Below are 144,179 nucleotides of genomic sequence, written 5' to 3' on the forward strand. Positions count from 1 at the left end.
ATACAACAGTGATGGCACATATAATTATAGGCTGGTCTGGTAGCACCATCTATTATTAAGGTTGCCCGACGCTTCCCATTATAAGACCCTGTTTTTCAGTTGCTCATAACTTTGCCAAACTTTAACTGCTTGGACTGAAATTTCTTATGCTGTGTGTCTGCCTCAGGCTAATTCCTCCCCCCCCCCCCCCACCCCACCAGCCAAACATATTCAGCTATTTCTGAGAACAAGATTGGGGGAAAATATATTGTTTCACTCATGTTAAAAAATTCTTGAGACTTTTTTTTTTAAATGCTCTAGTGCCCCATATTTTGGGGTAAGGGCTTGGAAATTTGGCAGTTGGGTGGCCTTTGTGTCCAGGATGTGCCTTTTGCTGTCCTTGGGAAAATCCACCCAAATTTGGCCAAGTTATAAGCCTTTGAAATTTCTCAGTTTACATGCTCAACGGAGACTTGGTTTTAACAGTTAAAATCGTGGAAGGTATTATCCTCACTGAGCATGCTTGAGCCTTTTACAGCTCCTAGTGCTGACCAGACTGTGCAGCCAACATCTGCACAGAGTGACCAAGAATGCTTGAGCCTCTCACAGCTCCTAGTGCTGACCTGACTGACATGCATCATCCTCACAGAGCACCTATTGAATCCTGGTAAGGGAGGCTGGCCAAGCTGAAGGCCCCTCCCCCAGCCTAAGAAGAGGAGCCACTGAGGTCCATGGCATGGAGGTCATAATAAGGGATCTGGAGGGGGACACTGAGCAGAGAACCCTGGACAGCACCGACTGCTCCTGAAAGGTGTCTAGGGAGCCAGCAGATGCTGCCCAGAGGAACTCTGCCTGGATACATGATCATCTGCACAGAGCAGCCGAGCATGCTCTCATCACAGCTCCCACATGTGACAGGACTGTGCATGTGTCATGTCTGCAGAGCAACTGAGCATACTTCAACCTAGCTGGACTTTCTCTGTAATGACCGCTCCAGGCGGGAGTGGGGTTGGGCACCAGAACTGAGAGCAGGAGCTGGTCTCTCCTGTGCTTTCAATGAACCTCCCCTCCCCCTGCAGACACCTATAAGAAGGAGGAAGCCACCTGAGATAAAAGCTGGACCAGGGGGAAGGAAAAGAGATTGAGACAAAGGAGTCTGGTGAGACTGGGACTGGGAGGGCAAGAGAAACTGCATTTAGGAGTTGAAGGGGAGAATGGTTTTGGTTGGACAAGGAGACTGGGACTGGGAGCCTGGAGGGAAGGGAGGCTGGGACTGGTTGAGCAAGGAGACTGGGTATGGGAGTCATGAAAGGGAAATCTGGGGCTGGGAGCTGGTGAGGGAAATGGGGAGAGTGGGAACCAGTTGGCTGGGGGAACCTAGATTGGATGTGGAGCTCAAGAAAGTGGGGAGACTGGGACAGGCTGGAGAAGAAGGCTGGAACTAGGATTTAGTGGGAAGGGAATGAGGATGGGGGAGAGGAGAGAGGCAGACAGATCTCACAAGGAACTGAGGTTTGGGGGCAAGGAGCCAGGGGGAGGGATGGAGGAGGAGGCTGAGATTGGATGAGGAACCTAGGGAGGAAGACTGGGACTGGGAGCCAGTGAAGGGAAAGAGACAAATCGGATGAGGATCTGGGAGGGAGAAACTGGGACTGGCAGGGCAAGGAGACTGTTATTGGGTGTGGGGAGGAGGAGACACTGGGATACAGGAAGGTGGAGAGATTGGGACTTGGATAGCAAACCTGGAGTGGGAGACTAGGCCTAATTGTGTAAGGAGAATGAAACTGGGATGAGATGCCTGAGGAGTGGAGACTGGGACTCAAGTAGGCAAGGAGAAAGGGATGGGAATAAGGAGCTAGATGTGAGTAAGGGACGGGACTGGGACGGGGACTAGGGTGGGGAGAAGGGGTCAAGGTTGGGGAAAAGGGGCAAAAGCATCTGTGCACACAAAAGCACACTATTCTTGAGCCTGGAACGGAACCCAAAATTCCTGAGTCTCACCATTCCTCTGCTGTCAACAATTCTCTGTGAAACACACTGTCACAGCATATGTCTCACACCCTTCTTGTGTTGGTACACCTGGAGGATGACAACCTACTACTGCTATCAGTTACTCCATTAGCTAAAGCAGCAGAGGTCTGTGCAGTGGATCTTAAAGTTCTAACCCTGCTGATGAACCATGTGGGTGTCAATATAATGCCACATGATGGAATTTCTGGTTTTTCAGTTTCCTTTTTTAAAAAAATAGGAAATTACAGAAAAACTATAGAAAACTAAAGAACATTATTAAAGTTCAAAGTCAAACACTGAAAAGTCAGGAAATGCTAGAATTAAGCTTGCCCCCCATTGTGCATATGCATTATGGTACAGTCTTTAATTATGTGATCACAGAGGTTTTTTTCCACAGGATCCCTGCCTCATTCAGTATACAGGCTAGACCTCCTTTGGAGATGAATCAGGCTTCTATAGTGAAGGAGGCTACTCTCTGTAGGACCCTTACTTTGTTTGTTGCAGAAGTTGGAGTGGGTAGGGAAGGAGGCAGGGGATTATAGGAAGAGAAAGGAGGGTCTTATGGTTAAGATAGTAGAAGTTGCCCTGGAGAATCTGATTCTCTCTCTCTGCTTCTGCCACAGAGTTCCTATGTGATGCTGGGCAAGTCACTTAACTAAACTTTTCATAGGTGGTCACTAATTTGTGTTCATCACTTTCTGGATGCCCAACTTGAGACCCTAGGATCTGATTTGCTGAGCACTCATAGCTGCAACTGAAGTGAATGGAAATAGTGCTTGGGTATCTGTAAAGTGCTATATAATGCTAAGTACTCTGGAAAATCAGGTCCTTGACATCCTAAACTGGGTACCCCAAATTAGTGGTTAATTAATGTTTGTGAATAACTCAGATACTATAATGATGAGTGCCATACGAAAGCGCATGAGGAAAATTAATAATTTTGTTTTCAGAGCAGGGTTTGAATAGTATGCAGTAAATAAGGCATGGGGTCACACACTGGACAATGAGGATAAAAGAAAATATTGAATAGCTGCTCATTACGTGAGCATTGGCCATCCTGTGCACTGAATGGGGCAGAGGTTCTGTGAAAGAAATAGCATGTGATTAATGATTGTATCATAATGCATGTGCACAAGGGGCAGAATTAAGGTTAACCAGGCAACTCTAATTTTTGCATTTCCTAATTTTTAAGTGCTTGACTTTACAATGTTACTAATATTTTAATGGGTGTGTGTAATTATCTAGCTAGAAAGAAGTCTCTAAAGATATAGGTCTCTTTTAATCTATGTGCCAGGGTCCATAATGTCTATGCTAATACTTTGCAACAGTGAAAGCTTTACATAATATGCAGATTAGTCTGGGTCATGTAACACAGTTGGAATATGAGTGGAAAATTAACTTCTGTGTATATATCTTTGAATATACTGTATACAATCTCTCACTGCATTTGCAGATTTGGCAGAGGTAATACTGAGGAGGGAAGCTAAGATATAAAACTTGTTAAGCAATTTGCGAACATCTTGCTAAGAAGCTATTGTGTGTGTTCCTTAGCTGTTGTGTTTCAATACTGGTGATACAAAAAGAAAATATGTTCATATTCAGCCATTATGAAGTGGAAAAGCTTATCCTGTTTTCCTAGTGTCTGATGCCATCATGTGGCCATTTAATGTACAGCATGATTTGTGTCTTTTCCATAACCTCTTCATAAATAAATTACATAAAAAGAACAGGAGTACTTGTGGCACCTTAGAGACTAGCAAATTTATTTGAGCATGAGCTTTCGTGAGCTACAGCTCACTTCATCGGATGCATGCAGTGGAAAATACAGTGGGGAGATTTTATATACACAGAGAACATGAAACAATGGGTGTTACCATCACTCTCGTTACAGTGTGTATGGTAACACCCATTGTTTCATGTTCTCTGTGTATATAAATCTCCCCACTGTATTTTCCACTGCATGCATCCGATGAAGTGAGCTGTAGCTCACGAAAGCTTATGCTCAAATAAATTTGCTAGTCTCTAAGGTGCTACAAGTCCTCCTTTTCTTTTTGCGGATACAGACTAACACGGCTGCTTCTCTGAAACTATTACATGTACATAACGCAATTAAACACACATAGTCTTTTTAATGAAAAAGTAAAAAAAGAGGGAGTAACGAAGTGATTAACATTAAGTGATAAGAAGATTTTAGAGACCAGGGGAATAGGTTTAACTAGCTTGCAGGGTTCAGAGTATAGCAGGTGGTCAATAGATTCTACATCTCTTTGAAAGGGTCCCATGAAAAATAAAATCAGTCAAGATCATCACTTCAAGACAGTGTAATTTTCTCCATAACTAATGCTGCAATATCTTGTATTTGCTGATTTGGGCAGAGAGGATCAGGATTCTTCCAATGACTCAAAAGATTTTTTTCAAAAGAGCTAAGGCTATTAAGGCTGGTTTTCCTATGTAGGTTGGTCTGGGTGAATCATCATCTAAACTCATGCATATGTTTTACTAAGAGTGTGACAAAAAAATTAAAGCTAACATAATAAGGCCTATTAGGAAACTTCAGACCAAAGTGTAGAAGCTTTGTCACTGAACCATAGTATGCATGATAGTGACATGGGGGAAGAGGCAGACATGTAAAGTGCCTCCACATGTAGATCAAGTCCAGGCCTGTAGCCAGCCAGGCGTAAATGTGCAGAGAGTAGGGAATGTTGTGGGGAGCTATGGAAGGCACCATCTCTCAAGTGGTACTATATTAGTGGTAATAGATACCCCTATATGTATACTAAACACATGAGAGGAGTTTGCTAGAATAAGGTTAAGGAATTTGTAAACTATTTTTTTCCTTTATGCATGGACCTTTACATTACCAATTTATAGTCTAAGCAATATAAAATATAGTAACTGGAGAACAAGGTGTTTACTGGGGGATTCTCGTCGTCAGCTCCTATGGCACTATCGTAATACAAATAATAAATACATAATAATAACGGAGATAAGTTCATTTGAAATCATCCAGAATATCTCAAACTTATTTGGTGTATATTTCCATGCATATGAACACATGTGCCTTCAATTAGAACATACTATCATAAATCAAAATGACTGGAGATGGCTTCTGAGAAAATTTCCTGTACATACATCAGGGAGATCTAATATGGTTGTTAGATCCTAATTAAATGCTAACCAAATAAGATCAACCTTTCTTTTTTCCAGCATTGCTCAATGATGTGGTGTAAGTATCCAGATGAAAATAGGGAATGTGCTTTCACAGGCAGCAATGCCAATGTAGTAGAATTACAAATAAGCTAAATCCCTAGGTTCACTTTTGTCTATGCCTCTGGTATTTTTGTATTTATATAAACTGGCTGTATGTGTACTGAGCAAGTACAGGACTTCTGAAACACCAGTGTGGTTGTAAAAATACCCTAATAGTTAGGAGACAACCTGATTGCCAGGAGCCCCAGAATATTGGGATGACCACTCCTTTTACTCAGTACTTTACATATCGCTCAACATTTTTTGAAATATCTGCCTGCAAATTAAAACAGAAACAGCCAGTACATGCCTAGAACTGCATAACACTTCCCTAAAAATATGTCACACAGCCATTTCCTCCATCCCAAGGCAGCAGTAGAGGGGAGTTTAACATACACTGAATATACAGTTTGCGTTTCAGTGGTTTCGTTTATACCAACAGATAGCTATAAGCTTTCAGATAGTTTAAGATATTAGGATTGCAAAAAAGTCCATAAGAACTGCCTATGTTCTTTCACATAGCTTGATGTTATGCCGCCTTTCCGGTCACCCGGAATGGAATGCTAATCTATATTATATTGCTCAGCCACTAGATGTCACTGTATAAAATATTTTATTTAAATGAACCTCAGCTATACCTGGCAGAGCATTAAAGGATCTTACGATGAACACATCTGGCGTCTATAGGGAAAGTCTGTGGCCAGTCCATATCTGGTACAGGAGCATGACAGTCACCACTTGATGTTCGGATCATCTAATAGTCAATCCTGTAATAAGCAGATGAAATACCTTAGAGTCTCACTTCACATCTGGGATAGCTGCAGTCTCCATTAGATTATACTTGCTAGAAGTATAATAGACTAGTCTGATAACCACCCAACTCATAACATATCTGAAAGACACAAATGGTAGAAATGAAATTAGAATACCTTGAGTTTTTATAGTGCTTACATTTGGGGCCCAGGTCAGCCAGGCCTGGCTCACCTAAATCAACATTCTTTTTATAGTACCATTGGTAGCCCTTAATTCCTGCAGTGAATTATTTGTGAACAAGTTCTGTTCTGAATCTTACCTCTGACTATATGATCCAGTTAGATGGGGAAAGCAAACCAATGATCTGAGCTACAACAGGCCATTCTAGTTTATTATTTTGACCAGTAAAGCTGCAGGCTCAGTAGATACCTTTTAATCAAGAGTAGGTTAAATCCTGTATATGGCTTAGCCATTCAATTGTTTCATCGCAGGACCCCAGAAATAGCCTATTGTATAAAGATACCCTGTCCCTCTTTGTCTGTGTCTTCACTGCATGCTAACCATGGGTAAATTAACCACTACCATGAGACCACTTTGTCAATATCATCACACTGTCGTCATGCTTGGCATTTGCATCTGGCTGTGACAAGCAATACAGCTTTCTGGATGTGTATTCTGTGATTCACAGTGCAACAACGCACTGTATCGCTCGATGCTCATCGCTGAAGACTGTTGTGGGTCATCTTGTCTGCCCACTCTGGGGACTGCGGAAGGAAATGAGCTAGGCCAGGAAATTCATTTCCTGGCAGGACCCAAGCTGGCAGGGTGGTGCATTGTTATGTGCTGAAGGTATGGAGCCCACTCACCCTAACAATTGAGACTGACAGCTGCTGCTTTTTAGGGAGTCATTGTTTATTTGGCATGCCTCTGCAGACACTGCTGCCAAGAGATGGTGGCAGGTGTTTCAAAGGTGGCATTTCGCTTGCAGAAGATGGAGGCAGCGGCTAGCAGTTACAAGCACCTCACCATGCGCCCCCTCCCAGCACCTGCTTAGGCAAACAGTTAGTTTAGGCACAGTCTTTGTTGGGCAGTGCAGTGCTGAAGTCAGAGAATGGCTTAAAACACAATATCAAAATAAACAAACAGGGGTGTTCTTAAAGTATCCACACCAAGAATTGTAAGAGAGTCTTTGTGGCTCTCTGGTCTGCATTCAAATGTGGAGTTAGGCTGCCTCTTGGTAGCCTGTGACTCTCTCCTCAGCCTCCTGGGTTTCTGGTCTCTGCTGAGATGACACTGTCCAATGTCCCAGAAATCCTCAAAGGGCTCTAAGTCTTCCCTTGGCTAGGAGTGTGGATAATAGAAGGGTTCTTCCGAGCTGTGATGGTTCTTTCTCTGCTACACTCCAAACAAAAGCCAAAACTGAAAGCAAAACCAAAACCAAGCCCTTTGTCTCTGAGTTCTAGCTTATGCTTGGGTCTGGTTGTGTTGCAAGCAAATTCCATCTCTGCCCCGGAGCCTAAAATAATCTGAGAAGCAGAGTCCTGAGCCTGTATCGCCATTGCTTCTGGAGTCCAGGGGCCAGCCTCCTTGAGGCTCAGTGTGGTAATACAGGAGCATCTCCTCTAAAGGGGTTACACATAATTAACCCAGGATGCCTGGTTTCTAGACCCTGAACCACCACTAACTGCTGTGTGTCCTTGGACTAAAATGTTGAAATGTCTACTAATTTTAAGTGCCTCAATTTTTAGGGGCACAGACTGAGATGCTTAGGACCTGATTTTAAGAGATGCTGAGGACTTGTGGCTCCCATTAACTTCTGTTGGAGTGCTTTGTGCTAAGTGCTTCTGAAAATTGGATTCTAGGTACCTCAAACTGGGAACCTAAATACTGATGTGCTCAGAATTTGTTAGCGGACATGTTTAAACTTCAGCTTTAGTCTCTTTGCCCCAGTTTCACCATCTGTGAAATGGGCAAAATAATACTTATCTACCTCACTAGGGTGTAATATTTACAAAGCATTTTGAACTACTTGGCTGGGCTCCAGGAAAATTGGCTTGGGAGAGGTTCTGTCTGGGAAACCCAGGCCAGTGGAGAGGAGGCAGGTAGGGAGAAGAAGGGTAGTGTGAAAGAGCTCCTTCATAGTGAAGAACAAGTGGGTAGAGCGGGAGAGGGAAAAGTTAACAAAAGAGGTAAGAAGCTGGTGGGATGAAAGCTTGTATTTTTTATGGGTCATTCAGTTCAGATGGGAGCTTGTGGTCTGCAATGTGTATATTATTCCTTAAACTGATTAAACAGTGTCAAGTCATAGGTTATTATAACTGCAATATATTTGTCGTATTACAAGTAAGTGACACTTCCTGCGGCCTCAGGATCCAGCTGAGGGCCTTTTCTAGTACATACCCTGCAGGGGTATATTTCCTTGATACACTCTGACACTCTTTCTGGCTTTGACTGCATATTGTGCAGAAATATTAAGTTTAAGAATGATTTGTCTCTTATAGCATAAGAGCCTTGTTTATGGAAACATTTTCACTAGGACTGTGCACCTGTTCGTGTATTTTGGAAAGGGGATCAACAAGCTTGAAAAGCTGCAGAATCCCTGGAGAAAGATTAAGGACTTCTGTTTTAGTGGGAGTATATGCACCTGTTCTCACTTATTATTATTGGTTCCTTCTTTTCTTTTCTTTTGTAATAATATTTGCCAAAATGTTATAAAACAATCATTAACAGCTATTGAAATCAGAGGAGCTGAAGAAGTGAGCAACAACAAAATGTCATCCCCTCCTTTTGCCCAGTTTAACATGGAGGGACAAATGGATTCACTTTCCAATGTCTAACTACTGTTATCAGCAAAATGTACACTAAAGTGGCATCAAGGGCTACATTTTCAAAGCTGAGCCTCCCTCTGTGAAGGTGAAAATCAGGTAATTAGCTGTATCTTTTATAATTTCAGCCCATCGTTCAGGGGCACAGATCTTTATATTGTAATGAGATCTGCACAAGCCAACTGCTGAGACCTTAATTCTAATTGAGTTCTCCTAACTTGGCTATATTTTAAGTGGTTTACAAATAACAGTTACAAGCAAGGTGGTTGTAAATTGTAACAGAGAAATGGATTAGGAACAGATGGGCACTTTTCAAATCGGATTTACCTTATTTTTGTGGGTTTTATGACTCATAATTTTATCAAAAATACTGTATTTTTAGGTTTACTTATGAGTGGAAAGTGGACATGAAGTAATCTTATTTGCTACTGACCTGAAACAAACACCCCTATATTTTGATTTTGTGTGGTGTTTCTTTAGATACTACAAAATAAGGACCTGCTTATGCAATGATTTCACTGAGGAAGATCACCCCAGGATTGGGGCCTAAAACACTAACAATTTGATAGCTTATGGAATTGATATTTCATTATTATTTTGCACCATAAACCTACCTTGGAATATGCTTTTACAGAGCATCTCTAAAATTCATCATCGTATTGAAATTGGTTGGTGGTCAACATATTCTAGGAAAAGTGGGACTAGAGAGAAATTATATGATACTAAGCAAGTCTCCTATATTTCAGTAGATAGTTATATTTTTCTAACTAGCATTAATTATAACTTAATGCCAATGAGGTCATAAAAATTGTTCCAGTTTACTAGTAAATAAGCCTCTGAGTGGATTAACTGCACATCATGTCAAAACATAATGTAAATATGGTATTGCTACTGTGCATCATCATAAGTGAAATTCACTCCTGTGCAGAGGCCAGCAATGCATTAGGGAATTAGGGAGGGATATAGAAACTCAGATCAGTATCTTTATTAAAGTCCTGACTTTTCATTGAGAGCACGCTAGGGAAATCCTAATGTTATGTCATTATCCTCAGTTTAAATACCCACCCACAAAAAATATCTTTAACTTACAGTTGAGTTTGCATAAGTGCATTTCCTAATAAAGCAACATCTAAAACTCCAGGAAGTCAAAGTCACCATTTAAGACAAGATATCCCTCCATACCAGCCCCAAATACCACATCAAGATATCTAAACACTCTCAGACTCTTCATTCCAAACTTCCCTTCAGTTTTAACATATAAGCAGCCAAATATAGATATATAGTTTTGCACAGCATTCAAACACACAATAAGAACATTTGATTAGTGTATTTCACTGGAAGACTTATGCTCTCTCTTAGAGTCTGTGGGCTGAGTCTTCAGCTAAACTATGCTCCTTATATTGGCTGGTCTGGAAAAGAGAATAAGAACTTGTTATCTCAAGGCCCTATGTTATCTCAGTGAGTGGGGCAGAAACTATGGAAACCCTAATAAAACAAAAAACTTTTCTCTTTGCAGTAAATAGGAGAGGATCTACAAGGGCTGAAAAGGGACAATACTTCCTGTTTCTGAATATCTTTGAGTTTTTTTGAATATTTGTTGCTGCTTCTTTCCCTTCCCCTCCTTTTTTTAAAAAGATACTGTGGTTTCTGAGCAATAAAGGATTTAGTCAAAACATGAGGGACATTGAAGTTGTGACATAAGATGTCTGCATAAATACTTAGGGGCCCCTGGCAATCTTATGCAAGCAGACTTCCAATTAAAGACAGTACATATTTGCTTTGTTGGTAATAAAAGCTTCAATCTGGCAAACATGCACACTCAGGACTAATTTTACACTGAAGTCAGTAAGATTTCTCATAGGCATAATGGTCTGCAGGCAGGATCCTGCATAGCCACAGAGAGCCAAATCCTCATTGATTTCAATGGGAGCTAGGTGCCTAGAAGCCATTGATGATCCTGGCCAGAGCCTCAATGACGTTAACAGGGCACCTCACAGGTACAAGGGTCTGACTGTATCTTGAGAGCATTACTAGGTAACTTGTAACATTTCAAGTCTGCAAAACAAAATATGCTTATTTATTGCACTGGATCCTGTAAGGTTGACTCCTACAAAGCCCCATTGATTTGATTGGGGGTCTGCCTAGGGGTCAAGCTGTAGAGATCAGCTTGCAGGATCAGTCCTAAGTTTTACACAAACCATTTTAATTTGCCTTTCAATAGAAGCAACTGGAGGAAGTTCTTATATAATGATAGCAGGACAACACCCTTAATTACAAATTAACAATTATTAGAAATAGTGCCCCCACCAATAAATTATTCTAAAATATCCTCAAATGTTTTCATTTGGACGCAAATATAGCTCTCCTGCTTTTATAACTTTTTAAGATTTCCCTGCAATTTGCTTTAACACATCTTATTATTAATGAAAATTAAAATGAAAAATACAAATTAATGAAAAATGAATTTGATCTTTTAGGACCCAATCCCAAAATGAACATGCAGGCAGAGGATTGTGCACACATAAAGCCCCTCAGAAATTAATACAGCTGTCCATGGAAATAGGTCTGCTTGCCTAGAGCTCATTACATGATTAGGACTTTAGCTTTCAGATCCTCAGATTGATTTCAATGGAAGTTAGGTACTAATTAATACCTGTGAGGATCTAGGCCTCAGTTCTCAATTCTGCAAACATGCATTTGTTTAACTTTACTACTCGGAATGGTCCCATTGAAATCAATGGGCTACATTCAGTAGTGAAGTTAAGTGTGTACATAATTATATGCATTAATTGTTACAGCCTGGCAAAATTCTTCTTGCCTATTTGTCTGAGAAGAGTGTTCCCCCCCAGTGAGTAAAATATCATGTATTTTTCATTAGTTACACATCATGGTAAAGGGAAGTAAAGTAGACTTTAAATGTGGTGTGGTAAATGTGTAAGACAATGTATTAAGACAGGTATTTCTAAAAGTTAATTTAAAGTGTTACAATTTTTTTCCTTTGTTCCTAACCTCACACTTGCTTTAACAAGCTGTTCCTAGGGCGTTTTCCCTTCTGATTAAAATACTGGTTGGCTCCACCCCTCTGCTGAAGTATGATACAACTTGTCAGAAAGCAGGAAGTCTGGCTAGAGCACTCTGCATGATTTGATAAGGTAAGCATGATGTTAAGATTCTCTTGGTAGCCAAAATGCTTTGAAAACCGTGTACTAAAATACTAGTTTTAAGAGTGTTTGTGGTACTAGGTGAAGTGACTGCTTTATTCTGAGCAAGGTATATGTAGCAAGTAAAGAACAGGTGTCCTACAGTCTGGTTCAAGAGTGTCTGTTGTGATAGTGTAGGTCGGGCATAAGGTTAATGATTGCTTTCCTGTGATTAGAAAGTAATAATTGTAAATGGAATTTTAAAAAAAGTATGTTGGTCGGGAAGAAACTCAGTTTTCTGTATTCCCTGTACTATACAGAAATGTAGGTATGTACAGCAAAATTCAATTACTATAATTTGGTATATGCAGAGAATATAACTTTTATTTTAAGCTTTATATATAATATAATTTTTTCTGGAAGTCCAGAAGCTTTTGAATGAACACAAATTAACTATTTTAATGCCATACACTTCCAGGATTGTTTTTATATTATACTAAAGCCTAAATTGCTTAGGACAACCTGTGCAAAGAGAAAGCTATGTTTCTAACAGTTATAAAGCAAATGAAAATGCTTTGCATTTAGTGTTTTATAATAATAATGCTTATACAATGCCTTTCATGGAAGACTTTGAAGAGAACTAATTATTTAGTAAGCATGTTCATTGCTGTAAGTTTGAGATATTAACAGAGATACTGTTAAACTAAATTTCTTTATCTAGAAACAATTTTGACTTTTAAAAAAATACATTTGCCTCTTCGTGTTTTACAATTGTATCTTTGTATTTTTTTTTACAAGAAAACTCTCTTCTCTATTCCTGCGAGGGGGAAAAAAACTATCCAACGGTCCTGATCTTATAATTCAACCTGCATAAGTGAACCCTATTAATTGGATGAAGGATTGGAGCCAAAGGTGGGAAAGCTGACTCCACTCTTGCACATATTCTAAACATGTGAGTAACTTTAAGCATGTGCACAAATGTTAGCTGGAAGCCCCAATCTTGCACAGTGTTATTAAGTGACCAAAATAAACTGGATAAGAAAAAGAGAGAACTTTCTTCTCTACTCTTCCACTTTTATACTTGTTCAGTGGAATATGCTGAAAGAAGTGTGGTTTATATTTGTTTTTTAAGTTGCTATTATCCCTTTCTTTTTTTAAAAAAATATGAATTGTACCTGGCACAAAGCAAGTGTGTATTATAACCAAAAATTATTGTATAAAATGACAGAGCAAAAATGCATTTTCAGGAAAAGTTGTCAAAGAAGCTTCCTGATTTGTACCAGAAAAACATGTGTGCTTAAAAATAATAAAAAAAAAGGCCCTGATCCTGTACTAGCACAGCAGTGTGCCAATGTGCAACAAGTTGCAAGATTAGCTCCTTGTTCACCTGTGTACAATATCTTGTTCCACATACATGTATGTGTGAAATGTTTGTGGGTTGAACTTGGGAGTCTACTTTAAAAATGACAGTGTCAGGCTTCTTTATTTTAAAGCAAATGCACTTTGCTCTTTTGTGTGGCTTTTATATCTCTAAGGGTATGTCTACGCTTACCGTGGATTGATGCTGTGGTGATCGATCCACCGGGAGTTGATTTAGCGGATCTAGTGAAGACCCGCTAAATTGACCGCGGATTGCTCTCCTGTTGACTCCACTGGAATGAGAAGCATAAGGTAAGTCGACAGGAGAGTTTCTCCTATCGACCCAGCACGGTGAAGACACCACGATAAGTTGATGTAAGCTATGTCGACTCCAGCTACATTATTCACGTAGCTGGAGTTGCATAACTTAAGTTGACTTAATCTCGTAGTGTAGACCTGCCCTAAGAAGACACATTTAATCTTCCATGTATGCAGCTTTAATGTTAACTGAAATAGAAAACATTGTAACATGTCCCACACTACAAACAGCAAATGAGACCCAATTTTTCCTTTGCTCAGACTTGAATTGGTCTGTGATTATTCCTGCTCTTGCACTGAACTGTATATTTTTGTCTTTTGCGAGTTAACAAAGAATGTGTACAGAATACAGAGAGCTCCCAATTTAAAAAGGGATACTATACTGCTCAGGATGACGGGACTAAAATACAACCTTCTTCCTCTATTCTAAAAGAAATTTTTGAAATGCAACTTTTTCTTTCACCCAGATGGTGAAATAGCTATCAGACTTCCTAATAGCTCAGTCTTAAAGTCTCAACTTCTAAATGACTTACTAGTACAGGGTGCTGAGTTTATTGCTAAACTGAATATGCAAACAGAGCTGTCCTGCTCTCTGTGACTACTCTGTTCTTTAGAGCTGGCAGGGGATCAGAAGTGACCACAACCCTCCTTTTTGTATTGCTCAGGGAAGTGGAGCTCAGACAGCAGGGCTCTCTGTCCCCTGTTGCCTTGTGAGAATAGTGAAAGCATGGCATAGTGTGATATGCACAGGTATCACTCACGCAGAAGTGCATGCAGAATCTGAACAGTGGCTCACCTAGTTTCTAATTCAGATGCTCCGTCTCCCTCTTCTGAAGAAATTCCTCAGGGATGGAGTGTGGGAACCTAGACTGTTCCATTTGGGGAAGGGGTGAGCTCTGCTATCACCCCAGTGGAACTAGCTGTTGTTTTCCCACCCCCAAAAACCTCATGGAGCTCGGAGGACCTGCTGGATGCCAGGGCCTTCGGTATAGAGGCCTAGTGGTTATGCACTGGCACTCTGTTCCCTCTCTGCATCCCTGGCAGTATGGCTTGAATGAGGCCAAGCTCCTAGAGCTTCCTTGGCAGTTGCCTCAGGGCCCCCTTTTAGGAACATTGCCCACATGTAGGGGGTTTAGCATGGGAGATAGCACCGGCTGAGGCTTCGCTGCTTTTTCTGCAAATTCTCCACGGGTCCAGCTGACGTTTTCCCTATAACTGGAGATTGTTGATCTTTGAGAGAACCCCCCATGATGTCCTGGGAGGTGGGATGGTGCTGGTGCTACAGAGACACCTGACTACCTAGTGTGAACCTCTCATCGGGGGGTGTGTGTGTGTGCACGTGCACACGTGTCAGGTGGGAAAAGGAATGATTAGGCCGTGTAATCTTCGTACAGCTTTTAGTCCTCTAGAAAAATGTGTGTGAGGGTTGTGCATCTTTTTAGCCCATTTAATGTTGTCCCTCTAAAAATGCAATATGATAGTTGGATGTGGCAGGATGGAGAGGGAAAGTTGGCACAGCTGGGCACATTCAGGAGGAATACATTTTCAATTTTAAAAACAAACATTTATGGGGTTTGTTTTTACAACTTTTGATCTGCACAAAATCCAAAGCTAACAATTCTATACTATACATTGTCTTAACAATAGCTGAAGTCAAATCCAGCATCTTTCAGTCCTCACTGTCCCACATCTACTCAGGGCCTGATCCAAAGGTCATTGTAGTCCATGAAAGTACAACCTCTTATTTTCCAATCTGTCCCTCCAGAGAACTTAGCCAGTGCTAGATACTTGAATACTTCAAACGGGGATAAACCTCTGAGTTGGCAGGTCCTGTTATGAACAATCTGGCTTCTCGATCATAACAGTTTTTGTGGACAGACCCTCCTGTCTCTCTTCTGAGGTCAAAATGACCTCTGTAAACTCCATCAGTTGGTGGTCTTGCTCTGGTCTATTGCATATCTAAATAAGCACAGCTGTTTTCCCTTAGTTCAGATAAGCTGAGGAGGGAGGGACTTCAGCAGTGTCTCTTGCAGGCACTCAGAAGACCTGACTGGAAATCCAGATCCTGTTTAAAACCAAAATATCTGTTCCTCGCTTCTGAAATCACTAGCTTCCTGGGAACAATATTTGGGTTTTTAGGCAATCCCTGCTGGCCTGCCAACATGTTTACCCTATTTGCATGGGTTGTCCCCAGTGCAGGAGTCAGGGCAGGGTGCCTCCAGCACAGAAGGCTCCTGCTTGAGCCCTGAGTAGCTTGCCTATCCTGTGAGAGACTTCTTAAAATGGAAAGGCATTGGGTAACAATGGCTCGGGGAATAGATTGAAGATTCCAATTCAACACCAGCTCGGGCCAGTACTGATTACAAGTTACCTATCAGCTGTTGGCTGTTTAGATGACCTCTGTAAAACTTGTTTTACAGTCATGGCCCTGTTCCAACTAAATACTAGCACCAGAGCTGGCATTAACTGTTAATCAGGTTAGTCTGATCACGGAGAAGCTAAGGATGAAATGGACGTGGAAACTAAACTATATATTCATTTCCAGAGAGTCAGTCTCTCCTGAATTCGGATTGGCAGCAGAGACCGGAAGCAGACGCTGTCAAATATCATGATCTACTGAACGTTGCATAATTAGAGGGCTGTAGGACTCTGTGGAAAGTTCCAGATTCAGTACTTTTTATAGCTCAGTGTTTGAAGCATTGTTGTATGACACTTCTGCAAGTGGGGGTTTATTCAGATCAGTATATTTTGAAGCTAGTGGATTGCCAATTCTCTGTAATGAGAGAGCGGAAAAGGAGTAGTGTATTGCATAGAAATGAGTTACAAAGTACATAATGAACACACAAAAGCCCCCCTCTAACTGGCAAGTTCTAAAGCATTTCCCAAGTCACCGCTGTAAAACAAAGGTATAAATCCTGTAACAGTTTGATAATCTACTGTGCTAGAATACATATTTTTAATATGATTAACTGTAACTAACAATCTGAGGACATTAAGGTCTGCCAGCTCTCACACCATATAGGACAACCATGTCATAAGGTCATTTTAAAAAAAAAAATACTTCTGAACTTTGAAAATACTTCTGGACTGTAAAAAAGCTAGGGTAAAACAGCTTGACTTTCTTCTCGTGACTTACTGCAGTTTGTTGTTGAATGGTGCAGTTTGGTTAACTTGTGAACAAAACCTTAAACTCCATGAAGATTTTCCATTTCAAATTGTATATAGATGGCTCTAAAGTTAATATAAACGCTAGAGAATATTGGTTATCCCATACTACAAGAACTGCTGTCTTCTAATGGGTGTGTTCCTGTTATAAGGTCACTATGGATCTTCACGTATGGCACCAGTGTAGCTAACTGCGTTCTGCTTCACATTGGGTATAAAACCAGTCATCTGTGGGTAGCCTTCAGTTTTATTTGTAGTGTGGCTTAAGGGCTAGTCTTTTTCCAGTTATGATTTAGTGGAATTTTTCTAGAGTCTTGGATTTAATGTGACCTTCTGATTGAGCTTTCCTGAGATCAGCTGACACAAATCAATTCACTGCTTTTGAGCTGGAAATACGGTAATTTAATAAGCCATACCTTTGGAGGAGAAAAAAATCTAACTAAATCTTATTTTTCATTATTATAAGACATTTATAGCTGCGATCACTTCCAAATTATTCAATACAGGTTGGGGGAAGGAGGCGTGTTTAAAAGTTTTTTGAAAGTCCTCTTCCCTTTCATGGTGAATTACAAACGTAAACAACAAAATATGGTATTCAAACAGAATAACTCCAATGTGATCTATGTGCATTTTTACCCCAGAAGAGCCTGATCAAAAAATGGGTTGCACGTGAAGTCTGATGTTTCTAGTGTGTTTTCAGAGCACCGTGATTAGGAACTTTTTTTTTTCTAATTTTCCTCCTTAAATTGTTATTTCAATGCTGCCCTGGAAAAATACATCTCTTAAGCTCTACACTATATTGTTTATACACTTATTGCAACTTTAATAGCTTTTGGACAGACTATAACGTTTTGAAATTGTTTACCTATTAGGCAAGTGTAGCAATAATCTTAATGTGTTGGTTAAGAGTTCTATTTTTCTTATCTTCTGTGATGGTTGCTCATTTTTAGCAAATAACATGAATGACTTCATGTTTTGGAAATTGCCTATGATGATAAAGCAAATCTATGCTACTGACTGGAGAACTGTAATTATCAGAAAAAGTAGCCCTGTAATTTTATGGAGGGAAGGGTAGCTATTCTAGATTCCATTAAGGTGTTATATGAGAAAGGGTTCGGAGAGTTTGGCTGACCCTGGACTGACTCTTCTGAACCTTCCAAGGAGAACAGCTGTATTGAGTGAATACAAATGTTCTGTAATTTTACTAATGATTGACATAGATTTACCAGGTTTATCTTCTTACCACTCTTGATTTCAACACATTATTTGAATTATTGAGATCTTATGGTACTTTCATCATTGTTTATGGTGACTTTTCTGAAGCAATTATTACTGGTTCAGTAAGTTAATTAGCTAATTCCCTTTAAAACTCTGAATATCACACCATCCTGACCTATTGATAATATATATATATTCAATTTTCCAAGCAATTCAATTTTTCCTTCATGGCTTTTAGTTTAATGTGTGGTTGATGGTGTCATATTCGCAAGGCTGTGAAGCGTTCTGTCTCAGTTATTACTGTAAGGGACTTCAGGGCAAACAAGCCACAAGTCTTAAAATGTACCTATACTGTGGCTTTATTGTAGGTCAGCTCCTTGACATTTTCTCCTGGTCTAGTTTTTCTCTTCCCTTAAGGAAGGGTAAGATCATTCTCACCTCCAATCTATTGCATATCTTTGGTGCTACGCTTTAATTCCCAAACTTCAAGGTGTTTAGGTTTGGGGCTTTACCACTATGTGGAATGGTATTTGGCATGACATTCTGCTTTGGATTGGGTTTCAAACACTGAACACCCTTCACAGAATTTGGGCAACTTTGAATCTGATGTACAGTATTTGGTTGGATTCACCCCTTACAAAAATTGGCTTCTGTTCAGTGCCAAATTCCTCTTCTCTCTGACATTCCACAGAAAGTGAATCTCCAAAAGACTCAAAATACTGCTGTATATACATGTACTAGAAGGAACTGCATTTCAAGAATAGCTTCCTGTTACTGGGAGAAGAACCCTGAGAAAAATGTTATGCTGTAAAAGAATCTTCACTCAAAGAAAGTAAGGGACTTTCTTAGGAAACTCACCTGCGCTTTTTTTTTTTTTTTAGGAGGAATAAATTTTAGTAGGAAAGTTGGGATACGGAGCAGAAACTCACTTATCCCTGTATAAATGTCTCCCCACCCCATCTCCCATTTTAAATGACTGTTCAGCATAACCATTATTTCACATCTCCCTCTTCTCTCCCCTGTGCAAAGCCATTTTTATCTTTATGGAAAAAAGTAGCATTGTTACCAATTCAGTTTGCAGAAGAATAACCTTGGCTTCTCTTTAAAAAAAAATCTGTACCACATCATCTACTATTTAAACTGGAACCCTAAACATTGTTTTGTTATCGCCTTATCACATACACGTCTTATCTCTTGGTAACTGTCAACATTTTGAAGCTGGCTGGGGACATGGAGTATTTTCCACTGAATGCATCCGATGAAGTGAGCTGTAGCTCATGAAAGCTTATGCTCAAATAAATTTGTTAGTCTCTAAGGTGCCACAAGTCCTCCTTTTCTTTTTGCAAATACAGACTAACACAGCTGCTACTCTGAAACATGTTGAAGCTTGTTATACCTTCTGTTACTAAGAGTTCATGACAGGGAGGGAAAAGTTGCAGTGACTTGAGCCGGCATACTGTGCTCTCAACAAGGACTATGCAAGCTTTCTTTACACCAAAAATCTAATGCAACTCAGTTCTTGCAAACTATATCCTCTATGTGCTCCTCTGCCCCTCCAGCACAGAACTCTGGTGGTGATTGAGAATTGTGACGGAGTTTTGAGATGTGCTTGAATGGGGACTAGGAGGAGCTCACCAAATTCATTCTAATTTGTCATCTGCAATAAGCTTGGAAACCAGCTCTCTAGAAGTAATCGATGGCACAGTGAGTTTGTATACTAGCCTGTCTTGTGTCTCAGTATTCTTAAGAAAAACAATAGTTTTCTGTTTTTAGGGGTGGTGATGGTTGTGCTAGTAGTCCCTGAAGTATGGTCATTCTGAAGACATGGATTTTTCTCAAATTTAGTGAACATAAGAGCTGTTTGCTGACTTTATGTAGAAGCCCAAATCCTGCATTGTTTTGTACAATTGCATCCAGCACTCTGGGAAAAGAGCTAATATTACATGCTTCTAGAGCAGTGGTTCTCAAACTGTGAGATGGGGGTCGCCAGGGCTGGTGTTAGACCCGCTGGGGCCGAGCGGTGAAGCCCAAGCCCCACCACCTGGGAGCTGATGCCCTTGGGCTTTGACCCAGGTGGCAGGACTCAGGCTTTGGTTTCAGCCCTGGCTCAGGCTTCAGTCCCCACTCCTGGGCTCATGTAATAACTTTTGTTGTCAGAAGGGGGTCACAGTGCAATGAAGTTTGAGAATCCCTGTTCTAGAGTGAATAAATGGTTACTCTGGCCTTGTAGCCTTTCTGGTTTCTCTTTTTTTATCACAGGGCAGGGCTCAGCTCATATGAGAAATGGTGCTGTGCCTGTGTTATCTTTACATCCATATGTGCTTAGGAAGCTTCCAAACTCATTTTTTCTGATCTATTTGTGTAAAATAGACTACTTTCCCAGAAAGAAGATCTTTGGACCTCACATTAGTATATTTCTGACTTGGGTATGTCTCTCCTACACAGTTGAATGGGGGAACTCTACTCTCTCTGGTAATCTGCTTTCAACCTTGAGATGTCTCAGTGAGGGTGAAGAGTCTTTTCTTACCATTTTGTTTGACCATAGTAGAAACAAGTTATTTTCATCATATGGTAAAGGTGCACCAGGTACATGTCAAAACCCCAGATACCATTTAATGAGTATGCCCTGAAATAATGCTGCCACCCAGAGCATCTGTCTTGGAACAATATTGTGCATAATATCAAATGGCTATCTTATACCTGTAAGTACAGAACTATTGTGCGTACAAATACTGTTCATATAACACTACCATAATGCAAGAAAACACGAGGATGAGGCAAAATCAGTATAAAATGTATTCTTGTTTTGAACAATTTCCTCATATATAATAATTGAAAACTTTATTTACAATGTTCTGCTTAACATGCAGAATAGCAACCCCATCCCCATAAAAGATCCGACTATACATAAAAGTAACATTAAAAACCCAGACCTACCTTTCTGCCATACTCCCCATTGTGGCAGAACAAATTCAATTTTCTTTCTTTTAAACCTCTTGTGTCAGATCTACATTGCCCTCCATCATGATCTTCAGTCCTAATAGATCATGGTTCTTTGCATCAATATTTGTTTCTCATGATGAAAGGAGAAAAAAAAGTCCAGGACTACTCTGTTCAAATCCAAAAAGGTGATTCCATGGGGGAGTGCTTTGGGAAAACCTGTTTGTAGCTAATGGAAATACAGGTTTTTTTTTCCCCCACAAACTAATAAACAGACAAATATTTTTCTAGTGCATAAGATCAGAGTTTAGTTCTAGCCAGTAACTTTGTACTTTGAAACAGTAGCTTTATTACTGTGACAACATTCTAAAAATCATTTGTTTCATCTGACTTTAAAGAAATGTTTTTCACTACTTGGCCATTGTAATCACTGGGGAATCTTTAGTCATGTAAAAAGGAATAAATATATGACTAGTTCACCATCAGTACTGCATGATTTGGACTACTTTGTCATTCTGATTAATAAACGTCTGGACTTGTCAGAGGCTTTTGTTGTTCCTTAATGCTATGATCCCTTGCATTTGGAGGGATAGCTCAGTGGTTTGAGCACTGGCCTGCTAAACCCAGGGTTGTGAGTTCAATCCTTGAGGGGGGGGCCATTTAGGGATCTGGGGCAAAAATTGGGGATTGGTCCTGCTTTGAGCAGGGGGTTGGACTAGATGACCTCCTGAGGTCCCTTCCAACCCTGATTATTCTATGATTTTGAAGCTGCATATGTCCCATGTAACTGGTGGCCTTCATCTGACTGGACTGGTCAGATGAGGAAGGGTGTAATGCCATGTAGGGAGGGTTTTGAGTCAGGTCTCTGCTTGGGGCTGACTTATCTTTTCTAGGACTGACTGCAGAATGCAACTGAAGATTGTAGCATGGGCTGAGCACGAGACTGGGAAGCAGGAACTACTGAGTTATACTCCCAGGACAAAGATTCTTTGCAGCCTTGATCATGTCAGATAATCTCTCTCCCTCTGTTTCTCCATCTGTAAAACAGGGGTGATATTTACATATGTGAGAATGTTAGTGTTTTGTGAAGCATTTTGAAAATCTAAAAGGAAAGTGAGGAGTGTCTTTTATACTGTGTAATAAGGGCCAAGTATCCTCACTTCAAGTATCTGAGCATAAAAGAAGCAAAGGGTGAGCCCACACATGTTTGGGGGCTATTGCTCATGGTCCTATCTTCTCTTCACTGTTGAGAGGACCCATAAATATCAGCAGACAGGCAGAAAAAACTCTTCTGAAAGGGCTATTTTAAAAGGAGAAAATAAACGTACACCTTGCTTTAAATGGTAGCCTGTCCACAACACAAATCTGGCCAGAGAGGACAAACAGTACCACATGACTGGGTGATCCTCCACAACCACAGGAGTTCTTGAACAAATAATCATTCATGCTAAAATTTGTTTATAGACACCAAACATTTAACAATCTCATGAATGCCTGGCAATTGTCTGGATACTCCAGTTTGCTATGATTCTTGAACCTGGTGCCTTCGCTTGTGAAGATGTTTGCAAACATCTTTTTTTTTTTTTTTTAATTTAATCATTAGTCTTCCTACTCTGTAAACAGCATAGCATTTACAGTGTTAGTTAATAATGTGTGACTTTAACTTATTCAGATGGAGCCTCCTGGACTGGCTTTCACTCTTTGGATATTTGCCTTTCTTTCTGTTCCTGCGGCTGGTTATCCAAATGGAAAAGTAAAAGAGGCCTGCAGTAGTATGATGCCTTGCCATGGACATTCTCCACAGCCATCGCCTAAGCACACTATATCAGTGAATGAGACTGAATTTAGACCAGGGGACCATATAAAAGGTATTGTGTCCAGCATTACAGCTGTGGTAAAGTACGGTGGTCAAAGAAAGTGCTTTGTCTTGCCTCACACTCCTCTTCTGTAGATTCCTTGTGGTTACCTGGTTTAAGGAACCATAGACAGCCCCATTCTGAGAAAATTGAAATGTCCTGATGATGCTCATGAATGTTCATCCAAGTCAGTGCAGTTAACCTCTAAAATAGTGTTAAACAGTGGTCACTGCTAAGGCACGGGGTTCGGGGGGCAGGGGAAGCATATTTGTTCACTTCCACCTTTACAGATTACATTGGAAACATCTTAACATCCTACCTTTTTTCCCCTCCTTATTTTAGTTAATTTATCTGGTCCCGTTTTTGAAGGATTTTTCATACAAGCCCGGAATGCGGAGAACTTGGCTGGCCCTGCAGTTGGCTCTTTTATGCTAGCTGAAGAGAGGATTTCTCAGCTCCTAACATGTGGACTTGTAAAGGTATGGTATGTGTTTCAAACGGGGACTAAGATGCTTTGGTGTAGCTACACCAATAGCTAAAATCCCCGGTGTAGACATGCCCTAAGCTTCTTAGCCCTTCTCGTTCTGTTTAGGCAGCAGCTCAACACAGTTGAGCAGTGACTTGCAGATGGAGGTGTGGCTCTCTGCAGTTAGCTCTGGCCAGAGCCTCTAGCTTCCACTAATGTGCAATGGTTAGCGCCAACTGGCTCTGCACACAGCAAGTAGACTATACCTCTTAGTGTGTCAGTATTAAGTAGAACACACAGCATTGCAGACATTGGTCATTTCCACAGCCCAGTTGTAACTGATTCCCTTTCATAGGACCCCAGTGGAAGGTGGGGTGGGTCTGGGCTTGTTCAGGACCGAGTTGAACTGCATCTCTGGTGCACCATTGTGTTGCCTTGTAAAATAACACTAGGAGTGCTGCTATATGTACATAGTTTGTAATATATACTCCTATGTGCAGGTTCTCTCTGATTCTGGATATATCTGTTTCAGAATTCTGCTGTCAGTCACACTAGTAAATCAAAAAAGAAACATGTAGAGGCTTATTGGGTTGCTCCCACAGATGCACCGGAACATGTACAATTTCTGTAAGTAAACACAATATTGGAGCTACTTTATTAGAAATGCAAACTAGGTGAATATATAGTGTTATCTCTGTCATAAATATTGACTAGTACCCAGGAAATGTCTCCGGAAGAAACTGTTAGTTTCCTCCCTTTTCTGCCCACACCAACTTCTGCTCAAGAACTGGCTCTGCTGCTTATGGAAAATCATCAAAATTCTCTCCTCTTTTGGAAGTGGGGGAAGTTACAAGGCATGTTACCAGCTGACACTGGCCTACTACTTAGGATTTTTCCTGTCTCTTGGCAAGGGGTGATTTACAAATATAGCGATGGAAATATTTTTGTGATGTGTGAATTTTAGTTTAATTCCTAAGCAAAACTGCACATGTGTGCTACCGTTATCTGGCTTTACAGTTTGGACCCAGGATGTATGGTATGAACAGTGACACTCATGTTTTTGAAATAGAAATTAAATGCCACCCTTCTGTGATGCTGCAAGTTATGCAGCAGGCAGTTGGGAAGTGACTGCCTTGAATCCATTTCTGAAGCTTGATCTGCTATGTGGTAGATCCTTTTAGCTGGAGGGTTTCACTCTTTTCCACCCCCCCCCCCAAAAAAAAAAAACCAACAACCACCAGCCCACCCCATCAGGTACCTGTGTAGATGCCAAGTTTGGAGAGATTAATTGTATGACACAGTATGACAAGTGTGTTTGTTTTTGGCCAGCTAAATAAAGGAGTTTCTCCCTCCTTTTTCGTAAAGCATTATTTAGTCATTCATTTAGTACTTACACACCCCTCACAGCGCTGAATATTTGTATGGTTTTCTCCCCTCCCCTCAGAGCCACAGTTGTAGAGAAATATGAAATCTTTTGGGTGAAGATTCCTGGTCCCATCATTTCCCAACCTAATGCACCACCGTTGACGACACCTACAAGTATTACACCAGAGACTCTACCAACTTCACAGCCAGTTTACCATCTAACAAAATCAGTTGGTATCACTTCTCTATTATGAGCTAAATTCTGCAACCTTTATTCTGTTCTTATGCCTGGTTTCAACAGGAGTTTTTTCCTAAGTAGGGCTGCGGTTATGGTTTTCTTTGCCACTGTGTTGGCAGAAGGTGGAAGATAGGAAATGACCTATCAGATTATTGTTTGCAGTGTTGTTGTAGCCAGGTTAGTCCCAGGATATTAGAGAGACAAGGTCGGTGAGGTAATATCTTGTATTGGACCAACTTCTCTCTTTTTGTCTCAACTTGTCTTTCTTACCAACAGAAGTTGGTCCAATACAAGATATTACCTCACCCATCATGTGTGTCTCAGATTATTAACTATTGAGGTGTTGAGAGAAAAGGAGTGGGGGGAAGGAAACTCAGTTCAAGCACCATTTAGTAAGAAGGTGAAAAGACAAATACCTAAGCTCATCTGGGCAGTGATGTCATGCTTTATGTATAAAGAGCCATGCTGACCTGTGGTTCTGTATAAATAAAACTCGGGTTTAATAAAATGAGGGTGTGGGTTGGCAGGAACAGAGTAGATTATTTCTATACATTAGTGGGTAGGCTTAATTTATAACTGCCTGTTCACATGGATTTATCTTTGTGTGGACTTCCATTACTGGTTCTTGAAGTTCTAATTAAAGTTGCAACATTAGTTGGGCAATAGTATTCTCATTTAACATGACCAGTTTTAGCAGTATGACATCTTTTTCCACTTACTGCTATACTGAACATGCTTGTCCTGAATTTGTTGTATTTAAAGTACTCTCCAAGTTCAGTGCTATGTATCGGGCTTCTGTGCAGCTTATCTTTTCTTTTCTTCATAACTAACTATTCAGGAAAAAATAGACACTTTTTCTCCCCTAGTATGTGCTATTTTGAGTTGGTAAGAGTCCACAGTAGCATCTTTCTAATAACTTAAGCACTATGGGGTTGTTAATGACTTAGAATAGTCTAGGAAAAGTGAGACACCAGGAAGTCTGAAAAAGTATATAGAAACCTTTTACTTAAGTTAATTATAACTTATTTTATTAAACAGAAGAAATGGACAGGAGGGGATTGTATTACATTTCCAAATTATAGCCTTGTTACCATTATGATGTCAAACTCTTTCATTTGAACTGATTGGTGAATTCAAAGCTCACAATTTAATAACTACCATGACAGTGAATTCTAATCCTGGTTAGTAATTATTGGCTGGGTGGGGTGGGGGAGAAGAAGAGGGGTTTCTTTATGCATTTTCTGTGTAAATCTTCACTTCTACATTAGTTGGGAGTACAGTAATTGTAGTTGTATGTGGGGTGGGGTGGAGAATGACCAGCTTCTTTTGTTAACTTAATTTTCTACTTGTCTGTCCAGTTTAATGCCTCCGGCTGTGGAAGTACAAAGTTCTGCATAAGGAATCCTCCAAAATGTGATCCTGGAGCTTCCTATTGTTTCTTTCTGTCCTTCAAACAAAATAACCACTCAGTACTTATTGAAATGAGTGGTCCTAGTGAAGGATATATAGCCTTTGCATTATCTCATGACCAGTGGATGGTGAGTATCCTTTTTACAGTATTTCCTATGCCATCCAAGTAGCACAACAAAATACATAAATAACTTATTCTTAGTCAAGAAATTGAGGATGAAGACTGGTGTAGCCCCACCATTCTCAGCTCAGTCAGATTTTCTAAATTAAATAGACCTGAGCCTGAGTAGTAGTCAGATGAGAACCCTTCAAGAGAAACCTGAAATGCTGCTGGAAAAGGTGACAGTGGCACTTCCCCACCTAATAATTACTCCCGTGTGGTGCTCGAGAGCACTGCTGGATGGAGGTAGCCTCTTACAAGTGTGGATAGAAAAATGTAGTCCCCGACTTAACACTTGCATTAAAGATCCTCTGGCATTCTCTGAAAGAATAAGGAGAACTTGCCTTTGATCAAATTCCAGACAGTTACATTATAGCATAACTAAATTCCTGAGTAGTTGCAGTTAGATGCGATATTCTCCACTGCCTGTCCTAAAAGGAATCTGCTGTATGTTCACTGCGGTTTCTGTCCAAAATAAACATGCAGTTCAGGTGTGGACGTATTCATTCCTGAAAGCCCTTTGGAGACTCTCATGGTTGAAGAGAGTTACAATGTGAAAGAGTATTCTGCACTAATCAGTATATCTAACTTCCTTACTGAACAGAGTAACATTCTTAAAGCATTTCTACATGTCTGTTGTCACAGGAAAAAGTAGTTTTTCACTCTACAAATATAGGAAGAAATAATGTTCTCTTCTTTGTTGACCTCAACAGCTAATTCCAGTTTTAATCACAGAATTTGATAATGTAAATTGATCTACTTAGCTTAAATAATCACAGGTATTTAAGGTTTCAGAGTAGCAGCCGTGTTAGTCTGTATTCGCAAAAAGAAAAGGAGTACTTGTGGCACCTTAGAGACTAACCAATTTATTTGAGCATAAGCTTTTGTGAGCTACAGCTCACTTCATCGGATGCATTCAGTGGAAAATACAGTGGGGAGATTTATATACACAGAGAACATGAAACAATGGGTGTTACCATACACAGTGTAAGGAGAGTGATCACTTAAGATGAGCTATTACCAGCAGGAGAGTGGGGGGAGGTATTTAAGTGGCTCTGGCAATGTGGATGGGGATACTTTGTAGAAAAAGTATGGAGTAATTTTATTTATAAATAAGTTATTCATTTGAATTAAAATCCCACCCCTTTTTGGCACTGATGTTCAAAAAGTCTAAATAAAAACACTTTTAGCATCCCAAAAACACTGTGTCGGTGGGCTGTTGGACACCATGATCAAACCATGTTACAGACTATCCTGGTGCTGACTGCATAAATACTTTAAAAAGTACATGTACCACTGACCCCCTGGTGGTAAGCCTTTATAATTTCAGTCACTATAGCTTGCTGTGTTGGAGTAAACTTTTTAAATTCTAACATTATCTTCTTCAACTTGACAATGCAAAGATTGGTATTGGCATATGGTGTGCAATTAAATAACTTTTAATACCTTATAGATTTCTAGCTAATGTCATCCAAAAAAGTAGTAGTTCCATTTGATTTTGTAAGTTCAAACTTTCAACTTTTACAATACTTCAGGCCAGACTCTCCGTTTAGTTGCTCCATTGTAAACTTGCTGTAATGGCAATGGAGTTACTCCGAGTATAGCACAGGTGGAAAGGAGAGCTTGGAATAAACCATTCATCTGCATATGGCTTTGTCTATAACTTCTATCTAAATTGGGGAAAATGCTTTTATTTTCAGGGTGACGATGATGCTTATCTGTGTATTAATGAAGATCACCGTATTAATGTAAACACGGCCTATCTTAGTGGGCGAACTCCTCCTGTGTTGGACTCAGAGGTATGGTATGTGACAGTTAAGTCACTTTGCACACAGCTGGGTCCTAAATTTGTCTTTTTTTAACCCAGTAGCTCTGAATGGAGCTAATAAGGCAGTAGCTCTATAACCAGCCATCTTATGATCAAGACCCCAAGATTTTTCCCTCTCTGGCCTTACTGACCCACCTCACATAGAAGGTGCTTATTTCTGATGCATAAGATATGTCAAGACCCAGATCTGTTGCTGGCTTCTTTATGACTTCTATTTGAACAACTTGTGGGGTAGTTTCCTTGTGGTCTGAGGAACTTGTCCTTTTTTGCCCCGTCTATGCTAGGGAAACTTTCTAAAAATCGCCTACTGTTGCTAATGCTGATGGAGCTCCACAGGGCAAGTGATCTTTGAGAGCCCTGCAGTAACTCTACAAAAGGTTAACTGAGAGTAAAAATGATAGCGGGGAAGTGGCTTCCCCAAGGTCATGCTGAGGTGGCAGACAAATGGGTAATACGATGCAAATTTCCTGATTCTGTTATTCAGGGAAGCACTCTGTCTTTGCCTTATGCTCTCTGTGTGTGTGACCTTGAGCAAGTAATTTAACCTCACAGTGCTCCTGTGCAGCTATTGTCTTTTTAAAATAGCTTTCTGTAAATGCACCCGTGTAAGACTCAACTTTGTTAGTCACCATTTTGAAGACAGAGCCCTAAAATGTAATGTGTGAAAGCATGTGCCTGCAGCTGTTGCCTAGAAACCTACCACACCAGCAGAGCTCTCAGATTCTTGCTGGCATCGTGGACTGATGCAGCTAACTCTCTCTCTCTTTATGATGTAGGCTGTTAAGAGACAGTGAACATTGGCTCATTATCCAACATTGGTCAAGCAGAGCCTGGCCAAAATCACTGGCCTTGAGGAAGGAGCACAGTAAATTTGTGTGGGGTCTTTCAAACTTGAAAAGAGTATTAAATGTTAATTGTATGTTTCATAGAATGGCCTTGAAGATATCTCATGGAGAGTGGCTGATGGTCTTGTTCAGTGCTCTTTCAGAAGAAACCTTCGTCTTCCTGCTTATAAAGGGAGGTTTAATCTAGATGCTAATTATTACATATTTCTGGCAGATGGGGGGGCAAGTGAAGGTAAGTCTGATTGAAGATATGGTTAAATATTCACATTTCTCAAACATGCTATACCCTGTAAGGTATATTAAAAATAAACATGAGAAGTAATCTGACTTCTGTCTCAAGTTTCACATGTAACCAGTGAAAATGACCTTAATGTGATGAGCTCTGGCTCATCTCTGGAAATGTAACAAACATCTGGTTTGTTCTTAATATAAATGTGTTCCATAACCATCTGGTGCTTGGAGTAGTATTCTTGAGAGAGAATCGTATACAATTTTTAATAGGGATTAAACTAAAAGGAGTATGGAAACTAAATAGCATTGTATACAAGATAATCTTCAAACCCCTATAGATCTAATAGAATGCTATCTTTTTTTTTTTTTTAAGGTAGATTATACATATTTATAATATTTTGAAAAACTCTTATAGGGGGGCGGGTGGAGCTGAATCCAAAAGATTCCAGTCAGAATCTGCAGAGGTGAAATTTACAAACACAATCGCCATCCCCCTACAACACATGATGCTCACTGAATTGTAAACAAAGGATGGGAGGGGAAGGGGTACAAGCACAGCGACTTTAATTAACGATCTATAAACTACTCTGTATCTTTGCATAGGAGGTCTAATTCACAAACATCATCGTCAGCCTCTGATCACCAATGGAATGTACAATGTCACAGACTCTCCAAAAGATGTAGGGGGATCCCGCTCTCCACTTCTTCTTAAACTCCATGGCAAGTTACAGTTCTAACTTCAAATACTAGATTTGCTGAGTGCTGAAGAGGCTACTGTTGATTGAAGAAAGAAGGATGAAAATTTTGTAAAGTAGCTATTTCCTGTGGTGTGTCAGTCCACTGGGGTATCTGCTTCTCCTGATATAAGAGCTGTTTTGGAAAACTAGGGGGGAAAAGTAGGAACACTTTTTTTTTTTTTTTTTTTTTTTTTTTTTTTGCTTAAGTTTAAAAAACCTGACAAACTGTAACGTGGCTTTGCAGGATTCTACTCATCCAGAGAGCGGAACTTGTTTTACTCATTTGTTAAGCATATTACTAGCTCTCTTGTTTTTAAAGGAATTTTGTTTTCTTATTTTTATGACTTGGCAGTCTAAATTTAGAATTGCATTTCTATTTTGAAGTTCCCTTTTTCCAATACAATGTAAAATAAATGCATGTACCACGAGTAAGGCTACGTTTTAGTCATAGGTATTTTTAGTAAAACTCATGGACAGGTCACAGGCAGTAAACAAAAACTTATGGCCTGTGACCAGTCCATGACTTTTACTATATACCCTTAATTAAAACTTTGGGCTGGGAGGCCGTAGGTGCTGCGGGGGGGATGTGGAGAAATGGTCCAGGACCTCTGCTGGTGCGGCGCATGGCCCGGAACCCCTGCTGTGGGGGGAGGGTTGGCAGAGCTGGCAGGCTCCCTACCTGGCTCCAACCGGCATGTCCCCACAGCTCCTAGGGGGAGGGGCAGCCAGGGGGGCTCCGTGCACTTCTCCTGCTGGGAACGGCATCTAATGGGAGCTGCAGGGACAGCACCTGTGGGTGCAAGCAGCGCATGGAGCCCTCTGGCTCCTCCACCTAGGAGCTGCAGGGACATGCCAGTGGGAGCCAGGGAGCCGCCCCCAGGTAAGCGCCACCCTGCATCCCACACACCCAAACTGCTGCTGGCCCAGGGGCTGCCCGGCTCAGGCAGCCCCTGAGGCAGCACCGGCCACTGCAGAAGTCATGGAGGTCACGGAAAGTCCCAGAATCCATGAGTTCCGTGACCTCTGTGACATACACGCAGCCTTAACCATGAGACACTCATTGGGTGGTGGTTTGGAGCCTGAGCCAAAGCCCATTGAAGTTAATGGGATTCTTTCCATTCACATTAATTGGCTTTGAACCAGGTCCTTAAAGAGCTGAATGAAAATTCTACTTTCTGTCAAAGAAAGAAGACCTGTTTTGAATTAACTTTAAACTTTTGCTACTAAAATCTAACTCAAAAATTCACTGTGTAGGTGCTCATCAGTAAACCTGTGGTCAGCAGATAACGCATGGGCTGCTCATTACTGCCTCTGTTTTGACTTGTGCTATACACAGTGAACGGGCTCATGGAGGCAGCAATAGACTGCCCTCTGGTTTGGAAGTGAAATCTATATCTTTGTGCATGTGCCTTTTCTGACCTGGCACAGATCTCTCTACAGTGCTATCCATACAGATTAGTCCTATTATTGGCTGATCTCAACTCAAAAAAATAGAGATATAACATAGCAAGAGTACACCAATGTGCCTATGCACCTCTTTGTGTGAGGCATTTTTGAACCAAGTACCAGCAGGATTTGACCCTCTACTCTTTTATGTTCTTCTAATGCTACATTTTGAAGCTTATCCCCTGCAATATTTGGTCAATTGTGTTCATATCCAGTGTTATAACCAAATTTTCACATGTGACTATTTTTCTCCTTCAGCTTCATTAATGTTTGTTGCATGGATGACTACAGTTAGTATTGGTGTTATTGTTGCCAGATTCTTCAAACCAGTTTGGCCTCATTCGTTGTTTGGAAAGGAGATTTGGTTCCAGGTGGGCAAAAAACTATGCATAAAAGTTTAGCTGTATGTATTAGTCTTATTACAAATAGAATAAAACACAAGAGACTGTCATGCTCCTTAAACTAAATCTTCTTTTATTTCTTGACCTGGGGTGCCACAACAGGCCATAACTTTCATTTGGATTTGTGAAGTACAATGAGCTCAGTTAGGTACTGTCTCATATTTACAATGGACTTTGCCTTTACTAGTAATCTCTGCTTGCCTGCCAATGTAATGCAAACTCTAACAGTTTCATCTAATAAAACTCCAAAATACACTGCCACCCCTTCTTTTTAAACCTATTTAAATGTTCATAGGTACATCGTATGCTGATGCTGACCACAGTGCTTCTTACGAGCATCGCTTTTGTTCTTCCTTTTATATACAGAGGAGGCTGGAGTGAAGTGAGTAAAAATTTTGTGCTGCCTCTGAGGTTTTAAGTCTGTGTATTGGTTCCCGGATAAATGTCATTTGAAGTATGAACAGTAGATCTGGGTTTTTTTAATGTCAATGTCCTAGGTAGTTATTTAATTCCAAAGAAATTACGATGAAAGCTGTTACTTCATTGCTGTTCTTGAGTGATCTCCTGATGACAAACAAGTATAAGTCAGGCATTTATCTTTCTGGTTTTCCCCCTGTGTGTGAAAGCCCTTGTTTAGAATTATTCTACCTGCTTTGAGCCCACTTTTTTTCTAGTTTCACCACAGAAACTAGAGATGAAAAAGATCTATTAGGTCCTGAGTCAATCTGCTGCTTCTTCCCCTCTCCTCATCCAGCTAATACAGAACTCTTCTGTGTGGTATAATTTTCTAGTGCTTTATCTGGCCTAATTTTAAATGATGGAATGCAAAGCACTTCTCTTAAGAAAATTGTTCTATGTGTGATGATAGTACTTGACATCAAGTTCATCCCAACGCTCAGTCTGAATCTTCCTTTTGCTCTTAGCTTTGTCCCCATGTTCCACTAGTTCTGTCCTTTCTCAAGCTGCCTTGTACACTATAAATAACAATTCAGTTTTAAATTTAATTTAAAAACATACACCGGGAGAAAAAGTGCTTCTACTCATAGCCAAGACTTGGAGCAAAAAGCATGTGAGGTGGGAACACTAGTAGCTGAGGAGAGGGGCTTGGAATGTACCTGAAAGAAACTGTATTAAAATAAGGCTTTGCAATTGTGTACAGTTGTTCCTGACCTGTTCTTTGGTCTGAATAATGCTTGCATTGTTTAGCATGAATGTCACAGTATTAATAAAAAGAAATCCTTTGTTCAGTGGGCAGGCTTTCACCCATATCTTGGCTGTACCGTGATGGCTCTGGCAATCTTTCAACCTCTGATAGCTGGTTTCAGACCACCTCCTCATGCACCAAGGTACTCTGATATTTACACTCTTTAAAATGTCATAATGTACTTCTCCAAGAGGTTACACTGATAGTATACAAAACAAGTTTTAAACATGTTTCATACAGATACAAACTTCATATTTTTCAAGGTAACATGGCATATTTAGGATCTTTTTCCATCCTTTGAAAGATTTCAGGTTGGCAACTAAATTACTTGATATAACACTGATTATTTCTTCACCTTGTAGAAGGCAAGTATTTAACTGGGTTCACTGGAGTGCTGGCACAACAGCTAGAATACTAGCTGGTGAGTAATTGTAATCCTGTCTAGGCATATCTAGTGTACCTCATTGTTTATAGCCCATTTGTAATTTGCTTAGGCATCTTGAGATGTTGGTATTGCAGAAATGGAGTGGTGGTTGAACTCTAGTTACACAAACATGGATCTTAATGTAGATGATCACTTCAATCTCGTTAATCACCAAAGTGGTCTTAGAATTAGGGTTTTGTCTGTGTGGGCTAATCCTGTACAATAGCAAGGGTAAGCAACAACCAGACAAATTTGTACAAGCTTGCTTGTGTATTCAAAGCTCCTCTCCTTTCCCTAAGTCTCCACCTATCCGTATGGAGTACTGGGACCCCTATTGTGCCTTTCTTGTCTTTGGTGGCCCATCTCCTTCAGGGCCTAAGTGGGCACAAGGCACCTCTCTCCTCATCTTGTAGTTTTGGGGGAAACCATTTGTTTTGGGTTTTTTTGGTTTGTTTTTTAAATTATATATAATCACCAGAGTTTCCAAATCGGTTGGGGTCCTCCATTTATTTGGAGGAATTTGTTACCATGGTGGCTGTGTAACATATCATTGTCCTTCTAAACCTCTTTTTAGATTAATATGTTTACAATCTATATGGTAAATTAGCTCCGGACCATAGCTAATTTATGATCCTATGACGTTATTTCATAGGATCAATGTATAACAAAGATCATGGTTATCCTGAGCCATACAGTTAGAGATAGCTGGATGTGGTTTTTCACTCTTAAGCCTCCAGAAGCATATTTAACTCTTGATAACCATTCACCCACTAAGCCATAAGCTTGTGTCGCTTTGTCTTGGGGACAGTACTTCTCAGTGTTTGTTTTCACATCTTTAAACTATGACTCTTGTTTTAACAACAGTGGTGACTATGTTCCTGGGAATGGACCTACCAGCACTCAACCTTCCAGACCCATGGGACACGTATACAATGATTGGATTTGTAGCTTGGCACGTCGGTATTGATATTCTCCTGGAGATACATAGCTACTGTCTCATTCGCAAAGGTACAAACCAAACAATATGGCTAGTGTCACTGCCTTGCTTGCCAGGTAGTGCAAAATAGGACTTCCCAAGTGAAATGCAAAAACTTGGATAATTTAGTTCACTCAGTTAAGATGCTTAAACCAGCCTCTAATGTTGTGTTTGCAAATATCGGCTCGTTTAGGTGATTTTGGATATGTGAAATAGATGCATGGATGACTACTTGTATGTAAATTTGACCACTCCTGAAAACAATAGGTGAATTGTTTTAATACTTTTTTTTTTTGGTTAGAATTTCCTGGCTATAAGTGCTGGTGCATTTTTCAATTGGACTGCGTGTCATGAAATCCCAAAACTTAGTGCCAGAGGGTCTCACAGTTCTCTAAAACTTACTCCAAAAATCATCTGTTTGTGTTGCTAGCTCAACACTGGCCATTGTGATATTATGGGGAAAGTCAAGCTTAGTGTGGGAGTGAAATCAATCCTTTGAATCTGGACAGGAAAGCAGGTACTGTCGCTTGGGATTCTCTGCGATAAACCATTACTGTAACTAGCTGTAGCTGCCTACCTAGGAACAGACTGGTCAACAGCAGGGGACCTTAAGCACAAATGCTATTTGAGCAAAAATGAGTAACTCATTAGCTGCTAAATACCAGGGCCCCCGGCCCTATTGAAGTCTATGGGAGTTTTGAAGTTAATTTCAGTAAGGCCCAGGATTTCATCCCAAATTCTTATCTTCACTTTGGTCAGTATCTCGCCAGGAGTCAAGATTATATACACAAGTAAATAAACCACTGCATAGTTGCCGAGAAGGATGGAGAGCAGTTGTTACAGTCGGGGTGAAAGTAATATTAAATACTTACTGGTACAGGACCTTGGGTAGAAGGGGTGGGGCTGGGGGTCAGCCTCCCCCAGCCAGCCCATCCGTGCTGCCTGGCCCGCGTTGCCCGGGCTCTGGCAGAGATTTAAAAGGGCCCGGGGCTCTGGCCCTTTTAAATCACTGGCCCTGGGGCAGCTTCCCCTCTTGCCTGCCCCGCCACCCCCAAGTCGGCAGCCCTGCCAGTAGCGACATTAAAGCGCTGCCATGGCCGTGCTTTAACATCGGCTGCGTATAGGCTGGTACCGGCTTCTTATCGGTACATGGTACCCTCCTACTTTCACCCCTGGTTACAGTAGACGGGAAGGGTGATAGTTACTAATAAAATAGAACGCAGAGAAGTGACCAATTTAGCTATTATGTGGAGAAGTGGGAGGAGTTAGATGCTGCCTATACATGAGGGGAGGGGAGAAGAATTGCGTGACTCTGGTTTCTGGCTTGAATAACCAGAGGAAAGCAGCATCAAATGGCACAAAATGAGGGCGGGGGAGAACTGAGGATTTTTGGAGGAAAGAGGAGTTAAATTCCAGCTGACCATGAGAAATCCAGGAGCCGATGTAGAAATCCTAACCGAATTGTCCTCTTTAGCAATGGCTCTCAAACTTTCCAGACGACTAACCCCTTTCAGGAGTCTGTCTTGTGTACCCCAAGTTTCACCTCACTTAACTACTTGCTTACAAAATCAGACATAAAAATGCAAGTGCCACAGCATACTATTACTGAAAATTGTATACTTTCTCATTTTTACCATATAATTATAAAATAAATCTACTGGAATATAAAATAATGTACTTACATTTCAGCATATAGTACATAGATCAGTATAAACAAGTCAGTCTCGATGAAATTTTAGTTTATATTGATTTCGTAGTGCTTTTTATATAGTCTCTTGTAAACCCTAGGCAAATGTCTAGATGAGTTGCTGTATTCCCTGAAGACCTCTGCCTATCCCTGGTTGAGAACCACTGTTCTTTAGCATTTAAAAGACAAAACGCTGAGAGTGTCCTCTATGCTTCTGGCAAGCTCTTACAATTTTTCATTAACCTTCTATCCTTATTTCTACTTAACTGGGAACACTGAAGTGTAGGCCATGAGAGGATGCATTGCTTGAGGCTTTTTCAGTGGTGTTTCTGAACTGGCTGTAGAGAGGCCTGTTCATCAGTCTTAATACCATGCCCTCCATTGACTAAATCAACCATTAGCCAGAAAGAAGTGTGTGTATGAAACATTGCATCTCTTCTTATCAAGTACAGGGCTAACCACCTGTTTGTTTTGGTTTTGCAGTTGAAGTGATTGATGAAGATAGAATACAAATTCTGCAGTCGCTTACGTCGGCAGAGGCAGAGGCAAGTTGCTACCTTGGAAAGTATTTCACGGTGTGTGCTTTTCTTTACAACACTGTAATTGTAAAATGTGTATTTTCTCTTGCAGGGTCATACGTTTAAAGAGATTGTGTTAACCATCTACATCTGTGGAAATACAGCATTCCTTATTACCTTCCTGGCAGCAATCCACCAACTATGAATTTCTGGCAAGGACATTAGATGTTGAACATTTGCAGTGAAATCAAGAGTGAAGCACCACTCAAGGAATTATTACAGATTCCAGTGTTGCCGCAATACCTTCCTGAAGTTACACTTGAAGAATAATTGTGCGTGTGTGTGTGAACACTTCATCAGTCTGTGCTCTCATGATCATCAACAGAGAGAATGTATGTTTAGATTCTAAAGACAGTTTGGGCAGGACTGCAACATCCATCTTTATTTTTTTTATGGGAGTCTTTCCCTGAGTAAGGACTGCAATAACTCTCTTAATCCAGTAATTTAACTTTTTGTTTTGAAGTGTGTAGGCTGAGCGGGTATGATAACTACTGGTTGGTAGGGGTGGAAATCACTGTTTTGATTTTTTTGTCGTCATTCTCTTAACCTACACATATGTTATTTGGAATACTAAATAGACCAGTCCTAAATCTGCTTGTCACATAGTTCAGTTTACCATATTGCTTAATGAATAATGTACTGCCTAATGGTTCTTATTTAAAGTATGTGATGTTAGTATTGTGCACTCCAAAAATCTCAGAATGATTGTCACAAACACAAGTTGATTAATCAAGGACTACATTGGCATATTTCTCTGCAGTTAAATGCAAAAATTACTTTCTGCTCTAAGAGCAGTTCCATATAACACACACAGTGGGCTGAGCTTCAGTCCTGTAACTTTGTCATTGCTTGCATCAATCACAAGATTTAAAAAAAAAATCTTTTGAATATAAAGAGAAGACACACTGCAAAACTCATTATGGGAAACTTTTAGCAATACTGTGCCACAGTGTCTCTAGATAGTCACAGTGTCTTCTGGCCACTTAAGTCAAAATATCTGCTCCATCACTTTGTGATTAAACATGGTACTGTTAGATAGAAACGAAGAGTTTCCTTGACCTCTTGGTAAACCTGATAGAAGTTGCTTTCCCACAGCTCTTTTTTTGAAATTAGCATGTCTATCCAACATAATGACCTTTTGCTTCATGTGCATGGGAATACTAGAGAGACCGGGTGTATGGGGGTGCCCCTCCCCGGGGGGGAAATGTGCCTCTCCCCAATTTGAGCAGTAAGGGATTCCCATAAGCAATATTGGCTAGATAAAAACAACTCTCTCTCCACTTCGTTTTAAATTGTTTGTTTGTTTGTTTTGTGGGTTTCTCTAGGGGTGGCAGTAGCTCTGCTTCTAGAAAGCTTTGACTATATAGTTGCCAGTGTTTTACTAGTGATCACTGCAATAATACCCCCTGCGAACCCTGAACGGCTTACTTTCAAAGCACAAAGATTTAGGTATGTTATAAGAGAATATTTTGCCAACCAGGGAATACCTGACTAGCTGTGAGAGGTGAGATTGGGGATGAAGAAAGGTATATGAATCCAGACCTGTCCACCCTCCGCTCTCTTAACAAGCATGACGTAGCTGTGGAATTTGTCACAGACGGGAATTAAGTGGTGGCTATCTATTGTCTCCTGTATAACCTATCTGTACTCCCTCCATCTGGTACCCACTAATGCAGTTGGTTAAAGGAGCAGCTCAGTGGAGGGCTACAGGCTCAGGCTGTTGGTTCAAGCTTATTTTCTTCTTGGCTCCTCCAGAGCTATCAGCCGCACAAGCATGTGTTTCAGCCCCAACCTGCTATTGGTAACCTCATGGGTAGCAATGGTGGTCTTCAAGTGGGTGTAGGAATGGGAAAGAAGAACCACCAGCAGCAGAAAGGAGGGAGTGGAGCAACCCAAAAAAACCCCACCAAGCAAAAAAAAATAAGTACTTGCCAAAAACCCTAGGTGTGGATACAGAAGGAAAGAAATAGCAGGAACTATACTGGGATGTGAGTATGGGACTAGATTGCAATGGAATATGGGGATTTCCAGTCTTAGGAGCCTGGGAACCACTGCTACCCTACTGTCATATGACCAGATCAGCTCTAAAGTCACTAGGGACTCTGCATATAAATGGTATTTCTTTACAGAAGAAAAAGCTGTGAAACCAGATGTTTCACTGGGTTTTTATTCTTGTTTAATTATCAGTGTTGAGTTCTTTTGCATGGCTTTTACACTGATAGCTGTATGTGCTGTGTACTCTGATACCTCAAACATTGTCCATTCTGTCATGGAAATGTGAACACATTCTTGATTTTTTTTTAAACATTAATAGAAGTACTTTAATTTCAAAGTTTGTCTCTTGTCTTTTTAGTGGGATAAAGACACTTCAAAATAAAAGCAAGAGAATAGCTTAATTTAGAAAATTCTCCTTTGGTCTGCTGCTTTTCTCTCTGACACCACTTTTGTACAATTATGAATTTTATTTTCTAAATTAAAAATATTGTGTACGATTCCTTCCTACAAAAGAAAACCTATTCAACTTTTAAACCTTTAAAGGTCTGTTTCTTTTTTTAATAATCTCTTGCACTACTGGCCTTCCCCAAAAAGGTTTCCAGGGATTGCTGCTCATGTCACCTTCCCAGATGATAGTGAGACTAACCACCTCATCTCAAAAGGGGAAAAAAAAATCACTGGATCATTCTGCTAACATTTATCACTTGGTGCTCCTTGGTTAGGCCCATTGTGCAGAGACTTTAAATAACACCCAGTGAAGATAGTAGTTTGTGAATTAATGACAATGGGTGTTGGACCAGGCTCAGCACAGGGAGGAGTACAAAACACTGCTCGGGTGTGTTATAGCTCTGTTTAAAGACTAATGGACCATCCCACGGCGGCAGCAGAACAGATGGCCCTGGCAGCAGGTTTATTTCCAGAGCCATTGAGTGCTATTAGTATTCCTTTCCAATCATTTGGTAATCTAGCTTTAAATAAAGGTGGGTGAATTATTGTTAGGCTGTCTCTTTCTACAGCTATATCTTGCTATTAAATTACATTCAATCAAAATTATAACTAATTCTGTGGGACTGATTGATCATGGCACAGTCAAAACTCCCAGCTGAAGTCCAGGGGGATTTTGCCTGTGTAAGGGAGCATAGAATTAGGCATACTGATTTTTTTACTTCCTCCATGCCAGTCATTACATCAAACATGAACTACATTACTTTACTACCAGCATCAAATCCTGCTTCCTTACTCCTGTGTGAAACCTGATAGATTTCAGTGGGACTACTCCAATGAGAAGGTGAGCAGGACCCCTTCCTTCCAACTCTTTGTGACACAAGATGTAATTAATCACATGAATAGTTCCATTGTGGCAGTGCATTTCTCCCATATTCTGGCTCCACTTACATTGTGTCATTGATGTTAACAGAACTGCTCCCATGAGTTAGGGGTTTAAGGATCGGTGCTTTGGTTACAAGTCATTTCTTCTGTTATGCTGAAGTTCTGTCACCCTCCAATATTCCCAAAGAGGAAACGAAGCATTCTGAGGCGCAGTGTAAACGCACTCCTGGGCCAATAAAGTCAATAGGGCCACAGTTTGCTCCTTAATGCAAAAGTCCTATTGCTGAAGCAGTGTTTCACCCTGATCTACTTTAGAGGAAAAATGAAGGGTGAAAATACACACAAGTGATGCTGTAAAGGTGCTGGAGACTGTCAATTCTCTTGACTATGAAAACTGTTCAACAGAACTTTAATATTGTATGCAGCGGGAGCTTGTACAGGTTGTTGGGTGTCGGGTTTTTTTTTCCCCTCCCCAATTTTTAGAACTGTAGATGTGGGGGCCTAGGTATGGGAGATATGTACTAAAGCGGGTCAATAAAAAGAAACTTATCCTAAAGGAGCTTATTAGAACTATATCAGAATATTAGATAAGCGAGTGAATAAACAATGTATTTCACAGATACATGTGGTGAAACTGGTATTTACTTAAGAGGTCATGGTTGAACTGACTGCGATAGGTTGACAGAGCTTCTATTTTCACCTGTACAACTTCACTAGGGTTAAGTTCCAAAAGTCTTTATTTAATGGTGCTGGGGAAGCTTATGTACATGATCCTGTGTATGATTCTCCTCCCTCATCTCCCCCCCCCCATAGCAAGGAAAATCCCAGTCGTCTTTTAATGCCCCCCACCCTGCTGCCCTTCAGTTTTGTGATGCGCTGAGCTCTTGTGTGCTGAGATGGGGAGGAGATAAGTCACTGTAGAAACGATGCTACCACTGAAAAACTAATGCCGGTGATTGTTTTGCTAAGGAGAGTCTGGCCACAGGTATTGAGGGTGTGGGGGCAGCATATTTCTCCCAGCTGTGGCAACACAGGCAGCCTGTGACTGGGGCATTGTACCATGCATTTCTCATGAATTCAAGCAATGTTTATGTTCTGTTGACCGATTTGGATTGTCTGAAATATATTTAAATTGGGCATTAATACTTGAGCATTTTCCTTACATTGTGGAAAAATACTTAAATTACAGTACTTAATATACAGAGTCAGGTACATCATCAAATGGCTCCTAGCCTCCTAATTTGCTAAATATGCACGGGCAGCATTACTTTAGGAAAAGCTCCATCCTTTCTCTCGCTGCAAAGAGAATATTTCTTTTCCTTCCAGGAGAAGACCTAAGAGCGGATCTTTAGGCCCTACCAGAATTCAGGCCTTGCTGAGTCTGTGGTCCTGGGCCACAGTGAGCTCTGTGAAGGCTGTCTGTCTGCTTGTGGGTAGGGGTGAAATCTACTGCTGCTGGTCCTTTTTCCCCCACTCTTATCCTTTGAGAGGGGATGCATGAGGACTGGAGGGGTCCTGTAGTCAGTCATAGAACCTCTCTCTCATTGCATGTCAGCCTGTTGAGGATTCTACCCCTGCTTAACCATGGGTATACTCAGCACCCCAACTAGCATTTGGACTGGTCCTGCATGAATGGAGTTGTCTTAGTAAGCAAACTTATCCCAGCTGTAACACTAAGTTAAACTTCTCCAGATTTAAAGTGAAGCCAATCCCAACCCCTTCTCCTACACCCCCATGCCTCTGACTTCCAACTTCCTTATCCCAAAACTTTTTGGGGATGGTGAATGTGAGGTGATAAGGAACCAAGGAGTTCCCCAGCACAGGAGGAGAAAGGAAGGGACTCCATCTTCTTAGGATGAAAATGCCTGAGAGAGAGAGAGTGTGGTACTAGGAGAGCAGGGGTGGTCAGATTAGAAGGAGAAAACAGACAAAAGGGAAAAGCAAAAAAATAGGAGAATGTAAGATTACTAAAAATGGAAGGAGAGAGAAAACAATGCAAGTGGAAAAGAACTGCCACCCGACAGCTTAAACCTTAGTCAGTTTTATTTGTTCATTTTCTTGCATTTGGCCAAGTTCTAACATTTGAGATTTTGCAGCCCGACATTTTAAGCACCCATGTGTATCTCTCAGAAGGTGTTTGTGTCAGGTATGATAATGGCTCACTGCATGTGGGGCAGCAGGGGAGCTAAATAAACAGAGCTGGGCTTGCCAAGCACAATGGGGTGCTTTGTGTGAGTTGCACCTAAGTCTATCATCAGATTTAGCACTAGCTATTGCCTGCTCACTGCCCGTGTGTAGGAGTACAGTTATAGAACGCCCACCCACAGCCAGCATGGTGACAGACCGTTACCACCTAATGAGGGAGAATTTGGATTTGCTTTTACATCCCTGCGGGGGTGCGGCTGACTTGAAAGAGCCTCCTGATAGTAAGCTACAACCTGAACTGTAATTATTGACTAAAACATTTTTGAGCCAAGTCCTCAGCTGTTGTCAGTTGCTACCAATCCATCAGAGTCCAGTGGTGCGACATCTATTTATGCTAGGGAATCTATCTGCATATTTACATTCCATCATATTTCTACCTTAAATCGCTGCTTTTTTCTTTTTTACATTAACTTAATAAACTTTCATTAGAAATACATTGCAACAGCATCTTCAATTGGGTTGGTTCACTTTCGAGTGTGTGCATGTGTCTGAAAATTGAAGACTGGAATTTCCTCAAGGGGTGTTTAATTGCTTATCCGTGCTGTATTCATGGCAACTATTTGTGTGTGTGTGTGTGTGTGTGTGAGAGAGAGAGCATGTGGGTGTAGGTATATATCAGTATGCTTGTATAGGGCCAAAGTTGACAGTTCTTATGTAGGAAAATTTCCTATTGACATCAGTAGTAGTTTTATTTAGGTGTAAGGACTCCAGGATTTGATTTGCACTGTTTATCCATGCTGATGCCCCCTTATGTCTGGGAGGAATCCTAGTGAAGTCACTGGGTTTCTGCAGAGGGACAGGGCTGCATATGTGTAATATGTAATACACACTTACATTTTAGAATAAGCAAAACACGAAGTCCAGAAAAACAGGCATAAAGGAAGTCTTAACTTTTATTCTCTTTTGATTAATAAAGCCTAAATGTGAGTTCCATGTCATTCCAGCTGTTAAATTACCTTTTTCCCCAGCTTTGCCATTCTCATCCTCAGAGCTGTGGATAGAAAAGAGAACAGAAAACCTCAGTGAATAGTATGATTAGCTTTCTGCTTCTGAATCAAAATCTCCTTGTTTAGAATAAGGAAGAATGCACTTACCCCGAATGGTTAGATCCAACAGACTAAGCATTATTTTAGTATTATAGAAAGAAATTAGTAGAAAGGATTAGTGCTGGTAATTTCACAGCATAGACAAAGTACAGAGAATGAATCCATTAACACTTTTAGAAGATAGCTGGGCTAAATTTCAAAGCTTATTAATTTTTTTTTTCTTTAATGTTAATTTAATGCAGAGCAAAGAGCTGTATGGTTCTTGATTGGGATAGGTGACAAGTTTAAAAGAAAATGTGAGTAATTAAACTAAACTCTTTGTTTATAGCCTTCACTTAGTGGTTTAGTTTAAACTAGGGCTGTTGATTAATTGCAGGTAACTCACTATTAACTCCAAAAAATTAATTGCGATTAATTGCACTGTTAAACAGTAGAATACCAATTGAAATTTATTAAAATTTTGGATGTTTTTCTACATTTTCAAATATATTGAGTTCAATTACAACACACAATACAAAGTATACCCTGCTCACTTTATATTTTTTATTACAAATATTTGTACTGTAAAATGATAAAAGATGATTTTCAATTTACCTCATACAAGTGTGTAGTGTAACCTCTTTATTGTGAAAGTGCAACTTACAAATGTGGGTTCTGGGTTTTTCTTTTGCTGTTACATAACTGCATTCAAACAAAACAATGGAAAACTTTAGCGCCTACAAGTCCACTCAGTCCTAGTTCTTGTTCAGCCAATCACTAAGAGAAACAAGTTTGTTTACATTTATGGGAGATGCTGCTGCTGCCAACTTCTTATTTACAATGTCACTAGACAGTGAGAACAGGTGTTCACATGGGACTTTTGTAGCTGACATTGCAAGGTATTTATGTGCCAGATATGCTAAACATTCTTATACCCCTTTGTGCTTTGGCCGCCATTCCAGAGGACATGCTTCCATGCTGATGATGCTCGTTTTTAAAATAAAAAAAAAAATCCATTAATTAAATTTGTGACTGAACTCCTTAGGGGGAGAATTGTATGTCTCCGGCTCTGTTTTAATCTGCATTCTGCCATATATTTCATGTTTTAGTAGTCGCGGATGATGACTTGACACGTTGTTTGTTTTAAGAACACTTTCACTGCAGCATTGACCAAACGCAAAGAAGGTACCAATGTGAGATTTCTAAAAATAACTACAGCACTCGACCCAAGGTTTAAGAATCTGAATTGCCTTCCAAAATCTGAGAGGGATAAGGTGTGGTGCATGCTTTCAGAAGTCTTAAAAGAGCAACACTCTGATGCGGAAACTACAAAATCCGAACCACCAAAAAAGAAAATCAACCTTCTGCTGGTGCCATCTGATTCAGATGATGAAAATGAACATGCATTGGTCCGCACTGCTTTGGATTGTTATCGAGCAGAACCCATTATCAGACTGGACGCAATTCCTCTGGAATAGTGGTTGAAGCTTGAAGGGACATATGAATCTTTAGTGCATCTGGCGTGTAAATATCTTGCTACGCCCGCTACAACAGTGCCATGCGAATGCCTGTTCTCACTTTCAGGTGATATTGTGAACAAGAAGCAGGCAGCATTATCTCCTGCAAATGTAAACGAACTTATTTGAGCAATTGGCTGGACAAGAAATAGGACTGAGTGGACTTGTAGGCTCTAAAGTTTTACATTGTTTTGTTTCTGAGTGTAGTAATTTTTTGTACATAATTCTACATTTGTAAGTTCAACTTTCATGATAAAGCGATTGTTCTACAGTACTTGTATTAAGTGAATTGAAAAATACTACTTTTTTACAGTGCAAATATTTGTAATCAGAAATATAAAGTGAGCACTGTACACTTTCTATTCTGTGTTGTAGTTGGAAATCAATATATTTGAAAATGTAGAAAACATCCACAAATATTTAAATAAATAGTATTCTATTATTTAACAGTGCAATTATTTGCGATTTAATTTTTTTAAATCGCTTAACAGCCCTAGTTTAAACACTTGGAAGCTTCTCTGTTTCTTCTGGATTGACATACGTAGAAGATTTGATTCCGTTCACACTGGAGTAGGACTGGGGCAGCAATGTCACAATCTTACCCCAAGTTCAGTTTCTCACAGTAATGTGGTTTCTCTAAGTACTAAGGGCCTATATTATAATGTGACTGGAGGTGCTGTAGCTAATTTCAAAGTTACAACGGAAATGCAGGTGCTTAAATATTAAGGTTCTTTCTAAAACGATATAATACTTTAAATAAAGAGACCTATTATAGAAATTTTGAAAAAGCAACAGTGTGTGTTTAGTTGTCAGCTGTTTGACCTATTCATCTGAAAATCACTCAGTCACAGATCTGTGGGTTTTTTTTGTTTTTCTTGGTTTTTTTTCCCCATTGCCTAGCTCCATCTACTGCGAGATAAGAGGGGTCAAGGATTTAGTCATCTGTTATCTGATTTATGAGAATCAACAAGTGTCCTTGGGGAGCCACTGAGTGTACATTTTAAACTTGAAAGTTATTGCTAATCATAGACGTACAGTGTAGCATATGTGGGAAAACAAGCTTAGCAGACCACAGTCCTGATTAGGCTTTGGGGAAGCCAAAGTCCGAAGGCTCTGTGGCTGCCACCTTCAGATCTAGGAATTTTGGATGACAAATCCTATTGTGGTTTGGAAGAATGATCAGTTAAGCACCTGATTTAAAAATGTAATTTGACCACCTGGATGTATGTTGCCCCTTGCTTTACAGAACTAGGGTGGAACACTTTTTTTTTTTCCCTTCTGTATTGAGGTTTTTATTGCATACTGTTTTACGCCACATAAACGTAGTTGCACATCAGTTGTTTCCCCTGCACAACAAAGTAAGGGGTAAGGAAAAAATTGGTTTATCCCATCCAACTCCCTGCCAAAAGGCCCAGACTTTCACCACTTCTCCTGACAGAATATTCTACCACCCTATTAAAGATCACTGGTAGGACATTTTCCTGCAATTCAGCCTAAATATTTGTATTTGTATTAGGAGCAACCCAGCCCCAGCCTGCCCCTGCACTGCCCCTTCCCCACCCCCACTCCACCCCTTCCCCCAAGCCTTTCCCCCACCTCTTTCCGCCCCCCTCCCCGAGCGACACTGGGAGCCGGCAGCACGGGCTGTGGCTGGGTCACTTGCTGTTGCCAGCACCAGGCTCCCCCCTAATCCCCCAGGCTGCCCAGGATCCTGAGTCCCCCTGAAGCACGGCTCCCCCCCAGAAGCATTGTAAGCCCAAACATTGGTGGAGCCGGGCCCACATTCCTAAATATTGGTGGAGCATGGGCACCATGAGCCCATACAACTCAGTGGCTATGCCTAAGTGCTTTTCCTTTCCCTGAGTGGTGTTAGAGTCTACAAATGTTTGCATGAGCCAAATTCACATGCCGGAAATTAAATGAAGAAAATGAATTTTTTTTTAAAAAATAGAAGTTGTAATCCTGGGGCTAGACCCTATGAAAGCAGTAAACTGTAACTGTACCTTGGGGTCATGAGTACAGCACCATTCTCGGAGGGAGGCAAGTATGGTTGCCATGTGGAAAGGTCTGTTCTGCAATTCTAGTACTGCGTGGGGGTGGGGGATGTGCAGGAAACTGGTTCAAACCCATGGATCCCCAAATCCATAGGCAGAGAACAAGGCTCATGTGCCTCCGAGCTCTCCCTGACTACCATTAACCTCTACAGCAATTTACTCTGGAGATTCTTTTCAAATTAATTTTGCCATATCTGTTCCCTAGTCTCATTTGCCATCCACTTCCCTTTCATTTTTAGCAGAGTCCCTGATACATGTTCTTCGTATGCACATGCTACCATTGACTCCTCAGCCCTCAAGTGCCTAGTTGATTGTTTTCCTTTCTATGCTACACTGTAGCATCTGACCCAGAGTTACTGGTCTAAAGCACAAAACAGGAGCTTGCAATGCGATAACAATTAACGGTAATGTGCCAGATTCATCCCTGGGGTAACTCCAGGGATTTCAGTGGAGTTACCAGGACGAACTTGGTAGTTGGATTTGAGCGAATTATTGATTTGTAAACAGCTTTTTTTCTTTCTCTAAGCAGTAGCCCTTTGTAATACATTGTTACTTTGGATATAAGAGGTTTTCCTGGTTTTGTTTCCTTTTTAGAACTACCAGTATGACTACAAGGCTGTATGGAACAATTAGTCATTTCCTGGCTTTTTCCACCATCTAATAGGGCAAGGGGTGGTGACAAAAAGATGGGGGAAGGAGAGGGATGTGGCCCTGTTCCATGTTCCACTGGGAACTTTAAAATACGCTGTTAGAGATAGTATTGCACATAGGGGGTGAAATTCCGTCCCCACTGAAGTCCATGACAAAACTCCTATTGATGTCTATGGGGCTAGGATTACATCCAATGATCTGTTTCTCCTCTCTCTTATACAAATTTTAAATCAGTGGAATTAGGCAAAGATAAAAATGGTTTAAAAGAACTACATTTAAGGCTTGCTTTATTCCCACTGAAATAATCGTTAGTTTACTGTTAAAATGAGGCAGGACCAGCCTGTGAGTGTATTTCTATCTGCCAAAAGAAATTCAGCTTCTGAAAGTGAAAGAAAAGTAAACTTTAAAATTTCTGGCTGCATGGTGCATGACCGCACCATGCCAACATGAAATAAGTGAATGCATCCTTTCACAATAGCTATGCAGAAGCTTCTCCAAGTACAGTGATACTCAGGCAATATTACTTGAAATTGCTAGCTTGCTACAATGAAGTATCCATGTCCTGTGGAGATATTTACATTTAAATTGCTACTCCTTTCCTAACATTCTAACTATTGCTAGATCACCAGTGGATTGTTAGCTAAGGTCCAATCTTGCATGTCTTCTGCAATCAAAACTACTGGGAATTTTGGAGGGTGGGAGGGGTACAGAATCAGGATGCAATTGAATACATTTGAGTTATATTATGATGATGTCTTTTTCTTTTAAATGTAATATAACCTTTACCAGTTGATTGAAACATGCTCCTCTTATTCTTTAGATATATTTCACTGATAGCTAAATTATAGTATAAATATATAACATATTCGCTTACTTTGATAGATAACTATTGCTATTTGAGGATTTCTTTTTAACATTTTTATAAAATTGTACAGCAAGAAAGAGTGCAAGACTGTAGATGGTAACAGATTAGAAAAAAGTAAGGTATTTTAATAAATAAAGACAGATAGACAATACAGACAGACTGAAGTTAATATACAGACAGGAAAATGGCATTTTGTCATATTTTAAAAACTATAAAAATATCTAAATAAATCAGGCTAGAAAAAACATTAATTTGCATAAACGTAGTCAAGGCAAGGTAGGCAAAATTGATCCAAGAAGAATGTAAAGCTGCTTGCTAAACAGTCTTTCTAATTTAAGGCATAAATTAGATTATACAGGAAGTAGTTAGAACACAGGCACAGATATGTCCCAAAAAGGAGATACATAGTGTAAGAAGCAATGCTATTAGTCACCCGGAAGCAAAGTGAATGTATTCTTATACATCATATGTCAAAAGAAGTATTTTAAATTGGCATTTCTAGAAGAATCAAGAGTGTTAAATTTCTGTTTCATTTTTTTAATCTTTGAACATTGTGGAAATAGGTTTTTGGAAATTAATTTTCAAAATGATCATTATTTCAAAATATGCCAACTAGAGCATTGCTGAAGGTGAAAAAAGCATTCCACAGTACTAAAAATTCAGATTAGCATACGTTAACAAATAAAAAGAGTAAAGACATTGACCAATAATTGTGTAATTGTCCATAAGACAGCAGAAGAATGGGAAAGTGAAAAGGACTGTTAGTTGGAAAAAAGAGTGATGCAATCAGTTGTTACATGAGCGAACAGCAGTGACATGATTTTCCTTTTTTATTACCTGTTAACGAGGGATCCTCTGTACCGTCTCCAGATAGCTGGCCATCAAGATGAGTATGGTACATAGAGCTCAAACTTTGTTCTTGTTCTTCCAGTGATATGGAATTTTTGTGGGATGATTTATTCATGTTTCCACCTAGGTTGTCCTCCGGGATCCTCTGTGGAACTTCTGCTATTTGCTTGTTGGGTGGCTGGTAAACTTGACTGTAATGGCCTACAGGATGATACGATGGTCTCTCAGATTTGCTGTCATCTTCATCATCGTCATCAATGACAACCAGTTCCGCACGGATAATTCCATCATATCTGGACAAGTTTTTGTTTGCTGCTGCTTCTTCATAATCATCTACATGCTGATAACCCATGAAAATCATTGTAACAGGTTCTGTATCATCCACATAACATGGCACAGCTTGAACAATGCTGTACCTAATGTCTTCATCAGCATCCTGAGTTACAGGAGACTTTTCACTGGTATTCTCTGAGTTCATAAACATTGCCTCACAATGATTCTCTCTTGTCTTCTGATAGGGTTCCAAATCCTTTTGTAGAACTCCTCTTTTGTCATTATGTATTATCCTGTTTTTTGGATTAATGTGTACCTTTCCCTCTTTTTGCTGAGACCCCGGAGAGGGAGACTTTGGCAGTATTACTTTGGGAAGATCAAAACCATTTTCTTCATTATGTTGCCTGTTGCCTTTGTTATAGAAAGATTCATTTTGATGATTGCCAAGTTCATTAGTCTCTTTTTTAACAGTGTCTTCCAAATTTGGTCCAGGAACTAATTTGTCTTTCTGGGGAGTTGTTGGCCTATAAAACTGGTTTGCATACACAGGCTCATGATACTCTGTAGGAGATTTAGCATTTTTTTCAGTTGCTTTTCTTAAAAGATCTTCCACCTCAACAGGTGCAAGCTCATCTATGCCATTGTGTGTTATGCTGCCGTTGGACCACGTTGCATAGACTGACTTCCTACCATCGTCATAGACTTTTACTCCTGTACTTTTAAACTCATCAGACGGAAGAGGTATGGTAGACAAAACTGTGCTTTCCCCAGTCTTCATGTCTTTCTCAACTTTAATTTCCATGGCAAACAATGCTGTTAAGAGAAATAAGAACTTAACATTGATAACATAGTAGCTGCAACAAATATTTAGATCTTATCCTTATGATAGGTGGTTTGGATAAACTGTCAAATCTCTTAGTCCAATTGTCAGCAGAGATTGTTGTCCTGTGCCACAGAATTTGGATCCTGAGTCTAAGGCACCAAAGAATGAGGCATGCACTAAGATCTAAGCTTTTGGTTCAGCATAGAATAGCAAAAATGGTCAACCTTGTCATTTGAATCCAGATCTGGGTTCTGAGATTGAACCCCCACTTTATCCCCTGCTGTCCTCCTCAAAGTTTGAAGATATTAAGAAATAATATTTTGGTTGGGCTCATCTCTGATAGAAAATCAGCTGTTTGAGGCTCTAATATGCAACACCAAATGAGAAAGCCAGGTTAAACTTGAGGCCAGCTCCTACAAGGTGCCAAGCAGTGGGAGTCAATGGGAATCGAGGGAGTGTAATACTATGCAGGAGTAGAGTCTTGGTCTTAGACAGTGGGAGACACGAAGCTTTGCAAAGGTCAGGGGATGGTTAGATTTGGGTTACTCAGCAGGCATAATTGCTCATGGAAAATGCATTATGTGGACTACTATCAGAACCAGATAGGGGTTACATCAGGTACAGTAAGTCAGTGCTGGATGAAAGTGCTAGAAAACATGGGGCCTCATTCTCAATGGTACACCAGTTATACAGCAGTGCCACTCAACTGACTACAATGGAGTTACTGTGTGTAAGTAAGAAGAGAATTATGCCTATTATCTGTAGTCTCTCGATCCTTTCCCTAAATAAGTTAGCTTTAATTTTTTAAGAGGCTTATGAACCATTACAAATCTGCACTCTTTCTAAAGTTACTACCAATCTGTACCTCTTCTGTTTTCCTCATCATCCTCAGTTCCTGCCTGTCCTGCCCTTTTCAGTGCAGAAGGTCTGAAGGATTTTGGAAGGTCGGGTATATTGGTATATATGTAGTCCACTGGCTCTGTTAAAAATAAATAAATAGGAGATCCACAGTACTTTTCATTGGCTTCATGCAACAAACATTAAAAAAAAATTTTTTTAATATAAAATGCTTCTGTTGAACACACCTTCTTGAATTCCTGCTTTAGCTGCCTTCACAGACTATGAAGAAAGAACAACAAAATATGATATGTGATTATTTCAGTTTTAAGAAATTAACTCAAAACACAGAGACTTTTCTACTGCACAACTCTTTAACTTTCTGTGTAGCTCAGTTTGAACTGGAAGATACCTGGAAATGGAAACAACCTCTCAACAGGACAGTTGCTGTGGTGGGGCAAGCTTTCCCACTCCACTCTGCCAGCATGCTTTATCTATCCCCTTAGAGTCTGGCTCCTGATGGCCTCTCTCTCACAGTTTCACGTGGCACTAGAGAACAACCCACAGATTTGTACTTCTGGAGTGTAGAGGACGGGGTGTTCTTAGTGGAGGGCCCTCACTTCAGGAATTACTTTTCCCCCTGGAGCTGACAAAGCCACCGGGCAATTGTGGCTGTGAGTAATCTCATTGAAGTCAGTGAGTCTATTTGCATGAGCAAGTGTTGTGCACTCTGGCCCCAAGTTTGTTGACTTTCAGGCATATTGCTGAAAATCTGTTTAGCTAGGGTTTTCCTGAAGTTATGGGTTAAGGCGTCTCTTTTATTTCAAGAGGGAGATAAGAGGGTTTTAAAAAATGCTGTTGACATTTTGTCAGCGTAGCTGACTAATGATTAATGGTACCATACAATTTTTATTGTAAGTGCACTTAGGATCTATGACAGGTGAACAATATAGTGTAGCTGTAGCCCTGTCAGTCCCAGGATACTAGAGAGACAAACTAGTTGTCACAATATAGTTGCTTGGAGTGACCACCTCAAGGGTTTAGGTAGCTCAGTGTCCATGCTCGTTATTCATTCCTTGCCCTCTCTGCTGAGATTGCCTGCAAAGCTGACAATTGCAGTGTGTGATTTCGTGATGTGCTGTAGATATTTTTTCCATAGAGTAATGGGCTGAAACCACCAAACTCTTTCCATATAGATCATGTAGCCATTGGATATTGTAATCTTTTGGTCACTCTTCTGTGTTAGATTTGAACTAATGAGGTGAAATACCCCATATCTCATTATCAGTCTCATGATCCATTCAATTCCTCTTTAATTCATTATTATAACAAATAGATTTTAGTAAAGAATCCTGTTTTCCGAAGTGTTGTAACACCAACCTTTAAGATATCTTCTGCTGTTCTCTCAACTGATTTAAGCTTCTTTAAAATTGCCTGTTCATTAACTGAGATTTTCATCTCTTCTTTTTCCAGAGCTTCAATTTCTTTCTCAAGTCTGCAAGTATAACATATTTTATATAATAATATTTAAAGAATAGGTATTAAAATGCAATTATGCTTTCAGTATATTTCCTATAGAGATATCGATGGGCCTGATTCCTCTCACACTTACACCATTTTTACACTGATGAAACTGATTTGCTCTTGATTTAGGAAGGTATGAAATCAGAATATGCCTGTTTGTCACAGATCTCTTCAGAGGATACTTTGAAAATAAGCAGATTAAGGCACTCTGGTAAAGTTTCTTTATTAACTTGTTTAGAAGAGGTGGGGGAGGGGTCAGGCCCCTAAAGGATTTCTTCACCTTCAACTAAACTCTCTCATTATCAAGCATTATCACAACTAAAATGGTGTTCACCTCCCCATATAACAATGACTTAACATATTAGGCCAGTTCACAGACTGGGGTGAATGTGTTTATTTGCTCACTTCTTTGTTCTGGATCACCATTCTCCCATGTTCTAGAACAAGCAGAGCAATTTGATTGCTTGGTGGGTAGGAAAGTTATAAACAATTTACAAGATTATAATTAAGGGGCCAGATTCTGACAATTTTTACATAATGTGGATTAGTCCCTTACTACATAAATAGCGGCAATGATTTCAGTTGGACTTTTTGTGGAGTCAGGTACTACTCTGTGTGAGTAAGTGTGGCAGAAGTGAGCTCCAAAAGAGTGGAGGACGATACAGAGAGCTAAACTGCTGCCCTTGGAGATAAAATTGCATTTGTTCCTTGTAGCTGGCACACAGTGGAACTGGGATTATGAGGACTTGTTTGAGTTTTAAAACACAGCTACAAATACCTAAAGTTTACTTTGTAGGACTAAAGTAAACCAATAAAGTTATCTCATTATCTTTCTTCAGTGTAATTATTTCAATTTAGAAAACAATTGTTGTTACAAATCATAATTGTTGATGATAGTATTATACTAGCACAAATCCTTCCAACCAGTGTTAATTGTGTATCTGGCAAAAACAAAGCCACCCACGTACAAAAATCTTCTACAAAGTCTGTGATTAAAGCTTTACTTCTTTCACTTTCATTTGTTTGGGACCAAGTACAACTGATTTACAGATACTCAGTGACAAGAGGTTTGGGGGATGAATGGTCTAACACTTGCTCCTCTGTATGTGTGTCCACAAGTGCACATATATATGAACATTTACCCTCCCCCCATCTCTGTCTCTCACTTTACAATCCATGAACAGGGTGTAACAATACCTGACTCCCAGGCATGTTACTGCATGAGGCTTGATTAATTGTGAAAGGAAGGGTGATGCATAAATGCAAAGTACTGTGATGATGGGGTTTTAGATGTGGCACACCTTAGTCCAAGTAGAGAACTGGATGTGTACCTTCTACAACTTTACAACATTGACCAGTTTTAAATAGATGTCCCGGCTATCAATGGTCTCTAAAATCCTCCTTCCTGCCATATGCCCTTTACCATTATAACTCAACATTTCTATACATCCTGCTCTGTGGAAGAAGTGCTGGCTCCACATCTCTGGAAGTCTCTCTTTTTCAGAAGAACTGTAATACGCCCAGAAATGCTGATTCAATGCACCAAGGATAGGCAGCACGGAAAGCTGAACAACATTTATTGTGCTTGCTGAGGCAGGGCCTCAGGTGTACAAGGTAATGTCCTCATAATTGCAGCCAGTCAGTTTGCAAGAGAAGCTTGTCAGCTTTAATAAGCAGGATATATGTCAGTGGGATATTAATGACATCCCCTTTCTGAACCTTCTTCCCACTTGGGTTAGGTGTTCTGTAACAAGAAGGTAATTTTAAGGGACCCATTTATTAAAGGAAAGTGTCTTGGGTCATGCCTGGCTGTAACCAAAGGCCTCTGTAAGCAGATTAGATACAATGCAAGCATAAACCTAAAATACCACTGTGTTTTGCAAAGAGTACAGATATTCCACGAATATTTAGTAAACTAAATTTGGGTATTAATAAGACAGTGTATCCATTACTGGAGATCCTACTATCTCCCTTCCAGATTTCAATAGTACTAACCCAAAATAGCCTCCCTGCCAGACATGTTGGTTGTCTGAGAACTTTTAAAGCCTTTATTGTTACAGAAGAGGCACATTGATACCCAGGTGAAAGAATTCATCTCTTAGTCTACTCTGGATTTCACCCTGTCTTCTTACTAGTTGTGTGTGGCCTCTCTCTACATCCTGTATATCTACAGGGAATCACAATTCTTTTCTCCCTCCCTCTCTCTTTTGTTGTTGTTATGCAGAACTGTATGTTACAGCTGGTCAAAAACGCTTCAGCATAACTTTTTACCATCAAAAATGCTGTTTTGTCAAAACTGAAATGTTTCACAGAAAGGGATTGGAGTTGAGGAAAACGTTGTCATGAAGGTTTTGAAACTTTGTAATTTTCTGTGAAAAGGAAGGCTTGTTTTCTCACCAGCCCTGCTATATGTTACTCAAGCCCACAGCAGAGAACAATAATTATGGTTCTAAGCTAAATCCATAGGTACATTTCCACTGGATTCATTGAAAGATTCCCCTTGACTTCAGTGAGCATTGGATCTGGATCTAAAATAATTGCTTTTGCACTTGTTTCTGCCATTTCATGTTTATGTATAAAACTTTTAGGGTCAGCTTGCAAAGAATCTTATACATTTGCACATTGAAGCTTGTAGGGATGCATTCTTGCAAAAGCCCTGTGCTGCATGTGTTCAAAGAGTCACGTGCATAGCTGGAGAGGCTGAAAATTGCGCCAGAATAGCTTTTCGTAATTTATTTTTTTTTAATCTGATTTAGAAATGTTTAAATGTTCTATTTGGGGAAAAAAAGTTCTGATAGTTAACTATTTCCCATTCTTAGTGTTTATTTTTTTAAAAATACATATGCTGTCAGAGGAATTTGGCTGCTATGGGGTACTTATCTTTGGAGGTTTTCACTGCTTTGTACAGGTTTCAGGTGTAGGGAAGCTGGGCATATCTACTGATATTAAATACCTGGTGTGGGTATTTGTCCATCTGCCCTTGAGTAACATTCAAGGCTCAAGGCAGTTTCCCATTTCTAACAGTAGATTAAGGCAGGATCTTTGGAACTGGGACTTCAAGTCAGAGGGTGCCCAATCAGAGCAGTGACTGACTCAGGAAACAGTACAGCACACAGCTGATTGCTGCTGCTTGCAGGGAGAGGCAGCTCTGCCTCACCTGGAAGAAAGATCAAGGACCCAGGAGTGGAAGAAAGACAAGAGTCTGGCTGGAGGATACCAGAAAGAGAGGAAAAGTCAGTTCAGGGAGGGCCAACATTTTAGCAGCTCTGGGCTCCATCTAGCCGTAACTTCCCTTCATAAATTACAGCTTCTATTTTTCCAAAACCCTATTATCCGAACCTCCCCTTATCTGAGCCCCTTCCTTGTCCCTGCAGCATGAGATGCATGCTGCAGAAGGCAGGTATCTCATGCTTGGGGACAAGGGACGGATTTGGATAATGCAGAGGTTCAAATAATTAATCAGAGACCCTGGGCCAGGACTGCAAAGAGGAGGACTAGACTCTGTGGCAGGGGAGCCACACTGCTGCTCAATGGCTCCTGTGGCAGACCACTGTCACAGGAATGAGTAAGTGGGGCCATTACAGCAGAGTTGCAGAGGGCTTCCTGGCTGCCACCGGGCTGGGGACACCCAATCCCTGCAGGTGCAAGGTGCAGAGAAGACTGCAGTCCTGGTGGGCAGAGCAGAAACCCCTGGTCAGGACAGTGAGGAAGAGACAGAGGACAAGCCCCAGGCTGCAGGGGAGGCTACTCAGCTGCTGAATGGCTCCTGCCCTCTCAATGATCCAAATTCCTGAGTATCTGAATAAAATCCATGTTCCCATTGCTATTTGGATAATTGGGAGTATACTGGATATTCCCAACTGCCTGGATGGTGCTTGGTAACATGTTGTTGTTTGTAATCTTTTTTAAATAAGTTGTCTAGCAACTAATTCTACCGAGAATGAATGTTTTTTGCAACCAAGCTGTCCAGTTAAGTGACAAAATATGTCTACCTGATTCTGCAGCCAGTTTGCACCCTCAGCTGAGAATGTGTGGCTTTATGCCCTGTAACCTCTACCATGTAAACAGAGTATTATGGGATAGATACTGTGAATGCTATTTCGGCTTGTAACCTGAGTGTTGAACTACTCGCCTGAGTAGTTTTGGCTCAGGTCACTGTTAATTGTTCAGTATTGATACAAAGAACGGAACTCTCTCGTTTATCTAAAAAAGCAGAAATCCTGCTTGTGTATTGGATGATCAACAGGTACAAATTAACCCTGGAAGGGACCTACTGGGCACTCCAAAAAAGAAATGCTTCAAACTGGAGGCCCCTTAGGGGGATGAGAGGGAAAGATGCATGCATTCACTATGAAATCTGCCTGCAACTGCAGAAAGAAACCAGGAGCTAAAGAAATGCTATAATATTCCTTAAAGGAATTTACATGTTTTTCTTTAAAAAGAGTGAGAAAGAAAGAAGCACAGAATAACTCACCCCTTGGTAGTATATGTGCCAGCCACTCTCCAGTTTGACATTCAGATGAACAGTAAAATTCTTTCTCTGGGATTTTCAATAATATAGTGTTACTCAGTGGCAAGTGTGCACATGAGCAGTGTATCTGTCTTCTCTTTCAGAGCTGTTGGATAGGCAGTTATAGCACAGTGGTAGGAAGGTGGGCTATTGGAACGGACATTACACTAAGATTTGTAAGACTTAGGTTCAACTCCCTGCTCACACGCTGACTTCCTATGTGATCTTGGGCAAGACACTTAGGCCCAGATCCTTAAAGGTATTTAGGGGCCTAATTCCCATTGATTTCAATAGGAGTAAGGTGCATACATCTTTTTGTGGTCTGGGCCTTAATCTACCCCATGCTTCAATTCTCCATCTGTAAAATGGGGATAATGGCTCCCTACCTCTCACAGGTATTGCGGATAAAATCCATTAATGATTGTGAGGTGCTCATGTAAATAGTTAGATGTTTCTTGTATATTAAGGTCCTGAAAACCTTTAAAGCATATCTAGATCTCCGCCAATGGTAGACAGAGCTATTACACCTGTATAATACAGAACAGAGGGCCTGGGAAGTTTGATCAGGAGTAGGTCTTGCTATATCTTTTAAAAAGGTATAACTGTGCTCACCTGCAAGCACTTACCAGTGTGCAGGAAGGTTGGACCATAGCCCACCCATTCTGGCCTGGTTAGTGCTAGGAGGTGACTATATTTTGTGCTCCTGTGCGCAGACAGCTGAACTACACCTAGCAGGTGTGGTGAAATGATGGGAGTTTCTTACACTTTCTCTCCTCTTTGGCACACCCACACAAGGCCATCTATAGATCCGCACTAAGATGGTGAGGCTTTCACTTTCAAAGATTTTAATGCTTTTATGTTATGTTCTGCTCTGCATGGAGTTTTAGCTTGTTACAGTTTGATCAAACCCCAACTATTTTGTGGTTTAGAATTTGATGATATTCAGATCGTGCTTTCAACAGCTAACATCATCTCATTATACCTTTGTACTTCCTGGAGTGTTACTCATTTCAGCTTGATTCCTGTTTCTTGTCTTTTAAGTTCTCTGGGAATTAAATTGCATTATGTCAGACCTGGGTGTGACTCTAGGTACCCTTGTATTCACACCCTACACACTATTGCAATAAATATTTATACAAAATATGCCTTGTGAGGTATCATTTGGCAAGTTAGAACAGACTGGTCAATGATATCATTGTGAAATGTATGTGCCAAGGCTGAGTGTGGATGGCTTCTGATATTGGGTTGTAAAGTCTGTATTTGAACAAAGTAGAAAACGTGTCTGTCCAGGAGTTAAATACAAACAAAGCAGGGTTGATCAATGATGATGGGATTGCAATTTACGTATGTGGTAAATAAAAGGAAGGACAATTCCCAGTCATTTGGCATGGGGAATTGCTATAGGGACAGTTGCATTGTAAAATGGCAGCAGGACCCATCACATTGGAATACACCAGGGGACACCTTAATCAAGATGCAGTTGGTCTGCTGGAGGAGACAGCAGACTGAACCCCAGGGGATCAATTTGACCCTGGAAAGAAAGGCAGACTTTGAGATATAAGGACACACACAAAGACTAAATTATCATTCACTTGAGGAGACAAGGAAAGCCAGGGCCTGGTTATGAGCTAATCAGCTATTGCTGGAAAAGGAATATTAGTGGGGAAGCTACCTTGAATGAAGACAGCTTGCTAAATTAAGTCTGTGCCCTTTAGAAAGTGTATTCTTACCATTGTTTGTTTGTACATCTTTGTTTGTTTGTAAACCTTTTTACCTTTACTCCTAGTACTTGGTATCACTTAAAGCTATGGCTTTTTGTGGAATCTTGTTTTACCTTTACTATAAACCAGTTCAGTGCTGTGACTGAAATAAGAGTGTCAAATACCAGCTACATTAATGAGCTGAAATGTAATGACGGTTTAAAGGAGCAACAAATGTAGTATTTTCAGTGAATGTGCAGTGATGGGACTGTGCATTGAAGAATGACATCTCTGAGGAGCTCTGGAGCTGGAGTTCACTAACTTTTGCCTGCTAGGCATGTGAAGATTGGAAGAGTGTCGAGATGGCTAGTGAGGAAGACACATTATGGGGGCAGGGTGGGAGCTGACACACACTCTATTCTCGAGCAAAACCCACTCCTCCTGAGGCAGAGAGAGAACACAATGGCTCAGAGCTCTGGGCATCCCCCGCAGTATTTTACAATGGTTCCAAATGTAGTTCTTTGGCTGCCAAATGTGTTAGCTTAAAGAATGTGAGTTATGTGAAAGAGCTGTGTGTGTGATTTCTTCTACACTTGAGTTCGCTCATATCTTCTGGGAGATATTTTTGCTGAGTAATAGCACTGATTCCTTTCTACATTCGTTCAAACACAGCACATTCAAAACAAAACTAAGTGATATTTACTGACACTCATTCTATTTAAGTAGCATTACATCATAACTAGATCTTCTCACTTTAAGAAGAGTACAGTGACTGTCTCTGTGTTGCATTTCCCTTGGCAGTTTTATACTCATGCCATTTGTGTCAGGCTCTCTTTGCACTTCAATTAAAGCTAGGATATTTTGTATGTGCATCAAGAAGTGGAAATCATCTGGAGGAGAAAATTATCTAAGAGTGCTTGCAAAGAAAGGTCAAAGGGAAGGAGAAGTTAGCTGGGCAAGAAAATTAAGTAGATGACGCCAATAATAATAGCACAGAGCTGTGAAAATGTCCATATCGCACTGCCACAAGGGTGCATACAAAATCAGCAACAGTTCTGGGTTCCACTATTCATGAATAGCAAAATGAAGTAGACTAATATGAAGAGAGGAAGCTTTTAATGTTGCGGGGCAGTGGACATTTCAGATGAAATTTTCATTCTGAGTTTAACTAAGCTTCTGATTTTGCATCTGTAAATGACTGTGAGAGCAATTGAAATAATTTTGCAATCTAAATAACTGATTTGTGGTTACAGTCAGGTGCTTAGACACCCACGGCATGTTAATCATGCCTGTAAACAACTGAAGGCTCAAATTTGCTTTTACAATTGCTCGAACCTGAAATGTACAGGCACAGAAATAGAAGTTAGCTTTTAAAAAATTGGCTTCCCGGTATACAGGAAAACACTGTGTGTTTGGGGAAGGGATTTTCAAATAGATCTTCAGTGAAGATAGAGTAGAAATAATTAAAAACTCTCAGGCTAAAATTCCACTAGGAATATAATGGATATTTGTATTCTGTAACTAAGCTATTTGATTGTTTTCTGCATGTAAAACTAATGGAAAACTATCAGAGATGGGCTAGGGACAAGGAAGTCTTTGGATCGGTGTTGGAGGGTTATGCTTGGGCTCAGGTTCAAGGTGAATTACATCTAGATTATGGATTAGATGACACTTATATCTATGAGCTGGTTTTATGCAGTTTTATTTCCAAATGGTAGAAAGCTTGCCAGCAGTGAGATTTTTTTTTTCAACATCTCTGGGCCAAACCTCATGAGAATTATTGTTGCTGTAAAGCTTTGGCTACATCTGAACCAGAATCACAAACTAGGCTTTGGTAAAAATATGATCTAGAATGCAAAAAAGTGCCTAAGTGACCTTGGAGCTTAATGGCCATATTTTTAAATTATAGGCATTTAAAGATGCAGATAGGCACTTAGTGGGATTTTCAGAAGTATCTAGGTGCTTAACTCCTATTGAAGTAAATAGGAATTAGATGCCTAGGTACTTCTGAAAATCTCACTAAGAGCCTACCTGCATCTATGTGCCTAAGTAACTTTTTTGAAAATGGGACTTTGGAGCCTAAGTCACTTAGGCACTTCTGAAATTTTTACCCCTTGTCTACTTTTGTATTCAACCTGGAATGAAAAGTAGGGGCTCTGATTCTAATCCACCTCCCTGAAATACAAAGTATTTAGTTCTGTTTTGGGTTTTGTGTTTTTTTTTTTTTGGAGGGGGGTGGTTCTCTCCTTTACAGTACGTTGACTTTATAGTAAGAACAATGATAAGTGAGATGAAATCGAAAGGTTCCATATGGTGCAAAAGAAAGTGTACCATCAGTGTATACAACCTCCTGTCCAGGAGGAAATAATGGCTATATTTTGAATAAAGGCAGCATCAAAGGACAGTATGTACTCTGTAATGAGATCCTGCAACATCCTTAACAGTCCTTAGGAATTAAGCATCGTAAGAGATACAAAAATATCATCACTACACAGGTGATTCTAATAGGATTTAACCTTATTAGAAACCTGGTTAAGTCAATGTTAAGAATGTAGTGTCTTTTTTTTTTAAATGCAATAGTCTGACCATTTATTATAAGGATTTAAAAACTTGCTGTAAGCTTTGAGCTAATACTGTAGGAGTTATTTTGATGCTCATTCTAAGTCCTCTCTATTGATAGGATGCAGGAGACCTGCAGCAACTGTTGCTATGAGACCTGCCAGATACTATGACTCAGGCACTGAGAACACTTAAGGTACCTTCATCAGGTGACAAATTGGATTTATACTCTGGAGTTACAGTACTTTCCCGCTGGGGTGCCTGGGTTTCCAAGGCATTTAATCTGTCAGGAGTTCAATAACTCTCAATTTAGCTCTACTACTATTCACAGACCTGCAGGATAAGGGCACTGTTCTTTATTTAGGTGCCACTGAATGAATTTGAAACAGTGTAGAGGACTGCTGCAGGGAGGAGAAAGGAAAAACACGAACAGTCTTGACCTGATTCTATGGCTTTAAAAATAGCATTTTAAAAAATTGCTGGGGAGGCTAGGTTGGGGTTTGTTTTTTGTTTTTTTTCTTCTTTTCCCAAAGGCTCAAAGTGGAGTTAGATGCCCCACTCCTCCTGAAAGTCAGCGAGCCTTGGAAAAAATCTCCTCCTGGTATATCAGAGAAACAGGATTCCTTGGGGCTTTAACAGTAGGAGAGCAGCTCATAGCATGCTGTGTGTCCTCTGCTTGGTCCTGAGCCTATCCTTCCCTGTGTGTGTGTGTGTGTGAGCAATATTTGAAAATCACATTGTCAGTGGAATACACTGATGCCTTTTACCTGGGTCTTCATAATTACAACCAGTGAGGCAGCTATACCCTTGTCACCATAACAAAGCATTCCACTGATGTACTCAAAAAGTGATTCCCCTTGAGAAAAGTGCTTCACGGAAGGAATCAGTCTAATTATGGGACACAAGCTGGCACAGCAGTGCAGCCCATCAGTAAATAAATATCACTTGTACCAATAAGACAAGAAGTAGAGAGGAGGTGGATAGGAGATAATCTTGACGACAATTTAGCCAAAGGAGTGGGCGGAGGAGGAGAGCTGAGGAAGAGGACTCTTCAGATGAAGATGCTGTTAAATTAAAATAAGGTAGGAAGAAGCTTCATCAAGGCTCCAGGGACAAGGCAATTTTGTGGATCTAAAGAAACAGCTCTTCATCTTTGCTGTAGTCCTCACTGGGCAAATGTCGGTATTGCTAGCCATAGAGGAGCAACAACATGTGTACAGTACAAACCCCACAGCCATCAAGAAGTACTGAATGCAGCTAACAATCCTGAAGAACATGCCTGTGATCCAGTAGGTCCACCATGTCTGAATCTGCTTATGCAGCTTTAAAATAGCAATATGTGGTGGAGAGCCAAGCTGTGAGATTTGTAGAAACACTGGTATGACGAAGTAGCAAAAGGGTAAAGGAAGGACTCTGCGGGAGGGTTCTGAGGATTAAATTTAGGACGTGCTTAACACTATAGGTTATGACTGGAGATAATCACAGGACACAAATGATTACATGACTTAGAGGTACTATACTGTGATGTGGAATGCTTTGCAAGGGGTCAAGTTTTGAAGGCTACATGTTCTTTAGCTAAAATTAAGAACTTATTGGTTATCTTAATTTTAAGTGTGCATTATCTGACTTACTAAAATATTCATTCAACTGCTGGCATCTCTGAGCAAAAACCACATGCTGGTGCTTGCCTCTGTAGAGTACAGGGAATGGTGAATTTGGAGTCAGAAAAACAAATCCTTTAGGGGTATTGTATAGATTTGAGGAATAATGACTTTCAAACCCACATGCTATACTTCTGATAGTTGTAGGAGCCCTTAGAATATATTAAAGACTGTCTTGCACCCTTGGAATTTAATAAAACACTGCAAATTATTAGCCTTAGCTGATACTTCATTTTACCTGTAACAATGGAGGGTGGGACCTCTCCTTTTCTTCATGCTTTTAAGAATGAACCATTTTAATGACTACAGAGGGCCACAACAAATTTTGTGCTGTACCTGAGGATGCTTTGTTCCAGCTCGTTGGTCCGTTCTTGGTCTTTCTTATTGTGCTTTTGCATATTTTCTTGCTCTTTTGGAGTGAGAGCACTCAGACCATCCAAGAGCCATTTCTCCCGAAGGGCCTTTTTCTAATTTCAGAAAAGATAAAGACAAGTGTGTTTAAAAAATGCTAATCAGTAACTTTCCCTATCTGCTTCCTAGACTGTAAGCTCTTTGGGACAAGGACTATGTCTTTGTATGTGTTTGTACAGCACCTAGCACAACGAGACCTGATGGGGGGCATCTGGACTCCCATAATAGAAATATAAATGAACAAGAATAAACTGTTGATTAGTGATTGGTTTAACAATAGAGTAATTAACAGCAAAACATTTTCATTATCAATCATTCTGCCTTTACAGATGGGCTGAATTAACAGGCGAGCAGACCACGTCACTTATTAGCTGTGATGGTTAACATTTGTAAACTGACCCAGTGTTTGAAATTTTTTGTTTTACTCTGTGCTGCATTAAAGCATAGGTACTATAGGCTCATGCCTAGAGCCCCAGCTCCTGAAGTCATGCAATTACATCTGTGTATATATATCTCTTTATTTTTAAATGACGTTTCCAGCCAGGATCATTATAAAGAAAACTTTGAAGCGGTCAACAAAGTGATGACTGCCTGAATCTGCAGACAGCCTGAAACAATAGCTCTGAGAGGTGTCACTTGCTCACTTGGAGGTTGAATGTGGTACAAGAGTGGGGCTGCAGAGGTGGAGCCATGATGTAGGGGAGTGGCCTGTATCAGGGCATGCCTAGAGTCCCAGGTTGCCTTGCCCTTTTCTCATTGTGTCAGTCTTCTGTTGTGTGTGCAAAATTCCCGCTGCAAGGGTTATTTAGAGGAGTTCCTAAAAATAGTAGGAGAATTGTTGCCTGCTCAGCTTTCCCAGTGCAGGACTGGAAGGACTGAATTATTAAAGCAGACCCCAAGATAAGACGTGGGACTCTTCAATACCAACAGTGTAAGCCTACCTGAGTTATTACACAGACCTAGGGGGAGGTGGTAGGATTCCTGAATTTAGAAGAGGAGGCCTGCCTGAATTAGGTCTGCCCTTCTTCTGGGTGCTGAGGGGCTAGAGAGTTTGGACTCTGTATGAGAATGAATACATAAGTCCCAGAAAGCAGGAATCCTAGCCTTGAGTACTCTGGTGCAGGAGTAAATCACTGCAAGACAGTAAAAGGGTAGTGGGCTGTGAAGGGGCATGCTTGCGGGTGGTGCCCCATCATAGCCTCCTGAACGTAAGGCTAAACCTTAAACCCCTCAAAGATAAATCCACAGGAGTACAGATGGAAACATCCCAGTGCCAGTGGAATGAAGTGGCACTCATGGCTGGTTAAAGAGTGGAACCATGCATTTGTAGTAGGTGTTTGGACTTTTGCACCTGTTAATGAGCATTACTTAATTAAAACATAAGCCTGTCTTTCATCTGTGGTTTCTATTTTTTTTGAGCTGGTGAATTGATCACACAGAAGGTGCTCTAAGTCACTTATTCATTTATATATTTGTCAACTGCATGATGTGGCTGCTGATCCACTTTGCACAGGATTATAAAGCACACTCAGTTATTACTCACATTGTCTGAGAACTTGTTTTGGGGCAGATGGCTATAGTCTCTCCTATGCCAGAGTTGTGCTTGGAGCAAGAACAGGAGCTGCTCTAGTCTCAACACAACTTAGAGCAGCTGCTGGGCTCCTCTAAATTGCACCGCTGGTGTAGGGTTCTTAGAGATATGTTTCAGCATGCCCCTTCCTACCCTGATGCGTTCCTGTGCTGGGAAGACTGAGGGAGTGGGGAGAGAGGGGAAGGATGCGTTGGGTACAGGGCCCAGATCTGGCATGTTTATGCCAGCAGGGAGCTCCCTTCCAACAGGTGAATTCTCTATGGGGTGTTTGTGAAAGCTATGGCTCCTTTGCACACCAGAGGAGTGCAAATCCCCATAAGTGTGTGTAGAGAGTCTTGACCAGACTGTGTAAATGAAAGACATCTAGAATGCAAAGTGTAGGCACTCAACACTGAAATCTAAAATAAATAAGAGGAAATGTGTTAATTTGTCAAAGTGCATCTAAGAAGCTACAAGTGTATTTTCGCCCATATATACATTTTCCTTCACTGAGTAGATTCACTTTCAAATAGAAATAGGCTTGAGCTGTGAGGAGCTGATCAGCATTTGAAACTTTCCCCAAGCCAAATTCAATGTGCTTGCACTTCGAAGGCCTGGAAGAGTAACCCTGAGGAAGACAACCAGGAGTAGCCTTTCCCTCCCTAGGAACTGCACTCCCTGTATCTTTCCAACCTGCTGCTGATCGATGCAGATGTGGCAGAGGATGCATGGTCCTATGGTTAGGACTTGGGAAACCTGAATTAAATTCCTGCTGTTCCACAGACTTCCTGTGTGACCTTGGGCAAGTCACTTTGTGTTTTAGTTTGCCATCTGAAAAATGCAGAGAACAGCTTTCCCCTACCTCACTGTGGTGGTATGAGGAGAAATGCAAAGATTAAGTGCTCAGATCGTATGGGCCATAGATGGATAATGCCTCTTGCCTTGCAGGACAATATTGAAATGCCTAGTGAAAACAACTAGGAAGAGATGTTAAACTGGCATTTTGACTGACTTTTATGTTAACATAATATTTCAGCCTAAGATTGGAGGCCACCCCTGGGATGTTGGTGGGTACTGAAGCCCTTGGCTGACCCCTAGTCTGTTCACCCCTTGCTGTGTTCTGCGAGCAATCTGTAACTTGACAAATGCTTCCTTCATTTTGGCAGCACAGCATCAGCTTCCTAATGACAACTGTTTGAACAGGAAGTGGATTCGTTTCGTTCACCACTAAGCCACCACAAGAAGCTAGGTCTGTGCTTGTGCAAAGAAGAAAGGCACACAACCCATTTTTTTGGACTGGGCTGATTCTGAAAATCTTTCAGTCACATTGCACTAGACATAGGGTTATTGATGGAGGGCAGTTGAAGACGGAGGGTATATTGGGGACAGAGTGCAAACAAAAGATCCATTTCAAACTTGTTCCATGTACGCATGTGACAAAGGTGGACGTTGGCTGCTAACACACACCTGGATCCCTCACTTTCTTCCATGGAAGTACCCACTGGAGGGGAAATGTGGATCGAGGATCTGTGAGATTCTCCTTGCAGTAGTTTCCTGAGATGGTTCCTTTGTGGAGCACAAGGATGGGGTTCGCCCCTCCCCGTGGCAGAATGGCCAGCTCTTTTTGCCTCCATAAGCCGTGGATCTGTGGACCTGCAGAATCTGAAGCCCTGTGCCTCCAAACTAGCTCTGGAGCCTCCTGGTCCTTTTTTCAACTCCGAGGCAGTACAACTCCATCACAGTAGTGCTGCCAAAGACTCCCCAGCTAGCAATCACCTCTAGGACCCTACCTTTAAGAAGGGGGGCCAGTGCAGAGGGGGCAAAGAAAATGTTACTAGAGCTGGGTGGATTTCTTTACATTAACAAATTTAATATTCAAAGAGGCACCGTTGGAGTGACCGAAACCTTATGAATTTGGCAAATCATTTCAGCCAAACCCCTCCCCCAAAATCCTTGCCTTATTTTTGGTTGAAACTGTTGATTTCAGCATATTCGAAACAAACTATTTCAGTGCAAAATGTCACTCTTAAATTGCCATTCAAAATTTTTGTTTCACCCCCAAACACTTTTTAATATTTGGTTTGTTGAGGGGAAAAACTGAAAAAAAACCAGTTTGGTTCAAAGAAACCAATTTTCGGGTTTTTTTGGTGGGGGAGGGTTAAATTTGGCCACTGGCCCCCAAACCCCCCAATTATTTGTTCAGCTCTAAATATTAATGCAGCCCCCATTGGACTTGCATTTGATAACTTTGAGTAACAGAACATCATTTTATTGCAAGGGGGGTAGAGACTTAAAACAAGAGAGAGGACAGTGTACATCTGACAAGGCAAGCACAATCCTCTTTCTGTAACTGTTTCACCAAGCCCTGTCAATGAATGTGTCTTGGTCTTGGCATGATCAGATGTGTGATTGTGACCAGAAAGGAGATGATTGGGATTATGCCAGAATATGAGTGGATGGGTGAGATTCTGTGGTCTGCATTGTGCAGGAGGTCAGACTAGATGATCGTAATGGTTCCTTTTGACCTTAATATCGATGAATCTATAATATTGGGCACTCAAAGAGTGTCTTCCCCTTGCCAGATCAGGACAATTCCTACAATAATCTAGTCTGATTAGGTATCTTTTATTTAAGGTAAGGAATCTTTTATTTAAATGTGTATGATAGGTAGGGCTTTCAGGGTAATGACTTTCCAGGTATTGCTCTGCTTTGAATTGACCTAGCACTGCTTTTGGTGAAAGGAGATTATAATTTCCAAATATGACATAGGATCTGATCCTGTAGTTTTCAGACATGCATATTGTCTATTAGAATCAATGGAAGTTTTGTGTACAAGGACTATAAGGATAATCCCTATGAAAACAGAACGCCATCCATTTTAGTACAATAATCTAAAAAATAAGAAATGTGGGTAAATTTCCTATAATAGCTTTCTTGCACATTTTATTTAATTAGTCACACTTTTATGAATGGCTTACATGCTGTATAATTTGGAAATGTTTGTTGTATAAAGGGAGAAGCTCTGGCTAGAGAAGAATCCTGCATAGCTCCACTGAAACCAGTATAATTCATTGAGGTATAGAAATAACAGCTGTCTTTAGGGACTCAAACTTTCTGCAGAGCCATGTTGCTCTTCCTTCATTACAAAGAATGAAAGTGGTTCTAGTACAGTACAAAGTTATGCATGCTACAGTATGTTTGTACCTCTCAGTGCATGATATCATGTTGGCTTCTGCACATTGTGTAGAGGAAAAGGATGTGAATACAATATGATCAACTAAGACTCTCAGAATGGCTGGAATGCTATCATTGCCCCATGTGGTTCATATTCCATCATGCTAGTGGTACTGACAATAGATTAAACTGCTGTGAACAAACTCCTGAGCATGCTTGGGGGGTGGGGGGTGGGGGTGGGGTATAGCTGGTCATAGACCACAGAACAAGTCTGGAGTAATGTAGCAGGATGTCATCATTTTGTCCCCTGCATAGGTGTTCCACAGTCTGATGTAAATTTTGTGGCTGGTCATAAGATGCATATTCTATTTTCCCAATGTGCAAAATGCAAACCCACACACTGTATCTAGAAAGAGGTCTGAGTTTTTCACATTTTAACAGCTTTTAAAAATAGGGTCACTTACTATTCTCACAGAATAAACCCCTGGGATGGTAACACATGTGACCTCCACGAGATAGCACTCGGAGAGTCAAAGACACATTGAAGGGGGTGGGGATAGACAGGTTCAGCAGGTAAAATGAAAGGATCCATAAAATCTGCTGGAAAGTCTACCCAGAACTATGAGAGTCCCATCCTCTCTGCACACCACCTCCAGCAGCACAGCTCTGGTCCCTGTACCTTTCCCCATCCTCTCAATGGGAATGACTGTAGGTGCAGAGGGGAGTTACTGCTGGCTGCACCAGTAATCACTCCCATGCAGATTTAATGTGCCCTCTGTATAGGGGAGGCATGCTACCCTTGGCCCTGGGGAACATCCTTTCCTGACCCACAGAGCTCTAACCTAACTGATCGGGAGTGAGACTGCTGTAAGGAGACTAATCCATGAAAGCCTCATTCAGGTTGGAGGCTTACCTGCCCAGTTTTGTTTCCCTCTACCACCATACTGGAGAGGAGCAAGTAGCCCATAGTTATGGGATGGAGAAAAGTGATGCAACACAAAGCAATTCAGTGAAAGGGACAAACCTGGAAAGCCATAATGTTGAACTAGATCTAGGGGTGATAGTGGATGGTTAATGAAAGATCAGCTTGCTGTGTAATATGCAAGCAAAACAGGCCAACATAATCTTGGTTTGTATATTGTGTGCTAATACAACCAGTCATGGAAAAAGGGATGGTAATCCCTCTCCATATGGCTCTGCTGTGGCCACACATGGGGATATTAAATTCTATTCTGACACTTCATTACCAGAAAGAAAAGGAGTACTTGTGGCACCTTAGAGACTAACCAATTTATTTGAGCATAAGCTCACGAAAGCTTATGCTCAAATAAATTGGTTAGTCTCTAAGGTGCCACAAGTACTCCTTTTCTTTTTGCGAATACAGACTAACACGGCTGTTACTCTGAAACCTTTCATTACCAGAAAGACACTGACAAATTAGAGGTAGTTCAGAGAAGAGCAAGCAAAGTTATTTGGGGAACAGAGGATTTGATTAATGGGGAAAGATAGATAATTAGCTCTTTTAGTAGCTTAGCTGAAACTTCTAAAGTGGGATAGGATAGCCAACAATACCCGAAGAGAGTAAACACTAATGAAAGAGAATAATGTACTTAGGCTGGTACCAGGGAGTACACACAGGAATCATAGGACAAAATTAGGAAAGGAAAAATCCAGTCTGAGTATCAGGAACAACTTTGTTCCATTGTGTGGGTCATTGAAAGATAGACTGGACAAAGTATTGATAATTGTGTAATAGGGAACAAATTCAAATGAATGAAATATTCTGCATTAGCAGAATGGAGATGGACTAGAAGTACCATTTTCAAAAGTGAAAGTCAATGGGCGTTAGGTGCCTAAATCACTTTGGTGTACCGCGTGCAATTTTCAGACACATCTAGTTTGAAAGTTAGACTATGCCTTGTACTTGTGACACATCTACCTGTCTTTTTGTCCACCATGATCAACGTAAAGTGGCTTCTACATGGTTTCTAATGCAGTGACCAAGGAACATGCACTGGTAATATCGGGGTAGGAAATTACTGCTCACAAACTAAAGAGCCCTTAAAGTCATTCTCTTCTCTTCCCCTCCCACCCACCGTCTCACTCCTCAAACTGTGTGAGCGTGTGTGTGTGTATCCATATCCATACCCATATACAATTGGGTTTTGAAAAAAATAGCTCTGAAGGACCAGACACTAAGTTAGTGTGACTGATATATACCAGCTGAAGATCTTGTCTTTAATATGCACCTGTGCAGGGCAGTGTGTACACTTGTACTATTTAAAATAATTATAGGTCATTATTCCTGCAACATAGGGATTGTTTTTGTGTATTTTAAGATACCAGGAACAAGGGGAAAGAATCTCCATAGTCACTATGTCCCCCAGTTCCACATGGCATCTTAACTTCTACTAAAACTGAGGCAATTTCATGTCCTTGAAAGGTGGCCGGGGCGGGGGCGGGGAGTTGCCCTTCAGCATGCCCTAGCATTAATAAGAACAAAAGGGATGCTTGAGTTTGTTCATATAAGGACAGAAAATAAATAGTATTGAATATACTACAATGATGCTATCTTAAATAGCGGCACACTCGTGTTTGTAATACTGTATTCTGTTTTGGGAAGCATGTGGAAAGAGATATTTGAGTTTCAATAGCCCAGAGAACGGCAAATAAGATATCTGGAGATATTGCCAGGCTTAAATATGATGGGAGGTTGCAAAAACCATTATTATGAAAGAAGAGCTAGAGGGGACTTGAAAGAAGAGCTAGAGGGGACTTAAAATGGGATTGAGCATCACTGGCCACCAGTGACATTGGGCCCCATTTGCTGTGCTGCAGTGATTGCAAGATCACGTGGCCTCCCTTTCCTTAAGTATAGGAAGATATTTCACTTACTGCAAGTGCTTGGGGACAGAGAGAGACAAATCTTTTAAATCCACTATTTGAGTCAAGGTAGGGCCTAGAGCAGTGGCGGGCAACCTGCGGGCCGCATGCAGCCCATCAGGGTTAGCTGATTGCAGGCCATGAGACATTTTGCGGACATTGACTGTCCGCAGGCATGGCCCCCCACAGCTCCCAGTTGCCACGATTCGCCGTTCCTGGCCAATGGGAGCTGCAGGAAGTGGCGCGGGCCACAGGGACATGCTGGCCACTGCTTCCCACGGCTCCCATTGGCCGGGAACGGTAAACCACGGCCACTGGGAGCTGCAGGTGGCTGTGCCTGTGGACGGTCAATGTAAACAAACTGTCTCGTGGCCTGCCAGCGGATTACGCTGATGGGCTGCAGGTTGCCTACCAATGGCCTAGAGGTAATAGTCAAGAACAGAGCCCTCTGGTGCTGTCAATATTTGAAGTGTATAAAAATAGGGTATTATCCCCTTGAAATTACTACTTCATATGTATATGTGCTAAAACCGGGACAAGCAAATGATTTGCCTGCAGTCTGTTAGTTGCAGGTTTTATGGAGGAGAGGGTTTCTTTTTCCGCATATAGCACTGCACAATGGGTCAGGTTCATTTCAGTTTTTCCTGCCTTCCTCTAAAGCAGTAGGACATGGCACTGAAGGATGTAATGATCTAGCATGGCAAACACAGCTTCCTATGTTCTTGTGTGGGTGAAAGAGGAAGATGAATGGGACCGGCTACCTGTGCTTAATTTGAAGATGTTTCAGTTTTAGACACACTTCTGTGTCGTGGGAGAGGCGATTCTGTGTAACTTGTTCAGGAAAGCAAGCCAAACCCCTGGTTTTGAAATCAATACCCCTTTGCTGGATGCCTCCTTCCAGACACGCAATTAATATGGGCCAAGATATGCTTAGGATCTTTATGATAGCAGAATATCAGTTCTACATACTTTTAAGAAGCAAGCATTATGTCCTATTTAAATTACTTGAAATGCCAATCTGTCCTAGGCAGAAGGGACGCCTGAGAAAATAGTCATCCCATTTTTTAAATAATATGATTGAAGAGGTGTAGCATTTGAGTCATCAGTTGTGACACCGGACAGACCAGCCAATCTGTGTATGACCCATAACGATGTAACAGAAGGCATTACAATGGTAATCAAGACAATCTACTTGTATGTGAATTTCAAAGAGCTGTACTAGACTAGCAATCAGCTCATTCATTTGTAATAATAGGAATCAAGAGTAGCCGCTAAGTGTATTGGTCTGTGTTTACCTATATCTTGTTAGAAGTTTAACAATGTAACCGGATTATCTTGTCGATGCTAATTCCCTTTCATGTCTTATTTGCCTTAATTATGTATGCAACTGTGTCCAGTTAACCTTAAGATCAAAGATATAAGATACTGCAGGAAACTAATAATATTATCCACATTGTCTTTGGTTTAAATATCTCAGTTACAATGCATGACTGGTTAATTGCCTTATGTGAATGAGTGTAACTAGTTTACCAGTGTATGCATAAGAAATAGAAGATTAGCTTCAAAGCAAAGACCTTGCTTTGAATACATTGTGTATTCTTCCTCCCGAGAAGGCCCTGCTGTGACAATATCTGTGAGGAAGCTTGTCGGCCTGCTAGAAGAACTAGAAGGAAGCTCTGGGCCTAATCTTTTTCATCCCTAGTCTGCTTAAACTTTGAACAGAGAAAGTACAAGTTGTAAAACAGACATCTTCCAAATAATGATTTGGAATAACCTGGAAGATGCGTGGAAAGACTGGGACAGACTCTATATCTGGACTGCCTAAATTTATTCCAGAAAGACTTTTTTACAAATCAGCAGCCACACCATCTCTGCTATGAAACTGACCCAAGGACTTTACACACATTTGTATGTACATTGATCTTTTAACCATTTGCAACTCTTTTTTTCCTTTTATTATTCAAATCTTAGATTTAGCTATTAACGATTGGCTGTAAGCGTGATTATTGGGTAAGATCTGAGACTCATATTGACCTGGGGATAAGTATCCCGTCCTTTGGGATTGGTGAACCTCACCTATGGTGAATCAGGTTTTCAATAACCCCTCACTATACTAGACTTGGCTGTCTAGATTGGAGTCAAGATGGGAATGCTGTAAGGGGGCTGTATTTGGTTAACCAACGTGGTATTAGAGAAGTTATTTTATTACTGGCTTGGTGAATCTAATTACAGAATAAACCCCCAGTTCGAGGTATTATCTGCCCTAATCCTTGGAGTCTGCCCTGAGTGTAGCATTGTGAGTGTGGCCCTTCCAGGCTGTCCGGTCACATCAGTGTTTTGAACACCATACTAATGTGAACTTGCCAAGTCTGACATCAGTGCAAAATTTGCAGACGCTTCTCCTATATGCTTCCCATACAGGGTCACAACATTATTTCACTTAGGAGATGCATTAAATAAATTGATAGATGTTTTGCCAGATAAAAATAATCTGCTACTCAATGATGTTAGCAAGAAGCTGTTATTTGCCATTTGGTTGCATCCCATGATTATATTGCATTTTGTGCTGAAATTATGATGTGAACACACTCAGTCTGACATGTGAAGCCCAGTTTTAAGCTGGGAATTATTTCTGGTTCTGATCTCACTTTAAGATACAAAAATTATCAAACAACATTAATAGGCATCGTGCAAAAGCTTCACACAAAGGGGTTAAAGTCCATTGGAGTCCTTCTGGTAAAACTCAAAACTGTTCTGCAAATGTAACAGTAAAGGCATGTTTTAAACCCATAAATGTAAGGACGCTTAGATTGAAGGCTGAAGCAACACTTAATTATAGCAGTTGTGCCTAATGCTAATAGCAGGGCTAGGACTTTCCTTGTGTTTTATTATTTGACTCTTACAGATATTTTGAAACGTTGAATAACAAGCTGCTGATATTGACAAAATAATACCTTCAAATGCTGGTATTTTAATTTTTCTTCTTCTACTTTAAGACGCTTCTGTGTGATTTCTTCCTGAAGCTTTCTCTTGTCCTGGAAATTTAAAAAACCCACAAATTAATTTTAAAAATGACGTGTCACTGCTTTGGTGCTTTAACTTGGACCTCCGAAGGGAATTCTCAAGTGATATAGCACCACCACAGCACCATCTTCCTTCCTATTTACAGCACAGAGGTCATGGCTAAGGGAAAGGGTTATGCCTGGAGTGTCCCTACACCCAGGCAATTCTCACCTGCTGGGATGACCTCTTGGAGCCACAGATAGCTGCCATAATATAAAATAAACTTGTGGCTGCTCTACCTGTCATCAGGAGACTAGTGATTTGGCGCCCAGTGGCATAGATGCTGGGGGTGCTGCTGCACCCCCTGGCTTGAAGTGGTTTCCATCATATACAGTTTGGTTCAATGGCTCTCAGTACCCCCACTATAAAAATTGTTCCAGTACCACTTTCAGTGGCCTCCAGAATCAGGGGAGAACATACAATGGTGATAGATGACTTAATCCAACTCCCTTTGAAGTAAAAAGAAAGACTCCTATTGACTTCAGTGGGCATTGAATCAAGCACAGAGTAACTTGTACCATTACAAGCACCCCCAACAGGCCACTCTGCTGCCAATCATTGCTTCCACAAAGTACTGCTATTAGATAGAACAACTTTGGCACCTATTTATTTACATTAATGTGTGGTAGGGCAATAACTAACTCATGTCTCACCTGCTGTTCTATACAGTAACTGATGCACCATAGTAAAAACTGACGTAATGACTAGAGGTTATAAAAGACTGCATATAGGGATCTCTGACAGGGGTGTATGGGCCTCCCATGTCACTTAGGAAAAGGCTATGCCCCTCTACTGGGCAAAGAGGAAGACTTTGGTTCTCAAAGACTACCTGAGCTGCCAAACCTGGTGGAAAGAGCAGTCAGGATGAGCCTAGCTGTTAGGAGGAGGAAGTGACAGCTGTGGAGAAAAGGGAAGTGGCATCTCCCAAAGGATTGCTCAGTCTCTTTTTGGAAGGGCGAGGAGCTGGTCTTTACTCCACTGTCTTGCCTGGAAGTGCCTGATCCAAACAAGAAAAGGAGTAAATAGGGGAAGAGAAGCCTTCCTTGGTGCAAGGCAATCCTATTTATATTTTGATCATTTATGAACATTTTGGGGTAGGGGTGGGGAGAGGCTGCCCTGTTTTGGCATTACAGTTAGGGGCCACGACTAAGGAAACTGCCCTGCAGTGAATTCCCCCTTATGACTGAGATGGAACGTGTGTGTTTGATTGATGTTGGACCTGCCTTAATGGAGATGTAGCCTCAAGACACAGGGATTGCTAGTGTGCTATCAGAGAAGCCCTTCATTTGCTATTGAAAGTCAGCCACTTCTCGTGTGAAGGCTGTCAACTGTGTGACCATTGGTAGGAACAGTACCTGTCTGGGGGAGACAGCAAGTGATAAACACCTAATCAATTGGAAGTACACGGGGAGGAATGTAGCTTGGCAGAGTATGATTGCCTCATGTTGGAATGTAGTAAGTGAATTGGCATTGACACACTCTCTCTTCTGAAAAGTGTCAAATGACAAGTGGACATAACTTCTGTTTTCCATCTCCCTGAAAGGTGCTACTGACCTACCTCTGCGATACAAGATACAACTTTTAAAGGTGAGTTTAGATTTGGAATATAGCTTGACACAGTCTCTATAACACTTATCCATCAAAGATTCTTTGTTCTTCTGTAACTCATTTGCCTAACTACCAATGGATTTAAGATATTTGTGGGTGTTGTTTGTCAGCAGCATCTATTATAAAATATGCTTTGGCTAAGATCTGCTATCATAGATTTCTTACTGTTCCATTTATTCTGATTTCAAGAATATGCCATCTCTGAACTTCACAGCTTTCTTTAATACAGAACTTTCCTAATATCACTGTATAAGTGTTCCTGAATTAATCCAATCATTAGATGAACAGGTCATTAAGTCAGCCTGCATTTACAGAATAGGATACAGAAAGCTTCTCAGTCATTAGGAAAGTTACGTAACACAGTCCTGAAATCTCACAACATAACCCTCTCAACAAAAATAAAACTTTATAATTCTTTTGTGCTCACATCTCTCCTCTACGGCTGTGAGACCTGGACACCATACAAATGGCATATCAAACACCTAGAGGACTTCCATATGCAATCTCTGCTCACCATTATGGGGATCTGCTGGCAGGACAAAATTACCAACATGGAGGTTCTCCAAAAGTCAAATGCCATAAGCATCTAGGCCATGCTGAGAAAAGCCCAACTACGCTGGGTTGGACACCTCATTAGGATGCCTGAATATCGACTCCCCAGAAAAATTTTCTATGGAGAATTGGCACAAGGACACTGGACTCAAGGCTGCCCCAGAAAGTACTACAAGGACAGCATCAAGAACAGCATACACTTTGGTGCAATAAAACTGGATGATCTTGAGAAGGCTGCATTAAATAGATCAGCACACAACACTCAGAGCTTTCCAAGCCTTTGAAGAGGACATAAATAATAGATTATTAGCTGCAAGGTAAAAGCATCATACTACTGCTATAAGAAAAGGAGTACTTGTGGCACCTTAGAGACTAACCAATTTATCTGAGCATAAGCTTTCGTGAGCTACAGCTCACTTCATCGGATGCATATGCATATGCATCCGATGAAGTGAGCTGTAGCTCACGAAAGCTTATGCTCAGATAAATTGGTTAGTCTCTAAGGTGCCACAAGTCCTCCTTTTCTTTTTGCGAATACAGACTAACACGGCTGCTACTCTGAAACCTGTTACTACTGCTATAGTTACCAAGACACTCACCGATGTCTTTGTCTGCCCAATCTGCTCATGAGCATGCGCGTCATGCTTTGGACTTCAGAGTCACTCCAGAATCCACAAAAAGAGAGAGCCTGAAAACGTCATCATTGAACTGACTACACACATTTTCAGACTGGTCCACTTTCTAAGGAACGTGTTTTCTTGATAGTCACACTTTAAGCCAGAGAATGCACCCAGCTTAAGTTTAGGCTAAAATATACCAGTGCTAACGTTGGTACAAATAGTAAATTATGAAAGATGCCCTGGGAGTCCACATACTCACTTAAAAAAAAAATCTTATTTTAGCATTAAGAGGTCAAAGTAAACAATCAGGCAGCAAATACACTTTCAAAATGACAAAAATCCTGCAATAACAATCATTTCCTCTTGACCATTTTTCTCTACTGTATCCAAACTAACACAGATGAGTAGTGTATAAGAATACTATACAAAAAGGCAATCCTAAAGGGATAAAAGTAGAATAAAGAAACAAAAAAAAAAATCCAACTGAAAATGAGATCAATGTACAACATTAAAAGAAGGAATCTTTTTTTTTTTTTTTAGCGAACTCCTCGCACATTTATTTTACTTTACCCCCATGTTTCCTCCTATGCTCTGCTTCATCTTCAGGTTTTGTACTTGCATCCTTCATAATATCTGTGGCTATTGCTAACACCTCCCTAAGTAACTACCAATTAACTAAGTAAAGTAAAATAGATTTTTGGTGCTGTATGGACACCAGTTCGTCTGAAATTGATTGTTGAACACAGTGGGCCAAATTCCACACACAGGCTGAGTACATGTGCAGCCTTCTAGTCATGAAAGGATTTAAGGCAGGTTGGGGCATTCCCTAAGCTGCACTTTGCTGTGCATTGTCTAGATCTTACTGCTGTCTGTACAGGGTCTGCACAGCGGTTTGAACATTTTAAATAACTGAATGAATGTTAAGTTTCAGAGTAGCAGCCATGTTAGTCTGTATCCGTAAAAAGAAAAGGAGGACTTGTGGCACCTTAGAGACTAACACATTTATTAGAGTATAAGCTTTCGTGAGCTACAGCTCACTTCATCGAATGTATACAGTGGGAAATTTTCCCACTGCATGCATCCGATGAAGTGAGCTGTAGCTCACGAAAGCTTATGCTCTAATAAATGAGTTAGTCTCTAAGGTGCCACAAGTACTCCTTTTTTTTTTTTGAATGACTGTTAAGTATTAGTCAGTTGGGTATGGACACTCCTTAAAGATGAGGCTTACAGGCAAGACTCCTCTTAGCACTCTTCATAATGGGGAGAGAGAGCTACCCTGCTTGTGTGAGGGTGAAGAGGCACCTACGCCCCTTTCTCTCATCCATATACCAAAGTGGGACATGGCCCAGTGCCTTAATTTTTGACTCCCATTGTAGTCTATGGGAGTCTTGCCTATCTAAATACTCAGGGTCACCTTAAGCCCTTCAAAATTCATGTGCGGAGGGGAGGAATCCTGTGCAAACCCTGTGGGAGGGGAAGGGAAGAGACAGCAGTCTCACATCATGGATCTTCTAATTTCTAATCCAGGCTAACTGTATATGGTTTTGTGGTTCCACTGCTTGTGAATGTGTATCTTTGGTAGTGTGGAGCCAACATTTAGCCACTCTCCATGGTCTCCTCCACCACCAGAGCTGGAGAAGTATACTTCATAAGAAAATACAGACCCTATCAACATTATCTGACACAGTAGTCCTAATGCACCCATAGTCTTTCATTCCCAGCAGTTCCATCTTCTTCTCCTGTCTGTGAGGTCCCCCAGCAGAGGGTCCGTATTGTTAGAGCTATCAGAACAGCAAACCAGCCAGCCTGTGCACCTTTGCTTTTACAAGGATTCCTGGGAGTGCTTGTTGTTCATCCAAGTAGACAATAGCCTTTTAAGGACACACCCTCATCTCTTCTGCAGGGAGGGAAATGTCACCCTAATGGGATGAGGCCAAGGAAACACCGTGATCTAGAACTGTTCCCAAGTACTTCCACTACTGCTTTTCCCATGGAAGGGAGGACTTAGCCCTGGTTTTTGTCTCAGTTTGAGTTTGCTATGGCAAATATTACAGATTCTACAGTTAGGGGCAAGTATTTGCTTCAGGCAGCAAGTGCAATATATAAGAACCTGGCTAAAACCCCAAGCCTGACTCCCCATGTCTTATAATAGGCAGCAGAGGATATAGGAAGTGGTCACAAGTCTTTAAAAACTGCTTCTCAAGTGTTTCTGTGGAGAGAGAAAAGTGCAACCCCTTCCAGCTATTCCATCTGATAGCCCTCTAAAAAAACTTCTCAGCTTTGAGGCTGTGCACTGAAAACCAGGTTGCAGCTTGAGCCTGGTCTAGACCCCATTAAAATTAATGAAAACGCATCCAAAGATCTTAGGGAGGAATTGATCAGGCCTTAAATGAATATGCTGTTCGCTGTGCTTCCACCTAGTGTCTAGTAGATGGGTGGTGTTTTAAGATGCAACAAGTAAAAACAAACTCCAGTTCAACTCTTTATCAGTATTTCCATCGAGGATCCTTCATGTTTATCCATGATGTGCCTAGTGCTGGTCGAGTTTTTTAATGCCATTGGCTATTTATCCAGGCTATATAATCTTTGTCAGCTAATTGCAAGATCATGTAATGCTAACCCACCATATGGAGAGAGTGAGAGCGTGTGTGTGTGGGGGGGGGGGGGGGGGGGGCTTGAAAATAAAGGCAGTGGCTTAAAGGTTGCCTGTAATTAATCAAACCTGAACTATCCTACTACAGATTTTCTTTTCTTTTTTCTCACCCAGAGCTGAAGTCTGCCCCAATTTAACCCTTCTCTAATCTAATTGATTTTGTTGGGGGTTAAATCAGGGTCCTGTAGATTTGAGTGACTTTTTTTTGTTACATCAACTTCCGCCATCTATGCTCCTTGTTTTAAAGAGATCAAAAAGTCCCCCCTCCCCCCCCATAAACGTTCAGACTTCCAAAGCAGAATTCTGTTTAGAGCAGGAATGAAGGTGTCTTCTACAGTCTTTGGCATACATTACATTCTTTATAAATATCCCTCAATCTGTTGTTCTACAGAAAGCTGATAGCTTAGAATTCAGTCAGCCCTTGCTCTTCCTTCTGACTTTTATAACTTAAGCTTTAACGTTTGTAGAAATTAGAAATCCTGCAGTGTTACTTTTTGCCTGTGAAATATGGTAATTTATCAGTTGCAGAGCTTCTAGCTCAAGAAGACCTGCTTTTTGACCTGGCGTCCTTCAAACACACACACACTCTGATATGAAGATAGCATTACGTATGTATGATATGAAGTATAATAATGACTTCAGTGCACTGGCTTTAGTCTTCAAACCTATTAAACCATAATAAAATTTACTGTATCACAGCGTATAACCTACAAAGAAAAATAAAGGAAAAGTAACCATTTCAAGCAGAAATAGATGCTTTTTCTTGTTCCTTTATGGACCAAATGATTCTTCAGAAAACATACAGTACTGCATTAATACATTGCTTTTTCGAAGACTATCCTCATGAGTTATAACTGTAAGCACTTACTGTTATGGCCTGGAATCTTTCCTTCAGCAGTTCAGCTTCTTCCATTCTGGAAATTAAAAACAGACAAGCGGTGAAGATACCACAGGCAAAGAGCCACCTGTGAGGGTTTCAAGAAAAGCGGGGTGGTTTGTGATCCAATTCCACAGCAGAGAGAAGGGAGAATGCCTGACTTATCCGACGAGTCTCTGAACAGATGAGCAGATCAGCCGAGGCAGACCATATGTAATGAGGGTGCGGTGGGGAGGCAGCCGTGGAGAGTGCTGGCATGAGCTGACAGACAAGTTTGAACAGTGGAGCACAAGCCCTTTTCCTTCAGAAGCTGCCAACTCTTTGTTTTAATGTGCACAGTTAGCTGGCCATAGTTTCTTTAACTACTTCATGCCCAAAGCACAATTTCCAGGAACATGGCACAAATGCACTCAGACACACGCCACTTTTCCTCATATGTATGTCTTTAATGAAAAAAGTTTAAAGCAATATGCTGCAGACTTGAGAGCACCAATAATTGTACATAGTAAAGGAGTCAGATTCTCAGAGGCTTCAACAACCTGGATAAGGACTACAGGGTCAGGCTCTCTACTTGAACATTACTAGTATGCCTTTTGCAATTCTAGTGCTTGTGTTCTAAGAGAGCTCTCATAGCGGGTGGCTATTCAGCTGACTGGAATGAGAGGTGTATATCTGTCATGTGCTTTGGAACTTGGTATTATGCTGTTTAAGGGATGGCGTACATTTTCACCTTTCTGGTTACATGAGTGGGAGCGAGCCTTCTAAAATCACACAAGGAAACCTGCAGAATGGGTGGAACTGCCTCAAATAAAATCCACTCACTGAAAAAATCCCAGCACATGTGTAAAAGCTGAAGCTGGGTATACATAAGATGGAACTTGAGTCTGGAAGCGCTTCAGACCTCAGCAGTGTAACTGTAATCTCTGCAAATACGGTGTATGCAGGGATCTGTCGGTGTCTCCATTCTTTTTACACTTAATGCACAGACACTAAATAGACTGTGATTCAAATCATGGGATTACTTCACATGTAATGAGTTAGTGCAAGGAAATGACTTTCACCAATGCTGAGGAGAGACGGATGAGACTATTTGCCTGTTGCTCTAACCTCTCATGCTGTGAATGGCAGGTGTGTATGTTTTTATGTCCCCCTGTGCCAGGGTTGATAGCCATAGGCAAGGCAGAGCACCAAACCTGCCTCAGTGCCACTGATCCTCTCTCTCTCTTTGCAGATGTAAAAACCTCCAGCAAGTACCTTGGTATTTCACTATCTTTCCCTCCCTCCATGTTCCATTCTGAGTCAGCACCACCAGTACCTTGCTCCTGAACCACATGCAAGATCCAAGCCGCTTCCAATCCTACCCCCTTTGTCTCAGGCTCCTGAGTTAACACTTTTTATTCCCCTGGCTGGGTCCAAAAGCTGCCCACCTACATAACTAGCAGTACATCACCATAATGGGTATAGATCACTTCTGGCCTAATGAATCTATAGGAATTGTCTTAAGTTTTGGATACTTACTTGAGCTTTAGAACCTAACCCATTCCTAAAGGAGATGAATGCTAATGACCAAAATAAAGAAGCAGGTTTGGGGCCAAATTCTGCTCTCTGTCATCAGTGGAATTCCATGGATGTAAAACCAGTATGGGTTCAAACTTGAGTCCAAATAGCCCCTTGAATTCAATTATCTTGCACCTCTTGTAATCATTCACACCTATGGAAAGAGTGTACAAAATGCTACCATTCTGAACTGGTTTGGTAACACTCACTCTGGAGAGGTGTAAATGACTACACAAGGTGCAAGGCATTGGAGAACTAGGCCCAGTGGAGCTATTGATGTGATGTTTTTCAGACCAAGCCCCAAAATAGTAATTACATCTGGGCAGACAACTTGTGTGCAGTGATTCAGCTAGATGTGTGTAGTGATTCAGCTCAAGACAAAGATTTTAATGTTTCTAAATCTATAAGCAAGCTTTTTCTGGAGAAGGAGTAGCTCTGAGAAGCCCCCATTCTATCCAAGTTATTAGCCCTGATTCACCCTTAATCTGCACCTTTGTGAAGTCATTGAATATTAGGGTTGGAAGAGACCTCAGGAGGTCATCTAGTCCAATCCGCTGCTCAAGGCAGGACCAACACCAGCTAAATCATCCCAACCAAGGCTTTGTCAAGCCAGGCCTTAAAAACTTCTAAGAATGGATATTCCACCACCTCCCTAGGTAACCCATTCCAGTGCTTCACCACACTCCTAGTGAAATAGTGTTTCCTAATATCCAACCTAGACCTCCTCCACTGCAACTTGAGACCATTGCTTCTTGTTCTGTCATCTGCCACCAATGAGAACAGCCTAGCTCCATCCTCTTTGGAACCCTCCTTCAGGTAGTTGAAGGCTGCTCTCAAATTCCCCCCTCACTCTTCTCTTCTGCAGACTAAATAAGCCCAGTTCCCTCAGCCTCTCCTTGTAAGTCATGTGCCCCAGCCCTCTAATTATTTTTGTTGCCGTCCGCTGGACTCTCTCCAATTTGACCACATCCTTTCTGTAGTTGGGGCCCCAAAACTGGATGCAATACTCCAGGTGTGGCCTCACCAGTGCCTAATAGAGGGGAATAATCACTTCTCTCAATCTGCTGGCAATGCCCCTACTAATACAGCCCAATATGCCATTGGCCTTCTTGGCAATGAGGGCACATTGCTGACTCATATCCAGCTTCTCGTCCACTGTAATCCCCAGGTCCTTTTCTGCAGAACTGCTGCTTAGCCAGTCGGTCCCCAGCCTGTAGCGGTGCATGGGATTCTTTCTTTCTAAGTGCAGGACTCTGCACTTGTCCTTGTTGAACCTCCATCAGATTTCTTTCGGCCCAATCCTCCGATTTGTCTAGGTCACTCTGGAACCTATCCCTACCCTCCAGCGCATCTACTTCTCCCCCCAGCTGTCACCTGTGAACTTGCTGAGGGTGCAATTAATCCCATCATCCAGATCATTAATAAAGATGTTGAACAAAACTGGCAGGACTGACCCCTGGGCACTCCGCTTGATACCAGCTGCCAACTAGACATTGAGCTGTTGATCGCTACCCATTGAGCCCGACAATCTAGCCAGCTTTCTATCCACCTTATAGTCCATTCATCCAATCCATACTTTGTCAACTTGCTGGCAAGAATACTGTGGGAGACCGTATCAAAAGCTTTGCTAAAGTCAAGATATATCACATCCACCGCTTTCCCCATATCCACAGAGCCAGTTATCTCATCATAGAAGGCAACTAGGTTGGTCAGGCATAACTTGCCCTTGATGAATCCATGTTGACTGTCCTTTGCATAGTGGGTGTAAAATCCTGCCACTTGGATTTGGAAGCATTTTATACTTAGCACTGATGTAAATGACTGCCCCAGGTGTGTGGGAACAGAATCAGGTGTTCTCTATCTACCACACCTCCAGCTGAAAGGAGCTAGATGAGACTTCCTTTGGTGTCTACCAGTATCATTCAAACTTCAACTATAGTAGATGCTATCGATGTATGGTAACATTTCTTAAAGTGCCTAAGTCCAAATGACTTTCAACAGGAAGTAAGTTCCTAAATCACTTAGTCTACAGGTGGGATTTATTAAAGAGTACTTTATTACCAGTTAAGTGGCCATGAGGAGATGTACTAGCTAAGAGTTAATGTTTTCTTTCCCTCATCTATGTTGCAGAGTTCATGGTTACTCTAAAAAGGAAAGGCAAGTATGAGTAATGCTACTGGGCTCTGTAAGTGCCCATTATTATGAAAGTATTTAAAGTGTGTTTCTCAATTAACCTGTTGCTAGGTAGAATTTTTGGTTCAGCCGCTAGGTTATTTTCCAGTTATGTTAATCCTATTCTAAACTGGATTTACATGGCAAAAGAAGAAATGGGCCAGCTGTCACTTTGTCTGCCCTTAAGCCTGTTTCACCAATGACAGTGCAGTAACCAAGACATTACATATTGTCAAATCAGTGGATCCAAACAGCTGTGCTTTCAGTCTGCAAGATTTCTGAAAGCTGACAGCTAAAATAGTTTCCTTTGGAAATATTTTACCTAGTCCATAAATTAAAAGGAAAAAAAATCTTCAAGTGGAAAAGTGTATTTAACTTATCTTTTTTATGGTGGGTGGTAATGTAATGTATATTTCTACTTTGGATGGACTGATATTTTGAGTTACTTGGAAAAGGATGGTTGTGCCACTTGATCTGTCATGGAAACCACATTCTTTTGTGTTCATCCCCTTTATTCATTTGTTTCCATTTTGCCATGGATTCCTAATGTAGGAGTCAGATTGCCTAATGTGTATCCAAATGGTGAAACAATTGCATTATATAGTCATGTAATGAAGTGGGTGGGAATTTAGGGGACTAGAACATTGTGATAAAAGTTCACAAGTGGGCCTGAAGACACACATTCACAGCTGGAAATGAATATGGATCTTGTTTCTGAGATTTGTGCTCCTGAAAGCAAATTTTAAAGAGCAGCACAGAAAAATCATGCCACATCAGAACTGCACCAGCTGTCCCTTCACCCACTTTTCCATATCCTTGCTTATGGCTTTTAATGGTAATTGTAAAAAATAGTGTTAAACTGTGTAATCCAGTATAACAGAAAATAGAAATGGACCCTGAAAACTGAAATTGCAGTTTCAGTCTGAAGGGAAACACTAAACTAAATCAAAAGAGAATTCTGTATTATTGAGGTTATAAGCAATTCCTCTTAGTCAACAGGTAATAACCCCTTTGTTTGTTAGGGAATAGAAGTTTGACTACAGTTATAGGACCAGATTCGCAGTGGGTATAAATTGGCAAGCTCAACATTAACACCTTTTGTTAATTAAACCAGAAGGCTGCTGGCTGGAGTGGCTCAGCTGAACTTGAATGCCGTAATACCATTGAGGAGGAGGTGGTATCTTGCACGCAATTTAGTTCTTTAAAGATAACTAATACAACAAGTAAGACTATTCTCATGAGAGATTGTTTTGTTTTGTTTTTTTTCCCTGTCAATGTTGGAAGTCATGGTGAATTTATGATAAACAAAAGAAGCTTAGATAAGCATAAAAAACTTGTGGGCACTTATCTAAACAAGCTAGGGGAGATCTGCCCATCAGCTATGTGTATTCTTTCACAACATTGAGGAATGAAATCCAGCAGCTACACCCTTAGGCTACCCAGAATGTCTTTCAAGGTCAAGGACCCATTTCACTGGTATTCTGAAATGCACTTTGAGCTGCTTCATCCAGCTGTGCTTTCAGCAGGGGCGGCTCTACCAATTTTGCCACCCCAAGCAGTTGCCACTGAATTGCCACAGTGGCGGAGCTGCCACCAAATTGCCGCTGCGGGACACGGACTGTCGCCCCATTCTGAATGCCACCCCAGGCACCTGCTTGGAAAGCTGGTGCCTGGAGCCAGCCCTGGCTTTCAGAATGTTGTGGCATGGGTCAGTTTTCATCCAGAGATATGCCCTGCTCATTTTACCCCATCTAGAACTTTTTTTGTGGGTTATAGAGGCTCTTTCTGACCAACAAGCACACCACGGAACAGATGTTTCACAAGTAGACCAGAACAACCTGCAAATGAATTGGAGATTTGGTGCACTGGCAGACTTAGGCAATGAGAGAAGATTCAGTCACCGAAACATAAAATCTTAAATGCAGGGAATGGAAACAAATAACACAGGGACAATACAAAATGGGAGGAAGTTACCAACAAGCAACACCCAGCACACTAAAGGGAGTTTATTTTCATTGGATCTTGATACTGCCTTTGGAAAACACTTGTATCCACAAGGACTACAAACTGTGAGCAGGATTGGGAGGGGCAGTGGCTCATGAAAGGATTCCATAATAAGAAATGGTCCCAAATATGAGCAAGCTTTAAAACAATTAGAAGAACTGGGAAGACATGGCTTTTTAAATATCACCCTTAGAACATGGGTAGTTACTGGTGGTAACTAAAGAGTTTATGAACTTTATTACTGACTTGTAATATTACATATTTTGAAAATGGAATGTTTTCCAACCATACCCATGGTATCATCAGGCTGGGAGATTTACTCTGACTCCCTTTAGCTACTGTTAACTTGTTTGCAGATGTTCCCTATTATATTGTACAATGACACTACAGTAGTCCTGTATTCTCAAAGGTACCCAGTAGATGTAACATATTACTTTAGATTGGCTTTCCATCAATTTACATAGTAATTTAAATCTCTCTCTCTAGCTCCTTCTTAGGTAATAAGGGTGAAGTCCTGGCTCCACTGAAGTCAATGGAAAAACTCGTATTGATGACAATGGGGTTAGGATTTCACCCTTGGTGTCAGACTTTTCCAGACTTTCAAGTACTTGGTACCCAGCATGTTGAGCTCCCTTGAAAAAATCCTGCTTTCCTTGCTTGCCCAAACAAGCCCACACCCTGAATCTTTGGGAGGAAGAGCTCTGAGTGATTGTTTCTGTTGGTGGAACTCCCTTCCTGTTTCTATTCATAACCCCCAATCTGTTATAGCTTTTAAACCAAACCAAAGAAACAGTTGTTTGCCATTGCCTTTTTTGATCATTTTAAAACTTTGATTATCTTGATCATATTTTATAGTAAAATGTTTTACTATAAAATTGATAAAAGATGATATATAAATGTTACATTGCAGATTAACTTCTCTGTATAATTGTCCTAGGAATATTTGCTTAGCATAGCACATCCTGGAGAGTGTCTACTGTGTATATATCTGTGTTGGATCTATATCCAACACACCTGCTATTACACAGATTAATCAACCTCAAAAAGCGATTGTACTAACTGTATCTTGTCCATTTTTTTAGGATTATTCAATAAACTGACCAAATATATTCAATTTTTTTGAATCATTTCCATGGTTTACCATATATTCCTTGATAATATAGCAATTCGTGGACCATAAATACCTGGAAAAGCATTTATACATTTCTGAAAATGGAAATTCATCCAAAGAAACTAAGAAATCGTTTCTATTTTGTATTTAAATGTCCCACTTCAGCTGAAACTTTAGTTTAAAACAAGTTGCTGTTTTTATATGAATATTGGTTGTTGGTTTTTTTTAATAGAAATTGTTCAAGTGCCTAGAGCAGGGACAAGCGCTTTTTATATAAACTGAAATAAATAAAGCCAGGAGAGCCGGCAGGATTCTTTAAGATAGCAGCCCTTGAGTATGTTGTGGGATGTGTTGATTGCAACCAAGCATTTTCTAACTGCTACAGCTCCATCTAAGAATAGCGCAGGATTTAAAACTCCACAATGCCAACTGTGCTGGGAATATTTAGCAGCGCGCTGTGACACTCAAGCCTTAGTTGTAGTGGAGTTGTTTCATTTTAACCTAAATCTAATACACTGTAAGCGAGGTCAAACCCTGGGGAATGGAACAAAGCTCACATAAAAGCACTATGCTGAACGTGCACACACACATTAGAGGGCTTGAGGCTGAGCACCTCTGCTCCAATCAGCCAGGCTGCCTACGCAGCTGGGTTGCAGCTATTCAAACACAGCATTAGGGGGAAAGCAGATGCAGCCTGCTGTTCCCCTTCCATATGGGGTGTTGACCTGGTAGATCAGTAGTGTGTGGGTACACAGTAAGGGGCTGCAGAGATCCATTACTGAGATCACCCCATGCTCAGGGATGTGCAGAGTCCCTCTGTCTGGGAACTCTGCTGGTTATGGCCTCCATTTCATGGCTAATTGGTTTTAAGTCTTCCACAGATGTGTAAGGCAGGTCAGGATTTCTGTAAAAAAGTTAGGACTCAGTCCTAATATCTGTCTTGGGCAAAATTCCCACCGATTCCAATAGGAGTTTTGTCTTAGCAAGAGAATGATTGGGACCTTAAGTAAACTATAAAGCTCAGTGGAGGTGAGCGTCCATTCTCTTTCTCTCCAGCCCCAGTCCTTTTAGATGTAACACTGATTGTGGAATGCTTAAACTTACTGAAAACATCCATGCAGTTGTTTGGACTGCAAATATGTAACTCATGTAGCTACATATGAAATAATGTCTTTGGATTATCTGCACTTGTGTTACAATGTATGGAATCTTTCCCAATAGTGCGTTGCTTAAACCTTCCCCTAGCTTCAAAACATATTGTACTTTGGAGCTTTGGTCAGCGGTGTAACAGTTGTCTAGCTACTGTTTACTTCCTTTATGCACCCAGCTGTTTCCTTGAAATTTAAAACTGCTAGAAAGAATGGTGACTTCAGACATCTGTCAATCCCTGCCATGCTCTGAGTTATACTCTATCCTGTAGAGTGTGGGTGGTCAGAAAACCAGCTAACACGGGAGTCACTTTGCTTAAGCTTTTTATAGTACTAAAGAAGAAAAAGAAATGGCAGGAGCTAATGCATAACATTGTCAGTGGAGCAGAACAAATTATCTGTAGCAAGTAACATACTCTGCAAACCAATCCTGGCTCTTTTTTTGGCTAATGTATTCAGTATTGGTAAGTATCCACCAAATATGACAAAATAGTGAGAACTATACAGAGGCAAGGAATACACAGTTTAATGCAGTTGTCTAGTATTGTCCATTTATGACTTTTATCATTAATATCACAGACTGAGTACTATTAATTACTTAGATTACTATGTTTGGTAACTACAGCTAAGCACCAGATATTCATATTCCTCTCATTTTCATTGGCTGAAATCAGGAGACACCCCACTGAAGTCAACGGAGCTATACTGGCTGTACACCAGTCTCTTAAAGAATAAGGCCCAGTATATTACTCCTGAGGGCATTCTGCACCAAAAAAATGTATACGCACAATATTTTAAAATGCTGAAAAATTCTGCAAATTTTATTTGTCAAATAAATGTGGAGGCTCCAGCATGGCATTGGGGAGCACAGGCCACTGGCTGCACAGAGGTGGGAGATCACTGTGCAGCTCCCCCCTGGAACACGGACTCAGTGGTGAGGCTGCACCCAACCCTGACACAGCACAAGGACCAGGCTTGTCCCAGAAACACCCCAGGGTCCTGGCCCTTCATGCCCAGTGCACCAAATGTGGGCAGGCAGGCTTAGCAAGGCAGGATCCAAGTATGGAGGGGCTCTGTGGGGGGGGGGGGGGAATCCAGGTGTGGGTTGAGAGGGTCCTGTGTGGGGCAATCTGGGTGAGGGTGGCTCAGTGGGGGATCTGGGTACAGGGGGGATCTGGATGCACAGGGGCTTGTTTGGGAGGGGGAGGTTCTGGGTACCACAGTGATGGGACTTTGCAGGGGGGTCCAGGTAAAGGTGGTTGGGGCTCAGCGGGGGGGGAGGTCTGGGTATCAGGGGGATAGAGCTTGGCAGGGGGATCTGGGTGTGGGGGGCCCAGTTGCTGAGCAAGTGGGGCTTAGGGGGGTGGGGATCCAGGTGCAGCTGGTTGGGGATCAGTGGGATGGGGGTGCAGGTGGCTCATTGGGGTGGTCCAGGTGCAGGGGGAGTGGGGCTCATTGGGGAAGTTCTGAGTGCGGGGGATGAGGGGGGTGAGGCTCAGCGGGAGGGTCTGGGTATGAGGGGTTCTGGATGCATGTGGGTTGGGCAGATGGGGGAGCAGCTCCCTGTGCAGGGATCCCTCCCCCTGCAGCTGAGGAATGATGGGTGCAGGAAGCGTGTGTGTGTGTGTGTGATTTTTGCAGAGCTTCCTGCAGTTGGGGGAGAAATCTGGGGGTGGGTCTGACCCAGCCTTGGATGCCATGCAGGGGAAGAGGAAGTCCCATCCTCCCCAGCCCAGCTGGGAAGAGAAGCTGAGCCCAGTGCAGGGTAGGAGCCATCAGCCAGGTCTTCCCCAGTCTGGTCCCCTGCCCCACAGTGATTTACCTCTCTGCTGGCTGCCCTGGGTACATAAAACATATCCTGCTGCTGAGGAGAGTCGCATGTCCGCTCTTATGTGACTTTGCTTCCCCATCAGAAAGTAATTTTTGTGCAGGGAAGCAAAAAAATCGGGCGGGGGCGGGGGAGGGGGAGGGGGACATGCATAAATTCGGTGCAGAATTCCCCCAGGAGTAGTATACGTCAGAGAATAAAAATGTGAAGTATCAGCAGGGAAACCAAACTAGGTTTTGCTAGTGAATTCTAGAGCCCCTGTCACCTGGTTTCCTGTCCAAATGCCTCTAACTCCTGCTAAGACTTGGGTGGTGTCTGGCCTACCAGGGGAATGGACACCCTTCAGGTAGTTCACTGCACCAGAACACACCTGGGTATCCACGGACCAGAAAAAATAGAGTAAAACACCACCTCCTCTAACCACCCATTGTCTGAGGGAGCTGACTGGCTCCATCAGACCCACCTTCCCCGTATGTCTAAGCGTTCCTGGACACACACAGTAGCCATTCTTACTGCTGAAAGCTGCCCTGTCCCTACCATATTGGTGCAGCTGTCAGAGCTGTTTTTTCAGGCTTGCTGTGGATCAAGAAGGATATATATATATTTTTACCTCTGGGTAAGGTGTCCACTGGTTACATTCACCTTCCCTACAGCATTGTGGAAGCTTGATACATGAGGACAATAAGGATAAGATTCAGGATATGTCCACACTGAAGTCACAGGGTGTGACTGCAGTTTGTGTAGACGAACCCAAGCTAGCTTTAATTTAGCTAGCTCAGGTCCTGATGCAGTGAAGCATACTTTCTATTTATATATTTTTATTTTTAAAAGTTTGCAGTGTAGGTAGATTTAAAGAGGCTGGCTCCTAGGGTAAATCTGAGCAAGGACTCGGCGGGTCCTAACCCTAACCCTAAATTTAAACTGGAATAACAAAGCTAAAGTGTGACTTTTTAATAGCATCAATTTAGACAATGATGCAAGAGGTGGAGGGCATTTCGTAGGGCTTAATGGCCAGCTGGAAGGACTAGATGGCTTAAAACATAGCCAAGGAGCCTCATGTGTCCACTAATCCCAAGGAAATGCCCCACATCAAGGTCATTATTGTTATAAGCTGATTATTTTTTAACCAATGTAATTGTATGGAATTTATTTCACGGCTGGTGCAGATCTTGAGAACTAATGCCTGTTAATCATCAGGCAGACTCCTGAAATCATCTTCCACAGTTTATTTTAAAATTCCTTATAGATCTCAGTACAGTATTGCCTGACCAGGATTACAGGCTCCTTCCTGGACATTAATTGCAATACACAAGCCTGAATAAGTAAAATTAAATTGACTCTTAAGTCCCCAAACCTCCTAAAACTCTTATTCTGTCCCCTATCAATATAAAACTTGGGTTCTATTCCTGGGCCTGACACTGGCTTTCTGGGTGCCTATGGGTAAGTCACTTCATCTTTCTGTCTCTCTCATATTTTCATCTGTAAAACAGAGATGATAAAATTTACTTCCTTTTGTAAAGTGCTTTGAGATCTATAGAACAAAAACATTGTATAAGAGTGAGGTGTGGTATTCTCTGCATGCGATACAGGACTCTTTCTCTACAAGGTTTTTCATTATCTGCCAATTCTGCCCTCATATAGACCCTGAAATGCAAATAGTCCCATTTGTCTTCAATAGGAGTACTTGGATGCTTAAAGTTAGGCACATGCTTACATGATTTGCTGGATCAGGGCCCAATGGCAGAATTGGCTCCAAAAAGCCCTGTGTGGGATATCCAGTCTGACTCCTTAACAGCATCAAAGTCACTAAATTCCATAAAGTCCACACATTCCAAGACCCAGATTCAAATGAGAATTCTGCTCAAATAAAGACTACAGAAATGTGCCCATTTGCAAATAGCTTGTTTGATTTATAGCTATATTTTAGATTAATAGCATTCTAAGCAAATTGTATAGCTGGTATTTTTGATCACATCAGTTTGGAATCTGTTTGTATCCCTTCAGAATTATTTGATCACAGTGAGGACATGGGTCATTTTTTAATGCAATTCAGACAGTTTTGAGGAGACAGGAATGAGAACAATTGGACAGCCTTGGCTAAGATGTTTTTCAATTTAACAGCTAAAGTTTCCTATTGGAGGACTACATCCTAACCTACTAGTGAGATACAATCTTATTTCCTGCAATAAAGATGCAGAGAGTGTACAGAACACAACATAACTCTCATTCTCATGTGGCAATAGACAGCAGGAGGCCAAGAGATCCGTTGGCAAAATTAACTAGCTTCTAAGCTTGAGGTTCTGTGTTTCATCTAAGAGACATCCGGGGGATTTTTCAGATGGCCCCCTTTGGACACTCTGCAGAGGATGTGAGCAAGGAGTTCTGGAAACTCAAACAAGGAATTTTCAAAGTAGAATGAGATGGTGCTTTCTGTAAATCTAACCACTCTGGGAGCCCATTTCATTTATGTATTCAGTTCTGCTGGGTACCCAGGCACAGGGATTGTCACATCCTCACTGCTAGATGATGTTGTGCTCTCCTATTTCTAAATGCATGATCTCTCCCTGCTGCTCTAAGGTCACTCATTCAAGTCACCTCAGCAGTTCTCTCATGGGGCACCTGTAGCCTGCTGGGACAGTAAAATGGCCTCACCAGCCTCTAAATTCATGGAGCTTCAGAAATAGCATCAAATAAACAGGGAGAATTGGTCAGTTTTCAAAAGTGAAGACAACTTTTCACACATTGCTCAAATGTAGTGAAAGTGGAATGTGAAGCGGACAAGGAGCAGTTTCTACACACTGTGGATCACCCTCTTAAAAAGTTTGGAGAAGCACAAATAACAATGTGGATCTCGATCTAGGGGCTAAAGTGGAAGTTGAGCACCCAGGGAATTTTCAAAGCTTGTGTTTGGCCACACCCAAATTGCCAGAGCACCTGGTGCTTGCACCCATGCCAATTACCTGAGGAGTGGGAGTTGAACAGGAACCTGCCAGTTGTAAATTAGCACTTCATGTCTGAGGCCTGGATACCAGTGGTGAGCAGGGTAATCATATGCTATTTTAGGCATCTTTGGAGAGTTGCTACAGGCAGGGACAGGTGATGAGAGGATGGGGACAGACAAAAGGAAGCTTATCTAAGGAGATTAAGAAATTTACACCAGAATGACAGAAATACTCCTTCTCAAGGATGAGCTCCTCGGCAAATATTTACGAACCTTCTGTGCTGACAATATGTAGAGTCTGTGCCTTCAGGCCATGCCCTGGATAAATGCTGTGTGTGTCTATGGCAGGGTATAAAACTTGTGACATGCTCTTGGGTAGATAGCCACCATAACTATCCATCTATCCATGGAATAGGTATGTGGTCTATGTATTGGCTGTATTGTCTCCACTTGGTCCCTTCAGAACTTGTTTGTGCCATGCCCAGTACAGATGGGAAGAGATCCACGGCAAAGAATAACTATATACTTTGGTGTTGGATCTATTGATCCACAGGGAAGCTTAAACCCCTGTGGATTGCAGCCTTTAAGCCATCCTCTAGGTACAGAGAGGACCCGTTGAAAGGACAAGTGGCAAGAATTACTGGATGCTACGGTGACCCTGACTATTACAGAGGTGGCATGGCTTCTCCCATAGCTTCCCCTTCAGCTCAGTACAGAGATGCTGGATGACTTCATCAGTGAGTCTAGGCATACAAATGCCACTATATTGAGTGTGGTATAAGAACCTGAATAGAACAGGGTAGAATAGCCTATATCCCTGTGTGACATGTGCCTTAGGATGATGAAAGTCCTTCAAGGCTCATAGATCCTGTTAGGATGGTAAATGCACCTCCTCCTCTGAGTCCTGCTTCCACTTCAGTGATACAGTCAATTATTTTTTGTCAAGGTCCAAATTTTTTGGCCAAGGTATAGTTAAGGTCCAGACTCCAGAGAAAATAACAACAATACTGATAATAATAAGTAAATAAAAAATTTTGGGGGTCTGTTCAAAAGCATCTGTTGGTCTGGATTTGGCCTGTGGTATGCTTATTGACGACCCCTGGCCTACTGGCTCCTATCTAAATTGTCTCATGATGTACCAGTCCCAGCATGATCACATGCTGCTCTAGAGACTCTTCCTGATACTGTTCCCCTAACCCACAGTGTCTCTTCTCTGAGTCTCTTCTACTTCCTCTTCCTCACCACTCCTAGCCCTTCCTTCTTCCCGATACTAATCCTATAAAACCTGTCTGCCCCTTTCTGTGTCTTTCAAGTTATGTGTGTGTGTGTTGGGCTGCTGTTTGGACACTATAGCCTGTGTCTCCTGGCTTAATTGTATCTAGACTGCAACTAATTTTTGAGCGATTAGAACAGCCTTGGAGCTGTCCTGGGCCCTTCTGAAAATCCTCTGTGGGCATCTGTACACCAGACCATGCTGCCAAGCCACCTTCTTGGTGAGTTCCAGCCACTGGGCTTTTTGTCAGTGTGGGTGCAGTAAAATGCCAGCTTTGAAAATGCCATGAGCAATGAATGAGGGATAGAGTACTAGTAATCAATAGATTACTCACATAAGCAAGGATATTAGGATTTGGTTTGTGTTACATTGAGCCTTAAAAGAGGAATTGCAATTCAGTAATGTGATTTAAAAAAAAAACACTTGACTTCATAAAGTTTTTAAGGCCCTCTTAACTCAAAATTTCTCCTTTTAACTTGCTGTTTTAAGTAGTAATTTAGTTGATTGTTTAATTGTTGCAGGTAAAATTTGTTTGTAATGCAGTTATGAAAACCATTTGGTGCAGAAGATAGATACATCTGAGTTGCTTTTGTAGTTCTAACAGTTGTTTTTTATTTGCTTTCTCCTCACACCACCCCCATTAGATCCTATAATATCATGTCTAGATTAATTTATCAGTTTTATCTGAAATTTACCTTTGCCTTTAATTTACCTGATCCATGTTCTGAATGACTAGCCAATAAACTTTGGTCTGGTTTATAATGAAATTCCTATTGTGAGACAGTGACTAATTCTCTGCAACTCATGCACCTGGTCCCTAGTTATCCAGAGCTTCAGATATGAAAGTGGAATAAGAATTGTTTTAATTCTCAGGTTTGTATAGCTTTGATTATATTCAATTATGTTGGCATTCAGTCATCCTGAATAATTGGATCTTCCCGCATAAAGGAAAAAGGTTTATAAGGACTCTTAATCCAGGTGCCAATTCTTCCTTTGAATTAGTGGATGAGGGATGGCATTGTAAACAGAATGGGAGTTGTGTGTCATGCATTACCTTTTATCTGTAGGATAAATTAGTAATCAGCCTAGTTTAATCTCTCTCCATCCACAGAAGTTTACAGAGAAAATCTTTGATGGCATCTGTCTCCAATCTGCTTAATTATAAAACCATTAGATTTGTCTAACAAGGGTTGTGCACGTGTGTGTCTGTGTGTGCGTGCACGGATGTGTATGCTGCTAGGTTCTGTTACACTGTACATTGTCAATATAAGGAATGTGAAAGGACAGATAAACCACAAACTTTTGGGTCTCCTTTGGGTTCCTAGAACACCAGGAAGATTCTTAACTGAAGAGATTGTTTCTAGTCTTCCTTTTGCCAGTTATGACGATAGAGGGACAGAGTTTTTACAACTGCTCCCTGTGCAGTTCAGAAATGAAAAACTGCTGGGAATATGCCTGTTCCAGATCTAAGAAAGTGAGTCTTTAAAAAAAAAATCAAGTTTCTTGACATAGAAGGAATAACGTAAAAGACAGTAGCTGTCTCATTATTATAGTTCCCAAAATTAAATACTTTGGTTGGAGCTAATATAGCTGAACAACATCCAAAATGCTTCATGTCAGTAGGAAAACTATTATGTTTCTCAAATTATAAGAGGACTTTTGTACTATGAAATCTATTTGGCAGTAGTGTGTGCTTTCTTTTGTTTTTTACAAATAGAAATTGATTAATAGCAAACAACCCCGAAAACATTTAACACAATTGGCAAAGGCTTCCCTGATGTTAGATTTCTCAACTAAAGTGGCATGTGCTTTAGGATTAATAAGTCAGTGGTGGAAAATTACTAGCATCTCCAAAAGATTTTCTTTGTTGCGTTATGTTGCAAGAGTAAACAAGTATATTGATGACATACAACTTATCTTCATCATGATGGGAAAGGCCTTTTTTCATTGATTATATATCACAACTTCTTCTTGCAAACTGACAATGCTTTAGAGTTCAGCAAAAACTGAAATTAATCTTCCTCCAGCACTATGGGTGATCATGGTTAGAATTCAAAGTCCTGCAGCAGAATGAAATATGGCTAAGGATACTAGTGGGGGAAACAGTCTGCACATCCATCTATCTTTCTATGCACTGCAACTACACAAATTACCATGTGGCTTTCTAGGTGACTATGTTACTCTCCTGCTGGACTTCTGTGGTATTAAAACCAAACCTAAAGTCTTGGCCTTGGTTCTCTCTCTTTCGGTGAGACTAATAGTTACTCTCTCTTCCCCTCCAAATCTCACCCTCTTAACCATTCCTTGGAGTGTCACGGGCTCTGATATTGCTGTCTTGCACAGGGGCTATTTATTAGTTTATTGGTTGGGTGGGTGCATGGCTGGCTGAAGCAAAATGATGAATTTGTGGCAAAAACTCTGAATTGCTTTGCACGTTGTCGTGTGTGGGGGGAAATGCCAATTTACAGAGATGCGGAATTATGAAATCCACACTACTTTCAGATTAATGGGGCACATGGCACTTGGCAAAGCTGTTGTTTAAGGCTCTCTGCTGATGAAACTGAATATGTTAGTGTTTGAGGTTTTCTTTGAAACCATAAGGGCAGGAAACTTTTTTTTTTTTTTTTTTAATTTTAAGGTCAGATTCTGGAGCACAATTCTTTGCTATGGGGGTGAATTCTGTGGTAAATCCTGCAGAATGCAGAGGGTCCTGATTATAGGAAATTACAGGCACAAACAGGCTTCTACAGAACTGGAGTGCCAACTTTGTCCCCAGGGTTTACTAGGGACCACACACACTGTGAAACTCTAAGGCATACAGATACCGAGTAGCTGAATAAAGAAATTATCATATTAAAGTATATATTTTCTAGTTTCAGACTTAGACTTCCTTTACTTCCAGAGCCAGATTCCTCTTTATTTGCAGGATCTCAATCCCTATTGTCCTCTCTTTCTAAAGCTCCATTTCTCACTATCTTTCTTGGCTTTCATTACTCTTTTCCCTTGTTCCTGTATTTCCATCTCTTCTACCTTGTCTCAGGTGACCTTTGCTTTTAGCTCCTCTCAGCTAGTTCCCAACACACATATTTTTCCATTCCTTCCCTCAGTGGAGCAGCTTAAAGATATATTTACAAGTATGGTGCAATTGCATGAAAACTTGATTTTGTGGAGGGAAAAACAATTGATGTTGCCTCTCTCCTATTTCTGACTGACCTTGACCTTAGCCTTTTGGATGATGGACAACATTTCTGCATGAAGGGACACCTCATTCTGTTGTCTCAGTACCCAACATGATTTTCAGAGCTACTGCTATTCTGAACTTACAGCTGGGGAGCTGAAAATGTGAATATGACACAAATGCAGACTACTCACTCACATACGTATATTCTCATGAAGCCATGACACTTGAATGACATTTTGTCATCTTCAGCCATCTCTAAGGCTCTCTGTTCCCAGTTTCTCTAGTGCAATTTTTAAGAAGTTGTGGCAACTCCTAATTTTCCCAGAGAGTTCTCAAATATCAATTTTTGGTTCTAATAAGGCATTTTCCTTGCCTTCCTCTGAAGAAACATCAGGCATGAGCAATACTGCAAATAAAAAAATGGCTCGTTTAAAAACTAAGTTTAATTAAGACTAGCCATATCAGAACAATGTATCCACTGAATACAATGATCTCTTCAGCTACTTCTTTACAGGAGATTAGTATTAGTTGGGGATTATGAATTGTAGATAAATGAAAGCATTCAGTCTTAATTATTCATAGTTACTAGGGACTGGGAAGTTGGATGGTATCTTGGGTTTTGTGACACCACTGATGCTTCACTTAAAAAAAAAAAAAAAGTGAAATTTTTCAGTTCATGAAATAGTTTTCTTCATAATTGAAACCATTATTTCCCAGGAGCAAATTTTAATTTTAACCTTCTCCCTAATGTATTTCTAAGAACATGGCCTGTGCTATATAAACATTGAAAATTATGTTTAAAACTAATTTTTGCCTGACTTCTAGCATAATCAGGAAAATAAATTTTAAAATATACAGGCTAAAACTTGCTATATGACAGAGGCAAATGGTATTCTTGGTGGTTAATTGCATTTATTTTGGTAGCAGTTAAGATCTCAGTCAGGCTCCCTGTGTACATGTCCGTGCACAAACATTTAATAGGAAGATGGTTACTGCTCCAAATTGCTTATAGTCTAATGCTTGGAACCTTGTACATCTTGAGTTCTCTTTTAAATCTAGAGCCAAGGGCTTTCAAGTGGGGTCTGAATTTGGGAAAAGAAGTTCTGTCCTTCTTAGTATTAAACTAAAAGTATAGGTCCTGATTCTCCTCTCACTCTTACTGTGAATGTAAATTGGGAATAAGTTTATGGAAATCAATGGAGTTGCACCAGTGGAAAAATCAGTGCTGCTCCACTACAGACTTCAAGTCTGAGCCTGGTTAAGTCACTTATTCACTCTGGGGCTCAGTTTCCCCATCTGTAAAATGGGCAGGCCAATACTTCTCTACCTTGCAAAGGTGTTGAGGACAAATACATAAAAGATTGTGAGAGGCTCTGATATTCTATATGTATGATAGATCCACTGAATCCTCTTTTTCTTTTATTGGGCCTTTCATCCTGAGATTCCAAAATGCTTTCTATAGCTATATAGAAATCACTTCATTCATCAGAGTAATGCCTTCGACCCTTGGGGAGGAATATAGCCGCTATTTAACGGTTCACTGCATGGCAATTTAGGCCAGGAAAGAACACTGACTCCAACTGAAACTACAGTTTGTCTGTTGGGAAAAAAGATGTACTTTCAAGAAGACTGATTGCAGCAGTTCTTCCTTACTAGCGTTCATGCAGAATACCAGTAACAACTGACAGTAAAGAGCTAATTATTGATTGTTGCTAAAATTATTCCACTGAAGTAGCTGATCTCAGAAATTATTGTGACTTCAATAATTCTGCTACTGTTTCTCACCCCAATCCAAAAGAGTACTTAAAGAGGTGCTTTAACTCCCACTGAAGCCAATGGGACTGAAGCACGTGCTTAAAGTTAAGCACACACCTAAATATTTTACTGTATCAAGCCAATAGTGCTTAGTACCTTTCAGGATAAAACCCTACCTTGTGATTGGCAGTGATAAATCTAAGCTTTAACATATTCTCTAGCTTTTTAAATGACATTCTGACTCCAAAACACTTCTTCCCTTCCTGGTATTACTCTATTTCCAATGCAGTATACCTCTCTGCTCTGTTGGAATCCATAACTTATTATTTTTAATGAATTGCTTGGGAAGAATCCTTGACTGAGAGGATGGCTCATTCACAGCCGCAGCCACATAAACCAAAGCTGTCATCAGCAAATGTGATTTGCCCTTGAACAGACGTGCATATGCTAATCCTTTCATGATCTCACCATCCTTTTTTAGTAGTAGCTTCATTTAATAAGTGCAACCTGCACCTGTCACTCTGCCAAAGGAAGAGCCTGTCATGTGATTTAGTGTCTCTGAAAAATGTCTGAGTCAGTGCGGCTTGGCTGGCTCCTCAATTCTCTGCACACTGAGGCTGCTCAAGTACAATAGGCTGACTGTCTGCCTGAAGAGCCACAGTTCAAATCACATCTTAGTGCTCTCCTAAATCAGCCCCCAGACTGATGTTAGGAATTCACAGATGTCGAAAGTTGGAATTGGCAAGGAGGGGTGTTTTTCACCCTGGGAGGATGGAGGTTCAGACATGGGCTGCCTTAGCTGCAGGAGAAATCCTGAGCTTGTGCAAAGGCCACCATTTTGATATGCAGAGGGAAATATAACTAGCAGGGCTTAAGGCAACTCTGTTGTCTCCTTCAGTCTGTTTGTCTCTGCAAGGATCAGCTTGATGAGATGATGATGGATGGTAACGGGGAGAAAAGAATGATGTGGATACACTCATTCAGCAGAATGACAACCTTTGAAATTAAGTGACTGCCTACTGCAAGATCTCTGCACTGCACAGCAAAATCTTTTTGACTTTGTATAGCTGTGGTAGCACACACAGCTACCTTTTTCAAAAGTCATCATGTGGGAATGAGGGGCCAGATTTTTCAAGTGCTCAGTATTCACAACTGGGGGAAGATTTTTCCAGAAGTTCAGTTCTCGTTGTGTCACTTAATGGCCTGACTTTTCTAAATAGTTCAACCCCCAACATGCTGAGGTCCTTTAGAAAATCTGGCACCTAAGTGAGATGTGAACGCTTTGGAAAATCTGCTTGGAGAGTGGGCGTCAGACTTCTGAAAATTTGCCTCAGTGTGTAATAACCATACATTTTTGCAAACAACCAAGTGCAGGTTGCTTTATTTTCAAAGACTTGGGTAACTGCGTGTTGGATTCTGAAGAGCATTTGGCATGCCAATGCATAGAGATTCTCAGACATATAATTGCGTCTGGCTCAGTAACTGGCACTGCACAAAGACAGATTATATCTAAGGTATTTATAGAGCACAAGTCACCACAGTATCTAGGAGACGCGATAGCAACATGTTACTCAGTTCTAGTCACCTGCTTTCTGTGCACGCTGGGAAAATGTGTATCTTTCTACTTACGTCCCAGAAAAATCAGATATTTCTCTCACACATCTACCATATAAATAACTTCTCTTTTCCTCCAGGCAGCTGTGGTCTGCAGAGATATCACAGGTTCTTTATAAACCTACAGGCCCTGATGAGGATTGGGATCCCATTGTGCTAGGGTCCTACAAACACAGGCAATAGTCCCTGCACTGAGGAACTTGGAAGATAAAATGGACCTTCATGGAGGCCTTGCCCCAATGCCTTCCAGCCATTGGGTTTGTGATCCAATCTGCTCCTCCCTTTCTAACAGGCTTTGCCTTTCCAGAAAAAGAGGATGCCTTATCTACACTGGGGAAAGTGCAGTGTGTTAGTTAAAGTGCATGAACACATGTTCTAACACACCATAGGTTTGGGCTTAGTGTGATCGAGGACTGTCATATTTAAAAACATTTTAGCTGCTTAACCCTGGGCCGCCTCCTAAGTTTAACCGCAGCCATATAAGATTGGCTGCTAAGTTGTTTAATGTCATGTTAGAAAATATATTAAACACATTTCCCCACTGCAGACCTGGCCTGACAGGATGCTGTAGAGCTTATCCAATGTAATGGGGGCAACAGCGGGAGAGACTTTCAGTCAAGACCCTGGACAAACACAATGTAAGGCCTGCCTGAAGCTATTTCAAAAGCAGGCAGATGGGTTGGTGACTGTAGGGAATTGGCAGGTGAGTCCATCAAAGGGCAAGTATATCATTATGGGAGACATGGCAGGGCTGGTGGTATTGACAGATGGCTGCTGCTTGGGGGTGGAGGGTGGGAAATTAGCCCAGAATGGATAGTGCAGAGCCAGAAAAATAACAAAGGATAAAATGAAACCAAAAAAGCAACCAGTCTGCTTCCTATTTGTTGGTTGCCTTCCTCTGACTTTCAGTAGCACTTCTTTGGCCACTGATCTGCTTTTAACTCTAGCTCCCTGATTCAAAGCAATAAATACTTCCTGAAATGTTCAAATAATACACTACATTTGGACAGGGCATGGCTGTGTATGGAACAGATCTTAGAGTTTTTATCACTCAAAGAAGTGGGGCTCTCGGGATGTGATCATTCATAGATTCCAAAACCAAAAGCGACCATTGTGATCATCTAGTCTGACCACCTGTATTACACAGGCCATAGAACTTCCATCATATCTTTTAGAAAAACATCCAGTCTTGGTTAAAAAGTTACCACTGATGGAGAATCCACCATAATCCTTGGTAAATTGTTCCAAAGTTTAATTATTCTCACTGTTAAAAAATTATTCCTTATTTCCAGTCTGAATTTGTCTAGGTTCTACTTTCAGCCACTGGATCACGTTCTACCTTTATCGGCTAGACTGAAGAGCCCATTATTAAACATTTGTTCCTCATGTAGGTACTTATAGATGGGAATCAAGTCACTCCTTAATCTTCACTTTGTTAAGCTAAATAGATTGAGGTCCTTGAGTATATCACTATAAGGCATGTTTTTTAACCCTTTAATCATTCTCATGGCTCTTCTCTGAATCCTCTCCAATTATCAAGATCCTTCTTGAACCATGAGAACCAGAGGTCACATGGGCTATTTGGAAAGAATCGATGGGAATTAGAGGAAGCAGCCTGCTTGTAAAGCAATGCTCACATTCTGCAGTCTGGTCACTGTGCTGAGCAAAAACAGAGGTGGCATGTCAGACGTAGAAAGCTTTCTGATCAACAGTTCCTGCTCATACCCTGAGAATAAGGCAGGCCAGCTTGCTCAGCTGATCTCCCCATTCTGACAAATAAATTGAGTTACAGGACAAGCAATAAGCAGGAGCCACTGTGGCATCGGGTGGAATAATAGCAGAGGACTGGCAGAGTGACAAACCATTGTTTGTAGCAGAAGGGAGAGAAGGAAAGGGATGACTGACAGCACAGTTAGCATTGCCAATTCAGCAGGAGTCAGAGGCAGCATTTCCAAACAAAAATCACAGAGGCTGGCAGTACTGCCGAGCTGAACCTGCTGAGTCTTGCAGACTTGCTCTCTGTGGCAGATGGGTAGATTCTATGTTTATCATACAGCACATCATGGTAAGCTCCAGTGCTGTCCATGAAGAAAGCTGGATTGTTGTCATGCCATGTAAAGATGGAGCATCACATGGGCTGCAGCGTGGCTTGAAAACAACACAAGGGCACAATCCCCAGCTGATACAAAGCCTACCGCTAACAGAGACACTGAAAATTACAGTAGTAATAGGTGATACCCCTCTTCTGAGATCCTGAAATGGTGACTGCTCACAATGACAGCTGCCAGCAGTTATTCCTCCACATTTTCATGATGGAGATGAAACCTATTTTGCTAATGTGTACAGCACTCAGATACTATGGTTAGGGGTGCTATCTGAGTACCTCCATGGGTGGATAGATATCAGTTGTACACCAGTAACATATGGAAACCCTATATATTAATTTTTGCCTTTCCAGGCTATGTTGTTGGGGAAATAGTATTATCAAATGAATCAGCTGAGAGCAACTTGGCAAAGATTAAATATAGTGAGCCTGATTCTTCTCTCCTTGACACCACTTCAAAAGTAACTTAACTCCATAGACTTCAACAGAGTTACTTCAGATTTACATAAGCATAAATATGTGGAGACTTGGGTTCTCTGTGAAAAAACAACTAGAAGTGGTGTTAATCCCAGGTCTGAAATGTTAGGTTCAAAAGTACTTTAATCCATTGATTACAACACTGAGCTAGCTCTCACTTGGTGGGGGAAAACTATAGCTTTAATTATTTGGTGAGAGCAGTCTCATTAAGAAGGTTCGGACTGCAGCATAATTTCTCTTCTTTATAGCATCACCGGGGATGAAGCTTTGAAAAAAACATCTTAGTAGTTATTTTATGCATAGGGGACTAGCCACAAGGTAACAGTTGTTATTATAACGCTCGAAAGTGGACTAGGAAGCTAGATTGCATAGGGTAACTTTGAGAGGGAGAAACAAAGGCAGGTTTTATTCCATTTGTAGGCCCTTGGGGGTTAGCTTTCTAAAATAATTTTCTTTCATGTGGGTTAGTTTTATAAAGCCAAACATCTAGTCAGGTACCTCTAGAATGGTGTCTGTAAAGAAAATCAAATACCACAGCCTGTTGCTTTGATAGATATGGTGAAGTTATACTAGTCAGAATAGAGAATCCAAATCTTTCCTGCACCTAAGATCTTGAAAGGTGTGGGAAATATCACTTTTTACTTCCAGCTGAATTCCCACTTTAGATAGGAAGGTCCCCTCTATGCACACTGTGGGATCATGGTGAGGAATGAGGTGCCTTGGAGTGAGCTACATATTTTGAAAGCTACATCTTTGTGTGTGTGTGTGTATCCCACTTGTAGGTGCTGATTACTGGCCCTATCTACACTTACAGCTTTGCATGACCAAAACCAGAATTGTCATAGAACTGTTTAATTCTAAACTAAAGTATAAATGGCCCTCTCTAGCAACTAATCGAGTTTAGTTTTCAACTTGCTGCAGTGAAGGGGCCATATTGAAACGTGAGGAGGAATGAGAGACGTCTCCTGTCTGGGTCCTGTTATAATGAGCAGTACAACGGTTAACAGGTTATTTCATTTGATTTGTTGTTTGACTGCTTCTTAGACTATGCAGACCTATCCACTTCCTGTGCGGTGCACTGACTGTGGAGGTGATCCTGGAGTTCTTGCCAGGTGCAAAGATCCGCACATGCAGATCCTGTGTCAGACTCAGGGACAGTACTAGTGCAAGGACTTTATGAACACAAATGGTAGCAATAGCCGGATTCGGTCTGTAGCAGATTTCATTTTGGCCCCCAGTTCAAACCCCCTGACAAAGTGCATTCATTTGCTGGTAAGTTTCACTGCACTGTTTAAGTTACTCTCCAGCTGTAAGGACAATTGGAGAGCATTTGTTCGGAAAGGATAAATCTTTGCTCTCCAGCAGCAGCATGTGAGTAAATGATAGCCAAGACACAAATCAGCATGGCCATTCTGAATCTGCTGGGGAACTCTCTTGTTTGCATACAGTATGTTAGGGGAGATGGAAACCTGATTGGCTTAGTACCTCTTGAGACTTTTAAGTTACTACTTGGAATATAATAGTGAGGCAGGAGTGACAGAAGCCAGCTGGACTAAATTCATCCTTGGTGTAACTACTGAAGTTGGAGTTATAATATAGCTGAATTTGGCCCATATAGTCTTAGCACTGAGGACTCAACAAAGCCCTCTGGGAGGATCCATGTTGAAAGCTATTCTTTAAATTATTGCATTGCAGCTCAGCTCCTTTATTATTCAGTATGAGTCATCCCTGTCCCTCTCCCTAAGTCTGATTTGCTATGGATATATGTGATAGTGTTCTCGTCTCATCAGTCAGTAAAATATAAATCATATGAAAACACTTTAGCATTCTGATTGAACAGTCACTATACTGTAGTTTAATGAGAAGACAGGATGTTTAGGGTGGAGGTTATTTTACTGGTGCTATTCCATCTCTGTTACTGCATTTAAAGGACTCCTAATGCCAAAAATACTGTGTAGGTTTTTCTGTCATTACTGGCTGGAGATGGGGTGTGCTCCACACACTGGCCCTGCAAGAGCTGAATTGGGCTAGGTGGACCCAATCAGCTAATTAGGCTGCAAATGGAGGAGGTTTAGGCTGGATGCAGCTAATTAGAGAGAAGCAGCCTCTTCCTGAGAAGACGGAGAAGTGCTTGGAAGTTGCTTAAAGTTACTTCCTGGGAGAAGGGATAGAAGAGACTGGCAAACCCAGAGGAATGGGGAATGCCAGGAGGTATGGAAGTGATACAGGGAAAGGCAGAAAGGTGCAGGGAATGGACCTTAGCGGCTGTGTAGAGGGTCCCTGAGCCAGAACCTAGAGTAGCGGGTGGGCCTGGGTTCCCCTGCCAGCCACTGTGGGAGTGGCACTGTGAAGTAGAAAACTGCCTGGGACTGCTGGAGAGCAGGAACCTTGATATGCTCCCCTCTGCCCTCCAGGAGGGGAAATCACAACCATGACCTGAGTGGAGCCATGAAGAGGACAACTGTGGCCCCTGAGAGCGAGAGAGGAGCTACAGAGGAGAAACTGGGAGGGTGTAACCACTGGAAGGGGCATCAGCTTGACTGAGCTAATCCCCAGAACCGCCAAGAGGCAGTGCCATCCAGCAGTAGGTAGAGCAACCAGTGAAACGGTGAAACAGGGTATTCTGTACACAATCCTGTATGAGGGTTAAGTGAGGAGCAGCACCACCCCACAAGGAGCTTCCAAGCACTCCCAGGGGTAGGTCAGGATGTGGCTCAGTGCTCCCCTTTCTTCACTTGGTCTGTTCTTCAGGGTGGGACAAGTGGAGAAGGATCTGGTTTCAGCTCCACCTTTGGCATGGGTTGTACCTCAAGGGTGAAAAACCTGTGCTCCCTTGAGTGCAGGGACGGGGCCTTCCCACTAAGAAGCAGGACATATAGTAGAAGCTGTTTTTTGCACATGTCTGTGTACCCACATAAGGGCCAAGGCATAATCCAACCCCAGATCTTTGCTACTGGCCATGGCATTTTCTCTGTGGCTGCCTGTTTCTCTAAAGAATGGGTGGTTTTGCTGCTGCATACTTCACAATCCTTAAATTAGATTTCCAGTCTGATCTCACTGGTTTAGCAAGCTCCTTTAGGTGACTTCAGTAGAACAAATCCCCACAAGTTACAAATGCAAGTCAAATGCCTGGCGTCACATCCAGGGGCTACACAAATATTTAGCTGCAAATACAGAACTTGCTACCAAGCAGCCTTTACACCTGAACTCTAATTGATGGGCAAACCCATGCTTCGAGATTAACAGTGACACTCATTAGTTTCCCACTTCATGCTCTTAAGTAACAGATGATGTATTTTCTGACTCACTGTTTCTCCAGCCAGCAGTGCCAATTCTATCTGTTCCCAGCCTAATGGAAACTTTTCACTGAAGGAAGCATCAGCCTGTTCTTGTGCTTCTGCCAATTGTAGGGAAAGTACGTAATTGCGCAGGGGCTATAGACAAAGCACAAAGGCAGCTTACTGTGAATACCCAAGTAGAATGGGCTTTGTTCTTATGCCTTGGGCACTTGTCTGAAATAGCTGTGAGCTAGTATAGCATTCTGGAAATTTGCATAGAAATGAGCATTGTAAGCATCTCACTAAGTTGAGAAGATTGTTCTCCCTTTCTGCTCCTGTAGACTTTCTTCTTAGGGGAGGTTTCAGAGTAGCAGCCATGTTAGTCTGTATCCGCAAAAAGAAAAGGAGGACTTGTGGCACCTTAGAGACTAACAAATTTATTTGAGCATAAGCTTTCATGAGCTACAGCTCACTTCATCGGATGCATGCAGTGGAAAATACAGTGGGGAGATTTATATACACAGAGGAGGTGTGTATGTGTGTGTGTGTGTGTATATATATATATATAATATATAAGTGTAGGGGAGATGGCCTTATTTCCAAAAGGGAGATTTGGCAAAGAGGGAGGGCAGGCAATGCAGGAGGCAATGTAACCCTGTGCATAGATACTGGTTTGGTCTACCTCCTCCTGCTCATCTAGAGATATGTAAAACAGATGGGTTCACTCCCAGGTTCCAGCAGTAGCCACCAACGGAAACTGAAGCCCAGGTCTCTGGTGGTTAAATGCCTATCTCAGAGTGGAGCTGTAGACTTGCAAAGGCATCCCCAGCTCTCCTATGAGCTGGCTGACCCAGCTCTAGAAGTGAGCACCATCAAAAATGACGGGCACAGAGTGTGAGGCGATGTATGCAGTGCTCCTAAAAAAAAAAAAAGGGCCTTTTGCAGTTTTGGATGGAGGCTAGGTGATATTGCAGTGCTAACTCTTCTCTCTCTCTCTCTCTCTCTCTCTCTCTCAGCAGTTTTATGTCACTATAACAGCATTGCTAGTCACTTTATCCCCCATGCAGTCAGGGGACGATGCAGTTCTTGTGAAATGTGTCAACAGAGTTACTCCTCCTCTCAGGACCTATTGATGTTGTTTCACAGGTGAAAAAAATAGTGTAAATGAGAACAGGCCCACAACTAAGTTGACATCACTGGAAAAAATCTTAAGATTTGCATTTCCTGCATTCTGCGACTTTACCTGTAGAACTGAATGGCACTTTAGGGTAGATAGTTTGAGTTTGTGGGGAGGAAAAAATCTGATGAATGGGCTGTTCAGTTCAAAGTAAATTCATGTTTTACTATAATTTTCCTGTGGCATTTATCAATGCAGCACTTTAAGTTAATTTATTTAAATGTATTAAATCTCAGTGTAAATGCGGAAAATAGTTGCTAGCAGGAATATTGGAGGCATGAGACCGTGACTGATAAATCACTTGGTGTCAGGTCACTCAGCAGAAATACTGAGAAGTTCAAGAACCTCTCACTTGCTTCACCTATTTGTTTTCATAAGAACATTAACTGAGAAGCCTTTCAAACGCTTGCTGTGTCAGTGATCCCTCGGAGCGTGCACTGTGTGACAACGTACCTAAAACTGCTGTCGTATGCATCCTTCAGGGATTTTATTGCAGGTCATAGATGATTTCAAAGTTATAAAGCAAACAAGGAAACAAAATTCACCTGTTCTGCTGTGATTTAAATTGTCCAAAGACCTATATTGATCTATTTATTCAGTGCTTGGTATGTCCACCAAGGAAAATGAACTGGACTATCAGCACAACAAAACTCTATGCATTTAATTGTAGCATAAGGGAGCTAAAATAATCCAAATCCTTCTGACTCTTTGCATTGCTCTTCACTCTTTAAAAATTATTCTGCCTCCAATACTATTGAGAGCTCCTTTTCCCAGGTAGGTTCATCAAATTTAGTTAATCTAGCTGCAGAACTAACTCTTGGCCAACAGGTCCTATGGCACGATGATTGGAACATTTTGGTTTGTGATTCACAGTTTTGGTGTTCATTTAGGTTGTCTTTTTAGCAAGGGTCTTTCTCGCTTCCTGCCTGATCACAGGCACGTTAGAATCTTGCTGCTTGTTTGACCCATGTAATCCGTATAAATTAACTCACGCTGAGGTGAGCAGGGTTTGTGATGAAATGGTGGCAGCAGAACTCCGTGAACTCCAATGGAGGCCAATGAAGTTAATGGGTGAAGGGGTCAGTGTGAGATAACAGAAGGGTGGGTATAACTAAACCTTAGAGTGCTTGCTGCAGCCCTTGTTCTTCACTGCCCTGCACTTTGTCATCACTTACACCAATGCAAAGCATTGTGAGATGGTGGTAAATCAGAAGGGTAGTACTTTACATCCTCTCTGCACAGATTAAACTGACTCTCTAAGGCGGTGAGGAAGCCTATGTTGTCTTCTTCTCCAAAAATATATGGCATAGACCCTCAGTTGGTGTAAACTGATAGCCAGTGGAGCTATGAATGTTTATACCAGCTGAGGATCTGGCCCTGGTCCCAGACTAGGTTAAGCAAAATACAAGAATCTACTTAGAGTCCTAAATTAACAATCTAGAAGTACCACCTTGTCCTTATACAAATCCCTCCCTAAAGTTCTCCTCTGCTGGGATACTTACAGAAAACTGCCATCTGAAAGCAGCTAGGCAAGTGGTGGCTTGTGATTACTGCCTTGATTATTATGCTCTATTATTGCCACAAATTGCACACACAACTACCCGATATTATTCTGATTCATTCTAGACCACCACCTTCAACACCCTGGCCTTTTTGTCCTCTCCACAGCTCCTCTCCAGAACTTCGTAACAAGACCCAGACCAGCATGAACCTTTTCTGCTGCATCCAAATTATTCCGTTAGTGAAATCACATGGACTCATGTAGCCTTGTGTGCAAGATAAACATTGCTATCAGTTGCATAGCCCGTTGTAAGTGATCATAAAGTCCATGACCAGAGCACTGAGGTGATACACATGGTGCCAGGCTGTGCCTGTGTCTATTTGCTGTGTGCCTTTTGCTCTTTGTAGTCATGCTGTATCCCGCTGGGACACAATCCAGCCAGTACTCTGACCCTGGGAAAAAATGCTTTAAAATGAATCTCTCCTGCACTCGAGCTATTTCAGTCACCAGCAAACTGAATCCTCTGAGGATCCGGGGAAGGCAGTAATACTGTCAGAGGTAGCTGGCCAAAATGAAATGCACTGTAATGTTCTGTTGACAGTGGAGAATCTCTCCCCCTTGCTCTGTGATTGGCACTGACTACCAGTTGATTTGCTGGGTGAAGGTTAAGTTATTGTGCTTGCGTTGCTTCAGTTCCTGGGTGCCCAGTTTGAGACCCCTTTTTAAAATGGTTTGAGCCCCAGCTACTTGGGCGACTGCCTCTGTTTGTGAGATCACAGTAGCTGAAATCCAAAGTACCTGAGCTAATACTGCCTTTCTGCTGGCAACAAGGCATTCTGGGTGAGGGATTGTGGGCTCTGGAATTCGTTTATGTTCCACCAGAACCTGGATTTCTGAGTGGGGTTTCCCGTGACATTGCTGGGAAGATATTTTATATGAAGCACGAAAGATCTGGAGTGGGGTTTGTAATGATGATGATGTACTTGTTTCCCTGTCGACAAATCAGGGTTCTGCATAAAAGGTTTGAGTTTACGACATTTCCAATTTCTAGGCAAGTGAGGGTCGACAAGGACTGCAAACAAAATGGAACAACTTTGGTAAGAGCAGAAGCTTGTATTTTATTCATCTAGGTTTTTGGATCACATCCATTGCCATAATACCTGATCATTTAGTAACCTCTCAACTCTTATAGGACTGCTAACTAGAGTAAAATATTTTGGCCCAAACATTTTTGATGAAAAATGCAGTTTCAGCAACACCAAAACATTTCACAAATTTTTGTCTCTTTCACCAAATTGTTTTCATTTGAACAAAATATATTAAAAAAACAACCCTAGTGAAAATAAAAGTGTAGTTTTTTGATGTTTTTTTAAATGGAACATTTGGATTTTTCCAGTTTGCAACAACTCTTTTTCAAAATGTCTTTTTTTAATTTTTATTTATCAACCTTAAAATGGTCAAAATTGAAACTGAACATTTTCTTCAACCCAAAATGAATTTTTCCCCAATTTTTCAGAACTGCTGGCAAAATGCATCATTTTCACAGCTCTAAGAAAAGGAGTACTTGTGGCACCTTAGAGACTAACCAATTTATTTGAGCATAAGCTTTCGTGAGCTACAGCTCACTTCATCGGATGCATCCAATGAAGTGAGCTGTAGCTCATGAAAGCTTATGCTCAAATAAATTGGTTAGTCTCTAAGGTGCCACTAGTACTCCTTTTCTTTTTGCGAATACAGACTAACACGGCTGCTACTCTGAAACCTTTCACAGCTCTCTGACTGTAACTAAACTTAGTAACAGCCATACTGGAGCAAACTCAATGCCCATCTAATCCAGTATCCTGTCTCTCAGTGTTCAGTACTGGGTGTTTCAGAGGAAGGTATAAGAACTTTGCAGTAGGTAAATGAGGAATAATCTGCCCCCTCACATGAGCTCTCATGCCAATCGCCAACTACTAGAAATCAAGATAAATCCTGAAGCATGAAGTTTAATCTCTCTTCCACAATAATGTTATTAATTATAACAGGATATTCTTGATATTCATATAAATGCCCAGTGAGTTCTGCAGTCTGCCTACACATTATGTGAAAATATTTTTTGTTTTTTGAATTTTCCACTTTGAATGTCTGCTTGTTCTTGTGTGTTTGAGACAGGGAGAACAGCTCCTGATTTATCTTCTCTATACCATTCATTATGTATGGACTCTTCTCTAGTCTCCTTTCTAAGGCTTTTTTAAAAAATCCAATCTTTTCCAATCAATCCTCATAGGAGAGTTCTTCCAGGTGCTTGGTCATTGTCCTTGCCCTTGTCTGCTGACCCCCCCTATAGTTCTTCAATATCCTTTTTGAGCTAGGATAACCAGTACTGTACACAGTGTTCCAGATGAGGCCCCACCATTTATTTACATAAAGGCTTTATAATATTACTCGTCGTATTTACTGCCCCATTCCTTATGCAACCTAACCTCTTGTTACCACGTTCATTCTTGAACTTCATGACCTGATACGATTATTGTGGGCCAAGATCATGGCAACAAGTGAGATTGTACATTCCCATATACTAACCAGGAAAACTTTTAATAATGCTTCTAAGTAAACATGTTGAAATTAAATCGCTTATATTATGCTCTTGCTTTTGTTTAAAATTAAAGGAACGCTAATCCTTCATTATTAAATGCAATGTTGAGATAGAGGAAACAGTATGGAAAGAGGTCAGTAAATTTTTATCCAGATTCTAGTTCAGATACTGCTGATTTATTATTTGAAAGCACAGTAATGTCTGTGACCATGTCTAATTTATTTTTTGAGTGTTTGTTTTGAAATGAAAATTGGAGGCCTTAATATTGAAGGAGGACATGTGCAAAAAGAACTAGCCATGAGGGGAGAATCACATGTAGGCATCAGAAAACTAACATGTATTTTAAAGGATTCCATGTCTCCAGGGTGATTCTATAGACCAACTGCAAGAAGTTGTAGGCGCGTAAGAGAGAATTCAGAGAAGAGTGACAAATGATCAGACAGCTGGAGGTTTTGACCTAGGAGGAAAAATAAAAAGAGCTAAACATGAATAGTTAGCTTAACTAAGTGAGTAAGCCTGCAAATACTTGAAGGAGGCAGCCTGCAAATACTTGAAGTGCCAGTGGAGAGGAATAAATAATGGAATAACTAGAAATATTTAAATGAACCCTAGAAGATAAAAATGAACTTCCTGTGAGTGAGATTTCAGATTGTGGAATCTTTTCCCGAGAGAAGTGATAAAAGCCCTATTGTGTGGAATTCTTAAGACAACCCTGTATTGGACTTTAAACAACTGAACAATAAGATGCACATTAATGGCCAAATGGTTACTTTGTTTGTACTTGTCTTACTGTGGTGACACATCTCAAAATAACTTTTTCCACCCCTTTTGACCATATTATATAGAATACCTGTTAAACCAAAGGCAGCTAATCAGACTTCCTTACCTCAGAACAGACCGTTCCATTTCAGATAGTACAAATTAGTGCAAAAGCACATCAGTAAGCTGTGATTGCTGATGTGTAGGGCTCCTCTGGTTTACAGTTTAAGTCCATTTTGTGTTACTGCAACCTCCTGTCATTAGATAATAAAACAGGATCTTATGAAACCTATAGAAAGAGGGTTACATCGCTCATATTCAACACAACTGAAGTTAAATTCCTTCCCAAAGAATTGTTGCAATTGCACTGAGGTATATTAAGGCTTCTGTAGCTCAAACTTTGAATATGTGTCAAGATCCTTCAGCTGTTGTAAATTGATATAGCTGTACTGAAGTTATGCTGATTTAAACTAGTGGGGGATCTGGCCTATCCTCTCGTCTGACACAAATGCCCTCTAACACAAATGCAGAACGCTGTAAATATATAACAAGAAAACTTTTTTTTAAAATAACTCCAAGGAAAAAGCTAACTGCAGAGTGTAAAAGTCTTTGCCAGGAAATGACGTGAATTTTGTGTGCCAAGTTTCTCAAAAATAGCATTCAGGCTATGTAAGTTTTAAGTTGGGCTCTTACCTTCTGTTCCATGACTCTGTAGAAATGAAATCAAGAGACTGCCTCACTCTGTCATGGTCATCACTGCCACATCATAAATTAATGTGGGTCAGAGACTGCATGGGAGGGAGATAATACTGATAGACTCCATCTGATGCAGTTCTGTTGGACTCCTTTTTTCAGATGCTTGCATGAATGATTGGCCAGTGTTTACCAAACCAAATAAATAAATAAATTTAAATCTGATAGCTTGAGTCATTTTTAGAAACCACTTTCCTCAGGGGAGCTAAAAGCTCCACACTAGCAGGGTATATTCTAGGAAATCATGTATTGATTTAAACATGCCAGCCCCACTCTCATATTGTTACTGTAAAAGATTTGCTAGTCACAGCAATATTAGTAAATATTTAACTTGATAGATCTGGAACTTGGGGCTGTGTAATGTATGTTGGTGTGGCTTTACTGGGGCAAATCTTTGTTCTGGACACTGCTTGGGTAAATTAGCAGTTGGGTGGACAGTCAGTGTAGCTCAATGCCACTGCTACAACTTCAGGGTCCCTCACATGCAGTATCTTCTGATCTTTCTCCACAGGGAAATGATGGGGGGGAATCTGTGTCTGTATACTGTGACATGGAAGGATTCATCCACAGCTTTGTAGTGTGCAACAGGAATGAACTCTGTGTGGGCTCTGTGTCCTGCTCCCTATGTAACAAGGCCTGATCTGTGTCTATAAGAAGGGATGTATGAGTTGGCCAACTGGCCCAAATCCTTCAGTGCTTACTCAGGTCAAATTTGTATTGACTTCACTGTTCCACCAAATGAAAGAAGTGTATTGAAATGGAATATAGCACCACTGTGACCACAAAATCTCCATGGAGAGTGGGAAATGACATTCCTAAGGAAAAAACAGTGATTGTGAATATTTCTCATTCAGAAGAGAAGATAAAAGGTTTTAAGGAAAAAAAAAACATTAGCAGTAGAAGGGTTGGGGTGTGTGTGAACACCATGGGGCTTCAGCCACCTTAAACTAGAACCAAATCTAAACTGGACTGAAATTGGGGAAAGTTATTCAAATTCCTTCATCTTTGCCTTTATTGGATACTGGCAATCTGCTGTTGTTGTCTAGAGTATTCCCCAAGAATGGTACCCTAAAAGGCACAACAACCTTGGGAATCTCAGACTAGTTAGAGCTTACAAGTCCTCTACAGTCTGAGGCATCTGTATCTGGGAAGCCACATAGGTACCAAATTTGAGAGGAGCAGGAAAAAGGCCAGTGCTGCTACAAGCTTCTGTTGGGGGCAGTGAAGCACACTCCATAGGAATGGTAGAGGGTCATGAGACAGGAGTCATTTAAAATCCTGGGTTTGGATAAACTTGAGGTAACTATCACAAGTACAGTACCTACAAATTGGAAGCTAAGTAAAGTCTCTCTTAAAAATCAGACCCACAGGGCAACAGAAAATAGATATTTATTCATTAATGAGTAGGAACAGAGCTAAATAATTACCACAGCATTTCCACTTCTTGAGAACACATCTGACCAGAAAACTGCCTGACTCTAGGCTCGCTCAGTGGGTGCAAAGGCACATATGTTTTCCTCAGATGTGAATAGGTCTGCCCATACTGACCCAAATTCTGAGGAGGCCTAATTCAATCTAAATGAGGCTAAGCTGCTGTAAGTCTCATGCAGCAGGTGTAAAATCTGAACCCCTGTGAGTCAGTGTGGAAAATGGCAGGCTTTATGGGTTACTTCTAGCAAAAAAGGTAAAACTTCACTTATCATGAGTTAGTATGAATGAGCTAAATACATTACCAATAATAGCGTAAAATGCAATGGGGAAAAACCCTCTAAAAACTAACTTCTATGACCAACTAACTTCTGAACAGCATCTAAAGCTTCTTTAGGAAAGCAGTACTATCACTTAAGGGACAGAATAATTTTTCCTAAAGGCCTCTTTCATGCCCCCTTCCTCAGGGAGAGGAATCAGTATGCATTATGGTTCATACCAGAATGCTTTGAGATCAATAATTTCATGGCAACCAGTGAATTTTGCAGTGTGGTGACTTTTACGACACCTCAATTTATAGCGAGTGAAGAATGAAAGGAAACGCTGCTGCAAGTTTTAAAGGAGACAAAGTATGGCTTTCCAGCTGGGTAATGCTTAGACAGCTCAAAATATGCCATCTATCTCTCTGTTGCAGTGAATGTATGGATCAAATGGCAAAGGATTTGGCCAAAAGAGTACACACAGCCCTCAGCATTCACACTGTATATCAATCTCTCGTCTAAATAGATCCTTTGGGAACAAGGCAAACATATATATACACACACAGGCCTGCTGAGAGAGAGAGAGAGATGAGAAATAAATATGAGTGTTTGGTGAAAACTGCTACTGCTAAAATTAGAGCTGAGGGTATTTGCAAAGGTGCTATCTCTAAACTGCCATAATAAGGCAGTTTTTCAGTTCTGTCCAAACTGACAGTCTTCATTTGTGATACAATACTGCAAAATTTAATGGTCAACTGGAATGTTGAGCTGTATTCCACTGGAATTGATGTTGTAATATCAGAGTGGCCAGTTGTGTGGTGATTTAGGGCCAAATTCCTCCAGCCTTACTTTGACTGAGAAGAGACTTGCTCTAAGAGTAGGCTTACTGATTTCAGTGGGAGTATCCCTAGAGCTAAGGCTTACTTAATGTAAGTAAGGCTGGCAGGATCTGGCCTTCAATTATTTTGATATCTGCCTACAGTTTGGAGACTAAGGTAAGAGAGACAACTCCTTTTCACTTCTAACCTAAATCAGGGTTTGGCCTCAGATTACCAGAGTTGAAGGTTAGTGGATTAATCCATTCTACCTACCCAGCCTCCCTTTAACTCCCAGTCCCATGGTAATCTAGTGATCACGTATTTGAGATAAGTAGGCCTTAATGACTTGGAAAATCAAACCTTCTGTTAGGTGCACTCTGTGTAGTTTAGAGAGAGAAAACTCCTGATGAAATTATACTTGCTACATAAATACAGCCCAAGCAGTTTGCCTTCAGAGAGAAGTTTTAAAACTATATTAAACACTGATTAATGAATAATATATAAAAACATGTTTATTTGTTAAATTTTTTTAACTACAAGTAAACGTATGCCCAACTGCTTTCAACACAATTCACATCTCTGTATCAGATAAGAAGCAATATTTATTTATTTTTTAGTATATTTGCTTTTAAAAAAGGATACATGTGAGTTAAGTCTTACCAAATGTCCTTAATTTGTCCAGCCATAGATGTTGATTTGACTTTGATAAAAGAGTAGTTACATTTTAAATAAATAATTAGGTCTAGTGTGAAGTTCCCCCTTGTGGGAGCTCTGTGGTAATGCAATGATTTACACAAAAATATGTGTGGGGGTGTATGCCAGCTACATAGGGAGGGTGGACTGAGTAAGTGACTGACTACTTGAGGAAGGAGTGAATGTTGTGAAATCAAGGGGGAAATAGGAATTGTGTGTCTCATGTTCTGCCTTTCTGGGATAACTGCTGAATAACTTGCATTAAATCAGCAAAAATGGGGTGACTAACAGTGCTTAAGCATCAGACATACAACGAGCAATACAGGCAAAACGAAAGAGCTGATAACTCTGCCAATTACATGGTACCTCAAGATTGCTGTAATCAGAGGAAAATCAAAGTCTAGGTCTAAAATTTAGTGCTTCAAATGCACCAAAACAATTACTTTAAGAGCAATTTGAAAGTCTCAAGTCTTTACAAGAATATCTGTTTAGACTTAATCTTGCAAAACAGGACTATCCACAATGACTCCAAGATCTTTCTTGAGTGGCAACAGCTAATTTAGACCCCATCACTTTGTGTGTACAGTTATGGTTATTTTTTCCAGTGTGCATTACTTTACATTTATCAGCATTGAATTTCATCTGCTATTTTGTTGCCCAATCTCTCAGTTTTGAGAGTTCCCTTTGTATCTCTTTGGAGACTGCTTTGGACTTAACTCTCTTGAGTAACTTTTTCATCATTCTGCAGATTTTGCCACCTTCCTGTTTACCCCCTTTTCCAGATCACTTATGAGTTTGTTGAACAGAACTGGTCCCAGTACAGATCACGGGAGGATCCTGCTATTTATTTCTCTGGTTTCTCAAAACTGACCATGTATTCCTGCCCTTTGTTTCCTGTCTTTTAACAGTTCCTGAGCCATGAGAGGACCTTTCCTCATATCCCCCGACTGTAAAATTTGCTTTTATAAGTTTGCTTAAAGTGTGCAGAAACGGCAGCCATTTTGTTCTCAGGATTGCTGCTGAATGTTCGAGGCAACACACATTCTCATGGTAACATTACTTTGGGCCTTTCCTGTTTTATTGACTCTGTAATTAAAATCAATTTAGTGCAAACAAAGGCGATTCAATCTTTGCATTTGGAAACAACCTACCACCCTGTGTACAGGACTTCCTTGCTGAGTTCTGTCCTGGCAAGGGAGTGGTAACAGTGCCTTGGCACATTGGCAATTGATGTACTTGGCACATGGTGTTGTATTTTATCCAACTTGCCAGATATGTGAGGCAGCAGCAAAGTATTTAATGCTAACATTTTCCAAGAATGTCTGCCACAAATGCCAATGAAGTCAATGCGGCGCTTTGAACTTCTGAAAATTGGGAAGCTTTATTTAGATGTTAGGCTGTAAATCTACATTTCAACTTTAAGTACCCAGGTTTGAAAACTTTGTCTGTAATAACTAAGAACTGGTCCAACTTCACTCATTAATTATCATATTTGACATAGTACTAGATCTTTTCTAAAATTATAGAAAATTGTATTTAATATATTTATTATAATACAGCACATTGTTTCATACTATAGATTATGTTGTTCAAATTTGAACCAACTTCATGTGTCTGTCCTGTTATACGGATCTCCTCCAATAAGTGGACAGTGTGATGAGAAACACAGTCAAATACCCAACTGAAACATGAGTGCTGCTTTGATTGAGTGTGTGGGATTTAGGTACCTATGTTATGTCATGTTTGATATCTATTTTTAAAGTATGTGTGGAGATAAGATTTCCAAATAAAAAACTCTTAATATCTGGTGGTTTCCCTAGGAGTACTGAAAACAGATGATTGTTGTGTGTTTGTGATTGTGCCTCATTTCTCTGTTGTTGACTTAAATGTTTGTGTTTCTAACACTGGGGTCAGGGGGAGGGATCAATCTAAGTTACGCAACTTCAGCTATGTGAATAACGTAGCTGAAGTCGATGTACTTAGATATACTTACCGTGGTGTCTTCACTGCGGTAAGTCGACGGCTGATGCTCTCCCGTCGATTCCGCCTGCGCCTCTCGCCGTGATGGAGTCGACGGGAGAGCGCTCAGCGGTCATTTATCGCGTCTAGACTGGACACGATAAATCGACCCCCTGCTGGATCAATCGCTGCCCATCAATCTAGCTAATGTAGACAAGCCCAAGTGGATGTATTTCTAACCCAGGCAGATTAAGGACTCAGACATTGGCATGCTGAGTATTCAGACCCTTAACCCAAGAAAATGATCTGATCTCACTTAGAAAGTGAGATGAGTGTCAGGCCCTCAGAGTAAGTGAAGGAAAGCTAGACTGCTATACACCTGTACCAAACCACAACTCCAGGCACCTACCATTGTGTGAATCAGGAGTTGATACTAAACCACCTGCTTTCAATTAATCTCCACTCTTAAAATAGATTTCTCTCTTAGATGATCTCTTCCCATTAAATATTCTCCAGGTTAAAGAACCCCACCTCCTTCCTGTAGTTCAATGAACCTAAGTTTATAGAGCTGGTTGGGGACTTTGTGATTGAATGTGTCTTTTTGTCAGAAAAAGCCAACTTGTTGAAACTGTTGCAACTGTCGCTCAGGTCAGCGATGGGATTCTCTCAGTGAGAGAACGTGAGCCTGTATACCAGCATAGCTAGTAGCCTGCTGGTTAGGGCACTCACCTGGGACATAGGAGACTGAGGTTCAAATTCCTGCTGTGCCCTATTCAGTTGTTCCTATAGAGTCACTCCTCTCTCTCTCGTCCAATTAATATTTCATTACATAAACAAAGTGGAACAGCTCCTACAGGAGAGACTGACTCACCCTGCAATAGCCCAGTTATCAGGGCACTCCCTTGGAATGTGGGAAGGTGACGCTCAAGTCCCTACTCCATATCAGGCCTAGCAGGGACTTGAACCTGGGGTCCCTACATTGCAGCTGGCTATTGTGGGGTCAGGGCAGGGTCTCTCTCTTTTGTCTTTCAAAAAACTCAGTCTCATTTTTATTCTGATGTCAAGGTTTTGAAATTTGGTTTTGTTCCACATTTTTCGCAACTGTGACCAGTTCTCCTTATAAGGCATGCCCTGACTCAGACTGTGAACATGAAACCCTGGTTAATCTGCTGCCCATAGAAATATTTTCTCTCTCATGCTCCGTACTAGAGTAGTTTGGGCATCTCCGCATAATGCAAGGATCTTACCAGTGCAGTCCTCTTAGCAGAGGAGAGACCTGTCCCTTCCAAATTGAGAGGCCCATTATTAAAGCACCAGCATTTCTTCACAGTTACATTGTTGTAACACTTCCAGCTGTGCCTTCCACTCTGTGGGGAAGGGTGGTGGGTTAGAGAACAGAGCTGAGTCCAAGCTGAATGTTGCCTAAAGGTGTGGGAGGATGTTCAGAGCTGGGGTTCTGCTTTGGCTTAATCTAGAGAAGATGAGTGAGCTGCTACTTCTGGATCTGAACTTTCTCAGGCTTCCGTGGAGATGTTCTGATCTGGAATTTGGCTGCAGGCCCAACTCTACTAGAAAGAGTAGAAGAGAGGAGAAAGAACTACAGGGAGATTTGCCAGCCAGTAGCAAGGAAATGACAGACAGGACCGCAGCTTTGCTGTACCACCTACATTCCTCTCTGTGCTGGCTTCAAGAACCCATTTCCCTATCCTCTCTTCCCTCTCTGCTACCTTGAGGGAGGCAGGGGGAGGTGGGTAATTCTCTTATGTCCCATTTTTGCACTCCTACCACTTTTGGGGAAGACTTTTACTCTGAGATTAAACTGAAAAAATAAATTGCAGTAATGATGAACTAATGCAGCCATAATGGAGTGCCCCTAAATGGCCTGGCATTTAATTCTGCAGCAGTGTAGCACAATGTTAGATTTTCATGAGATAAATAGAATAGTTGCCCTTTATAGAATTCTATTAAAAGGCAGAACCTGATGAAATTAGAACAGGAAGCAGATTGCGGCTATCTTGTGGAAGCATGGAGACCTAGATCAATGGCATGGGAAAGATTTTCAGCTATAAATTAGAGCCACAAAGTGCTAAACAAATTTGGGAAGCTGCCCACGTTCGTGGACTGAGCTGGTGATGCTTCTCCAGAGTTTTGCCCATAAAAGCTTGAATAGGTTTCTCTGTGAAATCCCCAGAGCACATGAAATTCAAATTGAATTTGGGATCAAATGGCTGTAAGCTCAATTAAACAGACAGACTTGGTGTCTGTAGGAGGATCTAGGTTAGTTTTAGGTGGTCTTTGGGCACTGATTTTTATTACAGTTCAGCATTAGTAACTCCATAGTTAAGACTGAAGCTAGCTTTCCATTATAAGTCTTGTTTTCAGCCCACTAGATATCTATAAAAAAAGACTGATCTTCTTTAAGTTGTGCTTCCTCCCATCCCAGGGTAGAGGGCTTTGGGAAGTGAGGTATGCATCAGAGTTCTCGTGTGATGGTGCTGTCTAGCCAGAGGTTCTGTTCATGCTTTGAAAAAATCACTCTAATGCTTCTGTGAGTTTTGATCCCTAGTGGAAGGTGCTTGGACAACTACTGGCCTAAAATCTGTCTGTATGAAGATTAATAGCCTGAATCCTTCTTCCTGAGTGAACAGCCCTGGTAGGGAGCACAGCCAGGGAGACTGCCTTGAGCTCTCCACCAATCTCCATTTGGAGGGGGGAGGACCCTGCAGCTAAGATCTGTAGTATCTGTTCTTATCTGTTTAATATCTGATACGTCTTCTATCTGAGGACTATATATTAAATGGATTTTTAGAACAGGGAGATGGAATAGGAGCTTGCTCCATCCATTCCACACATCGACCTGGTATTGTAGTACCTCCAGGAAAGGTGCACCAAAAAATCATAGTGCAGAACCCCTTCTTCAGTAATGATGGAGCAGGTTACTCTACCATTATCAGCTCCTATGCAGAGCTCATGGGAAGGAGAGGCCTCCATCCCACTAAGCACATGTGTATTTTCTGTTAACACACCCTCTGGGACCCATCCATCTCCCTGATCCCTGCAGGGTTTTTTACAGCACTGGGCTTGGAACAGCTTCTGCAGGCTGTGCAGCTCCAGGGAGTGGCACTGTTTTGCCCTTGTCCCATGTGATGGTATTTTTTTTTCTCCTTTATGCATTAAGCTGGCCTCTCTCTGCGTCCCATGAGGCTGGTATGGCACAGCTCACAGGATTAGGCCCAACATTCAACTTTAGGGCTTACATTTTCAAAAATTACTGGTGATTTGGGGTGGCTCAGTTTCTCAACTTGAAGAACCTTGGAAGGGACCCAGCTTTCAAAGAAGTGCTAGTCTCCACTTGCTGAGAATCCAAATCCTCCGAAGTTTGTCAAGTTAGATACCCAAACTTATCAGCCCCTTTTGAAAACTGAGGCCGGTGGGTACTAACTGACATGGCTTGAACCTCAAGAAAATATGCAGAAAGCACACTGATGCTGCACAGATCTCCAGGTAACATAGCCCACCACTAGACATCAGTCCTGAGACTGCTGGTGAAATTAATGATTTTCCATCCGTCAAACTTTCCTGACTTCTTCCTCAGGATGGTGAATAGCTTTTCAGATCCACCACTGGACCTCAGAAGCAGGAAAAAAACTTGAAAAAGATGTTGATGCAGCAATGTCTTACTGATTCATCTTTGAAATGACATGGAAACTTGAAGAATTTGGGATGAAACCAAAGAGTTTTAATGAAACCACCTTTTTATAATTGGATAAAGTAACAATGCAATAGGTGCTTCACAATTGTGCTTCATTAATGGCTCAAAACCACTGTGAAAGACATGTTAATCAAAATGTGTAACTCAAATGCATTCATTTCCAGATATCTGTTCTTGTGAACAAAAATAAAGAATCGATAATTGAGATCCATTAACTGTTAGGGTTATATTGGCTGAGCTAGCAGCCTCAGGTGTTGGCTGGCTTTCAGCATGGTCAGTTTTTTTTACTCTGTTATATAAATGAAATTAGGAAAACACAACGGTTCCTGGCAATACAGATTTCACTAATGTTAACATGCAAATGAAAAGCTTTGTTTCCTCCTGCAGCATCTTCACTTTGTCCCCACTTTGCCCCTGAAAAAAAGCAGTCAACTCTTTTGAGACTAAGCTGCGCAGATTGCTGCTTTGCTCCGCAGTAGTGCTACAATGTAAAAATTAGAGATTTCATTTGCATGTAGGGACACCTCCTTCCTTCTCTAGCAGAAACTCATTAATTTTAATACACACCAATGAAGCGGCAGAATGGGCTTTGAGGTATCTTTCTGAGCGTGGTGTGTTGCTTCTGCACCACTGAGCTCATTATTCTTTTATTACAAAAGTAAGGAGGAATACAGAGTTTACAGTCCCAGTGCTGTGTTCTGCAGATATCACAGGGCATCAGTGTACTCCCAAATCACTCAGAGCCTGCTTTAAAAATGAAATGAAGCGTTCTTTATTTTTTTCATCCCCATAAGTGAGGAAACATCTGGCCCGCCAGTTCCTATAGAGTCACATCTTCTCCTCACCCCTCCCACCAAAATATGGTTAAGGAAAATCTGGGGCCAGAGAAACTAGATATATGAGCAAGCATCAACTATACTAAACTAGTACCTATAATTCTGAGGTTTGTCCATATTTTTGATGCAAACACCTATTTTCAAAGGTTTACAACTAGAGCTGGGTGACATTTTTTGAACTAAACTTTTTTTGGTGGAAAAATACAGATTTGGTGACACCGAAACATTTCATAAAATTGTGTTAATTTTTGCTGACATAATTTGGTAAAAATAAAAAACCAAAAATTTTTTAAAGAGATTTCATTTTGATATTTTCAAAATGAAATGTTTCATTTTTAAAATTTTTGAAATGGCTTCATTTAGAAACGTCCCTTAATTTTTTAAAATTACATATTAAATGCTCAAAACCAAAATGAAACACTTTGTGGGTTGAACAAAACATTTCATTCAATCTGGAATGATTTTTTTCTTTAAAAATTGCCAACTAACTGAAAAATCCAACAGTTCTTGGTCTTATACCTCAGATACAAAACCATTCTGTAATGATCCCATTTTAGAAGCGAAAACTTTGTTTTCTAGTGAATTTAGTTATATAATTGTCAAGCATTTGCTTTCTTTGTATAGTATCTCTAAAACTGAGGCATTTTGGCTGTGGGATTTCTATTAACTTTAATGGGAACTGGGGAGTCCAACTCCTTTAGGCAGTTTTGAAAATCTCATTCTAAATCGCTGTGGACTAGAGGAAGGCAGCCATTTTGTATTCAGTTCAATGATCTTTTCAGAAAACGGATGGACATACACTGTGTGTTGTCTCATGGACATGGAGACATTTCTTCTTTTTGTTCTCTTCTTTATACTAATATCAAAGGTTATCTTTACAGAAAGTACTTGACTATTCTCTGTGTGTGCAAAATAACCATAACATAGAAATAACAAAACTGACACTGGCAAATGTTTTTAAAATGCAGGTGGTCACAGATTGCAAAATTCAGATCCAGATTTTGAACCCCTAAGTAGAGTTGGTAGGAACTTTTTCATCAAAACTGTTTGTCGGAAAAAGCTGTTTAATTGGAATTGAATATTTTATCATGAAATTATATTATTTCAATTAATAAAATAAATGGAAACACTTCATCTTGAAAAATTTCATTTTTTTTAACTTTCAAATTATTTTTACATAATTTGGCATATCAGCAGTAGTAGTGAGTAATAGCATCGTAATATGTACTATTACTGAAATAATATAATCAAAATAGTCTATATTTTAAAAACAATTAAAGGGAAGCTGCTATTTAGTATAGATTGAAATACCTCCTTTCTTTCTTGTTGAAAGTGTCTTCTGTATGTGTTGTAATGACAGTTTGACACTTTCAACAAGAAAATAAGCATCCACTATACTAACTGGAGAAGCAGTTGTTTTCAACCCAGGGATATTGAAAACAGCTGCTCCTCTAATTAGTACACTGAATACATATCTTATTTTCTAGATCAGTCACTAGCGTGACCAGTTCTAAGAATATACTGGATGTGGAAGGAGCACAGAGGGATCTGACATTTCATCTGTCACTGGAACTGAAAGGGATGTGTGAGGTACCATGTGTCTCTTGTACATGAACTCCCCATAACTCAAGTGGCCTTCTACAAAGTCTGCTCCCTTTCTCTATCTATTAAGAAGATGTAAATAATTCCCATAGAGTAGATGCATACAGAGATGGAGGGATCACGACAGGCTAACTATATGTGTGTACACATGCATGTGACCATAGTATAGTCACCCCTGGTCCCTCACAACCTCTCCCCCAGTTTGTGTAGACACCCCACAGTCAGGATGTTGGGTAGCACACAGCATACCTAGGGAAATTTGTTTCATTATGTAGCTGCAGAATACCGCTCCAGATCCAAGCTTTCATTTTAAAATGTTTCTGGTCTTTTTAGCCATGAAGAAAACACTGAAAATATTACCAGAGTGTAACTTGATGTAGCAATGTCTCCCCGAGGCTGCAGACAGCCTGAAACAATAGCTCGGAGTGCTCTGAGCTGCTGCCCTTCACGCAAAGGGATGTTAACTTGGAAGTGTAATAATTTAAATATCAATATGAGTCAAGGTTCCTCCCCCACTCTGAACTCTAGGGTACAGATGTGGGGACCTGCATGAAAAACCTTCTAAGCTTATCTTTACCAGCTTAGGTCAAAACTTCCCCAAGGTACAAAATATTCCACCCTTTGTCCTTGGATTGGCCGCTACCACCACCAAACAAATACTGGTTACTGGGGAAGAGCTGTTTGGACACGTCTTTCCCCCCAAAATACTTCCCAAAACCTTGCACCCCACTTTCTGGACAAGGTTTGGTAAAAAGCCTCACCAATTTGCCTAGGTGACTACAGACCCAGACCCTTGGATCCTAAGAAGAATGAACAATCCTCCCAGCACTTGCACCCCCCCTTTCCTGGGAAATGTTGGATAAAAAGCCTCACCAATTTGCATAGGTGACCACAGACCCAAACCCTTGGATCTGAGAACAATGAAAAAGCATTCAGTTTTCTTACAAGAAGACTTTTAATAAAAATAGAAGTAATTAGAAATAAGAAATCCCCCCTGTAAAATCAGGATGGTAGATACCTTACAGGGTAATTAGATTCAAAACATAGAGAACCCCTCTAGGCAAAATCTTAAGTTACAAAAAAGATACACAGATAGAAATAGTTATTCTATTCAGCACAATTCTTTTCTCAGCCATTTAAAGAAATCATAATCTAACACGTACCTAGCTAGATTACTTACTAAAAGTTCTAAGACTCCATTCCTGGTCTATCCCCGGCAAAGACAGAATATAGACCGACACACAGACCCTTTGTTTCTCTCCCTCATCCCAGCTTTTGAAAGTATCTTGTCTCCTCATTGGTCATTTTGGTCAGGTGCCAGCGAGGTTACCTTTAGCTTCTTAACCCTTTACAGGTGAGAGGAGATTTCCTCTGGCCAGGAGGGATTTTAAAGGGGTTTACCCTTCCCTTTATATTTATGACAATATGATTAACTATTTCATTGCTGATCATATTGGCAGAAACATTTAGGTTATTGCAGAGTGTCAAATCATTTCCCTAAGTGCTGAAAACCCCCTGCCCACCTTGAAAACGGAAAATGTAGGGACACTGTAATTTGAATTTAATATCCAAGTAAACAGCATGCTGATTATTGCACTGACTGTTCTAGTCATTGTCTTATTTCTAGTATTTAATTCAAATAAAGCTGTTGCAGAATTTCCAAGGCATTGGCTGCAGAAAATAGATCTAACTTACTATGGGCAGGACTACACTACAAACTTGCATTGTGCAGCCGTAGTGCATTTGGTGAAGATGGCTCTCCTGTCGGCTTAACTCCACCTCCATGAGAGGTGTGGCTCTCTCCATGAGAGGTGTAGCTATGCTGGCAGAAGAAGTTCTCCCACCGACATAGTGCTATCTACGGGGGGCGTTTAAGATTGTTATAACTATATTATTTGGGATGACACCCCAAGCGACGTAGTTATACCGAAGTAAGTGTGTAGTGTAGACCTGGCCTATATCCTGGTGGTAAGGGACATTTAAGCACCTCACTCAGGAAAAGAAGTGAGGGACAGCATGTCAGAATGTCTGCACTTTTGCAGTGAGTGCCACAGATAGTTATTCATGTTGATGGGTGCCAGCCTCTCCTATGCTGACAGATTTTGAGGTACATATCTGTGATACAAATATCAGTGTAAATGCTCCTGGGCTTCTTGGTCAAGGGCAAGGCTTTAAAGTCTTCTAAAATCACCTCAGGAAAAGTATTGCTATTTTCCAGCCCATGGAAAAAACTGATAGGGCTGTAAGTAATTGAAAACTAGAAAATTTAAGATTATACCAAGGGCCAGATGGTGGCAGCATAGAATGTGTTAGAAAGCTATGTAAATCTCCATGTTAAATAGCAAATAAAAGAACCAGGGGTTCAGCCCTCACCTCTGCTATGGGACAAGTTTGGACCCTCCCACCTCACCACCTGCTCCTGGAAGCTGCTCTTGTAGCAATCACTTGTGACCCTTGGGAGGAGAAAGGAAAGCGATGATTTTTTTCCTTACACATAAAGAGACCTTTAATGGCCTACACAATCTATTAGCTCAGAAGCAGCAACCACTGAAAAATCTTTCCTATGTGATGTCAATGGAAGCAGTTCTGCTGAAACCTTTATCGTTACTTCTACTATAAACTTGGTGGCCACAGGAGCAGAACCCGGAAGATGATACCAAATGTGATGGGGCTTACAAACCCCACACCGGTGCTAGCCCGTTAAGGAAAGAGCATAACGGAAGGAATAGCTGTTTTTTAGATAACTGTGTGCTTAAGAAGCTGAGCACTCCCTTTGATCATGTGACAGGGAGGAAGTGCCACTGTGGTTGCAATGCCACTGCTTGTGTCCTTTTACTTGAGCCCTAGGGGGTGCTGCTCACCTGGGGTGGATGCTGAAGGCAGATGGCTACTGTACTAGCACCAGTCTCTCTAGACCCACTAGATTCTATGCGCAAATACAGTTGGGAGGTAACACGGTTTCGTGCTGTGTTAACTCCTGTTAAGTCACCTTGCTACTGTACCCAAGCAGACACAGGGGACTTAACCAAGAGCAGTGGGGCTTTTGCCAGACCCATGCTGCTAGGGGCAGGGAATGTAGGCAGGGAGACCATCTGGATGGCCGGTTGTCAGCACAGGATTGCTCAGATCTGCTAATGAGGACACCCCCTTGCCTGTGGATTCCCAGGATCTATTGCATTTGTTTGGAAGCACCCCTGCAAACTCTGTGCTCCACCCCAAGACTTCCTTAAAGAGCATAATTCCCAAGGATCTCCATCTGATGAACATAATGGACTTTTTCTTCCTCTCAAGTCCTCTTCTGTAGTTTCTCTGTGGGAGCAGGTGATGTGATACACACACAGCAATATTCTACTCCTGCTTCTTAATTTTCAACTTCTGGATAAATTCTAAAAGTCAAGCTGATCCAATGATTGTATTTAATATCCATTTGCATAATTTCCCCCTATAAGCTCATGGTCATTTATCCTCAGACTATCCAGGAAATAATTTCTATTATACACTTAAACATTTAATATTTTCCTGCCAATGGAGACTGCTAAATTAACACTGTCTAGCTTAGCAAAATCCCCATCCTCCTTGCCATAATTAGAAACCACAGGAAAAAGAATAGTTTAGACAGCTGTAAACTTACAAAAACTAAAGCTACTGTGAATTGAAAGGAATATTTCAATGTGCCAACATAGTGGCTTCAGAGCAGTGGTGGTGGTGCAGGAGACCCAAGTTCAAGTGCCCCAGGGAATGTCAAATTATTCTAGCCATCATAATTCAAGCACATTGCTGTAGTGACAGACTCTTGCTACACAAGCTCCAGCTGCAACCCAGTCTCTGGAGCAGAAATGACATTTGCCTTGGATAAAGCAGTTTGCCTCAACTCTGTTCCTGGCCATCTACAAGGGGTATGTGGATGATGGAGAAAAATGGTGGTCTCCAAGAATTGGCAGTTGTTCAGAGACATTATTTAAGGGCACAAAAGCAAACTATCCTAATGTGTAGGAGAGAGAGAAAGTATGGTAGAGACCACTGTCGCTTAACTAGGAGATCAAGAACCTGAAACTCAAAAAAAAGTGTCATAAAAAGTGGAAACTAGGTGAAATTATGAAGGATGAAAATTTAAAAAGAAACAAAAATGTAGGGACAAAATTAGAAAGGCCTAGGCAAAAAATGAGATTAAATTATCTTGGGACATAAAATGTTTGCTTGTTACCCTTTACAAACACATTAGAAACAATAGAAAGACTAAGGACAAGAAGGCCCATTACTCAATAAGGCAGGAAAGACAATAACAGAAAATGCAGCAATGACTAAAGTGTTAAATGCCTTTTTTGTTTCAGTTTTCACCAACCAATTAGATGACAAACATAGTGACTGTCAGTGAAAATGGGGTAAGATCTGAGGCTAAAATAGAGCGAGAATAAGTAACGAATTACTTAGACAAGTTAGATGTCTTCAAGTCTGCAGGACCTGACAAAATACATCCTAGAATACTTAAGGAATTGGCTGACAAGCTCTCTGAGCCATTAGTGATGATCTTTGAGAACTCGTGGAGGATGGGAGAGATCCTAGAGGATTGGGAAAGGGCAAATGTAGTACCTATCTATAAATATGGGAATAAGGACAACGCAGGGTATTATAGACCTGTTATCTTATCTTCAGTGCCCTGAAAGATAATGGAGCAAATAATAAGATTGTAAGCACCTAGAAGATAAGGTGATATGTAACACTTGACTTGGACATGTCAAGAACAAATCATGTCAAATCAACCTAATCTTTCTTTGACAGGGTAACAAGCCTTGTGGATGGGAAGAAGAACTAGATGTGATATCTCTCTACTTTAGGGAGGCTTCTGATACTGTCTCATATGGCTTTCTCATAAGCAAACTAGGGAAACATAGCCTAGATGAACTTACTTAAGGTGGGAGCACAGCTGGTTGGAAAACCATACTCTGAGAGCAGTTTTCAATGGTTCACAGTCAAGCTGGAAGGGAGAATTGAGTGGGGTCTTGCAGGGATATGTAATGGATCCAGTTATATTCAATATCTTTATAAATGATTTGGATAATGGCATAGAGACAATTGCAGACAATACCAAGCGGGGAGAGGTTGAAAGTACTTTGGAGGATAGGGTTAAAATTCAGATTTTGACAGACTCAGGAGAGACTGCGGAGACTCATCAAGCCCTTGGATCACTACCCCTTCCTCCTTCTCCACGTGGGCACCAATGATACTGCCAAGAATGACCTTGAGCGGATCACTGCAGACTACGTGGCTCTGGGGAGAAGGATAAAGAAGTTTGAGGTGCAAGTGGTGTTTTCATCCATCCTCCCTGTGGAAGGAAAAGGCCTGGATAGAGACCGTCGAATCATGGAAGTCAACGAATGGCTACGCAGGTGGTGTCGGAGAGAAGGCTTTGGATTCTTTGACCGTGGGATGGTGTTCCAAGAAGGAGGAGTGCTAGACAGAGATGGGCTCTACCTAACGAAGAGAGGGAAGAGCATCTTCGCAAGCAGGCTGACTAACCTAGTGAGGAGGGTTTTAAACTAGGTTCACTGGGGAAGGAGACCAAAGCCCTGAGGTAAGTGGGGAAGTGGGATACCGGGAGAAAGCACAAGCAGGAGAGTGCAAGAGGGGAGGACTCCTGCCTCATACTGAGAAAGCAGGAAGATCAGTGAGTTATCTTAAGTGCCTATACACAAATGCAAGAAGCCTGGGAAACAAGCAGGGAGAACTGGAAGTCCTGGCACAGTCAAGGAATTATGATGTGATTGGAATAACAGAGACTTGGTGGGATAACTCACAACACTGGAGTACTGTCATGAATGGATATAAACTGTTCAGGAAGGGCAGAAAAGATGGGGGAGTTGCATTGTATGCAAGAGAGCAGTATGACTGCTCAGAGCTCTGGTATGAAACTGCAGAAAAACGTGAGAGTCTCTGGATTAAGTTTAGAAGTGTGAACAACAAGGGTGATGTCATGGTGGGAGTCTGCTATAGACCACGAGACCAGGGGGATAAGGTGGACAAGGCTTTCTTCCGGCAACTATCAGAAATTATTAGATCACAGGCCCTGGTTCTCATGGGAGACTTCAGTCACCCTGGTATCTGCTGGGAGAGCAATACAGCAGTGCACAGACAATCCAGGAAGTTTTTGGAAAGTGTAGGGGACAATTTCCTGGTGCAAGTGCTGGAGGAACCAACTAGGGGCAGAGCTCTTCTTGACCGTCTTCTCATAGACCTAGAAGAATTAGTAGGGGAAGCAAAAGTGGATAGGAACCTGGGAGGCAGTGACCATGAGATGGTTGAGTTCAGGATACTGACACAAGGAAGCAAGGAGAGCAGCAAAATATGGACCCTGGACTTCAGAAAAGCAGATTTTGATGCCCTCAGGGAACTGATGGTCAGGATCCCCTGGGAGAATAACATGAGTGGGAAAGGAGTCCAGGAGAGCTGGCTCTATTTTAAAGAATCCTTATTGAGGTTGCAGGAACAACCATCCCGATTTGTAGAAAGAATAGTAAATATGGGAGGCGACCAGCTTGGCTTAACAGTGGAAATCCTTGCTGATCTTAAACACAAAAAAGAAGCTTACAGGAAGTGGAAGACTGGACAAATGACCAGGGAGGAGTATAAAAATATTGCTCAGGCATGCAGGAGTGAAATCAGGAAGGCCAAATCACACTTGGAGTTGCAGCTAGCAAGAGATGTTAAGAGTAACAAGAAGGGTTTCTTCAGGTATGTTAGCAACAAGAAGAAAGCCAAGGAAAGTGTGGGCCCCTTACTGAATGAGGGAGGCAACCTAGTGACAGAGGATGTGGAAAAAAGGTAACGTACTCAATGTTTTTTTTTGCCTCTGTCTTCACGAACAAGACTGTCCCAGACTGCTGCACTGGGCAGCACAGCATGAGGAGGAGGTGACCAGCCCTCTGTGGAGAAAGAAGTGGTTCGGGACTATTTAGAAAAGATGGACGAACACAAGTCCATGGGGCCGGATGCGCTGCATCCGAGAGTGCTAAAGGAGTTGGTGGATGTGACTGCAGAGCCATTGGCCATTATTTTTGAAAACTCATGGCAGCCAGGGTAGGTCCCGGAAGACTGGAAAAAGGCTAATGTAGTGCCTGTCTTTAAAAAAGGAGGAGGATCCGGGGAACTACAGGCCAGTCAGCCTCACCTCAGTCCTTGGAAAAATCATGGACCAGGTCCTCAAGGAATCAATTCTGAAGCACTTAGAGGAGAGGAAAGTGATCAGGAACAGTCAGCATGGGTTCACTAAGGGCAAGCCATGCCTGACGAACCTAATTGCCTTCTATGATGAGATAACTGGCTCTGTGGATGAAGGGAAAGCAATGGATGTGTTATTCCTGGACTTTAGCAAAGTTTTTGATATGGTCTCCCACAGTATTCTTACCACCAAGTTAAAGAAGTATGGGCTGGATGAATGGACTATAAGGTGGACAGAAAGCTGGCTAGATCATTGGGCTCAACGGGTAGTGATCAATGGCTCCATGTCTAGTTGGCAGCCGGTATCAAGCGCAGTGCCCCAAGGGTTGGTCCTTGGGTCAGTTTTGTTCAATATCTTCATTAATGATCTGGAGGATGGTGTGGACTGCACCCTCAGCAAGTTCGCAGATGACACTAAACTGGGAGGAGTGGTAGATACGCTGGGGAGGTAGGGATAGGATACAGAGGGACCTAGACAAATTAGAGGATTGGGCCAAAATAAATCTGATGAGGTTCAACAAGGACAAGTGCAGAGTCCTGCACTTAGGACGGAAGAATCCCATGCACTACTACAGACTAGGGACCAAATGGCTCAGCAGCAGTTCTGCAGAAAAGGACCTAGGGGTTACAGTGGACGAGAAGCTGGATATGAGTCAACAGTGTGCCCTTGTTGCCAAGAAGGCTAACAGCATTTGGGCTGTATAAGTAGGGGCATTGCCAGCAGATCGAGAGATGTAATCATTCCCCTCTATTCGACATTGGTGAGGCCTCATCTGGAGTACTGTGTCCAGTTTTGGGCCCCACACTACAAGAAGGATGTGGAAAAAATGGAAGGAGTCCGGCAGAGGGCAACAAAAATGATTAGGGGGCTGGAGCACATGATTTATGAGGAGAGGCTGAGGGAACTGGGATTGTTTAGTCGGCAGAAGAGAAGAATGAGGGGGGATTTGATAGCTGCTTTCAAGTACCTGAAGGGGGGTTCCAAAGAGGATGGATATAGACTGTTCTCAGTGGTACTAGATGACAGAACAAGGAGTAATGGTCTCAAGTTGCAGTGGGGGAGGTTTAGGTTGGATTTTAGGAAAAACTTTTTCACAAGGAGGGTGGTGAAGCACTGGAAGGCGGTGGAATCTGCATCCTTAGAGGTTTTTAAGGTCAGGCTTGACAAAGCCCTGGCTAGGATGATTTAGTTGGGGATTGGTCCTGCTTTGAGCAGGGGGTTGGACTAGATGACCTCCTGAGGTCCCTTCCAACCCTGATATTGTCCACCCCACAATCCTGAACTCTGAAGAAGTGTCACAGCTCCCCAGGATAGAATCCCCTATTGCATAAGTATGGTCTAGATTTTTTGTTCCTAGATATGTACATTTACATTTTGCCTTATTAAAAACTATACTGTTTACATGTGTCTTGTTCACCGAGTGATCCAGATTACTCTGAATCAGTGACCTGTCCTCTTGTTTACCACTCCCCCAATTTTTGTGTCATTGGCAAATTTAATCAGTTTAACAATTGACACATTAGCTTTCTTCCAGTCTTCCGGAACGTCCCATGTACTCCAAGACTTATTGAAAATCAGCATTAAGGATTCAGTGAACTCTTCAGCCAGCTTTTTAAAACTCTTGGATGCGAGTTATTTGTACCTGCTAATTTAAAACTAACTTTAGCTCTAGCTGATGATCTCTGAAGGAAAGCTGGAGAAATAAAATAAAATAGAGGGGGCTATGTTGTTGTAATTGTGCTGGATACAAATTTGGGGCTGGATTTTCCTTGGCCTTTCCATAGGTGTGCTGGGAGGAGGTGTGAGAGGCATGAGGAGGTGTTAGAGGGACCTGCACCCCCTTGTGCTGGGTACACAAGGGACGAGTCACTTAGGAGAATGCATGGACTGCTCCCTCTATGTGTGCCTGGTTGTCAAGTGCAGAGGAGTCAGGGCTAATGGCTCCACCCCCTACACACCAGCCCATGGAGTGGGCTGGAAGTACTGGCAGGGAGGGGGAGGAATGACGTGTGTTGAACCATCCCTGAGCTCCATCTGGGGCACCATGTTTCTGCGCTACCCCCTATTCAAGATAGTGTTATAATTTAGCCTTAAATAAGTAAGCATTGATGACTGTTATCTGATGAACTCCTCTCTGCTTTGATGGGAGAATAGATTTTAGGCTGGCAACCTCTAGAGAGGAAAACTGATAGGGGATAAGAGGAAAAAAGACCAGAAAAACTGAAAATTCACCAGCCCCTTGTTACTGTATCTCACACACTACAAAAAGACAGTCATATGGAATTCCATATAGCCCTTTGGAATTCCCAAAGAAACAGAGAGGTTTTGCCACAATTTAATTTGTGTTATACATGATAAGGTGGGGAGGAAAATACTTTAACTGAAAGAGGGAAACCGGCTATCTATTGATATTCATTTCCCATCATCCAACACAAAGTTAAATTCAGACCTTTCCAATGGAGGCACAGATTAATTAATATCTTTTTAGCACTTTGAAGATCTAAAATACAGTTCATGCTATTATTATTAGATATTAAGCTTGCTCTTCTGAGAAGAAATATTTGAGTTTTCTCTTAAGGCTTCTTATTAGAAATGAGTCTTTATCCAGTCTTTCTGAAAAGAATGAATGACGTGGTACATTTATAGGCACAGTGAGGAGGGCACTTACAATTAGCCAAAATCCTTTGTACAGGCTTGAAGGAAAGGGATTTTTGAGTCAGCAGGTGGCACCATTAAGCATATTTAAAGGTATTTTAATAATAGTCCTTTCACATCCTTTTAGAGTGTATGATTCTTATTAAAAAGAAATAAAGAACAAAATCGCTCCTGAGGCTGAGTACACTGCATTCATGCTAGCCTGCATCCCTGATTACAAGCACTACAATCAGGCATGTGAACAAAACATGTCCATGACAAAGGGCCTCATAATTGTGGAGAAATGGTGTTATAAACAGATGAAGGATCTCTCTTAGAATACTAATTAGGCACATGACATGGTGGCTCAGCATGTTTATTTGCTGCTTTCCCCAGAAATATTAATTTCTATTCATGTTATCTTTACCTCTTTTTCTACCCTATAATTTTCAAGCCAGGAAAGCAGCAGTATTCATACTGTGCAGACTTTGCAGTTACTGCTTTGGAGCGGACAGAAATATTATAATATTTCTTTTTGCTATTAGTTTTTAAGCATTTGAATAGCTTTAAAAATATTTATTCCTAATCAGTAACTGATTTCAAGGGGGAAAGGCCATGAAGTATTTACCCATACAGGGGTTAATAACAGTAGAGCTGCCAGGATGATAAGGCTGCACTCCAGGCTCCCAAAGATCAGGCATGTTGTTGTGACAGGTTGTCCCACTTTAAGGTGCCACCTGATGTAGTGGGATGACACTGACCCTATCTGTTCCACCAGCCTAGGCCCCTTTACTCTGTCTTGCTGAGACAGGCTCTTAAGCCTCCTCTAGCACGCACACACAGAGGCAGGGCCACACCCAGCTGCAGAAAGTCACAGACACAGAGATCATCTCTGGGAAGCGTCTGCTCAAGGGACTTGCCCCAGCACTCAGGTGCCCATCTCCCTTGCAGTGCAGACCCAAAGGTATATTGTCTTGCGCTGTATAGAAAAATCTGCACAGTGCAAGCTCATAAAAATTCGCCGTTTCCCTCAATGTGAAGAGAGATATGCACAGCTTCTTGCCCCCCAGATATGGATTGCACAAACTGGGTTATGTTATAAACAAGAAATAAGTTTATTAACTACAAAAGACAGATTTTAAGTGATTATAAGGGATAGCAAACAGAACAAAGCAGATTACTAAGCAAATAAAACAAAACATACAAACTAAGCTTGATTCACTAAAGAAACAGGTTACAAAATGTAATTTCTCACCCTAAATGTTGAATTTGGCAGGATAAAGAATTTCTGTGGCTTAGAGTTCCAGTTATCTCTTCTTACAGACTGGACCCCTGCCTTTCCCCTCAGGTACTTTCAGCAGTCTTCTTGGGTAGGCAGTGGAGGAGAGTCCCTATCAATCCCCTCCCCAGCCCTTAAAAAGGATTTACCTAAGGCAGGAATCCTTTGTTTGATCCCCATACCCCTACAGAGGAAAAGTACCAGCAGTGTCCAAGGGGGTATTTTCATCAGGTGACATTATCACCTGACTTTATAGTGTCAATGCAGCATCCCAGGAAGCACCCCAGGAAGGTGGGAGATTAGCATCTTCAGAGTTCTATTGTCCTTCTTAAATGGGTCATTCAGGAGGATTGCCTACTGTCTTGTGGGCGTTCCCCCCAAGTACACACACAGTTGTAATTGTTACATAGTCCATATTCCTAACTTTAGATACAGAAATGATACATGCATATAAATTGGATAATCACATTCAGTAAATCATAACCTTTCCAATGATATCTTACATGAGCCATCTTGCATAAAGTATATCTTAGTTATGCCATATTCATATATTTCTATGAAGAATATGGGGTGTAACGTGTCAGTTGTAAATTGCTGCACTTGATCTCCAGTGATCTCCAGTGAGGGCAGGACGTACTGGTCAGTTAATAAGGCATCAGAAAAGTGAGTGTCAGTAACAGTGATTAGAGTTATTAGAGGAGGCTACACAGTCCACTTTTCTGCGAAGAAGGAGACCACCAAAAGCTAGGTTTAAGAAATGCTGCTAAGATCAATATGGTCAATAATGTGATGTAGTACACCCAAGCTATGGTGCCTGGCACTGGAGGGTCCCCGCTGTTAGAAAAAGACAGACAAAATGGTGGGCCACCAGCTGGCATTTTCAAAGGAGCCAAAGGTGTTAGGTGACCAACTCCAATTCAGTGCTCCTTTGAAAATCCCATCCCAAATCCATTGATATGAATGTACAGTATCATGGGGATGATTAACCTTTTGTTCTTTCCTTTTAAGTTCTATTAATAGTTTCCTGGAAAATTGTGTACTCTGCAAATACAAAAGTATAAATTCAATTACATTTTGTCAGCTTAAAGATTAATTTAATTTGCTGAGCAGTATTTGGATTGGACTTCGTGGTATACATAAATCATAATATAAATACATCCACATGAGGCATCTCAAAACAGGTTCAGAGGTGGGGGAAAAAAGAAGTTGGGTCATTCAAAAAGCAATGAGAAGCTAACCTAAGAAGGCACTGTTTTGAAGAAACAAGCCCAATAAGTTGATACATAAAAGGTCACAATATGTTAATAAATCTGCACTACTAATAGTCACATTCTGTCATTGTGGGTAACCCCTCCCCACCTGTCACTTAGTAGGAGCTGTGTGTATGCATTTATAAGCAGAATTTAGCCCTAAAGAATTGTTGCTTCACAGAGTGTCAAATTGTGCAAGATAACCTCAGTTTTTGGTAACTATATTGTGTCAACCTAGATTCCAAGTGCACTTTGTCTGATTGATGGTATTCTTCACTGCTGGTTCTAAGTCATTTTGGTAATATTGTTGTGTGCTGTTAAACAGCTGCCATTTTTCACCCGTAAGGTGTTTGCGTTTCAGTGCTCAGTGAAATTCTTTCTTTCTGTACAGGATATATTTGCAAAGTGCTTTGTGATATTTGGGGATCAATGGTGCTGTATATGTTAGCATTAGTACCATATGGCCTGTTCCTGTTTCCATTAAAATCCATGGGGAAAACTCCTAGTAATGTCAATGGAAGCACAGCTGGGTCCACAAGTGTCATGTCCTATATTTTATAAAAATAAAGATTTACTAGTGGATGTTCATCTATCTTTGATATGTAAGGAAGAGTTTTTTATTTGATTGGTACTTCTAAGGCAGTTCAAATATGTTAGACACCAGAAAGAAACAAAGTCACTCAAAAATGAAAAATATAGTGTTTGAATTAAGATATGCAAGAGACAGTAGAAACAAGCTTAGAGCTTAAATTGGCTTGGTCAGAGGGAAACCAAGTTGTTAGAGGTACTGTTAACAAACCACTTGGGACTTGGTTCAATAATTGGCTGGCTTTAGCAATGTGCTGAACTCACAAACTCTACCTCTACATAGGAGAATTCGCTAAATAGTTAATTTTATCCCCAGTATCTGGCCACAAAAAGGGGTGCAGACAAAGATAAATGACGGCTTTCACTGCAGCTGTGTTCAATGCTGCGTTCATATCAGAACTGCACAATGTTCTGACCAGCTGGATGCACTGATTGTGATGGAAAGAAACCCCTTTCCTTCTCTATTGCTTACAGAAAAACGTGCAAAATTTGTGTCGGTGTTTCTTTCCATTGCAGCCCCTGCCATCTGAAAACATCTTCAAAATAAAAATGACAATGCAAGTCGGAATGACCTTTGACAGCAGGATAACAAAATGCATGGGAGGCAGCGCTCAATCTGGAGAGTTTGAAAGAAAATCTAATTCCACCTCCATTCCTGCATAAAGTGGTATTAGTCCAAGGACATTCAGTACAAGTAGCAACAGTGTACAATATAATTCATTTGTGGAAAAAGGATCCCTTCTGGTGTGTGGTTTTAATACTCTAGGGTTTTCTCCATCTGTTGTCTCTTAACACACACTTGGATTGTAAACTTGTTTGCCCAGTAACATGCTTTTATATTTCATGTGTAGACAGTCTAGTACAATGGGGCTCATATTCCTAATGCAGGGCCTCTGACTGCTACTGCAGTGTAAAAGGTAACTAATAATAACAGGGTGACTTCTAAATCTTTTTCTAGCCAGTAGTTTATAACTCATGATGATTTCTTCCCCACACCATCCCTGAGTCTACTCCAAGGGAAAGAATGAAGGGCCACATCCCCAGATGGTGTAAATTGGGTGAATCTAATGAAGAGAGGAGGCACAGACAGCCTTCTCTCCTAATGCACCCACTCAGCAGCAGGGGCAGGAGAATATTTGCAGTGCTCATCAGCTGGGAAAACAATCAGACCTGGAAAAACAAGCTCACCGATGTTTCACAGCGCTGAAGGGGCAGGATGGATTCTGGACTCTCTGCCCATTCAGTACCACCTTCTTTCTTTAACCTCAGACTATAAAAATCTGAGTCTTGGTCCAGCAAATACTTAAAACGTGTGTAGGTTTACTTATACGTAATCCATTGTAGTCTAGGGGACTACTCATATGGGTAAAGCTATGCATGTTCTAAGTGTTTAAAGCATGCTCTTAACAATGAGAGTGTTCAACCATTGGAACAAACTATCAATGGAAAGTGGTGGACTCTCCATCTTTTGAAGTCTTCAGATCAAGACTGGAGGCCTACCTAGAAGATATGCTTTAGACAAACACAAGTTATTTGGCTTCGCACTGATTAACTGGATGAAATTCTATGTCCTGTTTTGTGGCCTTCAAATCTATGAAAATATTTGCAGATCAGGGCCCAGATGTGTAAGACAAAGACTTTATCCTTACATGAAAATTTTCCAGAAGTCCGAGTTTCTGGCTGTCTTCCCCAACCTGAACCCAGATTGCCCTGAACAACTAATAGAAGATAAGTGGGCTTGTATCTTATGCACAGATCTTTCAGAAGAAGGGGTTTATTATATAACAAGCTTCATTTTGTTGTACTGTAAGTATCTGTTGGAATAACAGATGAACAACACACACACACACTTTCCTCTTTTTCCAAGGTAGCTTCATTTTAGTAATAGGTGAAATAATCTATGGTGTTCCTTCATCTTTTTTTATATTTTTCTTTGCTGATTGGATGGGATGCTTTCTTGACTGTGGGGAGTCACAGATTATTTCACCTATTACTAAAATGAAGCTACCTTGGAAAAAGAGGAAAGTGTGTGTGTGTGTGGGGGGGGGGGAAGTTATGGGGGGAGGGAATTCAGCACATTCTAACAAGAACTGTCTGGAATCATCCAACAACAACAAAATAATCAATACAGCCATCATGCTTAGAGAGCTCTCATCTGGATGAATTTCACTTAGTTGGATCCCTTGATAATGCCCTTTGTCCTGAGATTTCTTTTTAAACTTTCGCTTTCTCTCTCTCTCTCTCAGCTTCCTGTCTCTTAGACTCTCATTTCTAAAGTCCTGCTTATCTCACTCTCTCATAGAGACCATGATGCCCTTCAGTGTTTTTTGTTTTTTTTAATAAGTGGCCAAAAACTGCAGAAGGGTATATGTTAAAGCAGTTGTGCAATAACTACATAGCATACCCTGTAAAATGTATAAAAAGAAGTGTTTACAAGCCAATGATACAGATCCCAAATCTGTGAAAATCTTGTCAGATCAGCTTCATATCAGCGTGCAGAGTGTTGCACCTCTTTTATCTACTAATGGAATAGACACTTTACAGTTAGCAGCATGGTGCAGTCTGTGGTGAACCCTGCACAACTAGACTGAATACTCTGTATCCTCCAGCTATGCATCTAGCACATATACAGTATATGAGGAGTGAAGTTCTGCATTGTTAGGTATTTGCTAGTTATTTCTCCTTTAGACACCCTAATTATAGTCATTTTTTGTCTGATAAGATTTGCTCACATCTGGTGATCTTGCGGGTGTGCTATTGACTCGGCTAATTTTGAGTACTATGCCTTCCCCCCCACTGTTTTTTTCAAAGCAAATACTATCCTAGTACTTGGCCTCAGTGTATCTATTGTAAATGTTTGGAGAGGGTGGAAAGCAAGGCTCTTCAGTCTCATGATCCATTTATTCTTCCCTGCCCTTATTTACACCCTTCCCACCGGAATAGGAAGTAGCCCAAGCACTTGTAGAGCCCAGGGAACTTGGATCATGAGGCTGAAGAGCCTTGCTTTCCACCCTCTCCAAACAGCTGGGGGAAACAACTCCCACACCCTCAAAAACAAACAAACCATAAGATAACTGGGATGGAGAACCTCACAACACTGATCAGCTGGTTCTTTTTTAACCCTCTGACAGAGCAACACAAAGCTCTTTCTAGCTTCTAAAAGGAAGCAGCAGTAGCGAAAAACTCGGCAGGCGGCAGTGGGGGAAAGTGGGCTAGAATCTGTCATTCTGAGATTAGTAATACCTGATATTTTTCTTTTGCCTTTTTTATGACATAGGTTTACATTTTAGATCATTGGAAAACAAAAAGGAAGCAAACATGGTTACTTAGGCCTTAGGGAACAATAAATGCACACAATCCCTGCCAGAGACCACTAGTTCATGGCAGTAGGCTGGGGAAATGGAATGAGAGGCGTGTCTAGGGGAGGAAAATCCAAACTACTAAACACATAATAAACAGACAAATGTCACATGCTGCAATTGAGGCAGGTTCTTTAATTATTAATTTCTGGTCAGTGAGCTGAGCTCAAATAGCCCTCTTAGGCTCCATTCTCATTGTTTCCTTTTTCAAAGGCAATGTGATACTCAGTTAGTGTTCCAGAGTAGCAGCTGTGTTAGTCTGTATCTGCAAAAAGAAAAGGAGGACTTGTGGCACTTTAGAGACTAACCAATTTATTTGAGCATAAGCTTTCGTGAGCTACAGCTCACTTCAAGTGTGCTTCTATTAATGGAGAAAACAAATATTTTAAATCTGGATTGTGCAGCGCAAAGTGAGTTTTTGTTACTGTGTCATGCATGATATAGCTTTCCAGAATGTGAGTGCCAATGGATTTTTAAAATATTTTGGCTGAAAGTTGTTACAAATATGGGGATTTTTTCATGTTTACTATACTATCTGTATAACACTGATTATTTATGCTTATTTCCTGCTCTGCTGCATGTAATACTACTATGAAAAGCAATATGTCCTTCAGGCTTATGGCATACATTCTTTGTTTCTTCAGTGTAAACATCATTCAAATCTTTTTTGGGGGTTCCAATAACTGGTACTGACTGTGTTCAAGACAAGTATAAGAACAGAAACACCCTAGTGGTGTTATAATGGGATATGTATCCCAAACACTCCTAAATACCAGCTCCCTGTGCTTATGATTGACCATGGGGAATGCCAACTTGTACATTTCTCTGTGGGTATGTCAGGCTGTCCAAGGCTATATAGAGACCTACACCTTATACAGGAGCCTTCCCACCTTCTAGAACAGTGATACTCAGACCTCAGTGGTTCAGGAGGCAAATTAGTGATCAAAAATACCTAAGAGCCACAGTAGTGTAAACTCATTGTTTCATTTCCTATTCATATTTAACTAGGGGGAAATATTTAGGGGAAATATTTAGTTTATATATATTATTATTTTCACAGCAAAATGGCTAACCAAATATTATTATTTTATCAACTACAATTGGTTAATAACATATTAAAAGCACCCTGATTGGTTAATAATGAAATCACAGTGTTTTACCATCATGTACTGCAAAGAGCCGCAGGAGACCCATTAAAGAGCCATGGGTCTGCGTATCACTGTTAGAAGATGGATGAAACACCACCCTCCTTCAGCACTGCTTTCATTAAAGTACATCTTTAAGCTGGATGTCTATGGGGCCAGCCCTGGGATATGCCATGTAAAGGGAGTGGCATGAAATGGAACACACTGAAATTTAGCTCTTAGCCAGTGGCATAATTTAAATGTGGGTGTGTCAACATTCCATATTAGTAACACGAGCACCAAGAAACAGTGTGATCATCACTCCCACCTTAGCATTAAACAGATGTTGTGCTTACTTTCTATGAGAGGGGTTTTTTGTTTGTTTTTTTAAGAATGATGCTGGACTGAGAATTCTGGAAACTGCCGTCCTCTATTTTACTACAGAATTGGTGGTGGCTGTGCAACTTTCCTCACACCATCCCACTGCTGTGCCTGGGAGCTGATAGGAACAAGACCAGGTAAGATCCCTGCCCTCATTCCAAATTCTTTGTACTGGGTGGAAGGGGCGGAGTGGTGTAAAGAGGCTGTAAAAGCCCCAGGTGTCACTAGGGAAGGATTCCTCTGGCTCTTAGTGATTAAGCTGTCCTCTGAGGACCCCTTTATAAGTTCTGGTGTCTGGGGGTTGGCTGGTGTAGGACTATAGCACTGCTGTGGTCTATAGTGCAGTTCCATGAAGGTTGCCATAACTCAGACAGGCCCTCAGAGCTGCACAGAGTGTGCATGGGGACTGCTCCAGCTCCCTGACCAATCCAGGATCTGGAAGATGCAAAGGTGGATAAAGCCACAGTATTCCCCTTATCCCGGGCTCTGAGTGCTGTGCTAACACAGAACCTTACCCAGTATCTTTAAGGATGAGAGGTAATTTAATATCTGTGGCCAATCGTTTGTGTATTTGCTGAGACATCCGAAAAGGTGCTCGTTGGGGCCAAATGTGACAATGACGGCTTATGTGATGTGCAGAGCTGCCCACAAGGAGCTAGGCTTAGACTGTCAACAGCTATTAGATGATGGAAACTTTAGACAACTAGACCAAGATCCACAAAGGTATTTAGGCTCCTTACTTCTATTGATTTACTGACCTGACATGGATATAAACTAGTGACATACCTATGCTAAAGGCAAGTCTCCAGATCTGTCCTGTTGCCAATCTCTTGGTACTCCAATATGTGTGTACTTTCTCACATTTCCTTTCTCTTGCTCCCTCTGTCTTAACATAAATCCCACACTGGGTGTATGAAGTGTTCTGAGCTATCTGTGTCAGGGACGTGGGAACACTCACTAACGTCCATGAGTGTTGGTTCAGGCTCCAAGAGATCTCTGGGAGTTTCTGATAATCCACAACAATGTAGGAATGATTTATACTGCTCCTTCTACCCATTTTTTTTAAAGTTAATTCATCTGATACTACTCAGCGTGAATAAAGGCTTCAGAATCAGGTCCTCATTTTAATTATTTAGGGACTGATTCTCACTTCATTTACCCTGAGATAAATTGGGGGATACTCCAATGAAGTCAGTGGCGGTACACCAGAATCTTTCAATGACAGTGATAGAA

General features: G+C 41.1%; 2 protein-coding genes and 1 non-coding gene across 5 annotated transcripts; 2 read left to right on the plus strand and 1 right to left on the minus strand.

Moving 5' to 3' along the window:
- Nucleotides 1–11,943: 11,943 nt before the first annotated feature.
- LOC141992332 (putative ferric-chelate reductase 1) lies at nt 11,944–39,117 on the plus strand. 2 transcript variants are annotated; one of them, XM_074961279.1, is made up of 17 exons: nt 11,944–11,968; nt 12,755–12,908; nt 22,629–22,824; nt 23,155–23,291; nt 23,811–23,905; nt 24,723–24,873; nt 26,240–26,419; nt 28,152–28,250; nt 29,209–29,356; nt 29,959–30,075; nt 31,797–31,909; nt 32,235–32,321; nt 33,188–33,285; nt 33,506–33,564; nt 34,432–34,575; nt 36,714–36,775; nt 36,861–39,117. In XM_074961279.1, the coding sequence occupies exons 3-17, from the start codon at nt 22,629–22,631 to the stop codon at nt 36,951–36,953; spliced, it is 1,779 nt and encodes a 592-aa protein (XP_074817380.1). In that variant the 5' UTR covers nt 11,944–11,968; nt 12,755–12,908; the 3' UTR covers nt 36,954–39,117. The 2 variants fall into 2 exon arrangements, with proteins under 2 accessions (XP_074817380.1, XP_074817381.1); XM_074961280.1 differs by lacking the exons at nt 11,944–11,968; nt 12,755–12,908 and adding an exon at nt 18,739–18,848.
- A 4,106-nt stretch (nt 39,118–43,223) lies between these two features.
- PALMD (palmdelphin) lies at nt 43,224–80,856 on the minus strand. Of its 2 annotated transcripts, XM_074962223.1 has the most exons (9): nt 80,588–80,855; nt 74,178–74,258; nt 63,522–63,652; nt 52,612–52,726; nt 51,480–51,513; nt 51,260–51,373; nt 49,287–50,384; nt 43,432–43,454; nt 43,300–43,328 (listed from the first exon to the last, which is right to left on the minus strand). In XM_074962223.1, exons 1-8 carry the CDS (start codon nt 80,630–80,632, stop codon nt 43,441–43,443), a joined length of 1,632 nt encoding a protein of 543 aa, XP_074818324.1. In that variant the 5' UTR covers nt 80,633–80,855; the 3' UTR covers nt 43,300–43,328; nt 43,432–43,440. The 2 variants fall into 2 exon arrangements, with proteins under 2 accessions (XP_074818323.1, XP_074818324.1); XM_074962222.1 differs by lacking the exon at nt 43,432–43,454 and having other exon boundaries at nt 43,224–43,328; nt 80,588–80,856.
- Nucleotides 80,857–121,660: 40,804 nt separating this feature from the next.
- Nucleotides 121,661–121,859, plus strand: LOC141993050 (U2 spliceosomal RNA). The gene has a single exon (XR_012640745.1). It is a non-coding gene; the product is annotated as a U2 spliceosomal RNA (small nuclear RNA).
- Nucleotides 121,860–144,179: the final 22,320 nt, after the last annotated feature.

Source organism: Natator depressus, chromosome 8 (assembly GCF_965152275.1).
Source record: "Natator depressus isolate rNatDep1 chromosome 8, rNatDep2.hap1, whole genome shotgun sequence".
Classification (NCBI taxonomy): domain Eukaryota; kingdom Metazoa; phylum Chordata; order Testudines; family Cheloniidae; genus Natator; species Natator depressus.

Bases quoted from the DNA above. Each gene is read 5' to 3' on its own strand.
- LOC141992332 (XM_074961279.1), top strand. From the start codon at position 22,629: ATGGAGCCTCCTGGACTGGCTTTCACTCTTTGGATATTTGCCTTTCTT. The intron at 31,910-32,234 runs GTGGGCAAAAAA...AAATGTTCATAG, and splicing joins GAAAGGAGATTTGGTTCCAG to GTACATCGTATGCTGATGCT. The intron at 34,576-36,713 runs GTACAAACCAAA...TTGGTTTTGCAG, and splicing joins CTACTGTCTCATTCGCAAAG to TTGAAGTGATTGATGAAGAT.
- PALMD (XM_074962222.1), bottom strand. From the start codon at position 80,632: ATGGAAGAAGCTGAACTGCTGAAGGAAAGATTCCAGGCCATAACA. The intron at 51,374-51,479 runs GTGTGTTCAACA...TATTTTTAACAG, and splicing joins TAAAGCAGGAATTCAAGAAG to AGCCAGTGGACTACATATAT. The intron at 43,329-49,286 runs GTAATAAAAAAG...TTCTATCCACAG, and splicing joins AGAGGATCCCTCGTTAACAG to CTCTGAGGATGAGAATGGCA.